The sequence below is a fragment of the Plecotus auritus genome (genome assembly GCF_963455305.1).
Source record: "Plecotus auritus genome assembly, chromosome: 8".
In the NCBI taxonomy this organism is placed as follows: Eukaryota; Metazoa; Chordata; class Mammalia; order Chiroptera; family Vespertilionidae; genus Plecotus; species Plecotus auritus.
The window spans coordinates 71,327,299-71,454,202 of record NC_137782.1 but is presented as its reverse complement, the minus strand read 5'-3'; the positions used below and the strand labels follow the sequence as shown (position 1 = coordinate 71,454,202).

At 40.7% G+C, this 126,904-nt stretch overlaps 1 protein-coding gene across 1 annotated transcript; it reads left to right on the top strand.

Annotated features, from left to right (window-relative positions):
• The first annotated feature begins 28,004 nt into the window (after positions 1–28,004).
• HAO1 (hydroxyacid oxidase 1) lies at positions 28,005–91,730 on the top strand. Its single transcript, XM_080685587.1, has 8 exons — positions 28,005–28,173; positions 35,990–36,141; positions 60,959–61,214; positions 68,067–68,242; positions 79,760–79,851; positions 88,537–88,695; positions 88,811–88,880; positions 90,987–91,730. Exons 1-8 carry the CDS (start codon positions 28,037–28,039, stop codon positions 91,055–91,057), a joined length of 1,113 nt encoding a protein of 370 aa, XP_080541713.1. The 5' UTR covers positions 28,005–28,036; the 3' UTR covers positions 91,058–91,730.
• Positions 91,731–126,904: the final 35,174 nt, after the last annotated feature.

Genomic DNA, 126,904 nt, shown 5'->3' with positions numbered 1-126,904 from the left:
AAATTGCACTCTTAACTCAGGTGATAATTTAATTCAAAGTGCAATTGGATGTAACATCACAAATTCAAATACTTATCGAGATCCGCTCCCCGAAAGTAACCCATCTAAATGCAGAAGCTCCATGTGGCTCAGTCTTTCTTTTTTTTTCTCTTTTTAATTTTTTTTTATTAAGGTATTATATGTGTACATATCTTACCATTGCCCCCCCCCACCCCACTCCCATACATGCCCTCACCCCCCAATGTTTTGCATCGGTTGGTTACTCTTATATGCATGCATATAAGTCCTTCAGTTGATCTCTTATTTCCCCCACCTCTCCCTAAACTTCCCGCTGTAATTTGACAGTCTGTTTGATGCTTTACTGCCTCTGTATCTATCTTTTTGTTCATCAGTTTATCATGTTTTTTATTATCCACAAATGAGTGAGATCATGTGGTATTTTTCTTTCACTGACTGGCTTATTTCACTTAGAATAATGTTTTCCAATTCCATCCAGGTTGCTACAAATGGTAAGAATTCCTTCTTTTTATGGCAGCATAGTATTCCATTGTGCAGATGTACCATAGTTTTCTGATCCAGTCATCTGCTGACGGGCACCTAGGCTGTTTCCAAATCTTAGCTATTGCAAATTGTGCTGCTATGAACATAGGGGTGCATATATCCTTTCTGATTGGTGTTTCTAGTTTCTTAGGATATATTCCTAGGAGTGGGATTACTGGGTCAAATGGGAGTTCCATTTTTAGTTTTCTGAGGAAACTCCATACTGTTCTCCACAGTGGCTGCACCAATCTGCATTCCCACCAGCAGTACATGAAGGTTCCTTTTTCACCGCATCCTCGCCAACACTTGTCGTTTGTTGATTTGTTGATGATAGCCATTCTGACAGGTGTGAGATGGTACTGCATTGTCGTTTTGATTTGCATCTCTCGGGTAATTAGTGACTTTGAGCATGTTTTCATGTGTCTCTTGGTCTTCCTTCTGTCTTCTTTCGAAAAGACTCTATTTAGGTCTGTTGCCCATTTTTTTATTGGATCATTTATCTTCCTTTTATTAAGTTGTATAAGCTGCCTGTAGATGTTGGAGATTAAATCTTTATCAGTGATAACATTTGCAAATATGTTCTCCCATACAGTGGGGTTTCTTGTTGTTTTGTTCATGGTTTCTTTTGCTGTGCAAAAGCTTTTCATTTTGATGTAGTCCCATTTGTTTATTTTCTCTTTGGCTTCCATTGACCTAGGGGCAGTATCAGTGAAGAAGTTCTTTCGGCATATGTCTGAGATTTTGCTGCCTGTGGATTCCTCTAGTATTTTTATGGTTTCCCGTCTTATGTTTAAGTCCTTTATTCATTTTGAGTTTATTTTAGTGTATGGTATAAGTCGGTGATCTAGTTTCATTTTTTTGCATGTATCTGTCCAATTTTCCCAACACCATTTATTGAAGAGACTGTCTTGACTCCATTGTATGTTCATGCCTCCTTTGTCAAATATTAATTGTGCATAGTGGTTTGGGTCGATATCTGGATTCTCTATTCTATTCCATTGATCTATATGTCTGTTCTTGTGCCAGTACCAGGCTGTTTTGAGGACAGTGGCTTTGTAATACAGCTTGAAATCTGGTATTGAGATCCCTCCTACTTTATTCTTCTTTCTCAGGATTGCTGTGGCTATTTGGGGTCTTTTTTAATTCCAGATGAATTTTTGGAGAGTTCTTTCTAGGTCTGTGAAATATGCCGTTGGTATTTTAATGGGGAGTGCATTGAATCTATAGATTGCTTTGGGTAGTATGGACATTTTAATGATGTTGATTCAACCAATCCATGAATATGGTATGTTCTTCCATCTGTTTATGTCTTCCTCTATCTCTTTTTTCAGTGTCCTGTAGTTTTCTGCTTATAGGTCTTTTACCTCCTTAGTTAAGTTTATTCCTAGGTATCTTAATTTTTTTGGTGCATTGGTAAATGGGATTGCTTTTTTAGTCTCTCTTTCTGTAAGTTCACTATTGGTGTATAGAAATGCCATAGATTTTTTGGCGTTAATTTTGTATCCTGCTACATTGCCGAATTCATTTATTAAGTCTGTTAGTTTTTTGATGGAGTCTTTCGGGTTTTTATGTACAATATCATGTCATCTGCAAATAAGAACAGCTTTACTTCTTCTTTTCCAATTTGGATGCCTTTTATTTCTTCTTCTTATCTGATTGCAATGGCTAATACTTCCAGTACTATGTCAAACAGGAGTGGTGAGAGTGGGCATCCCTGTCTTGTTCCTGTTCTTAGGGGAAATGGTTTTAGTTTTTGCCCATTGAGTATGATGTTAGCTGTGGGTTTAACATATATGGCTTTTATTATGTTGAGGTCTGATCCTTCTATTCCCACCTTGTTGAGAGTTTTTATCAAGAAAGGGTGTTGGATTTTGTCAAATGCTTTTTATGCATCAATTGATATGACTATGTGATTTTTATCTCTCAATTTGTTTATGTGATGTATCACATTTATTGATTTGCGGATATTGTACCATTCTTGCATTCCTGGGATAAATCCTACTTGGTCATGGTGTATGATCTTTCTGATGTACTGCTGGATCCGATTTGCTAGAATTTTGTTGAGGATTTTGGCATCTACGTTCATGAGGGATATTGGCCTGTAATTCTCCTTCACTGTGTTGTCTTTATCTGGTTTTGGTATTAGGGTGATGCTGGCTTCATAGAAGGAGATTGGAAGTGTTCCTTCCTCTTGAATTTTTTGGAATAGTCTGAGGAGGATAGGTTTTAGTTCTTCCTTGAATGTTTTGTAAAACTCTCCTGTGAAGCCGTCTAGCCTTGGGCTTTTGTTTGCTGGAAGATTTTTGATGATTGCTTCAATTTCTTCCATAGTTATTGGCATATTGAGATGTTTAGATTCCTCCTGATTGAGTTTTGGAAGTTTATATTTTTCTAGGAATATGTCCATTTCCTCCAGGTTGTCCAGTTTGTTGGAATAGAGTTGTTCATAGTATTTTTTAACAATCCTTTGTATTTTGGCGGGGTCTGTTGTTATTTCACCTCTTTCATTTCTGATTTTGTTTATTTGGGTCCTCTCTCTTTGCTTCTTGGTGAGCCTGGCTAGAGGTTCATCAATCTTGTTTATTTTTTCAAAGAACCAGCTCTTGGTTTTGTTGATCTTTTGTATTCTTTCTTTGGTCTCTATGTCATTTATCTCCACTCTGATCTTTATTATTTCCTTCCTTCTGCTTACACTGGGCTTTTCTTGTTGCTCTCTTTCTAACTCTTTGAGTTGTAGGGTTAGGTAATTTATTACCATTGTTTCTTGTTTTTTTTGCAGTAGGCTTGTAGAGCTATGAACTTCCCTCTCAAGACTGCTTTCGCTGTGTCCCATAGATTTTGGATTGTTGTGTTTTCATCATCGTTTGTTGCCATGATGTTTTTTATTTCTTCCTTGATCTCTCTGGTAACCCAGACATTGTTTAATAGCATGCTGTTTAGTCTCCATGTGTTTGATTTCTTTGGGTTGTTTTTATTGTAGTTGACTTCAAGTTTTATGCCACTATGGTCTGAGAAGATGCTTGATATGATTTCTATCTTCTTGAATTTGAAGAGACTGCCTATGTCCCAACATATGGCCTATCTTTGAAAAAGACCCATGTGCACTTGAGAAGAATGTATATTCTGTGGCTTTGGGGTGAAATGTTGTGAAGATGTCAATTAATTCCATCTGGTCTAGTGAGTCATTTAGGATTGATGTTTCTTTGCTGATTTTTTGTTTAGAGGATTTGTCCAATGGTGATAGTGGGGTATTAAAGTCTCCTACTATGATTGTGTTGCTGTCAATCTCTCTCCTGATATTTTCCAGGAGTTTTTTTATGTATTTGGGTGCTCCTTTATTGGGTGCATATATGTTTACCAGAGTTATTTCTTCTTGTTGTATTGCTCCCTTTAGTATTATGAAGTGGCCTTCCTTATCTCTTCTTATGTCCTTCACTTTGAGATCTAATTTGTCAGATATAAGTATTGCCACCCCACCTTTTTTTCAGTTCCATTTGCCTGGAAAACCATTTTCCTTCCCTTCACCCTGTGTGCGTCTTTTTTTCTGAGGTGGCTTTCTTGTGGACAGCAGATTTATGGGTCTTGTTTTCTTATCCAATCCATTACCCTATGTCTTTTGATTGGGGCATTTAATCCATTTACATTTAAAGTTATTATTGATAGGTACTTATTTGTTGCCATTTTTATTCTTTACCCTTGTGTTCCTTCTTCGCTTCCTATTTCTTTTTTTTTTTTTAAAGCAGACCCTTTAGCATTTCTTGCATTGCTGGTTTGGTGGTAATAAATTCCCTTAGTCCTTTTTTGCCTGTGAAGCTCCTGATTTTACCTTCAATTTTGATTGATAGCCTTGCTGGGTACAGTATTCTTGGATTCAGGCCCTTTCATTGCATGACTTTGTATATTTCATTCCATTCCCTTCTGGCATGACGAGTTTCTGTTGAGAAATCAGTTGCTAGTCTGATGGGGGTTCCTTTGTATGTAACTTTCTGTCTCTCTCTTGCCGCTTTTAAGATTCTTACTTTGTCGTTAGTGTTTGCCAATTTAATTATAATGTGCCTTGGCATCGGTCTTTTGAGGTTCATTCTGCTTCGGACTCTGTGAGCTACTTGGATTTGTGTGGGTTTTTTCTTCCCTATATCAGGAAAGTTTTCTCTCATTATTTCTTCAAACAGGTTTTTCTATTCCTTGCTCAGCTTCCTTTCCTTCTGGAATCCCTATTATGTGGATGTTGTTTTGTTTCGTGTTGTCCCAAAGTTCCCTTAGGCTCTCCTCCTGCTTTTTAATTTTTTTTTTCTAGAAGCTGCTCTACTTGGGTATTTTTTCCCATCTTGTCTTCTAGCTCACTGATGCGGTTCTCTGCTTCTTCTAGTCTACTCTTGATGCTTTCTATTGAGTTCTTTACAGCAGCGATGTCATTTTTCATTTCTTCTTGGTTCTTCTTCATTTCCTCTTGGTTCTTGCTCATATTGTCGAATTTGTCTTCCATTCTTTTCAGCCACCTTATGACCATTTCTCTGAATTCTTTCTTTGACATGTTGCTTGCCTCCATTTCGTTTACTTCCTTTTCTGTTGATGCCTGCTTATCTTTCATATGCGGGCTGTTTCTTTGTCTCCCCATGGTCTCTCTTCTCTGGATGTCTGATTATGTAGTTCTCTCTCTCCTTATCCCAGGTGAAATCTGACCTTTCCGTGGTGGAGTGTAGAGCTCCTCTGAATCTGCATGTTTGCGCCAATTGGGGACCGGTGTTCTGGGGCTTGCAGCTGTTCAGTGGGTGCTGCAGTTGTGGATTCTCAGGCTTCCGATAAGCTCCACTTACCCCTTCAAGATGGCGCAGACTCCATGTCCAAGCCTGTAGCTCCGGGAGGGGACCCAGCCGCAGTGGGGGCTGCCCCGTCAGGGGAACCCGGTCTAGCACTCCCCTACCTTCTTCTGGAGTTTAGCTGTCCCTTAACTTGCCAACAAACACTCCTCATGTGACCCTCAGCTGTTCTTTCTTTCTACTCCGGGACAAGGCTCGGAACATGTCTGTCTATTCCTCCACCATTTTTCTTAGTCTCGGTTCAGTCTTTCTAACCAACGCAACTCAGTCCAGGAACCAAAAACATAAATTATTAATTCTAGCTCTAGAAGGATACTAAGAAAATCCCAGTTCATTTTCCAGACTAACATTTCTTAAAAGCTACACTTGATTTCTTTTATCCTTCTACTATCTCCTACATGGGTGCACGGGGTTACCCTTCAACCTTCACCTCTTTGTCATTCTCCACTGTCTTTCCCCACAAACTTTGCCCTCTCTGAATCCTCTTTTCATTCTCCTTCCTTTTTCTTCCATGACATATTTTTTTCTCATTTCACAAATAAATCTCACCCTTTTCTGCTATAAATCTTTTTATCTTTTACTTTCTTTTCCCTCCTCTCCACCTGACTGCCCTGAATTCACATAATAAGCTCTAAGGCAAGGAGGAGGGCAAAGAAATAAATGGAATACAGCTATGCTATTCCTTGCTGGGGGAATCATCAAATACTCATAAATTAATATATTGTCTGTGTCACATTAAAATGAAATAATAAATGACAGCCCATATAATTTGTTGCCTCTATATTTTTGCTCACCACCTTTTTTTTCCACTTCCTCCTTTTTTCTCTCTGAGTTTGACACTTTGAGTCTTTAATCTAAAACTAAAAATGAAATGGTTTTCTTTCTTCCAGCAAGTTTTACATTTGAGTGAAAGGTCTTATAATTAGTTCTCAAGTTAGTGATATTAATTCCATTCAATTCTTTCTGTTTGCCCAGGAGTAAAGTAGTCTTAAGGGTGTAGAGAGAGAGAAAAAAAATCTCACATTTACTGTTCCACCATGGGAAGGATTTTCTCTCAGTCCTTCTTCCCTCTATGTCATCAGAAGTTCCCAAAAAGACTATGCAATTATTAATGTTTGTTTGTTCGTTTTTTGTATGAATTTAATTTTATAGGTAAAAGTCTCTCCAGAGGGCTACATTCTTGATAGCTTGGGCTGACAGCTCTCAACCATTAATAGTGAAGGTAATTCCATCTCCTAATTCCAGATTACTTCCTATTGGCTTATATGTCAGAAGCAAATCTAAGCATATCAAATGAATGCCTTTCAGCTTCCTGACATTAAAGAGAAATTTAGAAACCCCAATTTTATTTGTTGCTTGTGCTTTTGAAGTATAGGTATTTCATAAGACTTCTTGAAACAGATCAATAGTGAAGATAGTGAAGGAGTGGCTCATTTTAGGAAAGCTGACACCCAAAATCTAGATATACAAACACATTAATGTGAGACGCTCATCAAAATTATTTGCTGCACCTGAATTGGTTTGGCTGCGTGGATAGAGCGTCAGCCTGCAGACTGAAGGGTCCCAGGTTGGATTCTGGTCAAGGGCATGTACCATGGTTGCGGGCACATCCGCAGTAGGGAGTGTGCAGGAGGCAGCTGATCGAGGTTTCTCTCTCATCAATGATTCTAACTCTCTATCCCTCTCTCTTCCTCTCTGTAAAAAATCAATAAAACATATTTTAAAAAATTATTTGCTGCTTGTTTTCTTTAAGTAGTGATTCATTGTGGCGCATTTGAATGAGTCTTTGATTTCTAAAATGTCAGACCAAGCTCAGTATTTTAGAAGGGCAACTACTGCATAAAAGCAAGATATCCTTGGAGATGCATCTTCAGATGAATGGGGTTCTAGATATTCTGCCTCTTTTGACAAAAAGTGCTGTTCAGAGCCAGGAAATGACTTGTCAATAAGTTGCAATTTGAATGGAAGCTGAATATTTGATGATTTAAATAATTTTTTGTTAAATTTTAGGTATGATAATTATATCGTGGCTATTTTTTTTTTATTGCAAAAGCCTTTATCTTTTAGAAAGACATGAATTGATATGATGTCTAGAATTTGCTTAAAAATAATCCCATGGGAAGCTGTGGAGAGAGGATGGAAGAAATAAGCTTGGCCGTGAGCTGGCAATTGTGGAAACTAGATAATGGTTAACTGGAGGGAAGGTCACTGTACTTTTCTCTCTACTTTTGTTTGTTTGACATTTTCCATAATAAAAACTGGTCTGGAAAAAAAACCTCAGGTCTCAGCTTAGTGCCCTGTTTTCTTTAACAGCCTTTTCTAAACTTGTATAATCTTTAAGAATATATATTATCTATATCTATATCTATATCTATATCTATATCTATATCTATATCTATATCTATATCTATATCTATATCTATCTATCTATCTATCTATATATAATGACTCACATGCAGGTATAAAAGTGAATACATATTCAAGATTTTATTTATCACATAGTCAATGAGAGAACCAGATAGAACAGATTTAAGAACAGACACATTTCTGGATCAGGAATATTAAAATGAATATTCAGGATAAGTAATACTGGTGTTTCTACAAGAGGGGAAGGGAAATGTATTGATCTTGTACAGGACAGCCCTGACTTCACTCGCCTACAGACAAGAATTATTTTGCATTTCTTTTTTTTTTTCACAGACAAGAAAGGAGAGGGATAGAGAGTTAGAAACATCAATGAGAGAGAAACATCAATCAGCTGCCTCCTGCACACCCCCTACTGGGGATGTGCCCGCAACCAAGGTACATGCCCTTGACTGGAATCGAACCTGGGACCCTTCAGTCCACAGGCTGACACTCTATCCATTGAGCCAAACTGGTTAGGGCTATTTTGCATTTCCATTAGATGTCTACAATGTAGAGAGCTCTAAAATAGCTCAAAGACAATGAGAGACGAAAATTAGATAATCTGGAAGGTTGTCACCTAAACATAGTTTTTCATTGAAGCACATATTTCTTTTCCTACATATATTTCTGTCAAGGAATATCTATCAGTGCTCCATGGAACCCACTTTGGGAAATGACTTTAGAATAGCCGTGGGCAAACTGCGGGCCGGATCCGGCTGTTCTGTCTGGTTCTCTTGCTCTCCCCTCCGCTCCTTTACTTTGAATTTATATTAGTTCACACAAACACTCCATCCATGTTTTTGTTCCGGCCCTCCGGTCCAGTTTAAGAACCCATTGTGGCCCTCGAATCAAAAAGTTTGCCAACCCCTGCTTTAGAAGCTGCTGCCTTTCTGGATTGTATGCCATTCAAGGGAAATGGTGGAGAGAAAAGAGAGGCAGATATCAAATAGATTGTGTCTTGTTAGTTGAACTTGAATTCCAGGTACTGCTCATTTGATATGTATCCAAACATTGTGAGAACTTACGTATCCTCTGTGGGCAGGAATTATTTAATGTCATCAAATGTTGATTTTTGAAGTAGTAGATATAACTCCAGACTGTAAGAATAATAAAACACAGTCTATTTCTGCTGAGAAATATTGGCCAAAAATAAATAACCTGCCCATATAACCATAATATTAAGTCCGTCATTTTATATTTCCTGTGCTTTTTAAACTAGGTTATCCTTTGAGAAATTGTTTCCTGCACATTGAAAGTGATGCCATCTCCTTTCTGGAAAATGCTGGTGTCTATCAATACTGAAATCTCATTACCAGACACTTTCCTGCTACTGAGAACTGATGAGCAGCATAATTTGTATGAACCATTTCCACATGATTTCTGGAAAATCCTATTAAGATAAAAAGGCTGAGAATTATGGAGCTGGCCTGGTTCCTAATGTTGTCTAACTGAAGAGATGAATGTGGATGCTAAGAGGCGAAAATGGTAGACGCCATGTGCTGAAGACTTGTGAGAGCACCAGTGGCTAATACATTGTTATTGTTTTCAGGAGTGACATAAGAGCTCAGAGGAGACAATTTTTGAAAGCCACATGATATAGAGAATGCTACGGTATACTTTTTCCAATTTGTCTTTCTGCTGCTAATTTGCCATATTCTTTTCAATGATTCTTCTCTTTTTCGTGATTTTTCTCTCTTAGACAAGGAATACAATGAGATTCTTAAACACACCTGTATTTAACTTCCAGGAGTTACTCCACAGTGGGTAAAGCCTGGCTTAGGAAAAAAAAGAGCTACAAGGTTTTTATTATAACATTATCTCATTTTAGTGTGGAAAAAAAGGCAGATATGAAAAGCCTGTGATTTGTCTTTCACCTAGGGGGCTGCTCATCACTAGAGCTTTACAGAGATGTAAAGAACTGTCTGCTTTTATTTGCTATAATGAGCTGACTGGTAGACTTCACTCAGGCCTGCATGGAAGACGAAAAGTAGCCTTTGTTTTTCTGCTTATAATGAGGCTATCAGCATGAGGTAAATTTATAGTAGCCTACAGAAACTTGGGAGCATTCTGTGTTTATTATTTGAGGAGAGAGCTGGAATAGTAAAGGTCTCATTCAATGAATTGAAAGAGTCTTTCTTTGAACTTGACAGCTGCTGGATGGGTTCATTAAGGAAAACAAGGTCAATCACTCAGGACAAAATCACATTAATGCTACCCTGCCTCAGCTGTGAGGCTAATGTCCACCTGGGGTGCTGGGTTCAGGGTCAGAATGTGTGTCTTTTATCTATCTTCTTGTACAGAACAGAACATTTCTTCTGATGGAATTTTAAAAAGCCAAGTGACCTGGTTTGTGGTGATTGATTAGATATTTTCTTACTTCCAGTAAGAAACCATGAGGCCCTTCAGTTTGTGGGCACATAACTTTAAAATAGTAGTTTGTAAAGAAACCAGAGAGGAAGCAATCATTCTACCGTTGTAGCATCAGAAGCTATACAGTTGAATGCTGTCAGTATTCTCACAGTTTCTGTCTTGCTCCAGGGATAGTGTTTGATTATACTGAAAAATTTCAGCTGATAAGAACCAAATCAGAATCTTTAAATTGAATTTTTTTTAATGTTGAGTGTCAGAATCACAGAACATACACTTATGCGCGTGCGCGCGCGCGCACACACACACACACACACACACACACACACACACACACTCAAACCCATGCTCAGCTCCATAAATTTGTAGAAAATAAAACAAAACAACAAGAACTAACACTTTAATGAATTTTTCTGGGATTGTGCTGAATGAGACTCATTCCAATGACTTCTAATGTCTCTACTTTTATAGTTACTGTATTAAGTTACATTTAATTCTCACTTAGCTATAAATCACAGGTAATCTTATTAGGTACAATAAAGTTCAATTTCATATTTGCATATATACAAATATAGTGTGTATGTATAGAATAGATGTGTGCATACGTGTACATATAATATTACATAATTATTCTATTACATCCTTTCCCAGCATCCAATGAACTGAGGTCTGGTTCATTGAGGAGCTATATTTGGATGCTAGCAAAAGACATCTCAAATGTGAAGAATTTAAATAAGATAAAGGGTTATGTTCTATTATATAAAGGAAAACAGGTGCTCTGGTCTTGGATCACAGCTTTATTGGCCTCAGGATCCCAGCTTCTTGTCTCTTTCTGCCCTGCTACCTTTATCTCTGGTCACCTCCTTGTCCCAAGATGACTATTAGAGCTGTGTGCATTCTAAGCACGAAGAGGAATAAAGATGGGAAAGGCAAAGAGTGGGCCTGCCAGCTGAGTCAGCATCCATGAAAGGGTAATTAGGAAGGAGGGACATGGGGAAGGTGAGAGGTAGGCTTTTGTTTTCTTTTAAAAATATATTTGTATTGATTTCAGAGAGGAAGGGAGAGGGGAGAGAGAGAGAGAGAGAGAGACATCAGTGATGAGAGATTGGCCTCCTCCTGCATGCCCACACTGGGGATGGAGCCGGCAACCTGGGCATATGCCCTGATCAAGAATTGAACCATGACCTCCGGGTTCACAGATCGACACTCAACCATTGAGCCATGCCGGTTGGGCAGTTTTTGTTTTTGTTATCTAACACATAAATCATATACCACTTGGGCAGCATAGTGTCTTACTATGAAATTTAACTATTGTTTCTGTTTCCTAGAACCTGACAATGTAAAATTTGATAAGAAAGAGATAAGCCATTGAAAGATTTCTGTGATACCTATATATAATATTAACTTTTAAAAAATAATACTTGCTAATATAGTAACATTGGAATTGCCAGTGGAGAACATTGTCAAAGCACTCTCTACAGAGACTATGGTGGTAGTTCTGGTTTTGCACTACTGAAAACTGGACTCCTTATTAATTTACATCCCCCCTCATCCCACTTTGACCCAGTGTTTCTAAAGAATTGACTACCACAAAGAAATTGCCTTTCATAAGTAATAATTAATGTTTTCCAATTTTGCATTAGCCTAAGATCTGTATAAATTTTGATCAATGAGCTTGTCATAATATTCTATATAAAAATACCATCTATATTAATAAAAGAGAAACATGTAAATTGACTGTCACTTTGTGATGCCCACAGCCAATCAGGAGTGAGTATGCAAATGAACCTGACAAAGATGGAAGTGACCCCACCCCCCGGCCACTCCGGGCCTCTGGGCAGCGAGCCTTCTCAGGACCTCCCTGCTGCGCTCCACACCTGTCAACTGTCCTTGCAGCCTCCCTGTGGCCCAGCCCCCAGCCTCAGAGGCAGCCCTCTGATGCCTGAGGTCGTAGCTCCTGGTGTCTGGCTTCTCCCTCTACTCCACCCCTGCACCGCTGCTCTGGTAAACAAAACCCTAGCGTTGGAGCAGCCCCGCAGGTGCAGACACATGCAGGAGCTCGCTCGGTGCACAGTTAGTGTGCCTTAGGAGCCCCGGGCCAGCCAAGGGGCGATGGTGGTGGCTCAGCTTTGTTTTGAATAGATCAAAGAGGCCACCTACACAGTAACCCAAATTATCAGATCTCCCTCCTCTCTATCTTGCCAAATCCAGAGGGGAGGGGCAATGGGTGTGGAGGGAAGGAGGATGGGTGGGCAGGAGGTGGAGGGTGGAGGAGGAAGAGTATGAGGAAGGGGGCCAGTTGCATCCCACTTTCACAATGGGAAAGTGAAACGCACTAGTGCACCCAACCTCTCCAGTCCTCCCAGCCTGCCTCACTCCCCCCACCTCTTCCCCTCAATGCCTCCCTGGGAGTGCCAGCGATGCACAGGGGAACTCTCTGGAGAAGGAGGGCGAGGAGGAAGCAGCGCTGGAGCGTGCAGGCCTTGCCACTACCGCTGCCACTGCACAGGCTGCCTGAGTGAGCCTGCGGTGTGCCAGCAGCCAGGAGAAGGAAGGCCTATTCTTGCACGAATCTTTGTGCATTGGACTTCTAGTATGATATAAAATAATATAGTATATGGTATATGATAATATAAATATAATATCATATTGACCAAATATATTTATAGTGAAAAGCAGAATTATATTATTATAGCTTGTAAAGCATATATCATATTGAGTTGACATATCAAAATATTAAACTATCCTATCAAATAAAAGAGTAATATGCAAATTGACCGTAGCTCTACTATACCCACAAGCCATGCCCACCAGCCAATCAGGAGTGGGTATGCAAATTAATCCAAACAAGATGGCTGCAGCCATGGAGAGAGCAGGAGGCTTGGATTTCCCCGGCAATGAAGGAAGCCAAGCTCCCACAGCTCTGGCCTCTGCTCAAGGCTACAAAGTTTCAATTATAGAAGATAAATAAATCCCAGATACCAGGGCCTCCTCTTGGGTCACCAAGGTGTGGTAGGCCTGCAACCACCACAGGCCCCTCACCCAGGCCGCCCCATGTCCCAAGGGAACCCCCACCCTAATCTGGGACACCCTTCAGGGCAAACCAGCCGGCCCCTACCCATGCACCAGGCCTCTATCTTTTTTTTTTTAATTTAATAAATCTTTATTGTTCAGATTATTACAATTGTTTCTCCTTTTTCCCCCCATAGCTCCCCTCCACCCGGTTCCCACTCCACCCTCTGCCCTTTACCTCCCCCCACTGTCCTCATCCATAGGTGTACAATTTTTGTCCAGTCTCTTCCTGCATCCCCCATACCCTTTCTCCCTGAGAATTATCAGTCCACTCCCTTTATATGCCCCTAATTCTATTATATTCATGTTTATTTTGTTCCTCAGATTTTTAAATCACTTGATATTTAGGTTCACTTGTTGATAGATATGTATTTGTTGTTCATAATTTTTATCTTTACTTTTTTCTTCTTCCTCTTCTTAAAGAATACCTTTCAGCATTTCATATAATACTGGTTTGGTGGTGATGAACTCCTTTAGCTTTTTCTTATCTGTGAAGCTCTTTATCTGACCTTCCATTCTGAATGATAACTTTGCTGGGTTGAGTAATCTTGGTTGTAGGTTCTTGCTATTCATCACTTTGAATATTTCTTGCCACTCCCGTCTGGCCTGCATAGTTTCTGTTGAGAAATCAGCTGACAGTCGTATGGGTGCTCCCTTGTAGGTAATTAACTGTTTTTCTCTTGCTGCTTTTAATATTCTCTCTTTGTCTTTTGCCCTTGGCATTTTAATTATGATGTGTCTTGGTGTGGTCCTCTTTGGATTCCTCTTGTTTGGGCTTCTCTGTGCTTCCTGGACTTGTAAGTCTATTTCTTTCACCAGGTAGGGGAAGTTTTCAGTCATTATTTCTTCAAATAGGTTTTCAGTATCTTGCTCTCTGTCTTCTTCTGGCACCCCCATAATTCTGATGTTGGTACGCTTGAAGTTGTCCCAGAGGCTTCTTACACTATCTTCAACTTTTTGGATTCTTTTTTCTTTTTGCTTTCTCAGATGAGTGTTTTTTGCTTCTTTGTATTTCAAATCTTTGACTTGATTCTTGCGGTCCTCTAGTCTGCTGTTGGGTCTCTGTATAATATTTTTTATTTCAGTCAGTGTATGTTTAATTTCTAGTTGGTCCTTTTTCATATCCTCAAGGGTCTCGCTAAATTACCAGCCTTTTCTAGGATATTCTTGAAAAGCCTTATAACCGTGGTTTTGAATTCTATATCCAGTCGTTTGTTTTCCTCCATTTCTTTCGTTTGTGATCTGTTTCTTTGCCTCCACATTTTCGTTGCTTCCCTGAGTTGGTAGGGTAGCTTTGTGTGCTAGGTTTCCTATATGGCCCAGTGGGTCGGCCTCCCCAGTTAACCTGAGGTGGACACTCTTGGTGCACCCCTTTGTGGACTGTGTGTACAGCCTTGTTGTAGTTAAGTCTTGATTGTTGTTGGTATCACTGGGAGGAATTGACCTCCAGGCCAGTTGGCTGTGAGGATCAGCTGCGTCTACCCTGGGAGAAGTTCAGTGCTGGAGACAGCCTTATAGGATTAGACTTGCAAAATTGCAAAAGCCTCTGTGCTCAGCTTGGATGGGGCAGAGTCTCAGGGCGGCGCAGACAGTCTTGGCTTCCCGTCAGCCTTGCCCTTGCGCACGTGCCTCCAGACCTCTGCCTTCCGCGACTCCCCTGAGTTTCCGCCTGACAGTCCAGATTCCCCCTGTAAGAGCGTGGGTCCCCAGGGGCTCACCCAGAACTGGGGTTCAGTGCAGTCAGGAGTTTCTGACTCCCTTCCACTAGGGAATGCCTGCTGCAACCTCAGCATTCAGCTTTCTCTGTGAGCACTCGCGTGCGCGCACATGTGCACCTCCAGAGCCGCCGTGGCTCCCCCGGTCTCCGAGTCTCTTTACCTGACAGTCCAGACTCCCCCTGTATGAGCCTGCGTCCACGGCCTTTCACTTGGAACTGGGTTTTTATGCAGTCGTTACTGGGGTTCAGTGCAGTCGGGGGCTTCCTTCCCCCTCCCGCCAGAGAAAGTCAGCCAGGCACTCAGTTGCCCTTCCTCTCTGCACGTGTCTCCATACCTCAGCCCTCCTTTGCTGCTCCTCTGATTCTCCGTGAGCTTTCCTCTTTCCTTCTAGTTGTAGAATTTCCACTCAGCCAGCCTTCCTGTGGTTCTGGATGATGTCCATTCTGTCTTTTAGTTGTAGTTTTGAAATTGTTGTGCAAGACAGCAGTTTAGGTGCTTACCTATGCCGCCATCTTGGTTTTTCTCCCCAGGCCTCTATCTTATCTAATAAAAGAGTAATATGCAAATTGACCATCACCCCAACACACAAGATGGCCACCACAAGGTGGCCAGCAGGGGAGGGAAGAAGGGAGGGACCAGGCCTGCAAGGGAGGGCAGTTGGGGGCAATCAAGCCTGCAAGGGAGGGCAGTTAGGGGTGACCAGGCCGGCAGAAGAGGGAAGTTGGGGGGGACTCAGGCCTGCAGAAGAGAGCAGTTGGGGGGTACCAAGCCTGCAGGGGAGGGCAGTTAGGGGTGACCAGGACTGCAGGGGAGGGCAGTTAGATGCAATCAGGATGGCAGGGGAGCAGTTAGGCATCAATCAGGCTGGTAGGGGAGTGGTTAAGGGCAATCAGGAAGGCAGGCAGGCAGGCAGTTGGGAGTCAGCAGTCCTGGATTGTGAGAGGGATGTCCGACTGCCTGTTTAGTCCCGACCCCCCTCGTGGGGTCCCGGATTGAAGATGGTGCAGGCTGGGCTAAGGGACCTCCCCCGCCTCCCATGCACGGATTTTGTGCACTAGGCCTCTAGTATTTTATAATTAAAAAAATCTGAGTCATTCTTTTATTCTATCAATCTTATCACCGTCAACAAAATGAGAGAGGGATGAAAATTCATTCAACCTATTCCTTTTCCCAAGTTCATTGATTTTAATAAGTTGCATGGTCCCCACACACATTGCTCATAAAAATATTCTCTTAGCAATTACGGAAAGATGTTGACCCCAACAATCTTCCAGTTTTCAAATATGGTAACAGGAGTTTTTCATTTGACATGTACACAGACATGTGACTTTCAGCCTTTAGCGGTTGGAAATGATTTTCTAGGAATATGCTATTAATACTCATCTATTACATTTATAGGTTTCAAATAGTTGAATACAGGTAAGGAGACTACATGCATCTCTGTCTCTCCTGCTAAGACATGGTGGTTATACGATGAGAATCTATTCCAGGATGTGTATCGAAGTACAGTGATTTCCTTTCAATGTTGCCTTTTAGATAATGCTATCTTTCTGGTCCAGCTTCCAGTATATACATGAAGAATTGCATTTCATTTTAGATGTCAAGAGCTTTTCCTCCTAATAGAAGTCTAGATTCTAAACAAAATTGTACTGTTTGAGGTCATTTCTATTCTGATTCTTAATCTCTAAAATCAGAGATTGGGATAGTTTGTCCAGTTTACTCTTGCTCATGTGTTCCAAGGCCGGCTATTTCTTAATCCCTGCTGGAGGTTACTGGTATACCCCTCTGTCTATTAGAGCATAATTTCTAGTATTTATTACCAATCTTTTTTCATCATTATTTTGGAAATATATTTATGTTTACATGGGAAATACTGTGGCATAACTTAGTTTTTTGTTCATTAAAAGGACAAGTTTTAGTTTCTATTAATTATATGCATAGCATTGATATAGTGTGCAGTGAGACAGACATAAGCAGAGCAGGAATGATAGGCCAGGCACAGAAGGTCACCAGGGCCCAAAACCACAGGTGCCTAGCAGCAGGCAAAATTGGGAAAAAAAACCAAAACAAGTATTGTAGGGTGAAATCTTGCCCCTGGTGACCTTTTCTCCCCTAGCATATTGCTGGTCTTGCGGTTAGATGCCTGACCTTTCATATCACTGGTCATATGGCTGGAACCCTCCCCTGAGCATTCCTCTCCTGGAATGCCTCTAGTCATGTGGCAGACCCCTTTAAAGGAGGAACAAGGGGGTGCAGAGAATAGCTTGCATGACTCCCATACAAAGCCCTTGCAATACCACTTCCTTAAGCATTAATCCCGCAGGACAATGAAGTTCTGACCCACATTAAATAATCTTAGGAACAAAGCCCCAGGTCTGTTGACCACAGAGATAGAGTTTTAGTCAAACTAGAGATAATATCTGGGCCTCAGTTTAGTTTCAGCACCAGGCCCAGAAAAGTAGCATAAACAGACAAGTAACTCCATGGTGGACATCAGGACCAGCTGTATGACTCCCTACCCTAGCACCAACCAATCAGTAGAGATCTCGACCCTGAAAGGACACCCCTGGAAAGATGATGAACATTCTAATGAGGTCCTCCCCAGAGACCTCCCCTAAAATCAGCCCAGTTGGCTCACTTCTTCTATAGCTCATTTCTACCTCTGTGATTTTATAAATACACTTTTACTTGTATTTGAGTTCTTGGCTCTGAATTCTTTCTTAGCCAAACTCAAGGACCAATGTCTAACTTTGTCAGTAGCATCTGGTGCCATCCACCATTAACAGTATGAAATAGTTTGTCTTAAAGAATAGTATTAAATGAATGGCTATTAAAAGATAGGCTATTCAGTAAATGATGGTGAGATAATCAGTTAGTTATTTAAAAAATAAATAATTTTTTACCATAAAATATATATATATATGTATATATACATATATATATACATATATATATAAATCTTACTGATATATATATATATAATATCCTATATAATAAAAGGCTAATATGCAAATCAACCAAATGGTGGAATGACCGGTCACTATGATGCAAACTGACCACCAGGGGGCAGACGTTCAATGCAGGAGCTGCCCCTGGTGGTCAGTGCACTTCCATAGGGGGAGTGCCGCTCAGCCAGAAGCCTAGCTCATGACTGGCGAGCGCAGCGGCGGTGGCGGAAGCTTCTCCTACCTCTGTGGCAGTGCTAAGAATGTCCGACTGATTGCTTAGGCCTGCTCACAGGGAGCAGGCCTAAGCTGTCAGTTGGACATCCCCCAAGGACTCCTGGACTGTGAGAGGGTGCAGGCCAGGCTGAGGGACCCTTCCAAGTGCACGAATTTTATCTTACTGATATAGTATATATATATCAGTAAGATTGGGATACTATATGCAACTTAGAACAACAAAGTTATCATTTTTGATCACACTATGTGCCCATCATGTGTTGCCTGGGTCTCTTTGTTCCACCTTCAGTCCCTGGCCCAGGCTGACAAAGCAGTTACAGTTAGAACATAGTTGGTTGCTCTGCCAAGGAAAAGAGAAATAGCAGGAGTCATGCATTGGCAATTAAATGTTCCAATGCCAAATTGACAGTCATCACTTCCACTAACTATTCATTGGCTGGAACTAGCCACATGGCCCTTGCAATATTGTTCTTTATAAGAAATGTATATTTGTTCATTTCGCTAAGAAAATATATTTCTCATATGTATCTGGTCATGGTCCACAGTTCCTGGCTCACAGCTCCCAAAACTCTTAGAATTTTCTGAGTGATAACAGCAAGGGGAGCATCTTTTGTTATGATATTTGGTCTCTTGTCCTCCATTCCTGAAAATGCCTCAATGCTATAAAGGTGAAATGGGTGTCTTGTTATTCATAACAAGGTTCTTTCCACCATGTGGATTTATATAAATGAGGTGACTTTTGGAAAGCACTTAAGGAGGGCAGCTGGTTGCCAGGGAAACCAGAGGGGTGAAAATTTCAGTCCCTCCTATTTCCAGGGAGGAAAGAAGGGTTAGAGGTTGACTAAATCATCAAACGTCAATGATTTCATTAGTCATGCCTGTGTAATGAAGTCTCCATAAAAACCCAAAAGGAGGGGGTTTGAGAGCTTCCAGATTGGGGAAGTAGAATGCTTACACATGCCACTGTGCCATTTACTCTTTTCTTCAATCCATCTTGTCCAGTTGAAAGGATTTATTTAGCAGCACATTCTTATTTGGGCTTTGCTCTGAGATGGCTTCCTTTATTTACTTGTGTTAACAAGGAGTATGACTGCTGTGCCCTAGATTTGATCCTTGCAAAGAACTGAGTTTGAAATGTTCTTTATCGTTCAAACACCTTTTAAAATTCATATTTTATTGATAGGATTTGAGAACCAGTAGTCACCGTGCACTCTACAAGTACAGAACTTTTTTGTTTGGGACCTCTCCCTTTGTATTTCTTCATCTGTTTATTTGTATCCTTTAATATCCTTTGTGTTTTTTAAAATATGTTTTTATTAACTTCAGAGAGGAAGGGAGAGGTAGAGAGAGATAGAAACATCAATGATTAGAGACAATCATTAATCGACTGCCTCCTGCATGGCCCACATTTGGGATTGAACAGGAAACCTGGGCATGTGCCCTGACTGGGAATTGAATCGTGACCTCCTGGTTCATAAATTGACACTCAACCACTGAGCCATGCATGCCAGGCTCTTTAGTATCCTTTGCAATACACAGATAATCTAGTGAGTAAATGGATCTTCTGAGTTCTCTGAGCTGCTCTAGCAAATTAACCAGACCCAAAGTGGAGCTTGTGGAGCCTCCAATTTATAGCCAGTTGGTCACAAGCATAGGTAGTAAATTGGGTTTGCAATTGGCTTCTGAGTTGGAGGGAAGTCTTGTGGGACTGAGCCCTACATCTGTGGAAGCTGATGCTAGCTCTTAGTAAATATTGCCAGAATTGGGTTGAGTTGAATTGTATGATACCCAGCTGGTGTTCTGAGCATTGCTTGGTAGTGTCTGGGGAAACCCCCCTCCACACATTGGCATTAGATATCAGAACCTAAAAGCCCAGAATTAGCAGGGCCCCATCCACAAGGGAATCAGAGCATGCAAATGTTTTCATGTGCCTTGAAGGGACAGGCTGGATGTATTTGTTGAACTAAATATTGATCTAATTTTTCTCCTGAAGCAAAATAAAATAAAACTATTCCATTCCTAAGGCAGAAGAACAAAAAAATCCCATTTAATAATTGCATTCTGTTCAGCATCCAGGATCTCCACTCAGTGGAGTCCTAGCGATATGAAGAAGCTTCACATAGTAGGTGCTCCAGGTGACAGTCCCAGCTGACCCTAGCCCTTGAGACATCCCAACCAGGTGCCAGATATGTGAACGATTAGCCTGTAGATGATTCTAGCCCTGATCCACTCATCTCATATCATCTGAGGCCCCACATCATAGAATAGAGTCAAGTCATTCTTGCTTGCCTTGTCCAAATTCCTTACCTACAAAATCCATGAGTATAATAAAATGGATGTTTATGCCACTAAATTTGGGATGATTTGCCATATAGCATTGACTAACTAGAACAGCACACCTTGGGTATATCAGCCACATGATTTTACTCTTCTCTCCAATCCATCTTGTCCAGTTGAAAGGATTTATTTAGCAGCACATTCTTATTTGGGCTTTGCTCTGAGATGGCTTCCTTTATTTACTTGTGTTAATAAGGAGTGTGACTGCTGTGTCCTAGATTTGATCCTTGCAAAGAACTGAGTTTGAAATGTTCTTTATCATTCAAACACCTTTTAAAATTCATATTTTATTGATAAGACTTGAGAACCAGTAGTCTCTATAAGCATTTCAAGTCCTCAAATTTCTGGACTTTCTCTTTAGAGAATATTTTTTCTCCTCTCTATAAACCAAGTCTTTATAACTTATATATTTTTCTTGTAATAATTCACCCAATGTAGCAAATAGTAGCCGACTCATGCTACATACTTTGCTTTCAAGTTCCTTCCCTTAGGGCTACATATTCATTAAGTACATGATCTGCCTTCCAAGTTATTAAAAGTGACATGAATAGCAATGGTTTTGCCACTGCAAGGCATGAATTTTCATCCTTCTTGCCTTTGACAAAAGTTTTCCTACCACTCACCCCCTAACAAAAACACCCAACATTTTTTTCCTTCTCTAATATAATTTTTTAAGTTAGATTATTGGTTGGACTATTCTGCAGTAATACAATCTTCAAAATTTCAGTGTCTTAAAATGACGAAGGTTTATTTTTGCTAACACTACTGAGCCATTTTGAACTGGCTCGAGGCTCATGCTCATGTTTGGAACTCAGGCTGATGGAGGAGCCACTATTTGGAATGTTGCTAGTTATTGTTGGAGAGGAAGAGAGAGCCCCAGACAGTCTCAGTCTGCAATTAAGTTCTCTGTCCCAGAAGTGACACATTATACTTCCACCCATGGTTCTCTGGCCAGAACAGGTCTCATGCCCCAACCTTACCACAAGCAAATCAGGGCACACAATCCTAAGGCGGGTCTGGAAGACAAAGAGACCTCTTTGCTGAAGAGAAATAATGACTACCGCAGGGCACGCAGATCAGTTCCAGATGGAGAATGCCTTTATGACCTTTGGAGGATTTCCTAAATAAGACTAAAGAGCCCAAGCCACCACTAAAACTACTGATAAATTTGACTCCATTATAAAATTTAATTTCCGTAGGATAGAAGACCCATGATGAAAGAAAAAGCATAGACTTCAGTTTTTGAAAATATTGTGGATTAGATTTACTAAAAAATGTCACAAAACACCTACAGATGAGAGATAAAATTTGAAAAGCATATTTTATAATGTGTTGCTGAAATGCACAAGAAACTAATGGCTATTCTCAAGAAAGCCAAATAGGTAAATAAATAAACACACCAAAAACCCCCCCACAAAAAACACACAAGAAACTTAAAAACCAAGCAAAAGCCCAGCAGGCTGGTAAATGATCCTGAAGCCAAAGGTTGTCCAAAGGACATCTATTCAGCCCTGTCCCTTGAGTGTTTTGGAGTTTATAGCTACATGGCGTGAGGCGACAAAGCCTTAGGGACTCCTATATAAAGATGGGAACCTGAAGGACCACACGACCAGTGAAAGAACAGTGGGAGGAAGTATACCTTCCTGCAAGGAAAATCGCTGTTGCCACATACTAGTTCTGGGATAGTAGGATAAAACAAAACTGAATCAGTAATTGGTGACCAGTCGTTAGTGGTCCAATGATTAGTCACCCATATTCATACTGAGTGATCCAAAATACGTCAATTCAAATCATCCTGCTGAAGTACTTAATAGTTATTTTAAGTATAACACACATGTTTCTAAAGGCATCAAAATGTTCCTAAAACAGTATGGAATAAACAGACCAAATACCAGGGGAGAGCAGGAGAGCAGAGCAGTAGGCAGAGTCCTAAAGCTCCTTTCCCCCCGAGGGCATGTTCTGCACCCTTTATTGGAGCTCTATTTTAATAGCCTCAGGAGTCTTGGGGGAAACAGAAGGCAAACCTTACCACTTTCAAGGGGGATCCCCAAAAGAGGTTAACTCAAGGTCCTGAAGAAACACAAGTAAACTCCTTGCACCCCTCCTCAACATCTTCAGGGCACTCCCAGGAGACTGCTTGCAAAATCCTGCCCTGTGGCACAGCATGAAAGAGGGGGCCTTTCAGAATTCTGTAACACTTGCATACCCTTTCATCCCAGCTTAAAGCCAAGAGCTCAGGGGGAAACACTTTCAGTGGGTGAACTAGCAAAAAAAATACACCTAGTGAGAAGCAACTTGCTGGCCAGGCCTTGGTTCTACTTAGAACAGGAGGGGGAAGAAATGAGGGAAAATAAGAGAAGGAGGAGGAAGAGGAAAGAAAAGAAGAAGACGACCAAGGAAAAGGAAACTAAATTAAAGATAAAAACAAAGTGAAAGAAAGGAAGGGGGACAGGGAGGGAGAGAAAAAGAAAGAGACTGAGGAAGGAAGGGAAAGAAAGAAAATGGAGAATATCTAACCACATGCTTTTAATCATGCAGCTTTGAGGCTGACATTGGCATTATTTGTATGTGAGCAAAAGTCAAAAAGTTAGTTAAAATGTGCCTTATACATGTATAACCACAAAGTATCTGTAAAAAAAAAATCACAACTCTACCAGTCAATAACAACAAATAATCAAGTACAAAAAATATCCAAGGACATGAGCGAGCATTTCAAAAAGTGGAAAATTAAAAGGCCAGTAAACATATTAAAAGGTGATGAAAGTCACTAGTCATCAGGAAAGTGAAAAGTAAAGACACAGTGAAATAAGTTTACCCTGTAAGAAGCGCTCTCTGTGGCTGTCTGGGATTTCCTGGTGGTTTAGACATTGATGCTTGCCATGTTGTAAACAGCCCCTTCTAGTGCCTAGAATGGTGGAGATGACTAAGATTCTACCAACTCTACACCTCATTGAAAAAGAAAAGCCTCGGAGTCTGCGCCATCTTGATCCGGAAAGTGGAGCTTATCGGAAGCCTGAGAATCCACAACGGCGGCACCCCAGGAACAGCTGCGAGCCCCAGAACAACGCTCCCCAACTGGCGCAAACACACGGGTTCAGAGGAGCTCTACACTCCACCACGGAAAGGTCAGATTTCGCCTGGGATAAGGTGAGGTCTCTGGTCCCGGCGGGAGAGAGGAACGCGTGTTTTGCGGGAGCTGGAGGACCAGGGAAGTCTGTGCCTAGAAAAATCCGTGGCTGTAGGGGCTGGCGTGATCTGTGATTGTGGAAAGGGGTCCTCAGAGCTGCTAAGAGAAGGGCACTCTAAAAAGCAACCCATTTTGATCTGAAGTGCAGGGACACCCTAAGAATTTCAGGCAGTCCAGACTTACGCGCAGCCCCTGCGTTCCCTGGGTGCGCAGTCCCGGAGTTCGCACAACTGGGCTTTTTCCTCTTGAAATTCTTGCTTCTGATTACTAAGCCCAATACATAGGATCACCCAGTTGGGGACACCCTGGGAGACTGCAGGGGAAAGTTGTTTTTCTGGAACCTGGGGATCGGAGCAGGGAGTGACCATCAGAGAGTCAGCTCTGAGGGAGCCCACTCCCACAAACCAGTAGCGAGTGCCACAGGGAAAGAAGGCTCTAACACTGCCTAGAGAGGCCATAGATAGACCCGGAAGTCAATCCAGAAACACTGCCACCCAGGGGCTGAATCACAAATTGACTCTTGTGTAACCAAAAATAAAGGAATACGAGAAATTAAGACACACCGCCTGCTTAAAATCAGGACTGGCTTACAACACCGAAGAGCAGTGGATCGCAGGGAACTGCAATACTGTCTGGACTGAGAAACAGGCGTGCCAAACAGAAAAACAGAGGAAGTGAATGACCTTCACTACCTCACATTTTATTTTTACCTTTTATTTTTTTATTTTTTTTATTTTCATTTTTTGCATCTTGTAATCAAGAAACTTTTTTTTTCTTTTTTCATCACTTGATTTTACCTTTTTAATTATTACATTTTTATTTTCAATCCGTATTATTACTACTGCTATTTTATCTTTTTTTTTTTTTTTTTTTTAAGTGTCATCTTATTTTCTCTTCATTTTATTTTGGGATTAGGGTTCTACATTCTATTTTTATCTTTCCTTTAGCATCGTTTTACTCTATCTCAACTCTACCTTTAGGCCATCACTCTCTTCCTAACCTCCCCCTTTTCAGTGTCCTGTTTATCTTACCCTTTTACTGCTTTAGATTTTCCCTATTCTTTCTGTTTACCCCTTGTTAAAATTTCACCCTACTTACATATCTAATCTCCAATCCCCTGCTCCAAGTCACATACACCTCTCCCTTCGCTGTCTGAGCTATCCATAAACTTGTCCTTCTCTCTGTCCTTTTGTGGTTGTTTGCTTGAATGTAGATTATATCGAATTTTTATGCTTTTTTGTGAGATTGTTCTGCTTATTCTTCTTTTGTTTATTTTTTTGTTTGTTTTGTGCTTCAGCTTTCCCTTGCCTCACGCCATATTAGCTGGTGTTGTAGTTTGTATTAATCCCCAGGCACTTGTTGCTGGCATTTGCTGGGATTAGTGATTGTTCTATTGGAGTTTTATCCCCAATATATATAGTCTGTTCCCCTTTCTCTCTTAGTCACTTTCTTGTCTCTCTTACTTTATTTTTTCTCTTTACTTTCCCTTTTCCCAATTTCATTTTCTCTTTCTTTCTTTCTTTCTTTCTTTCTTTCTTTCTTTCTTTTTTCCTCTTCTTCTTTCTCTCCTATCACCTAATGTGCCTTTCTCTGGTGGTCACCTTTATTGGAGGTTATTAATATCGTGAATACATTCCTGTTCAGTGCCTTGTGAGTTGTACCTGGTAGTGCTGTATTTTGTGCCTTTAAATCAACCCAGGAGAGAGAGAACTACATAACCAGACACCCAGAGAAGAGAGACCATGGGGAGACAAAGAAGCAGCCCGCATATGAAAGAAAAGCAGGCATCACCAGAAAAGGAAGTAAACGAAATGGAGGCAAGCAACCTTCCAGAAAAAGAATTCAGAGAAATGGTCATAAGGTGGCTGAAAAGAATGGAAGACAAATTCGACAATATGAGCAAGAACCAAGAGGAAATGAAGAAGAACCAAGAAGAAATGAAAAATGACATCGCTGCTGTAAAGAACTCAATAGAAAGCATCAAGAGTAGACTAGAAGAAGCAGAGGACCGCATCAGTGAGCTAGAAGACAAGATGGAAAAAAATACCCAAGTAGAGCAACTTCTAGAAAAAAAAATTAAAAGGCAGGAGGAGAGTCTAAGGGAACTTTGGGACAACACGAAACAAAACAACATCCGCATAATAGGGGTTCCAGAAGGAAAGGAAGCTGAGCAAGGAATAGAAAACCTCTTTGAAGAAATAATGACAGAAAATTTCCCTGATATAGGGAAGAAAAAACCCACACAAATCCAAGAAGCTCACAGAGTCCCAAGCAAAATGAACCCCAAAAGACCGACGCCAAGGCACATTATAATTAAATTGGCAAACACCAACGACAAAGTAAAAATCTTAAAAGCCCCGGATCTTCCTGCACAAGGGACCCTTTCCTTCTGAAAGGTTTCCTGTGTTCAAATTCAGGTCCTGTCCTGGTCTTTTGGTTCTGAGGAGTGGGAGGTACAATTTTGGTTCCGAGTGCAGCTGGCGGTTCAAGTTCTCTCCTCTGCGCATGCTCTGGTTGCATGGCTGGCAGTTTTGGCCCATTGTCTCTGAAAGGCAACTCAGTATCTTGTTCGAAACAGAATAGGACCATGTTGAGCTGGTTCTGCGGTTTCAACTTCACTGAGGCCTAGAGAGGAGTTTTACAGAAGTTATTGTCTCTGAAACAATGTGTGGTATTTACATGTGCAATTAACAAAAACTGTTCTAAATTCCAACCACTACTTTTAGTTCTCTCCACTAAGAGATCAATTAAGCAATGTGGGGACTACATGTTAGTGTATCCTCAATGTGGTACTCCATCCAAATCAGCTGTTGGGTTGCAATAAACAGAAGGAGAGTGGAATTCATTTAGTTTTAAAATTCAGGCCTCTTTAAAACAAAATACCTCCTTTGCTCTCCATCTTGCCAAAGTGTTACTGGACTAAAGGGGTGTGGATGAAAAAGGGGCCACGTACTAACCCTGATAAGCTCAGGGGAGGCCTGCATGGGGATCCTTACACACTCAGAGACCTGAGGTAACCACATAGGATGGTCTGAAATGAAAACTACTTAACTACTAGTAAACGGGTGTCATGGTGGGTAGTCATGTCTTAGGCAGGCATATTCCTTGACAAAGGTCAATCTTTACCTTAACTGAGCCCCTCTATTGTCTTTTTTACATCTAAGATAACATACCTTTGGAATGTCTGAATAATCTTTTTTTTTTTTCCAGACCCTGCGCACAATCTCCCACCAGAGGGAAAAACCACTTAACCTTTCGTTATCCTGTTCCTTGCATACCACCTCTATGCACTGTAAATGTTAGTTAACCCTCCTGTACCCACCAATGTAAAAGGAAATGTCTCTCCATTTTACTTTTTATCCAATCCCAGAGGTTTCCCAGCTTTTCTTTCTCCCACTCCCCTAATTCATCACCAGTGGATTTCATATAACCCTCCTCAGGCCTCTTCCTTTGGTTGTGATGTATAAAATAAGGTGCAAAACTGCCATTCTCTGGAGCATTTTCTCAATCCATTGAGATTTTGCTTCCTAGTAATTGTCGTCAGTTTGGCTCAGGGAAACTCATCAAAATTCTCTACAGGTTTGAACGTTTCTTATGTTGCCAGGGGTCAGTTTGCCTGCAGACGGACTGCAGCTGCTGAACTGCTAGCTTTAAGTGGAGGCTCCTAGATTGAAACCCAGGACGGACTGATGTCAAAGCCACTGCTTTGTGAATCGTGTCTGACCAATGCGAGAGTTCGCCAGGTGTTCCATGACTAACTGAAATAGACTGACCACAGGGTCCTTAGGAATGGCACCTCCTTACAACCACTCCAGAGCGAGATAAGACTTTGTAAGAATTAGCTACGTCTTTGACCTTAAGGTTCCTTCTTAAAGCCAAATGTTCACAATCAGCCAAATTTCAGATTGTGTAGACATCTGTGTTTACTGGAGGCCCCACTTGTTGCATAAACTCTTTTTCACATGACATGTGCACGATCCACATGTGGCAGGAAAATGGATGGCCGCCTATTCTGGGTACCAAGGAAGGAGCAAAGGCACACACTGTGTGGAAGAAGCACCCGTAGGCAGAACTGAGCCAAGCCAAGCACAGGTTCATGCAAGTACTTAGCTCTAAGTTGTTGATTTTTAACTCATTCCTCTGCCTTTTTAATGTGACAGAAATTTTGCTGCTCTCTAACCCCAATTCTCGTGGCTTAGGACAGGCGTTGCTCTTCTTTGGCAGATCATTTCAAATGAAATCTCAAAGTCTAAGCATATGTTTGCTCACTTAATGTAACACCAGAGAACTAAATCTGAACTTTGGAAAAAGTCTATTAATAATTGACAAATAACAGAATTGTCAAGATGTAGAAGGCAACACAGGAAAACAAATAAACCAACCTTGGGCTTGCAATAACTCGTGAAAATGTTCACCCGGCTAGTTTGTATCAGCGATTATGAACAACATGCTAAGTCGATTCTTCAGAAGTCTATATATGACTATTACAGGTCTGGAGCAAATGATCAGGAAACCCTGGCTGATAATATGGCGGCATTTTCCAGGTAAGAAAACATATTTATTGTTAAATCATGTTTTAAAATTATACAAAGAGATTCTACCAAAAATAAGTTCTAGTTTTAATGTCGATGATGTGGAATTATTTGTCTATGCTTAATAGAGAAGGGGAAAATTTTGGGATTGGGAGAAACCTTGGGCTTTTAAATTATTTTAAAGTATTCTAAGCCTGGGAATATTGAACAATTGACTGAAAAAGCCAACTTTAAGTATCCCCACTTGGAATTATGTGGATAACTAATTTAACTATGTGTAAAAAAACAGCGCTGAATTGTGATCGCTCCATTGTCTTTTTCTCTGAGTAGGACAGCGAGAGTCTGCTCACGTGTAGGAAAGATATTAAATGCGAGATAATCATCTTCTCTGGTTGAGCCAGAACAGATTGTTGCCTCAAATGTTCCCATCCTGCTGGCTTGCCTCTTACCATTCATTTTGATGACTGTTGTCTAAACTTTCACTTTAGATTCCAATTTGTCTATAGAGCATTAATCTTTCAACTTTGCTGTTTCATCTCTGATCCAAAGAGCTTCATCTCTCTCTTCCCAAGTCAGTTTTCCCTTAACTTTCATATTTCAAAGCACAGGATGGTGAGTGTCATGGTTTATGTTTTCTGCTTGTAATAAAAACAGAAAGGAAAATAACTTTAAAGGAGTATTTTATCTCTCAGCAGTTACAAAAATGGTTTATTTACTCGAGGAGGGGAGAAGAGCCCTGAATACACATTTTTTCAGGCTCATCCATTTTACATGATAGCCTTTAGTAAAGCCAATGAGTGTAGCGGGTGCTCATTGATGGTGATAAATTAAATAGAAAAAGGCAGAAAATATCCAGGGGAAAGAATCTACTTTTCTTCTTGATTTTTTTTTTCTTTAGTCTAGAGCAAAATCACTCAAAATCACTTTTCTGTGTATAAATTAGGAGAAATGAAATCATTCTAACCAAGGTGTTCCCTAGCAAGCAGCACAGATTCACCTACAAATCAGTGCAGGAGCCTGAGAATGGGGTGCACATTGGGGCCTCCCCCAAACCTCTGGCAGCCTTGACTTTGTCTCAGACCTTTCCTCGAAACTAAATGAGCTGAAAAAATGGTGGAAGAGCTGTGGGAAGGGAAAAGTTGGCTAAGAGTAGAGGAGGGGCTTAACATTCTGCATCTTTTTCAGTCATTAATACTTTGGCCCTTTCAGTTTTCTGCTCTTAGTAGATGGCCCTTCCTGGGCCCACGCCAACTCTGTTCACCAGGTAATATAGTTTGCTTATTAGTTGTCTCCTGAAGACAACACCTTAATCCAAATAGGTCACTTTAACCAAGGAAATGCCAGGCCCTTGTTAGGCTTATGGAGTTGGTGCCTATTAGCATTCCTTAAGGCACAATGCTCAGGTGACCACCTATTCCATTTATGTACAGCCTTCCTCTCCCATTATCTCCCCTCAACCCATGCTAGTTAATTAAACTACCAACACTTATTAGGGACCTTGATAGGCTAGAGACTGTATTACATGCTGAGGACAGAGCGATGAGCCAGACAGAGAAAGTTCCTGTCCAGGGGATCTTACATTCCAATGGACACACATGGGCCTGGCCTCCATAATGCTGGTGGGTTGCACGGGTGCAAAAATGGACCCAAAACAGTTGGCCCCGTGGAGGCCTCCGAGAGGGAGCCAAGGTGTGCAGCAAAGCAGATGGACCCCCTCTGCAACCCTAGGAATTCCAGAAACTGTGTGAACCATAAAAGGCTGTGTGTGGTGCTTACAAGCTGTGAACTGGACCTCACCGCTTGTGTGAACCACATGGTGCTCTGTTCCCGTGAGTTTTCCCAGCCTGTGTGTGTGCTGAGTGGTTTGGGGATAGGACACAGATACTGGGAATGAGTTTGCTCTGCTACCTTTCCCACAAACCTGGATTGTTCTCTTCTATTCAACTTTAAAGGGAAAACATGGATATATATATACACTGAGTGGCCATATTATTATGATCTCTGAACACATAATAATCTGGCCACTCAGTGTGTGTGTGTGTGTGTGTGTGTGTGTGTACACACACGAATTCATGCAGAAGGCCTCTAATATATATATATATATATTAGAGGCCTGGTGCATGAATTCGTGCATGGGTGGGGTCCGGCCAGCCTAGCCAGGGGGAGAGGACATGGGTGGTTGGCCGGCCTGCCTGCTGGTCGAACTCCTGGTTGAGGGGACAATTTGCATATTAGCCTTTTATTATATAGGATATACACTGAGTGGCCAGATTATTATGCGTTCAGAGAGCATAATAATCTGGCCACTCAGTGTGTGTGTGTGTGTGTGTGTGTGTGTGTGTGTATATATATATATATATATATATATATATATATATATATATTCCACTTTCTGTGGAGGATGGCATATGCTGTTTTATTATCAACCACTTGAGTTTTTTTGCAACGAACATTAGAGACCATTGCCTATCTAACATCTCAGTTCCTCTTTTGATGTGTAACTGAATGGGTGACCCTTCATCCCTCACCTTGTATCGAGCTGATCATGTGAAATTAAGAATAGATTTTCTGCCAGGGTTGTGGTGGCTTTGGGTTCCTGGGATGAAGGGAATCAATTTGAAATCTCTCATTCTGATTTAAATGAAGACTACAAAACAACCAGACCTCACATTGTAGCCTGTTGTGACACAATAGCAGGGTATTTTAAAGGCATTTATGACATTTTTATATCTCCCTCTCCCACAAGTACAACAAAGGGTCATTCTCAGTGACAGCTTTCATCTTTCTGCACTTCGCTCTGACAAGCACATTTTGGAGTTCTAGGGACATGTGCCACTTATGTGACCCAGCAGTTGCTTGGAGATTTCTGGGTAAGACTTGGGACTCTAATATTATTGTGCCTCCCCACCCCAACAAAAGGACACATAAAGGCAAATAGATAGAACCACTCAAAACAGTGTTTTCTTTTGCAAACAGGACAAGAACAGAGTAGATGTCAGCTTACTACATCCTACATGGTCTGACCCCATTGGAGTTCATTTTAAAAAGAACAGTAATTTGATTCTTTTACACATTCACTCAGTGTATCCTTCTTAACCATGATATGCACATATTTTGTGTCTTCTTGTGAAATTAACACTGGTGGAAAATAATTCTACAATTTGGGCATTTAGAAGTTTCATGATGTTAGAAAAGGAAGCTATTCTCATTCTTTTTTGCATCACTTATTGACACTTTAAAATAACAGATGGTAAAAGTGATATCATTCTCTCTTTAATACTTGAGCAGCAACATAAACTTACCAGTGGCATTTTCAGTATTTTTTCATAAGGCATAAATGTCACAGAATCATTTAGCTAGTTTGCAAAATTGGGTATGTTACCTTTTGCTCTTGCATGATGAAAAGCAGCTAATTGTCTCTTGTTTTTGAGGATTAACATGGAAAGAGATTTTATATCCCAACTCTATTTTCTCCCCCCTTCACCCCTTTCCCCTTCCCCTCTCCCTTATACTTACCCCCTCTACCCCAAAGCTGTGGTTTCCTTATCCAGACAAGTGTTGACAAGCACACACACACACACACACACACACACACATCATGCACCAATTGCAGGAGATTCAAGGACTTCAGAAACTATTAAAAAAATGAATGGTAAACAATAAAGTTATAAAAATTGTGATATGTTTTATATATATACTAGAGGCCCATCATGCACTCAGGGAGGGAGGGGGTCCCTCAGCCTGGCCTGTGCTCTTGCAGTCCTGGAGCCCTTGGGGGATGTCCGACTGCTGTGGAGGTAGGAGAGGCTCCTGCCACCGCTGCTGCGCTTGCCAGCCATGAGCCCGGCTTCTGGCTGAGCAGTGCTCCCCCATGGGAGCACACTGATCACCAGGGGACAGCTCCTGCATTGAGCATCTACCCCCTGGTGGTCAGTGTGCATCATAGCAAATGGTCATTCCACATTTCGGTCAATTTGCATATTAGCCTTTTATTATATAGAACTAGAGGCCTGGTACATGAAAATTCATGGTCTTGGGAGGGGGTCCCTCAGCCCGGCCTGTGCCCTCTCGCAGTCCAGAAGCCCTTGGGGGATGTCCACCTGCCAGCTTAGGCCCACTTCCTGGGGCATCGGGTCTAAGCAGGCAGTCAGACGTCCCTCTGGCAGCCCAGGAGCCTGCAGTCAGACATCCTTAGTGTTGCCGAGGAGGTGGGAGAAGCTGCCGCCACCACCGCTGTGCTCTCAGCCATCAGCCCGGCTTGTGGCTGAGCAGAGCTCCCCTGTGGGAGCACACTGACCACCAGGGGGCAGCTCCTGCATTGAGCGTCTGCTCCTGATGGTCAGTGCGCATTATAGCGACCGGTCGTTCCCGGCTGTTCCACCATTAGGGTCAATTTGCATATTAACCTTTTATTATATAGGATATTATGTTTTATTTTTTTTTATTTTTTTAAAAATATATTTTATTGATTTTTTACAGAGAGGAAGGAAGAGGGATAGATAGTCAGAAACATCGATGAGAGAGAAACATCGATCAGCTGCCTCCTGCACACCTCCCACTGGGGATGTGCCCGCAACCAAGTTACATGCCCTTGACCGGAATCGAACCTGGGACCCCTCAGTCCGCAGGCTGACGCTCTGTCCACTGAGCCAAACCGGTTTTGGCTAGGATATTATGTTTTAAATGCTTAGAGTAGAAATTAGAATGCAATAGGATCATCTTACAGGATTTATAAAACATTAATTCACTCTGCTCAGCTGGTGGGATTCAGTAACAGCACACAGCTGTCTTCCTTCAATAGAGTCACCCTTTTGGGTTGTGTGTATGTCAGCTGATTTTTTTTTTTTTTTTATAAATTTGAGGCCCTTGTTGGATGTGAAATGTGGGTCAAAGCCCTATTAATGGATCCCCCACCTTTATCCTACTTCCTTTACTCAGGCATCTTTTTTCCATCCTTTAAAAAATTATTATTCAGTTTGTTCAATTGTTTTGTCAATATTCATATACTTTTTCCAAAGTGAAGGTCTTAGAAGAGCGCAGTCCAAGGTTATTGTTAACTCCTATTTATTTATCTATTTATTTATTTTAAATATATTTTATTGAATTTTTTACAGAGAGGAAGGGAGAGGGATAGAGAGTTAGAAACATCGATGAGAGAAATGAGATAGATGAGATGATATCGATCAGCTGCCTCCTGAACATCCCCCACTGGGGATGTGCCTGCAACCAAGGTACATGCCCTTGATGGGAATCGAACCCGGGACCCTTCAGTCTGCAGGCTGACGCTCTATCCACTGAGCCAAACCGGTCAGGGCAACTCCTATTTTATGTAAGATTTTTTTTTTTTTTGGTGGGGGGTATCACTTCAATTGAGGGTGGGGGTTGGTGGGGCTTGCAAAGTCACTGAAACTGACAAAGTTAATTGCAATTGCTCTTCGGAAAATATCAAAATGTGGAGGAATTTTTGAGAGCATACATTTTCCCACTCCATTGCCTTTTAATCTAATTTTGTCTAGGAATTGCATTTGGTGCCTTGGTTGACAAGTGTCTCTAATGTCATCCTCCGAACAGAAAAATAATGTGTAGGGAAGCAGGAACATACAGTTATTAAAGTGACTGCGCCACCATGTGGACAAGGGTAAAGCTGCTGCCTGAGATAGAATTGGACCTTGCCTTACAAGGGAGAATTGGACAGTTGAAAATGCCCCCCTGCCCATAGACAGACAGGCACACACACACACACACACACACACACACACACACACACACACACACACACACACACACTCCTGATGCCCCGCAGCTCTATGTGTGCGCTTCATAAAAGCTCCCATTGTTCCCTCAGCTCTAAGTAAATATGAATGCCTCCCAAGGCCTGCACTGCAGTGGCTGCTATTAAAATCCTTTTCTCTCCTTCAAATAATACGCATAGAGATGATGGGTAATAAAAACTCTCTTCAAGGATTCTGTCCCCCCCCCCCCCCCCCGCCACCCCTTTCTAAACCGAGATCAAAGAATCGTGCTGAGAGGGTCAGTGGAGAAGAAGAGGCTTCCAGCAGCCGTGCATGTGTTGTGACGGAAAATAACGATGTTCAAAGGGATTGCAGAGAAATCACACAGTAAAACTTCTTTATTATGCTTTGCAGGGGCTGGATGTTTTCACTTCATTAGGTGAGGGAGGGTTGGAGGGTTGGATTACAGACCGTTAGCTATTTCTCAAAGCAACATGAAGGCGGAATTTCTCCTTCCGCTATAGGAAGTAGGCTTCACTTAAGACCAGGGAGGTTCGATTTATTTTGGTTACTCCGTTACTAAATCACACTTCACTCTATTGACTAAAATCCTTGATCTCCCTGGGAGCAGAGGTAGATCTAGGTAATGAAAGGTAAGCTCTGGTAGGTATGGATGCCTGTGTATTCACACTATTGTCTTAGAGCTCTTTAGTATAGGGCTGTGTTTTCTTCCTTTGAAATCAGTTACTAATGAGGAATAAAATAATCTTGAACAAATGCGAGATATAAATTTTGCCAAGAGGAAAAGACAAGTACCTCTCCTGTAAATTTCACTAGTGACGTATTGGTTCTTGGTTGTTGGTATTTTTATTGTAACACAGAACAATCACAGAAAAAGGCATTTAAGATAATGTTCAGCAGTCAAAATTTCTTTAAGTCAAAAACTCCAGTCTCTGCCACATGATATTTTTGAAGAAAATACTCAATTTTAAACCGAAAATTTTTTTCCACTCATCAGCATACTTCAATGGATACAGAATTCAGCTTAAAGATTTTGAAAAAAGCCTGGCTGGTGTTGCTCAGTGGTTGAGCCTCGACCTATGAACCAGGAGGTCTCGGCTCAATTCTTGGACAGGACACATGCCTGGGTTGCCAGCTCCATCCCCAGTAGGGAGTAAGCAGGAGGCAGCCAATCAATGATTCTCTCTCATCATTGATGTTTCTATCTCTCTCTCCCTTTTCCTACCTCTCTCTGATATCAATAAACACATATATTTTTTAAAAAAAGATTTTGGAAAAACCCACACACATTGTATATGACAGAGTAGCCATAGCACATCTTCTTAAACTATAATCTGACCTCATTGCCTTCCTGTACCACCTTCAGATGGCTTGGAGGAAGTGAAATGAAAGCTATGTTCACCCAAAAAATTTAAGTGAATGTTCATTGTGACTTTATTTATAATTGCACCAAATTCAAAACATCTGAAATGTCTTTTATCAAGAGAATGAATAAACAAATGGTGTAATCTTTTTACCACAGAATATTATTCACCTACCAAAAGAACAATCTACTGATGCCTATAGCAACATGGCTGAAAATCAAATGCATTATGCTAAGTCAAAGAAGTCAGGTTCACAAACTACATGCTGTATGATTCTATTTATACACTATTCTTGCAAAGTAAAACTATAGGGACAAAAAAAAATTGATGGTTGTTCAGGGATGGGTAAGGAGAGGATTTCACTACAAAAGGAAATGGGGAAATGTGGAAATGTTTCAGAATGATAAACTGTTGTAAATCTTGATTGTTCTTGCAGTTATATGACCATGCATTTGTCAAAGCTCACAAAACTTTACACTTAAATGGGCAAATTCTATTGTGTGTCAAATATACCTCACTGGGATCAATGACTTGAGGAATTCGTTATTATCTTATTGCTAACTTTCCATCTTAACAGACATCCCAATTGTCCCCTTTCCTTTAGCTCTGTAATTTGCTTCAATAGAAAATGTTCTCTTTTTAACTAACACATAATGTCAAAACTCTAGTTATGCTTTCAAAATTCTAAAACTTTTTTTCTCTTAATTCTAGATGGAAGCTGTATCCACGGATGCTCCGGAATGTTGCTGAAATAGACCTGTCGACTTCTGTTTTAGGACAACGAGTCAGCATGCCAATATGTGTGGGGGCTACGGCCATGCAGTGCATGGCTCATGTGGATGGGGAGCTTGCAACTGTGCGAGGTAGGAAGAAGGTCCCACCAAAGTGACTCTCTTCTCTGTATGCACTGAGCAAACACTTCCCTGAATGTTTTTACAGTCACAAACATTGAGCTCATCACTCTGCCGTCAAATGCCTGACCTTGCACATCGTGCTCCTCTACTTTCTAACTGTGTGACTCTGGGCAGCATGCTTTTTGTGCTTTGGTTTTATCAAGTGTAACATGGGGATGAAAATAGTAGCTGCCTCCTTGGATTACACATGTAAAGTGCTTAAAACAATGCCTGGCATGGAGTAGTGATACAATTACTCTTAGTTACTAGTATATTGTGAGTATTAATATCAACATACCAAAAAATGGAGGTCTGAGAAATCGACTCACCCTGGGTCATACAGCTAGGTAGTGGCAGAGATGGGATTCAACTTCCTGGCTACCTTTTTTTCAAAGCCCTTACTGCTTTCCCCAAACCCATGAGATTCTCACAATAAAAGAGCAAATGCAGTGACCTGATTGGTTGTTTTCTGCTATGATTTTGGACCACAGTTGTTTTTTTGCCAATGGGTTATATTCCCAATAGAGTATTTCCAACTGCCTTAGGAGGAGGGAGTAATGAGAGATTCAAATATGATGTAAAGAAATTTCTTATTAGGGCTAATTTATTAACTTCCCAGTCTTCCAGCAACTATGAACATTTGAGAAGGTATGCACAATGATTAATCTCCCCACATTCTGCTTCAGAAACTCATATAAAGTTGGTAATGAATTCTATCTGACTTTATTTTATGTTAAGCAGGGCAAGTAATTCATGTCTAAAGAGCAGGAACAAAATGCTATTTTAAAGCATTTTAGTTCTAAGAATCAAAGATCTTGTGGATTCATTTCCCTCATTGGAATGTCTTCCACAGAATTCTATCAGGGATATCAGCATGACACAGTGAGGTTGTACTGGACACACTTAGGTCTGAGCCTGGAGCTAGGACCACACAAAGATAAGTGGCCTTGGGGCCCCGCCATTTGTCTATGGTAATTCTGAAATATGGGCAGGGAGAAGAAAAAAAGGGAGGTGGGGCGGGAGGGGGAAATACTAAGTTGATATCTGTCTATTTAAAGTTGGGATGGCAGAGGCCTTCCCAAGCATGCCATAGACACCAACCATTAAAATCAAAGCAAACAATGCCACATAAAAAACTGAAACTCCCATGCTCTAACATTTCTATAAAAATGAAAACAAATGGCAAACTTAAAAAAAGTATGTGACACTGCAAAGGGTTAATGTCCTTTCTGTGTAAAGGTTCCTTATATTTGAAAAAGTAAAATAACATCTAGCACAAAATAGGTAAAATGATATAAATAGAAAGACATAAATAAGAAATTCACAGACACATAAAAATGGCCAATAAACATATGAAAATTTTTAATTTCACAAATAAATAAATGTAAATTATAACCACATATCTTATTTTCTGAATATCAAATTATTATTTGAAGATTATAATTTTTGATGAGATTAGAAGGAAAATGTGCATTTTCAAATACTGTTGAAAAGTGGGTAAAGTGAAATCATCATTCTAGAAAATAATTTGGCACTGTGTATCAGAATTTAAGAAATATAAATTATATGTGATATTGTCAATTCTCTTCTAAGAAAACCAAGGAAATTGTAATGATTTTGAGGAAAGACATTTCTCCAAGGATGTTCATGCCCCTATTATTTTTAATAGGAGGAAATTTGGAGAAAAACACCCAAATGTTCCATAATTGGAAATAGGTTGCAAAAAAGAGGGTGTATTAAAAATAGGATAGTTTTTTTAAGTCATATCAGAGAGTGTAGTGATATAAAAAAATGTGACACTAAAAGAAATTTTAAAACGCAGCTACAAACAATAGTAAGGCCCTAAAATACACTTATTTTTAAAGACTAAGAAGGCTTACTACTCTTTACAAGAGATTACCTATGGCTGATAAGATTACTCCTGACTTTATAGTCCTCTTAGTTCTGGTCTAAAAAATTTCCTTTGGATTACTTTGTAAGAGGGGAATGATAAAAACGCAAGGAAAATGGAGAAGGGATCATGAAGAAAATGGAAAAGAAGCAGGAGAAGTAAAAAAAGGCAGTAAGCAGAGCTCACTTTGTAAAACACCCAAGAACCTGAAAGTTATTTATCTACTAGGGGCCCAGTGCACGAATTTGTGCACCTTGAAAGGAACTGTGGGCTGCAAGGCTGCGGTGGGTACAGGGGCAGGTCTCGACCCATCCTCTGCACCCCACCTGGCCCCTCACACCACGGCCCCTGGTTCCCTGTCTGCCAGCAGCCCTGCTCCCGCCACTGCCACTCTCATGCACTGATAGTGCTGGCCCTGCTTGCACCCACTGATGGCACAGAGCAATTGGGGCAGGCGCCTGCAGCGGGTGTGAGCGGTGGTTGCTGCCTTGATCGCCCCTCAGGAGCAGGGGGAGGTGGAGAAGCCCTTAGGGGCAATAGGGGCTGGCAGCTGCCACTTGCACCTGCTGATGGCACTGAGTGATCAAGGCCAGCGCTGGGCTCCAGCAGTGGGTGTGAGTGGTGGCTCTGGTGCTGGAAGTGGGTGTGAGTGGGGCTGGCAGCAGCAGCACGTGCGAGTGCTGGGCGGGACTGTGGCATGCGGGAGCAAGAATTTTTAGTAACCACCAGAGGCTTGCCCCAATGACAGCGACTGGCGCCCTGCCTTGGTCAGGCACCCCCGCTCACCTGCTCCACCATCCTCCCATGGCCGATGCCTGCCATGTTCCGCACTCTTCTGCCTGCTGCCAATGCCCGCCATGTTCCACACACGCCCCTTGGTGGTCAGCATACACCATAGTGACCGGTTGTTCTGCAGTTTGGTCTATTTGCATATTAGGGTTTTATATATATAGATATATATAGATGAGTTACTTTATTTGATGCTTGACAGTGTCACTGTCCCCAAGGTGTGGGCAAATAGCTAGAATCCCAGAGAAAGCAGGTTTTCATAGCTAGTCTGTGACAAGACTTATTCTCCACCTCATTTCTGATGGGTTCAGATTGGTGCTTCTTATTTTTGGTGGTGTGGAAAGAAAAATGAGAAAAAAGCTTACTTTGAAACTATAATTTGATAGTGTAGGTAGGACTATTTTATCCAACACTATTTCCTCCTGGCACTAATCATGAAGCATTATTTGATATCTATTGTAGGATTCCTTTACATTTCTTTATCAGACACCTATCAAGCAATGAGCACATTCCAGGCACTATTCTAAGTACAAGTATTAAAGCATTGAATCCTTGGAGCAGCCCAAAGTGGTAGTACTATTATTAAGCCCATTTTACACAGCAGATGAATAATTTCCCCAGGATCACACACAACTCATAAATGATAAAGATGGGATTCAGACCCAGGCAGTTTGGTTCGAGTCTGGGCTCCTGACTACATGTGCTACCTTTAATTTCCAGAAAAAAACACCAAAAAATGTCATGAGGGGAAGCCCACTTATTTGTCAATTACAGTCTCCTAAACTTTAAGTACATGCTAACTCTCCCCCCCCACCCCCCCACCCCCGCGCAAGACAGTGAGATGCTTGATAGACATCAGGATAAGGTGGAGCAGGCAGAACAAAGATGTGCTGACATGAGAATGCAGAGGAATTGGCAATGAAGGTTATACACGGTGCCCTGGAGAATCTAAGACCCTGGATCAGGTTCTTGTCTGTGCAGTGATATCACGATTTATTTTCCAGATTTGTAGTAGAACCCTCCCTCTAGTATTTAAACATTCATACAGTTTTCTTCTATATTCCAATTACCACCTATGGGTTGATGGTCTCTTTAATGTTTAGCTTAATCCTAAAAGCCAATAGAGATCAGCTCATAACAAAGAGTGTTCCTTGGTTGGTATGTTTGGGGTGTGGGATAGATAGGTGCTTGGGAGGAAAGGATGTGTGCCAGGAGCAGATGCCCTTGGTGCCTGGATTTATTCCCTTGTTAGTTAGCATTTGTATCAGAACCTGCAACTTTTCGCCTGCCATTTTCTCTGGCAGCAGAATGAGAAATGTCAGGATAGGTGGGTGAGTGGGAGGGATCCCTCAGCCAATGATGCAGAGGAGTTGTAGAAATATTCCATCTTTCTTTGATGAGAGTACCTGACACATTTTCTAATACTGTTGCCCAGTGCTCCCCCATGGAATTGGGCCCCAGTTGCCCTCAGAAGATACCTTCTCATTAGCATCCCATTCATTCACTACCTTCCCATCCCTCTCTATTTCCTACTCCATCAACTCACTTGCGATGACTCCAAGAAAAAAAGACTCATGCTCACATCTTTGTCTCATTGTTGGCTTCTGGAAGGATGCAAACCAAGATAGGGGGTAACTGGAGATTAACTATAGCCTCCAGCGAAATTAAGTAAGAGTGTAAGAACATGAATATTTGGTAGAAATTACTTTCTTTTCTCAAAACTCTGAAAATTGATGCAGCTGATATTTGATTTACTCAATTGTTTTAAAATATGGAAATCTTCTCGATCAAGCCTGATCCGTGGGGAGGGTGTGAAATCTGTGGAAGTTGTTCAGAGGATTTCCTTTTCCCCCACCCTCTTAATTACCTGACTCCAAATCAAGTTTTCCTGTTTCCAAGGCCTTGCCCCTCGCTAGAAGAAGTTGGGGCCCAGTTCAAGGGATATGAGTTAGTGAGCAACTCTCTCTGGAGAAAGGATCCCCTACAGCCTGATCAGTAAGTGTAGGTGACGTTCATCCAAATTCCCAGAATATGGCCTGTTCTGAATAATTAAAATGGACTTCCAGAAAGTTCTGGAAGTAGCCGTGGTACCACAGTCTCATCTTCCCAAATATGTGAGCACGAGTCTTTTTTTCTGGGAATAATTGCAAGTGAGTTGATGGAATAGGAAACAGAGAGGGATGGGAAGGTAGTGAATGAATGGGAAGTTGGCTCTTCAGACTTCTTCACAGAGCCCTGCTAAAGGGCTTTTGGCCTTTCTTCTCACCACTGTAGGGCACTTGCCCAGTAGAAGCTGGGCCTAAGAATAGAACTCTACTTTCTTACCTGGCTGTGTGGGTGTAGAGTGACCAATGAAGCTACTCTTTTTGTCATTTTCAAAATGGCAACAACTATGTAAATTTCAGATAAACAACAAATCATTTATGATCGGGTGTCCTGTATGTTTATTTGCTGTATCTGGTAGCAATAGTTGAATAACAGCTCTTACCTTTCGGGTTTCTTGTGAGGATCACATGAGATAAATGCTAGGGAAAGCTTCCCAAAATGTGATGCACTTTTTATTTGCCACTCAGAGTTCAGAGTCTCCCAAATCTTTCTCTTCTGCACATGAAAAACACTTTTAGAAAAGTACACCCTGTTTACACCTTAGTGGGAATGAAAGTAGCTCTTTTTACTTAGCTGGAGATATTTTTGTTTGTTAAGCTTTATGCAGGGACCTCAAAAAACGGCTTTAAGGGCCAGCCTGATAGTGTAAATATCCAAAGAGGAGCGAGGGTAAGAAAATAACAATGCAAGCTCCCTGGTGGAGACCAGCAAATCTGAGATTGCAGGTTCTATCAAAAGGGGGTAGCCCTAGCGTGGGGCTAGCCAACTGCTGCCCCAAGGGAGTGAGGATGTGGAGTTATCAATCTTCAAAAATTTTAAGAGAAGCCAGAAACCTTGATTTTTATATGCAATCTCCTGGCTTTTTTTTTTTTTTTTTTTTTTTTTATGTTGGCCGATAAATCAAAACTCTCTAAAACACTGTTTGGGGCAACAATGTGTGGGCCAAAGCAAATACTTTTGTGGGCCACAACTGTCCCTTGGGCTGCCTGGCTGGGACATCTGATTTATGTGGAAATTCACCGCTAACTAGTTTCACTTCTTGTGGCAGGTCCTTTTCACTCTCTAGGATTACGTTACCTCAGTGATAGAGTGAGCTGCTTAAGCAAGATCAGGGGTTTGCACATGGCGTCTGAAGGAGGCTGGGCTTGCACCCAAGGATCTCAGGGAAGCGAGGCCACTATGTTGCATGTTGCAGTTCAAAAGAGCAGTGCTTTAAGCAAGTTCTGCTGCTAAGACAAACACAAAGGAAAAAAAAACTCCACAAAGAGAAAACACAAAAACAAAAAATTCCCAACAGTGGGTGATCTTTCTCATTTTTTTCAGTATGTAATAGTTTTGTGCTCATTTAACATTTTATCAAATGCAAAAAGAGAGGCCTTTCAAATTAGAGAACCGGCCTTCCTTATATTTCTGACGTCCCACCGCTATCCTCTGCCTTCTACCTCCCATTCCAGGCCAGAGAACACAGATCGTGGAGAGAGCGCTGTGTGCCTCTGATTTTCAGTTCTCACAGCTGCATTCTTGGACTAGAGGAGAGCAAGCAGATAAGCATTTATCTCTGGATCTTCCTGAAAACTCAGATAGGTGTTTAATAAATGCCATATACATCTAAAAAGTCATGCTTCAAAGGCTGTGGCCAAATATGATAGCAATGAATGTGTGCCAGGCAATGTGAATTTATTAACGTATCTTTCCTTGACCACCATCTGAAAATGTGTGAGCCCAAAACTGCAAGGATGTTTCTCCAACAGTCTGTGGATGTGGGAACGGAGGCTTGCAAAGAAGTTCAATACTTTGCTCAAGCTTATTGATCACATAGGCAATGCTGTCGATAATATCCTGGTCAGTTACTGATATTTCCAAATGTCGTTAACTGCAGCAAGAAGCTGAAGGCAAGCTCTATGCCATAGTCTTAAAATATTAACTGCAAACATTCTGTTTTTATAGATTTATCCCTTTAGTTTTGAAAGCATGGAACAAGCCAAAGACTATGAAACTCGTTAGAAAAGATGAGCTTCTACAAAATTCAGAAACATAAAATAAAGGGCCTTGAATCTTAAACAAACAAAATTTTAAACTCTTAAGATAGAAGGAAAACAGCTGGGAAACCCTAAGTGGAGAGCAGTTGCCCTGCATTGTGCGATGAAGCAGAGATTTACTGCAGTAGATGATTTAGTCAGGATTTTGGTAACTGACAATTGTTACATTTAGGCAGTCATATAAAGGCTTCTACTCATAAAAGCGCATTCATCTGAAACTTATAAGACTGGATTTTGATGTTTAAAGTTTTATCATTCATATAAACTTCAGAGATGTTTATCAAATCATTTCTACAAATAGTTAACATATTGAAGGAAATAGCAATAATAAACATAAATGCTAGTGTTACAGAGAATCGGAATAATCAAACAATGCTCGGAGAGTTTGGAGTCACACTTTATTCACCGGTGGGCTTAGAGAAAATGAATTCAAATTCTAAGCAAGGCTACAAGCAGAAGTTCCCTTTTTATTAAAGAGCCAGCCCTGTGGGCACTTAGTGGTTATCTCGCTGCTGGCCTTGAAAACAACACAGTTCTACCCAATTAAAAAAATGCACCTGGCATGGCATTGAGAGTATGGGCATATCTAGTCTCTGGCCTACAAGGTCAGACAGCTAAGTTTATCTTCCTCATTATTCAAGCAGGCTAAAGCAGGCTAGAAAGCAAAGTTACTTTTTTAGAATAAGAGTCCGTCTAAAAAAACAGCAGAGAATTCCAAACAGTAGTTTTACAAAATAGGGGTTAGCCTTCTCATTCCCCATCCTTGTCCCACAAGCTTTTCAGCCTTGTGGTACAACAACCACGGGATGTTACGGTGAACAGGGTGTCGAAACTCTTTTACTACTTCCTGCTGGAAAGGGGCGATGTCCAAGGGGTTAACATCCTGTTTCTTCCTCTTGGAGAGGTTTGTAGGGAATTCTTCTGGCTTGTAGGACTATTTGAAGTTTAAAGGCATCTAGACAGGGTGAGATAAAGCGAGTTAACAGATTTAGAAGACATGGTCCTAGGGTTATAGCTATGAGTAGCATTAACAGTGGTCCTGTCAATGGAAGGAACCATTTCCAGACTCCCCCCAACCCCATGCAGCCCAGGTCTCAGATAGCTCCTGTCTTATTTTTGAAGCTCGATCAGCTAGTTTCTTGGCCCTATCCCTTACAATACCAGACTGGTTAGCATAAAAACAGCATTCTTCCTCAAGGAACAGGCACAGCCCCCCTTTCTCCACTGTGAGAAGGTCTAGTCCTCTTCGATTCTGGAGAGTAACGGCTGCCAGTGAATCAATCTGATCCTGTACTGCAACAATACTTTGAGCTATTTCTTCTAAACTGTCAGCAAGGTCTTTGGATTGGTTCTGATAGTAGGAGAGGGAAGTTGCCAGTCCCCCTATTCCAGTGCTAACCCCTGCTGAAATGCCGAGTGTTATAAGGAGAGGGATTAGCTGGACTGCTCTTTTAAGAGGGAGAGGGTGAGATTAAGCATTCAGTAGAGATAGTGAGGACTCAGGAGGCTCTCAAGAGGCAGAGTGTAGACCTGAGAGTGGTCGAGATTAAGAGTTCAGTAATAGTAAAAGAATTAGCCTTAGCTTCATCTTGTTCCTTTGCTGTGTAGGAAGCAGTGCTTCTGTGTCCCAGCATGGGCAGAAGAATAATCCTCCTGGGACTAGCCTCGGGTTCTGACGGCACTCATAAAAAGACAAAATGAGAATTATTAGAAAGATAAAAACAATGATTATCCAGAAATACCAGAGCATTTTGCCTTTAAGAGAAGATAAAGATTAGTGTAAGGAAGAATTCAGCAGGGCATTTCTGAATTCCTTGGAGCAGGTTGATCAGCCAGGTCTGTTGTCTTCTTGAGGGTGATCCGCAGGGGGTGTTTCTGATCAGAGGTCACCTTCCACTCAGGCTGGGCGTCGCTCAGCTGGTGGGCTGCCTTCACCCAGGAGCGGTGAATCCAGTTGTTCACTCCTGCAAACTTGAGAGCTGTGGGAGTGGTTAGTATGACTGGAAAGGGTCCCTTCCAAATTGGCTTAAGGGGCTCTTTTTTCCAGTCTTTTACCCAAACCTGGTCTCCAGGTTTATAAGGATGTACAGCTGTTCCTAGAGAGATGGGTAGTCGGTCAGTAACCCATCTGTGGACCTCAAAGACAGTTTTTCCAAGTCCTTGTAGTTGCTTCTGGATTTCTAAGTTTCCTATTTCCCCCAAATCTCCCTTTGGCTGAATTAAGGGAGGGGGTCTACCATATAGAATTTCAAAGGGAGAGAAACCTACCCTGGCCCTCGGGGCACAGCGTGCCTGCAGGAGTACAAGAGGCAAGATATCTGTCCAGGGTAGGGTTGTCTCTTGGCATAGCTTAGCCATAGTCTGCTTTAGAGTTCGGTTCATGCACTCTACTTTCCTTGAACTCTGAGGCCTGTAAGCTATATGTAGGTTCCATCTAATTCCTAAAGCCTTAGTTACCTGTTGTACTATTTCTGCTATAAAGGCTGGGCCATTATCAGACCCTATGGTCAGGGGCATTCTATACCGCTGAATTATGTCTTTAGCAATGCCTTAGTGACTTCTCTCGCCTTTTCTGTGAGAGTGGGATATGCCTCGACCCAGCCTGAAAAGGTACAAACAAAGACTAGTAGGTATTTATTTCCTCTGCTAGGCCCTATTTCTGTAAAGTCTACTTCTAAGTCCTCAAAGGGAGTTTGCCCGCAGCGCTGAACTATCGGTCCCACAGGACCCTGTTTGGCATTGTTCTGCGCACAGAAGAGGCAACGCTGAGAAACTGAGGCACACAAGGAGGGAAGACAGGCAATTAGGTAGTATCTGCCTAACAAAGCTTCTAGGGCAGTCTTTCCTAAACGAGTAAGTTCATGCTGCTGGAGGACTACCTTATGGGCTAACTGTTCTGGGACATAGACCCTATGATCTGGGAGTATCCACCAACCTTCTTTTGTTCTTTTGCCCCCTTCTTGCTGAGTCCATTCCTCCTCCTGCGGAGTGTACTTTGGAGGTTCAGGTAATTCGGGGGCCAACATGATCCGTGCCGGTGCTGCTTGTTCTTTGGCAGCCTGCTTTGCTGCAGCGTCAGCATGCTGGTTTCCTTCTGACACTGAGTCTTTCCCTTTCTGGTGACCTTTGCAACGCATGACAGCTATTTCTTTAGGCTCCCAAACTGCTTCTAGTAACTTTATAAAATCTCATTTTGATTTTTGATTCCTTTTCCTCCCGCTGTCAGAAGCCCCCTTTCCTTGTATATAGCCACATGAATATGCAGGGTAGCGAAGGCATAGCATGAATCAGAGTAGATGTTGGCACACTTATCCTTACTGAGTTCTAAGGCTCTGGCGAGGGCCCAAAGTTCTGCCCTCTGTGCTGAGCATCCTTCAGGCAGGGCCTGTGCTTGAATTGTCTCAAAGTCTGATACCACTGCATACCCAGCTCGTCTTTTTCCTTCATCTAAGAAGCTACTGCCATCTGTGAACAATACTAAGTCCGGATTCTTTAGGGGCTTATCTGCTTCTTTGAACAGCCTCATTAACAGCCCATAAATCCTGTACCAGGCGGTAGTCATTAGTCCCAGACTTTTTGACAGGCAAGAGGGGAGTATTCCATGGTGACTGGCATCTTTTAAGGAGTCCCCACTGAAGTAGCTGGTCTAAGTGGACCTGAATTCCTAGGCGTGCCTCCCGTGGAATTGGATATTGGAGGATTTTGACAGGCTGTGCCCCAGGCTTTAAGTCAATTAGTATTGGGGCATGGTCTTTGGCCAGGCCAGGGGGATTTTCTTCTGCCCAGACCAGCGGGAATTCTTCCTCTAATTCAGGTTCTAATGGTGAGGCCTTTGACTGAGGGGCATAAAGTCTCCATTCTTCCTCCCGGGGCACTGCTAAGGACAGGATCATTGGAGAAGTCTCCTCACTTAGGTGAAGCTGTGCTGAGCCATTTGGAGCAAAAGTGATTTCTGCCCCCATTTTGGCTAAAAGGTCTCTACCCATCAGAGGTACTGGACAGTCTGGTAAATGCAGGAATTCATGAATTACTCGGTGGCCGCCAAGTTGGCATCGGCGAGGTCGGCAGAATGGTCTATGGGTCTGGTCCCCGGTAGCTTCAATAATGGTGACCTCTTTTCCTGAGAGAGGCGCTACTTTCTGTGTGACTACTGAGTGCTCCGCTCCCGTATCAACCATAAAGTCCACAGTCTGGCCCCCAATTTTCATTCTGACCATGGGCTCATGGGGGCCCTGCTGAAAAGAGCCCGGTCTGTCCTAGTCAGAGTCAGATGCTGCCAGCCCAATAAGGTCTGCTTCAGGTGGTCCTGATTGATAGCGACTGGGTGGAAAAGGGGACCCTATCTTCTTGCTCTGCCGTTTGGGACATTCATTTTTCCAGTGCCCTGTTTCCTTACAATAGGCACACTGGTCCCGTCTCAGGCTTGTTCCTCCTTTCCCTCCTGATCTGTCTTCTTGCTTCCCTTTTTGGGCTGTCTGGGGGCCCGAACCTCTGAAAGCCGCTGATATCACATTGGCCCTTCTTTGTATTCTCTTATCTTCCTCCTTTTTTTGCTGCCCTGTCTCGGTTGATGAAAACCTTGTTGGCTATCTCTAGCAGTTCACTAGCATTTTTTCCTGCAAACCCTTCCAGCTTCTGTAATTTTCTCCTGATATCAGGCTGGGCTTGGCCTACAAAGGCAGCATTTACCATGGTTTGAGTGTCCAGGGCCTCAGGGTTAAAGGGAGTGTAGATCCAGTATGCCTCACACAGTCTCTCATAGAAAGCTGCTGGACTTTCATCATGCTTCTGGAAAATCTCAGAGATTTTAGCCATATTGGTGGGCTTCTTGGCTCCGGCCCTGACCCCCTGGAGGAGAGCCAGCCGATATCTTTCTAGCCTGGTCTTTCCGTCTTCTGAGTTCAGGGACCAATTAGGTTCCTCATCGGGGAGGGCCTCCCTTGCCCATCTGTCTGTATCTAATGTCCCTGCCAGGGCCTGGATCTGGAGCCACTTCCGAGCCTCTGTCATTACTCTCATGCGCTCCTCAGTGTTAAAGAATGCAAATAGGAGCTGCTTGCAGTCCACCCAGGTGGGCTTCTGGGTCTGGAAGATCATTTCTAGGAGGTCTACCATGGCCTGAGGTTTTTCAGAATAAGCTGGGGTGTGTTGCTTCCAATTCAGGATGTCACTTGTGGTAGAGGGCTGATAATAATAGACCGGCCTTCCTTCCTGTAAGGTCACATCTTCACCAAGCCCTTGGGCACCCCAAATCTCCCTGAGAGGCATCTGACGTGCCGGCTATTGTTTGGGCCCTTGATCGGCTGAACGCAAGCGCTGCCCAACCGGCTCTGGAGAGCCTGGTGGAGGGGAGATGGAGGGAGGCGGTGTTTCTAGATTTTCTGGACCTTCCAGGCTAGCAGGGGGGGGGGGGGCACTTGGTGCTGCCTGTGGCTCATATGGAGGTGGTAACACTGGTGGACTTCCTTGGGGGGGGTCGTGTGGAATAGGGGGTTGAGCTTCCTTCTGAGGGACCTGCTTCTCCTCTCCTGCCTGCTTTTCCTTAGCCTGCTCCTGCCCTGCCTGCCTCTCCTTAGCCTGCTCCTACCCTGCCTGCCTCTCCTTAGCCTGCTCCTGCCCTGCCTGCCTCTCCTTAGCCTGCTCCTGCCCTGCCTGCCTCTCCTTAGCCTGCTCCTGCCCTGCCTGCCTCTCCTTAGCCTGCACCTGCCCTGCCTGCCTCTTCACTCCAATTACTAAAACCTTACTCTGTCCCTTCTTACACACGCAGAACCAGACACAAGGCGGCAAGGTTTGAGCAATTTCTAACCAGCTGTCTATGTAGGAAAACTGAGCTGGGTGTCCAGGGTCTCCTGTGACTACATTCCAGACTGCCCCGACCAGTCCCTTATCTAAGGAGCCTTCCGAGGGCCAGCCAACCCCGAAGGCTGGCCATTCCACTTCACAGAATTTCCTCAGTGTTTCAGAATTCATTTTAATCCCATAATTCCCATCAAATCCCTTTTTAAAATTTTTCAACATATAATTGAGAACGGTGGGTTTACTCTGTCCCGACCCCATGATGATCGGTGGCGCGAGACAGACAAGGGAGGGGGTGACCTGTTTTCATAGATCCTCACTCAGATGCCCGCCTGGCCATGTCCCTTGGGAGCTTAGATTCGTCTTAGCTAAGGTGCACCCGTATAAACCCCGGGCCTGGTCACCTCCACGTGGGGGTGAGTCACCGTTATGCCATATGACAAATCGTGGAACTGCAGGTTGGGGCCCACTTGGACTCCATAACCGAAGTCATGGAGCCACACAAAGGAGAGGAGAGGGCAGGCCCCCTCCCTCCACACTCACACACTTTCACCAGACATTCACTCAGAGTTTAAACAACAATCCACCCAATTCCTGATTCCTGATTAATTTGCCTGAGGAAGCCGTATGGCTTCCAGGGAGGTGATCAAGCTCCCCCTTCCACTCACTTGGAGTGGGCTGAACTGACGGGGCCCCTACCTTACCGATTCTGTTGACAGGTCCAGAAGTGTCCGTCCGCTCTCTCCAGATGCCGGCCGGGTCCTGGGCTGAGGTCCGGGAGCGCCCAGAGTCCCACGGTTTAATTCTGCTAATTCAGCAGAACAGCACCTCCCGGAGGCCTGTCCAACGCTCCTGGGCCCCAAACCCAGTCCACTCACCAGAGGCTAAAAAGCCAAGCATGGGTTGGTTTTCCCGGAATCTCAGGGAACCAATAATGTTACAGAGAACCGGAATAATCAAACAATGCTGGAGAGTTTGGCGTCACACTTTATTCACCAGTGGGCTTAGAGAAAATGAATTCAAATTCTAAGCAAGGCTACAAGCAGAAGTTCCCTTTTTATTAAAGAGCCAGCCCTATATGCCTCGCTGCTGGCCTTGAAAACAGCACAGTTCTATCCAATTAAAAAAATGCACCTGGCATGGCATTGAGAGTATGGGCATATCTAGTCTCTGGCCTACAAGGTCAGACAGCTAAGTTTATCTTCCTCATTATTCAAGCAGGCTAAAGCAGGCTAGAAAGCAGTTATTTTTTTAGAATAAGAGTCTGTCTAAAAAAACAGCAGAGAATTCCAAACAGTAGTTTTACAAAATAGGGTTTAGCCTTCTCACTAGTAGCGTATAAAAGGGGTGGTCTCATTAGGTTACATTTCCATCTTGCAAGATAAGCAGAGCATCTCTGATTTTCAAAGAGCCCATTATTAAAATGCTTACTAGTCACTGCGGCTTTTGGGACATTACCATGGAAATCTCTCTGCTTTTATGCACAGTGGCTGCAATAAATTTTAGATCATCCTTTACATTAGCTCTTTTTGCTCCGTTTAAACATGGAAGTCAAAAAGAAAGAGAAAAAAGGGGATTCAGCAGCCATTTATCCTTTTGCTTCTGACTTGTTATATGGACAGGTGCCACATGAGGGAGTGCTGGGACCTCAAATAGAGAACCATGCAGACCCACCTAATGTGTTCCAGGAATGCTCAGCATATTAGCAAATTCTTATTAAACTGTCAAAAGAAGAAAAAAAAAAAGATTTTAAAAGAAATGTCTGCCCCTGGATGCAATTAGAGGCTACCACACAGGATTTGATGGGCCATAAAACCATTAAATCTAAACACTTTCTTTTTGAGCCTAAAAGGCCAGAACATTCCAGAGTGAAGTTTTGGACCAGCTATGACTTGACCACCTATTAAGGTGCAGGTGGAACAGATTGCAGAGGGACACAAAGAGCCATACAGACCCCAGCGAACTGAATTAGGGTGTAGGTGAGAGCTTTAGCTGTTGAATTTTCTGGATTTTTCCGAGATTAAGTGATCAACCCTAACAGTGAGTGAAAGACCATTCAGCAAGAAAAATTGTCATTTCCTTTGCTCCAGACCCAAACGATGTATTTTTGAAAGCTTTATTGATTTATATATTTATGTGTTGTACTAGGTGACCGGGTAGATATACATTTCAGCATAACTATGAGGAAAATGTCCCCGTTATTCTCAATTTACCCAAATCCAGGAAAAGCACCAGATTGGCTTGAAATGAAACTTTGACTCTTTCTGAAGTGAGTGTCATTTATGCACCAGAAGTTTGGACCTTACATTCCTATCATTAATCCTCAAAGTAGACCTGTGAGGTGATTATCATTTATCATTCTCCTCACTGACATGGAGGAAAAGCACGCCCTTAACTAAGGTCTAGAGCTGGTCAGCGGTTAGGACGGGGTGTTATCTGTTCCACTCCAGTCTGAGCCAGTTATTTGTCTTTGTTCAGGATTTTCATCAATGTTTACTAGGAAGAAACAAAAATAGGAAAGACTAATGGAGAGAGGAGATTTCACTTTAACTTTGTCCAAAGTACATCAGTTAAACATTTGGAAGGGAATACCTTCTTTGCATCATTGTAGTAAAAAAAAAAAATAAAAACTCAAATTATATATTTTACCACCTTTATTTTTAATCTACTTCAACTGATTTATGTTTTGAACCTTTGTTGCCAACAATCAAAAGTTAGTGGGACATGGTCTTTCTTCATAAACACATTACATATACATGTACACATATATGTACTGTACATGTCCATATACATGCATATAGATGAAAAGATTATGGACCTCTTTTATATACATATGCATAAATATATATTATATACGTAAAGCATATAATTCATATCTAAAATTTTTCAAAACTGATAGTCCATGTTTAAATAGCGATTAAAAATTAAACTTTAGCTATGTGCAAGACCAATGTCAAATGGTATGGTTTCTAGGATTTTTGCACCATAAATTAAGCTATTGGGTAGCTTTCCTGAGAGAATAAAATTGCTTCTTCTCGAGTTATTAGTGTGCCTGATGGTGAAGTGCAACAGTGCGAAGTCAGAGGCCCACATGTGTATCCCAACCCTGAGGTTGTTAAACCGAGGGAAGCTGATAGAAGTCGTCGTGTCCAAATTTGATATTCTTTGAAACTGTTTTAAAAGGCATCTTACTGTGGGATGAACTGCATACAATCTGCCAGTTATGCCAAGACCTCACAACTCAGTAAAATGACAGAATAATAACCTGGGAATCATTCCAGTACAACTAATGTTTTAGTCTGTTGCAGAGTGCTGCCCCAGAGATAAAGTGGAAGCAAGGAAGGGAGGGCTAAGATGTCATTGGGACTAATTATTCCTCAATAATATTTCCATACCATAAACAAGAGTTCCAGGGTGTAGCGGTAGGGTGATCATTCATCATTTTACTACACAAATTCAGACAACGGACCATCATGAAACCATAGGAAAGATGAAGTCTGGTTTCCTGGCCTCCCTTTGCAGTGTTTAAATTGATTATGTTCCCTAAATAGTAAATGAAGATTTGTTTGACCACTTCTAAGTATTTCCAGTATAATTGTAGTGGAAGTTTTGTTCTTCTCTTGGATTACTGACTTTAGAACATTCCTTTTCTGAGTAATCTCAATGGTAATTTTAGGCAGTCATAGAACATTGTCAATTATGTCTCTAACAAACCCGTGTAATGGTAGTTCCTGTGCAAAGAAGGGCTGACACACTCCATGAATGTGAGGGTGCACATTTCTGCAAACATTTCTGTGTGTCAGAACCACACAACTGCTTGGTGCTTTGTCATTGCATATTTTCCCCATTAAGTAAGGACTTCCTGTGCAGATGACAAAACGCGTTTTCTTAACAAAATTTCAGCACAGCTGTTTTGATGACTAAGTTTTGCAGGAGGTTTTTAATCAAAGGTACCTAAAAACAGCACTTTAGGCTCTTTGAACATATTACCCCTTTTCCTTCAAACGCATAATTTTGGAAACCAACTCATCTTTCCCATAAAGGAGAGCTATTTTCAAAGGAATCATTTGGACCCAAAGTAGCACATTGCTTCATTGTTGTGCTCTAACCTGGGCATGTGATTGTCCCACATGAATCAATGTTCCACATTACAGACATTTACTCTTGTATCTTATATTTTCCTCTGTTTATTATCAAAGTGGCTATGGATGAACATCATTCTCAAATGTATTATAACCTCCTTCCTTGTTAATCCTAGTATAATGAACTTTAGTTTTACCCGACGATTCAGCATCTTACTTATATGTGTAAGACTGTTGGACCTGACATTAAACATTTGGAAGCAATTCTACAATTGGTAAATTGTGCCTTCTCAGCTTTGAGAAACCTCTCTCTAGTCTTCCTCATCTTCTGCCATTTTACTTTTAGTTTGGCATTTATTTTTGCTTCTAATCTAAAATCTAGGAAACTGGGCAAATCCTAGATCAGCAAGCTTATAAAATACATTTTATGATGGTGAAGTGTGCTGAAGGGTGTTACTATAATGCAGTGTAATACCTTGACTTTAAAACTAGTAAGAGATGAATGCATGAGAAAATGTGGCAAATATACCTGTGCTCCTCTCCAGAGGGACACCTGTGGAGAGGAAAGACAGATTCATCAGCAGAATGTGACTGGCAATTGGAAACCATGCACTACCATTTTCTGTAAGGTATATCTTCACTCAAGCCATCAGATATCTCCCATTAACTTGGATGAGTCCTTGTGAACAAAAATGTCTACCTTATTCTCAAAGTATCCTTCATGAACAAAAGCATTAGTATCATTGGCAAGCTTGTTAGAAATGCAGAATCTCAAGTTCCATCCCAGACCTACTGGGTCAGAATCTGAATTTTATCAACATTCCCACATGATTCCTATGCACATCAAAGCTTGAGAAGCACTGCAAAGTCTAGAATGGAAGTTTCTGGAGCATCCCAACCAAAGGCATAGTTCAAATCGTCAAGATGAAACAGTGTTAGATGTAGCATGAATAGCATTCTCATTAAAGACGTTCTAAGATCTTCTGAGAGGCAGCTGATTTCAGGAGAACTGCTTGAAATACAGCAGGAAGTCAGAAGCAGACTCTAGAGAAATGAGGGAGATGTGTACAAAGTGATTTTCAATCAAAGAACCAGGCCAGGTAGGCTTAGTGTCCTGCCCCCAAAACTTAAGTTCTTATCTTCTCACCTCCACATCCAGATGACTGGGATCAGAAATAAACATTTTCATTAAGGCCTGAGGTAAAGCAAAACCCTGCCAAAGTCAAGAAGCACATTGTATTTCGTAGCCATAGGGAGTATTCTGCCAATTCATGATGTTTTGCAAAGCTCTAGACTCTAGCCCATTAAAATCACTGTACATTGGAGTTTAGGATTTGTACCAACCCAGAGGTGACTGCATTTATATCTAATATGAGTTGATATAAACCTCTGTAGTGAATTACAGGTTCCATAACATAGGAAATTGTGTTAACTCTATTCACGCATGGTTTGGGGATGCTGAGCTGCACGCAGTCCTATGCCAACTCATTGTAGACCCTTACAGCATTTCCCCACCCTAGGGCATGTAATGTAACTCTAACAAGAAACTTGATTGTGAGCAGGTCTGAGGGTAACTTTTATTCTGTTGAACAGAATGCACCAATATTTTCCAATGACATTATATATAATAATGACATTAACCACATTTATTTCCATAAAATTATACTTACAATTGTATTGCAAATGAAAGAGTGTGTGTTATGTGCTATTGAGTGGACTCCGATTCCTGGCAACCCTATGAAGGAGTGATGTCCATAATCTCCTGTCCTCAACAGCTCACCCAGCCCTGTAGACACATGCCTATGGCTAACTTATTCTCTGCTCTTCCCCAGTAACCATTTGAGTGCTTTCTGACCTGGGGTTCTCATTTTTGTGTGCTCTCTCTCACTTCATTTTGGACTCTCCTCATAGGGTTTGGTTTTCAAAGGAAAATGAAAGGAAAAAAAATGAATAAGAAAAGAGAGTACAGCCCTAGCTGGATTTTCTCAGTGGTTCGAGCATCGACCTGCGGACTGAAGGGTCATGGTTTGGATTCTGGTCAAGGGCACGTACTTTGGTTGCAGGCTTCCCAGTGTCACCATCACCAAACACCTGCAGAATGTAAGTGCCCCAGCAGGGAAATGAAAGAGCAGAGAAACAGAAGAATGTAGTGAAAATTAAAAACAAACAAACATTTCTTCCAGGTATTACTTGTTTGATGGCTGGACTATGGAAATGCCACAGCCCTTTAGCTCTACTCTGCAGTGCCCGCCACGGAAGTCCGTGGACAGATAACAGGTAGGGGTGGGGTGGGGGGGGCCTGATTCTGCTGCCCCTCAGTATTATTTGCAGTTCTTTTGTCCCTGGCTTTTCAAAGTGATGTGCACCCTGTGAATGTAGGAATTATCTCCTTTGACATTCTCTCCCTACATAGGACCTAGCAGGTAGCCCCTTGGCCTGGAGAAGATTCCTGTCTTTTAAGAGTGTTCTTTCTTAGGGTGGTGAGCCTTTGACACCATATGTGCAAGAGAAAAGAGGATTGGGTGTCTTAGCATGGAAACCATCGCAGAGGAAAGCTGAGTGTGGAGATGTTGAATAATGATGTTGAGAAACCCAGGTCCTTGGCAAGATGAGGAAACTTTTAAATGCCATATAGGACTTCTTTTCCAAATTAGTGTTAGGCATTCCCTCACGAACCCTTAACAACGCATGGCTTCAGCGTTCACACAGAAAATGTCTGTAGACATGGTCTCAGTGGACTTGCCAGCAATCCTATGAGAGGACAGGGCAGCAGCTACGGTCATGGCTGTTTTGCAGATGACATGTGTCTTGTGGATGGCAAGGCTGGGACGGTAGCCCAGGCCTCTGACTCTCAGTCCATTATGTCCTATTTCTGGGAATATAGATATTATTTCCTAGGAGATATATATATATATAAAATCTTCGATGTTTTGTCCTTGTCTTTGATGCTTCAATGCCTGATAACTTACTAGTGTCTCTTTTAGTGAGTGTGTTAGAGCATTTTCCTATAGAGATGGCATAATGTATTACTGTTACCTCTACATAAAGAAGAGAAAGAAATGTCAAATATGAACCATTTGAATATATCAGCAAAAGCAGCGATTTTCAACTGGTGTGCCACAAAAATGTTTAAATGTGTAATAACTGACTATTTAGTCAGGGGCACTGACCTCTTTTCCCTTAGATTGTTAAATAAAAAATGACAACAGCCAGCACAACAATAGCCTCCCGGTACAAACGAATCAAAATTATACTTTTTTTTGGTCAGATCGGCAAAAAATGTAACATATTTTTTGGTGTGCCACAGAATTTTAGTAATCAGTTTATGCATGCCATGAGATGAAAAAGGTTGAAAGTCGCTGACCTAAAGTATTAAAAATGTAGGTGTCTACCCTTAAAGACATATATATGTTAGGGATAATAAAAGAGGGGTGAATGGAAGTAAGGAAAATAAGGAAATGGAGTCATGCCATAAAGGGATCAATGTTTACTTGATGGTGTAGCCTCCGGGATGTGTTAGCCAAGATTTTCAGACTTGGGTCAGCATTGGAGACCTCATCATGCCCAAGAGCCAGGTCTTGCCTTTCTAGTAATGTCACCTCAGATGTGGTCTTTGTTTTGCCAGGAGTTACAAAAGTGCCACTTGCAGCAGAGTGCCCCTCACATTGGGAACAGGACTCTATGCAAGCTGACCCCTGTCCTTTGTCAAATAAAACCTGACAGTGGCTGCCTTTCAGAGCAGCAGGTCAGAGTTTCATTGTGGAAATGAACAGGGAGAGAAAACAGACTTCAAAAACATGTGTGCTTTCAAGCACCAGGCTATCATAGCTCTAATTAGAATTTCTTAACAAAGTCTGACTATGCTAGGTCATTTATAAAATTGAAAAGCTTGTAATTTTTGGCCCCCAAAGAGTCTTGTAAGCTAGTAGGGTATATCTGTATGTCTCAGGCAAAGGTGTTCATTTGAAATATTTAGCAACTAGGACAGCAAAGAACTCTGACGAATAAAAAGAGAACCTCAGGCTCGGCCAGTGTAGAACCTGAATATATCATCAAAAGCAGCAATTTTCAAAAGAGAACCTCCAGGTCAGGGCACATGCCTGGGTTGTGGGCTCGATCCTCAGTGTGGGGCATGCAGGAGGCAGCCAATCAATGATTCTCCCTCAACATTGTTGTTTCTATCTCTCTCTCCCTCTCCCTTCCTCTCTGAAATCAATAAAAATATATTTTAAGAAAAGAAAAAGAAAAAAAAGAAGAGAACCTCAGATGCTTCTCTAGTACTCTCACAGGGCTCTGGATGCCCCCAGCTCTGTCAGGCGTTAACCTTTTTTTTTTCTTGTTGTTGTTCTTTATTGTTTAAAGTATTACATGAGTCTCCTTTTATCCCCCATTGACCTCTCCCCTGTCACCCCTTCCCTCAAGCACAAGCCCTCACGCCCCTACTGTCTGTGTCCACTGGTTTTGCTCATATGCATGCATCAAGTCCTTTAAATTGCTGGTTTGGGGATAGGACAGCAGGGATTCCTTGGGAAGAGACTGGAGTGAAGGCACATGGAAGGGACGCTGGAGGAGAGATTATTTACTTTAGAGCCACATTACCAATTGAAATGGCAGCATTTCAGTATTTTAACAAGCAGAATTGTTATTCTGGTATGTACCAACTTAATCTCAGATCTGTCCTTAGTGGAACCAGGTAAATTTATGATAGTCTCTCAGAATGGTTCTTGCCAAATCTCAGGATCCCTTATCTCATTCTAACATAAACCTGCATTGAAAACAATAAATGCAATTCATCAGTAATTTTACTTTATCACAGCAAATAGTCACAAATGAATGGGATCATAGTGATCAGTAACACATGCTCCAGGGAGCATGGGTCCTTCTAAGTTTTGCTGCTCTTCTGCCCTGGGAGTAATATCTTAACCTCAGCTCCTAATAGGTCAGCACAGACTCTGATGTCCCCCTGCATCCAGGAAGAAGTTTCACTAAATTCATCAAGTCACCAAATATTTACTTACTGCCTACAACTGGAAGCAAGGTAACTTAGAATTTCAGGGCACCCTGATTCAAAGTTTCAGCTCCTATGATTCAGTCATTGGAAAATAAATACTTAGCACCAATAACATCAGGAGGCATTAGTATTGGAGCTGAGAGACTCAGGAAATAGATGGCATGGACTGGCCTTGCTTTTCTCTGAACATATATGCAAAAGGATGTTGGGCAAAATGTTTGTGAGTGCTGACATGCAAGTGTGATGGTTTAGGGCAGTGGTTGGCAAACTGCGGCTCGCGAGCCACATGCGGCTCGCGAGACGCTGTTTGCTGCTCTGTTGACTAATGAGTTTGCCGACCACTGGGATAGGGGCTTAATCACAAGGAACAACAACAGCCTGTAATTATTGGAATCGAGAGTCTAGGTCAGTGGTTGGCAAACTCATTAGTCAACAGAGTGGCAAACTGCAGCTCACGAGCCGCATGTGGCTCGTGAGCCGCAGTTTGCCGACCACTGGTTTAGGGGATGTAAATATTTTTGATGCATTGGTTTGTAGGATTTTAATGATCTGTATGGAATATATATATATATTATCCTTTTGAGTTTTTAAAAAATATATTTTTATTCATTTCAGTGAGAAAGGGAGAGGGAGAAAGAGACAGAGCATCAATGATGCATGCCCCACACTGGGGATCGCGTCCACAACCCGGGCATTTGCCCTGACTGGGAATCAAACCAGGACTTCCCGGTTCATAGGTCAATGCGCAGCCACTGAGCCACGCTGGTCAGGCTCCTTTTGAGTGTTTTTGATCGTTATTGACAGAGCTGCTGATGCTTTCGTGTAAACTACAAGATGATGCCCTAACATTTGATGGTCCATTAGCTGGGCCATTTGTGCAGCCACACTCTGCCCTTACAGTGTAGTAGGCCTTACCCATTGTTTTCCGAGTGTCCATGCTTTCCCAGAGTTGGCAGCTTGGTAGCGCCCCTCAGGCATGTGGCAAACCTGCTTCCTTGGTTGTCCATGGCCCTGAAGGAGTGGAGGCACATTGATCCATGCTGATTCCAGGGAAGTCTTTTGGGCACTTGGGAGTTCTAGTAAGATCCCTTTGGGGAGTGGCCAGACATGCTGTGTTCTTCTCCTGCTCTGCTGCCATCTCCATGTGACCTTTGTTAGTTCGCATCCTCTTCAGGACATAATTTCTTCATGGTAAACTGATGGTTAGGGGATTCTGACCCAAGCAATCAATATCCCCTGGTGTTCCCTCCAAATAATAGTGATAGTCTGAGCCATCTCCATATTTACAAATCTTAATAAAGATCAGACAATGGTCAGATGTGTTATTACTCAATAAAATATGGATTGTTGGACAACATTTTGCAGCCATGAGTCCTTCTGAGAGAAATTATCAAAGCAACACTTGGAGGGAACAGATTAGTGATACATAGACAATATAATCTGCAGCGCAGGTCTTCATTATCTGGCCTATGATCTGAAGAACAGGGATAAGAAACACCATAAAACGCATAGAAAAAGTAACATGTATTGAAAACAAAATCCATTTTATTATCATTTGAACTTAGCATTTTACCACCAAATGATAATGCTACTACTTAAATATCAAAATGTGGTGCAGGACCAGCAACATCAGCATCCTGGCGCTGGTTACAAAGGCAGGTACTTGGGCCCCATTTCAGACCTATTGAATCAGAAATGCTGGGGGCAGGTTTTACAATCTGTGTTTTTGCAAACACTCCGGGGGGATTGTCCAGTAAAGTTTGAGAAGCATGGAGACTTTATAACCTCTTAAAGTTACTTTATAAACAGCAGGTCACTTGATTCTCATCATCACCCTCTGTGTCACTTGCACAACTACTTTTATTCTCATTTAGTCTGTGGTGGGCACACAGATAAGTCAAATGACCCAGGGTCATATAGTCAGTTTTATATGTTTATTATTTATCTCTTGGCATGTTTGGTATATGACATATAAACATTATGTCAGTTTCTCCTCCATTAAAGCTGATCCCAATTTTACTACCTATTTTTGGAGCAAGGATTATTATTATGTTCTTTCAAGTTCTCTGAGATAAGTAGTTAGAGTAATCTATCTAATGTTTCATTTATTTGCTCATTTTTTGATATCTTGTTCAAAGGGATGTGAGGAAACTGTTTCTACTTGGGGTGTCTAGTATATGTATTTTATAAAGTTTTAAAAGGTAGAATAAATGGTAGAATATACCTTTAATAACCTTTATAAAGATAAATTTTAAAAAGTTTAAAATTGAAAAATATTATGAGATATATATATATATATATATATATATATATATATAGAAAGAGAGAGAGAGAGAGAGAGAGAGAGAAGAATATCTATCTATCTATCTATCTATCTATCTATCTATCATCTATCTATCTGACTATTTAAGGAATTGCCTCATATACTTGTGGAGGCTGGCAAGTCCAAAATCTTTAAGGTAAGCTGGCAGAATGGAGATCCCGAGACAAGTTGATGTTGCAATTTGAGTCTGAAGAAAGACTGCTGACAGAATTCCCTCTTCCTCAGGGAGGGTCAGTCTTTTCCTTAAGGCCTTCAGCTGATTAGATGAGGCCCATCCACACATGGAGAGTAATTTGCCTTACTCAAAGTTTGCTGATTTAAATGTGAATCTCATCTAAAAAAATAACTTCACAACAACATCCAGACATGCTTGAGCCAATATCTGGCTACCATGGCCTAGCCAAGTTGACACCAAATTAATGATCACAAAAATATTACCTTCAAAGGAGTGTACATTTCATTTTAAATATGAACTATATTATATCCAACCCCCTAAGGTTAGATGTCAGATTTCCCCCAACTTTTTAATCTTAAATTTGGCACACCTTTGGCTAAATGACTCATTTTTGTCTTCAAGATAAATTCACAGTGTGTGGGGAAAAATGCATATTTCTAACTTTTGAAAGATTTGACTTCTTTTTGCCAAATTGCCCTTGTAGATTCTTTACCCCTTAAGCTACAACTGAAGTATTTGGAGTGGGAAAATACCAGGCTTGCCTTGATCTTCTCCTTTCTTACTTTCTTTCTCAGCCTGCAGGTCACTGGGAACCGGCATGATGCTGAGTTCCTGGGCCACCTCCTCCATTGAAGAAGTGGCAGAGGCCGGTCGTGAGGCGCTTCGCTGGCTGCAGCTGTACATCTACAAGGACCGTGAAGTCACCAAGCAGCTCGTGCGGCGGGCCGAACGGATGGGCTACAAGGCCATATTTGTGACAGTGGATACCCCTTATCTGGGCAACCGCTTTGACGATGTGCGAAACAGGTTCAAGCTGCCACCACAACTCAGGTAACCATCGGTCTCTGGTCTCCTGGGCCCCTGAGATATTTTTCTAATTCTCTTTGCTCTTGCCATGAGCCAGTTCCAAAAGTTTTCTCTAGTTTCCAAGTGAGTGGCTTGGGGAATTAGTTCTTCATAGAATGTTGCACCCTAAGTATGGTTGAAAGGGATCTTGTCTAGGGCTGATAGGGTCTGGATTCTAGGGATAGTGTCCTTGCCAAATATCCCCATAATTTCCAGCAAATCACACCCATTTAGTGGGTATCACATATTTGAGCTATAAAGAGGGATAGAAATTGCCCATGTACTTATAAAAGTCAAATAAAGTTATGTATCAGAGTGCATTAAGGGCTTGGAGAAGTATGAAGTGCCATATAGATAGATGATACTTAATATGGCCCAGGATACAATTTTATTGTGATCCCAGTATCCTAGGTCTTGTTGAAATCACAGAGCCACCTAGTAACTTTTATTTTTCATTGTATCTGGGCTAGGAAGATTGAAGAAAACTTAAAGAGTAGACACAAAAGAAGCCACATGCTTGATCCCTCATCAACGACTTCCTTGAGCAATAGCCCTCTTTTAAAATTTATTTATTGATTTGAATGAGAGAGAGAGATTGATTGTTGTTCCACCCATTTATGTATTCATTGGTTGACTCTTGTATATGCCTTGACTGGGGATCGAACCTGCAACCTTGGTGTATCGGGACAATGCTCTAACCATCTGAGTTTACCTGGCCAGGGCTGCAATATCCCTATATAATTCTAGATGAACTTTAATTCACTTATTCATGGGTTCATTCATTCTGCACTCACTCATATTAGCATGAACAATGTGTCTAGTAATCTATGGCTGAACAATGATGTTTTCATTAGGTCAGTCAGCTTGTGCAGTAGCAGGGAATTGTCCTTTTTCCCTGTAATAATTTAGAATTAGGATAATCTTTAGTAAATTTGGGACTTCAGTGGAGTTTACTAAGAAAGACCCCAACCTCCCTAAACTACAGACCTCTTTTCCCTTTTGTTTTTTCCTTCCCGAGTTCCCACCAAAATCTGCTCTCAGGATTTTTCATAGCAATGTGTGACTGATAACCTTCAGGGCTAAACACATTTGAACAGGAATCAACATATTGTAATAGAAGACATTTTGATGAAGGGATTTCAAAGCCTCCACGGGAGGATAGGAAACAATGAGGGATGCCTTCTTTGGATCCTAGACCTCATTTTACATGGGTTGTTGCTTACTCTGGCTATATTTAACATTAACCCTTCTAAAAGCTCCCAAATCTGGAAGATTAAAAATCAAATCAGCATTCCATACAAGGACAAGAAGACTGTTGGAAGCCAGGAATTCCACATATGTTATAGAATAGGATGTATCGCAATCAGCTCATAAGTCCATCTACAGTCCTGGGTGTCACACAACTGTCCTATAGCTCTGCTGAGTACATACCTATCTGGGTATAAACGACTGTGCATCAAATCTTGCTGCTGAGCCCTATGTAAATTAGCTGTGCGATGTTCTCAATCTCCAGCAGGTTTAGAATATTATTTCTGCATGTGGTACCTTCAGTGGCCAATGACAGAAGGAGAAAGTGCTCTCCCATCAGACCTGCCTCCTGTTTCCCAGACCCAGGGTTACCCAGACACCCTGTCTTTCCAAGAAAATAAAAGTAAAAGGCCCCTGACATATTCCTAAGTTTTGCCAAATTCATCAGCAAGCAGATGGCTTCAAATTTCTCTACCATGAGATCTGTATTCACATTATTTCTCTGTTTTGATTACCTTATTTTTTTTTTTAGACTTTCTAAAATTAATATGCCACTCAAGGCTTCTAACAGGAAACATTCCTCAATATTTTCCTTTTGCCATTTCAAAAGGAGTTTGCTGTTTTTCCCTCCTCCTGTTAATATGACTAACAACAACAACAATAACAAAAGCAGTAGGGTTATTTCTGCAGCTCAGGAAGCACTTTCTTGCTCTGCATGACAAAAGGTGTTCACAGTGGAAGGTGTTTAGACATGGGAGATGACACAGTTGCTGCTTCTGGCTGCTATGTCTTGCTCCTTCGGTGCCACGCCACTCAGTCAGGAGCGGGATTTGCTTTCCCCCCTTTCCTTTGCTCCCAGGCTCCCGCCCAGATGACCCACAAGACCATGAGACAAAGGCTCTTTTTAGCTGTCCCTGTGCACAGGAGTGGCTTGTCACATCTCCCATCTGAAGATGATCAAATAGTGAGCAATGCGCCCAGATCACTGAGCACGCGGGAAACACCCCAGGGCGGGGTGCCGCACCCCCAATTGCCCTCTGGCCCTGCTGGTCCTGGTGGACTGCAGGCAGGCCAGCTCCTCTGGTTGGCTTCCCAGCGGCCCACACTCAGCAGTCGAAGGCAGAGCCCACTAGTGGGAGGCCCAGGTTTCTGCCCGAGGCCACATACAACCGAAAAGCTCCTCTGTTCCAGCCTGATATGAAATCAGGTTTCTTTCCGCAGCTGACCTGACTCATAGAAGGTGAAGCCGGGCTTTGCAGAAGTGAGGTTTGGCAGGCGAGGGAGGCAGGAAATCCAGAGGAGAATGAGTCTGTAAAGCAGTGGCTCCTTCCAGCCCTTGCTACTTCCTCTGCCGCGGTGGGGGAGGGTTCTGACTCTTGGCATCTGGGACCAGCCAGAGTTCAGGAGTTTGGTAATCTCTGCTTGGTCTATATGCAAAACACATGCATATGTGTACATTCTGCATGGCACAGAGGTTCCTGAAAGTGAGGGGGGAGGGTAAGGAGAATACTCATCTGCTCTTGGAAGAACCCAGGAATGAAGCCAGTTCCCTAGGCTGGTGCCAGAGGCTCTGACGCAGAGCCTTTTCTGTCTCCACACCCCAGGGGACAGTTCATTTTCTCTGGGTAAAGATCTGGCTCTTCGGAGTAATGCCAAGGCAGATGAAAGAGAAGAAAAGGAATTTCCAAGCATTGACTACGTTCAAGGTAAATCATGACACCTACCCTTTCGGTGATTTGCCTGGGGACATGCTTCCTTAAGCCTCGGCATGATTTATTAATTATAGCAACCAGAACAGATCACACACACAAAAGGATCAGAATGCCATTGTCTTCCCAGGTCTCTCACAATAAAAGTAGCCTATGAGGCCAACATGAGCAGGCCCCCCATTACTTCCCTGACCTCATCTCCTAGCATCCTCATCCTTACTCACTGAGCCACATTGGCAACCCTACTCTTCCTTCAACACACCAGGCGTGCTAGCGCCTTAGGGCCTCAGAGCTGATTCTTCCCCCTGCCTGTAATATCCTTCCCCCAAATCAACGCACCGCTCACTTCTTCACTTTTCCTATGTTTTTATATCAGGGATGGGTCTACATGTCTTTATATTGGGAAAGGAACATAAAAGTAAACAGTAGAGATCAGAATAGAGACACAGTATGTGTGGGGATCTTGGAGAGGTTTTGGGGAGAGAAATATTTGTGAAGGTGAACTAGGTATATGGCCCAATAGCCTCTGAATTCTTTGGTTACAAAAACATTCACAATATAACTGTATTAAATAGCATGAGGACTTCCCAAAGATGTCCATGTCCTAATCCTTAGAACCTGTGAAGCTGTTACTTTATGTGGCAAAATTGACTCTGAGATGGGAAGATTATCCTGGATTATCTCAGCTAAGGGGTCTTCATGAGAGGGAGGCAGGAGTGTCTGAGTCAGAGAAGGTGAGGTGATGATGGAAGCAGAAGTTGGAGTGATGTCGTCTGGGGTCAGGGAACACAGGTGGTCTCTAGAAGTGGGAAAGGCAAGGAAAGGGATTCTTCCCTAGAGCCGCTGGAAGGAAAACGGCCCTATCCACACCTTGAGTGTAGTCTAGTGGGAATCATTCGGGACTTCTGACCTCCACAACTGTAATATAATAAGTTTGTGTCATTTTAAAGCCTCTAAATTTGTGATCTTTTGCTATAGCAACAACAAGTAGCAAGACCAATAACACCGATCTGCTCATTTCCTCTACAAGGTAGCTTCCCAATGAGGCTACTAAATTTGATTACCATATTTTATTTTCAAGTCAACCTCTACCAGCTCACTTACCTCTTATTCTGCAGTATTTTTAAAAATGTATTTATTAATTTATTTAAATCTTCAGCAGAGATTATTTTAAATTGAGTTTTAGGAGGGGGAGAAATTGAGAGAGAGAGAGAGAGAGAGAGAGATGAGAGAAAAACATTGATCGGTTGCACAGGGGATCCCGACAGGGGCTTGAACCTGTATGAACCTGTAACCTTTTGGTGTATGAGACAATGCCCCAACTCTCCAACTGAGCCACCCTGCCAGGGCCTTTTCATTTATTTTTTTATAGCACTTAAAATCTAACTTGCTCCATAAATTACTTATTGATTATATTTATTGTTTATTTTCTGTCTCTTCTTGCTAGAATATCAACTCATTGTGGCCAAGGATTTTTGACTGTTGTATTTACTGGTTTACCCTAAACATCTAAAACACTGGCACACAGTAGGTGCTCAATAAATAATGCTGAGTCAATAAATAGAACTGTATTCGATCATGTGAGATTTACCCAATAAAACATGACTAGTAAGAAGTTGAGCAAAGGTTTGTGCTCAAACTTAAAACCCATTCCTTCAACCTTTCTTTTAACTGCCCAGCCACACTGAGGAAGGGATTAGCAGGGCTATGTTCTCAATATAAGTGTTTCCCTAACCACAGAATTAAAGGCTAGGGGTCCATGTACCAATTCCTGTATGTATTATGAATCTCTGTCTCTCTCATATTGAGCTGATATCATAGGCTCTACTGATAGTTATTTTTTATTTTGTTTCCCACTATGGAGACATGTAGCTTTATCTTTAATGGCATATTATCAATAACTATAATAAAATAATCTCACATATTTTTCCACAATATTTATTACTGGTGTTACCATTGGTGATTTAATAATGTTTAACTTTCTTTTAGTAGTTGTTACTGTTTTTATGATGCTAACTTACTAAAAGCTAAAATAATTTCTATATTAGATTAAAAAGTATACTTGAGGAACATTCAAGGCACAAGGAGTTCCTTACAAAGAAGAAATTCTATCCCTTGCCTTTGGGTCATTAAATAGATTGGGATTCGAGAATTAAGTCATAAGTAATCATGTTATTATTTTGATGTTGCCCCCTTCCTTCCTTACGAAATGGAATACTTTGGTTATCAGAAGCCGCTTTAAGTATTTCTTGTGTATATGTCATAATTCAAATAAAAATAGCATTCACGGAGGTTTTCTTCAGAGCCATTGGTAAAACACTCCATCGTGGGTCTCTGTCAAGATATCTGAAAACTTTTTCTTGGCTTCTGGCTTTGAACAACGTTTTAGAGTAACAACAAGGCTTCATTGTGCACTGAAATTTCTGTAAGGCAACATTCATTCAAGTGTTGATCTGCATTGCACCGTCCAAGAATAACAACAGTTATTTATATAATTTTATCCATGTTTCTGTTTTTTCCTATCCATTTCACCCTTTCACCCCACCCCTGCTGAAACACTGTAGCTTGTTTGGGAGGGGTGTGGGGTGCTGTGCTGAGTATATACACATACAGATGTTTTTCTTTTTTTCCCCCTCTGGTCTTGCTATGGGAGTGATAGACCAGACCTTTTACTTATTACCAATATTACTTAAAAGTTTGGAATTTAATATCACTTAATATCATTTCTAAGTGATGGAATAGCTCTCCATAATACAGAGATATTTATTGACCAGAAGGTTAGCTTTATTCAAGTTAGAATGACAATGGAAGACCAAAGTCTGTTATAAAATGTACAACCTTTAGTGGTTTGATTACAAAAGAGATGTTTGAGTATTACCCTTAAAATCCATACCAAGGCTCAACAAGTAGATGGGTATGCCTCTCATGGAGCTAGAATTTTCAATGATCTATAAGGGCCTCCTAAGTCCATGAAACTATAGAGCTTACTGTTTAATACTTATTGTGAAAACTTTGCCAATGGCTTGAGTAGAGTTATGTGGGATGTGAATGTTCATATTCTTTGATAATATATGCCACCCAAGCTACCCAACCAGTTATTTTAGCTGAAAGTACACTAAAATGTAAAAAGCACTAAGCTTAGTTTTATATTAAAGGAAATCTTATGATCCTCTTAAAAATAATTTTAAAATAGTGTGCCTATGTAATTCTAGGTTTACATAAAATTGCTATAGTTATGGCTCTAAGATCCCTTCTATATTCAATGGCAGAGCTAGTGCAAGGGAAGAAAGAGTTATGACTAAGTCAGAGGTCAATGTACAGCTATATTTTTACCCAAAGAAAAGTTTGGCTAGTAGGGTTGTATGCTCCATCTCCAGTCGGGGGCATGCAGGAGGCAGCCATCAGTGATTCTCTCTCTCTCTTTCCCTTCCTTTCTGAAATCAATAAAACTATATTTAAAAAAGGGAAAATACAATTGCAACAGACCTATAGCTTAGCAATTTTCAACCAGTGGGCAGTTTTTAAAACATGCAATACCTGACTATTTATTTAGTCAGAGGCACTGACCTTTTTTCCCTTAGATTGTCAAATTAAAAAAATGACAACAGCCAACACAATAGTTGTCCAGGGTGAATGAATCAAAATTACACCAATTTTTTTGTCAGATCAACAAAAAAATATATTTTTTGGTGTGCCACAGAATTTCAGTAATTAGCTTTTGTGTGCCATGAAATGAAAAAGGTTGAAAATCACTGCTTTAGATGGTTGAGGAGTGAACAAGCAATGTATTTGAAAAGGGTAACTTTTCTTTTTCTTTTGAGTGAGTCATTGTAAAGATATCTTTGAGGAGTTTCTAATTTTATATATGTCTTTATTTCAGGATGAAAAATTTTGAAACCAACGATTTAGCATTTTCTCCAAAGGAAAATTTTGGCGACAACAGTGGACTTGCTGCATATGTGGCAAAAGCTATAGACCCATCCATCAGCTGGGAGGATATTAAATGGCTAAGGGGGCTGACATCGCTGCCAATTGTTGCCAAAGGCATTTTGAGAGGTTTGTTTATTTCTCTACTTGACTTCATACTGATTTTATGATCCTTTGTGGATATGATCATGACATTTTTAAGGGAAAATAATCAGGAAAAATTAGCATGGGCTTCAAAAGAGACATTCCATCTCTCAATTCTTCCTTTTGATGTTAGTGAGTAAATAATGTCCAAATTCTTAGGTAATACACTGAAAGAGAGCAGAACTCCCATGAAGCAAGAAGTTACCCATTTTAAAGCATTAGGATACTGTTGCCTTTTTTTTTTTTGAAGCTGTCACCAAGTCATGGAGCTTGACAAGCTCTAGATAGAAGGTCTTGCTTTGGCTATAAGCTGCAACAGTCGCTCTTAGGCCAATGAGAAGCTCCAAGGATGACATTTAAATACATATATATATATATATATATATATATATATATATATATATATATATTGATTTCAGAGAGAAAGCAAGAGGGAGAGAGAGATAAAAACATGAATGATGAGAGAGAATCACTGATCAGCTGCTTCCTGCACACCCCCTGCCCTGACCAGGAATTGAACCATGACCTCCTAATTCATAGGTCTATGCTCAACCACAGAGTTACACTGGCCGGGCCCCAAGGATGATATTCTAATAACCAAACCTGTTTTAAGAGCCTCTTAATATTTTTTTCTTGTTCCTTCCAAGTAACAACGATGAGAACTGATTTCAGTGTGTGGTGAATCCCATGTCACCTCCCTACAAAGAACGATTGACTAAGCCTGGCTGGTATGGTTCAGTGGTTGAGTGTTGACCCAGGAACCAAGAGGTCACCAGTTCGATTCCCGATCAGGGCACATGCCCTGGTTGTGGGCTCGATCCCCAGTAAAGGATGTGCAGGCATGTTTCTGTATCTCTCTCCCTCTCCTTTCCTCTCTGAAATAAAAAAAAAATACATATATTTTAATAGAAACAAGAATGATTAACTAAGACATTAAAATCCTTAATTATCAAGCCTTGAGTATTAAGGAAGTTGACTACTTCCCCTGTACCCACATGTATTCAATCCCACAGGGAGATACAGTGACTGTAATAATTTAGAGTGTTAATGTGTTCACCCGCAAAAATGTGTTCTTGCCTTTGAAAACATTTCTTTCAGTATGGCTAAATAGATAACTGACAAAAGCATATTATTTTAAATGGAAATGTTTAAGGAAGTGGCTCTGGTATGAGAGAGTCTATTAACTTACCTCAGGCTTAACAATGACTTAGAATCAAAACCTTTTTATAGGTTTTATTTGAATATGTGTGAGTCACATGGCCCCTATTTATAAAGCTCTAGGCACAGCACTGACTTTATCTTTTTAATCTTAGGTATGCAGAAATGAAGCTAATAAAAGTAAAGAATGGGCCTAGTGAAACTTTCAAGTAGAGGGAATATGTTTAAATCCAGATCTGTCTTAATCTGTGCTTTAAAAAATATTGTTATACTCTTTCCTGTTGATCATTGTTCTAGTTCAGTTTCTGAGAATTAAACTTCAGTGAGTTTATCTTGGTGTTACAGACACTTTTAACCAAGTTTCACTTACTCCCATTCATATTGTCATCCACGATTACTAGTGCTACTTCCTGTAACTACATTCAACTCTAGGTCCTAAGAACATTAACCCGAAGTTTCTGCCTCATTCATTCATTCATTCATCCATTCACTTATTCATTCACTTAGTCATTCATTACATAAATATTTATTATGCTAAAATTAAAAGAATAATAATCATCATCTGAGGTCCTTGACCCTATTCTTGTAGGAGAGACAGAATTTGGGTACAATAAGAGGTGCCGAGGTAGAAATCTATGCAGTATAAGGTTGAGTTTAAAATACAGTGTAAATAATTATAAGAGTGGGCTAAGGAAGATTTCATCTCAGAATGAAAGATGATGCTTGAGTTTTGCTATGATACCAGGTCAAATGACTCTTAGACTAAAATAATGGCAAAAGAAAGCAGTTATGAGTAATAATTTCTAAAACATGTATTGGAGAATGTAGACTTTAAGATGTTTGAGAACTGCTAAGGGTGTTGATCAGGGAAGCAAGCTCATCAGATTAGCATTTTATAAAAATCACATTTTGTATAATGGATCTAGTGGATGGATGTGGCAAAATTGGGGTCACAGAGCACATTTAAGAAACTGTTGTTGCTCAGGCAGGAGATAACTGTGGTTGACATGAAATAAGTAAGATGGTATAATTGAATTAGAAAATCAGTGTAGTTCCCAGCATTTAATTCACTCTCATCACAGAGGTGGCCTAGGGCAACTGGCTTGAAAACACCAAGAAAGAATAACATTTTAGTATACACTAGTCCCACATTTGTTCATGTAAAATAGGGAACAAATATAAGAATGAGATGAATGAGGCTATTTAATTTTTTAACTAACTTTTCAACTTAAGGTTCCAAATACATATCATTTTCTACAACTTTGCCCTCTAGGAGATGATGGAAATCTATTGACTTAGACTTTACTATCATGTGTTATGTTAAAAAATATTTTGGCTTCTGGAACTTCATTCTGTTACCTAGAACTACCACCACCATCATCTCTCTTTAATTCTCATCCATATGGATCGTGTAATTTGCTTCCACATATTTTTGTAATGTTTTGCACATAGTAGATAGCTCAAATGTTGATTTAATAAAATCCTCAGTGAAAACTATATGAGTCATCTAAGAAAACTCTATGAGTTTCTTGCTTTAGAGAGAGCTCAAAAGCAAGAGAGAGTTGAGACCTTTGGCATTTGAAAGGAAATAACCTATTCATACATGTACGGTTTACATTGTCTGGTTTCTCTGTAACTAGTTATTTCATTTAATTAACAAACAATCATTTCTATGACAACTGTATATGCTCAGTTTGTGTGGGGGAGGGGTCACAGGGGTGGCAGTGCAGGTTCTGGGAAATCTAGTGTTCATTCTTCCACAGATTTTCATCCAGAAGTCCCAGGGATTGACCTTTTACCAGAAAGACACAGATTATATTTTCAGGCACATGAAATCATAGGCAACTGGAAAGATATCAATAAAACATTCTCCTTACCACCATCTTAAGAATTGCATTTTTAAGGAACACAAATTGGAGAATAAGATGTAATCTCTTGCTGTGGTTAAACTCTACCCTTGGAAAAGTTCAACACAAACTCAACACATGTATTTGAGACAGGACTTGGTCTTCGCCAGAACTCATGATAATGAGCAAATGCCTTTATGAGCAAAAACATAATGTGTTTTTTTTTATTATTAAAAATCTTTTAAAAACTAGGTTATTTCACTTCCAAAATGGCTTTTTGTTTTGCAGAAACTGTGCTCTAACTAGCTTTTTTTCTATATACAGTTTTTTAAAGACACTCTCAAAGAACATTCACTCACATGTTCCTGACTGTGTTTCAGACGCTGCTTGTGTCTAGAATTTACTTACTAAGTTCCTGTAAGGTAGCAGAGGCCTGCGCCAAAAGCTCCAAGGGCTTGAGGGTAAATCTTGAGCATTTACATTTCACTTTGGTATTTTAGATTACATATAGAAATAATGCACAAATAAGATAGCAAACACTGCTATTCCCTATTGACCACTGTATTTGCAATCAATTAACATAGTGACTGACAAATGAACAAATATGGAATGCCATAGTAGTAAGCTCTACGGATTAATGGAAATATCAAAGACTCAGGAACATTTTCCTGAATCAGAACATTTTGACCCTCGCACTAAGGCAACGTTGTTTTCTCTCTAGGTTAATATAAAATGTAAAACTGTGGACAGTGTTTAAGTTGCTAACAAAAGAGGCTCATGTCCACTGAAATCTCCCTCCCTCCCTCCTTCCCTCCCTCCCTCCCCCTTCCTTCCTTCCTTCCTTTCTTTCTTCTTTCTTTCTTTCTTTCTTTCTTTCTTTCTTTCTTTCTTTCTTTCTTTCTTTCTTTCTTTCTTTCATTCTTTCTTTCCTAGACATTCATGATCCTATCTTCCCAGCAAGCCATTTCCTACATTCCCAGTACTGACTAGGGTAATTACTTGAAATGGTAGAAGATAACAAACTCTTACTTAAATAGCACTTTCTTCAAATGAAAGGCTATTTGTAACCTTAATCCTTACTAGAATAAAAATTTTGTTGCTATAAGTAAAACTCAGGCTTGCCAAAGCATCCAGCAAATAAATATTCCTCTATCTGTCTTTTTAATTTATACTTCCCATACTAGAGGATGATGATAATAATTCTAACTAATAAAAGAGAAACATGCAAATTAACCGTACCTCTGCTACGCCCACAAGCCATGCCCACCAGCCAATCAGGAATGAGTATGCAAATTAACCCAACCAAGATGGCGGCAGCCACGAAGCTGGAGCCAGCTGGAGGCTTGAGTTGCCCCCAGCAATGGAGGAAGCCAAGCTTCCCGCCACCCTGGCCTGCCCTGGTCTCCGCTCAAGGCTACAAAGTTTTAATTATAGAAGATAAATAAATCCCAACAAAAATGGCGGTGGCCACTGAGCTGGAGCAAGTTGGAGGCTTGGGTTGCCCCTGGTGATGGAGGAAGCCAAACTTCCCACTACCCTGGCCTGCCCTGGCCTCCGCTCAAGGCTACAAAGTTTCAATTATAGAAGATAAATAAATCCCATATACCTGCTTCCAGCCTATGCTTGGGTTGCCAGGGGCCATGGCCGGCTTGCAAAACCACCACAGGCCCCTTGGCCAAGCTGCCCCATTGCCCCAAGGGAACCCCCACCCTGATCTGGGACATCCTTCAGGACAAACCAGCCAGCCCCCACCCGTGCACCAGGCCTCTATCCTATCTAATTAAAGAGTAATGTGCAAATTGACTGTCACTCTAACACACAAGATGGCTGCCCATATGTGGTCAAAGATGGCTGCCACAGATGGCCAGCAGGGGAGGGCAGTTTGGAGGGACCAGGCCTGCAAGGGAGAGCAGTTGGGGGAGATCAAGCCTGCAGGGAAGGGCAGTTGGGGGGGACCAGGCTGGCAGGGGAGGGCAGTTAGGGGTGACCAGGCTGGCAGGGGAGGGCAGTTAGGGGTGACCAGGCCAGCAGAGGAGGGCAGTTAGGGGCAATCGGGCTGGCAAGGGAGCAGTTAGGCATCAATCAAGCTGATAGGGGAGTGGTTAGGGGCTGATCAGGCTGGCAGGCAGGCGAGCAGTTGGGAGCCAGCAGTCCTGGATTGTGAGAGGGATGTCCGACTGCCTGATCCTTCCTGGTAGGATTGGGCCTAAACGGGCAGTCAGACATCCCTCTAGGGGTCCCAGATTGGAGAGGGTGCAGGCTGAGCTGAGGGACAGCCCCCCCCCCATGCACGAATTTTGTGCACTGGGCCTCTAGTATAGTTAATATTTATCTGATGTTACACTAAATACTCATTCAATTAATTTAATCCACAAACCAATCTTATGTGGATTATTATCCCCATTTTATGGGTCAGAACATGGATGTGCAAAGAAGTGAAGTAACTTGCTACTTACATAACAAGCAGATATGGGATTCAAATCCATGTGGTCTGACAACTAAACCTAAGCAGTTAATCACTTTTTTATACTGTAGAGGATCTGTTTATTGATAATATTCAATTTCTCAAAACATAGGATGCAACTACATGGTGGCAGACATCTGAGTATAAATTGGAGGACTGCATACATCCTCAATGATGGGGTTCATAAAATATTATAGTTCATATATTTTGATTTTTTGTTTTCACTCTTGATTTGATGCTTGAGACTCATACACAAAACCAGGTCACCAGAGCAAACCACAACAATTCTAAATATCTATATTTATACAAGCCTAAGTGACCAACCAGCTGGTAGCTATGACACGCACTGACCACCAGGGGGCAGACACTCAACGCAGGAGCTGCCCCTGGTGGTCAGTGCACTTCCACAGCCAACCTCCCCCAGGCCAGCTGGCCCAATTGCTAGCCAGACAAGGGACCCCACCCATGCACAAATTTGTGCATTGGGCCTCTAGTATTTTATATTGTTTCTTAAGGTGATTTATGTATACACTTAAACTTTTAAAATCCACTTTATTAGACTAAGCAAAATCAGGCACACATTAAAGGTAATCTGTCTGATATGGCAGCCACTTGCCAAATATGGCTAAGTTCATTAAAGTTAAATAAAAGTAAAGTTCCAGTTCCTCAGTCACACTGAACCATTCCAATTACTTAAGAGCTACATGTGGCTAGTAGCTACTATGTGGAACTGGGCAGAGCTGGAAAATTGACATCAGAGAAAGTTCTACTGGATTGCACTATATTAAAGCTATAATGGCCCTCTAAATTATGTTTTTAGAGGACCATTTTTCAAATGTTCATGTATTTGGGTTCTGGGATAACCTATGGGTGGATAACATTTATAATATGACAGGATGTTATCCTCATTCTGACACTTAAAGAATTCACACTCCAATGGTCCCTTAGTAAATATTCCTTGCCTTGTCCCACATGATGCTCCAAGAAACAATTTCTACTCTAGGCAAAGACTAGGCAGAAATTAAAGTGATTTTTCAAAATAGCCCAGGAGGCTATAGTAACTCCCCAACCTTTCTTCTTTAAATAAAAATGGAGAATTTAGCATTATAAGGCCTATCAGAAAAGTCAAAACATAAAAGACCAAGGTAAGTCTACAGAAAAGTTGACTCTAGAGCAGCCTTGGGCAAACTACGGCCCGCAGGCCGGATCCGGCTGTTCTATCCGGTTCTCTTGCTCTCCCCTCCTCTCCTTCACACAAACACTCCATCCATGCTTTTGTTCTGGCCCTCTGGTCCAGTTTAAGAACACATTGTGGCCTTCGAGTCAAAAAGTTTGCCTACCCCTGCTCTAGAGGAAAGAGAGAAAAAAAAACACAAGAAAAATAAATTTAAAAATTCCAAATGATAGACCAAGAGAAGCTGAAAATATACCTAAATAAGAAAAACCTGCCATGAAAAGAAAATCAGAATATAAAAAGAATCTACCAAATATTTTTAAAAATATAATTTCTTGAATTAAAAATGAAATTATGAATTGAATAATAGGGTTAATGACATTTCCCAAAATGTCAAACAGCAGCAAGACAAATAGAAACAAAGTATGATTAAATGAAGGAGAGGCTTGAAAACCCTTTAAATGTCCAATGTTCAATTGACAAGGTCTTCAGATAAAAAAGTAAAAGAAGAAGACAGGGAGGAAATTAGTAAAGACAAATATGCCTGAATGCTAGAGACATAGGCCACTACAATGAAAGAACAAACACTGCTTATTACATCTTGTGAAATTTCAAGGGGGAAATGTGTGTAAAGAGAGAGAAGAAACAAAATAGGTTACTTACAGGGGAATGGGAATCAAATTGGCTTCAATCTGCTTGTCAACAACAATGGACACTAGAAGACAGAGGAGTAATGTCTTTAAGAGTCTAAGAAAAAGGATTTTTCAGTGTAGAATATTGGATCTAATCCAATTATTTAGACACAAGAGAAATTATTTAAGTGACCTGTACATTTAGCTTCTTCTGCTTAGAAAGTTACAAAGGAATGTACTGTAACAAGGGAGACCATAAACCAAATGAATGCATAAACTTGACTATAAGAGATGCAACTCAGAGAGAGTAGGAGCAATCTATAGGATGAGGGTGGCAGTAGGCAGAGTAATCATAGCAGGATAGAGCAGGAAGGCCAGCGGGGAGAGGGGATGTCTGCAGAAGGAAAATAAGGAGCTTTAAGTAGGTTAGAGTAAGTTAAAGGTTTAAAGGACTTGAGGATACTCTAAAATCTGATGAATTTTAGAGGGAAGATGGTTCAGGGGCAGGGAGAGATTAACCAAAGAAATTATATGCATATATGCATAACCCATGGACACAGACAATAGTTTGGTGAAGGTCTGGGGGTGTGTGCAGGGTGAAGGGGGTCAATGGTTGGAAAAGGGGGGCATCTGTAATACTTTCAACAATAAAGATTTTCTTAAGTCTCATGATAAATAGAGAAAAAAGAAAGGAAGGCAATTAGAAATCTAGGAAAAGGAAGAGCTGTAATAAAACACATATGGTCCAAATATAAAGCAACATTAAAGTGTAAAATATGAATTAGTCATTAGGGTTGGGGAAACCATCATCTTTCAATCTTGAAGCTAGGGCCTTTTCCTTATAAGTGACTCAAAAATTGCCAGTAAGATCTCACAAGATGTAATGCATGCTTGGATTAAAACAGCCAAAACAGTCTCCTAGAAACATTAGATTTCATATTTAATATGAAAAAATGTAGAATATCAATCATTTGTTAGTATATAATAAGTGCATAATAACTTGGGCTTACAGGCAAATAGATAACATAGAAAGTAGTTACTAAACACTGATATTTATATATCAGAACACCTTTCATACTATTTCATTGCCTTTTAGGGTTTGTCATAGCATTAAAAGTGGATCTAACAAGAGCATTAAAGGTGGATCTGACAAGAGCAACAAGGACATGATGACATGATGTCTTAGTCAGCTTGGCTGCCATAACAAAATACTATAGACTGGATGGCTTGAACAACAGAAATTTATTTTCTTATAATTTAGGAGGCTGGAATTCTGAGATTAGGGTTCCACCATGCTTATTCTCTGGTGCAGGCTCTCTCCTTGGGTTGTAGAGGCCCCCTTTTCACTGTGTGCTCACATGACTTCTTCTTTGTGGGGACATAGAAGGGTTGGGGAGCAAGCTCTCTGGTATCTTCTTATAAGGGTACTAATACCATCAAGAGAGCCCCACCTTTATGGCTTCATCTAACCTTAAATATTCCCCAAAGACTATCACTTTGGAAGTTAGGGCTGCAACCTAAGGCTTTTGGGGGTTATGCAAACGTTCAGTCCATAAAACATGGGTTTAACATTTTCATATACCTATAACTTTATACGAAAAATAATACCAGCATCACTTTAAAATATGGAAATATTTAAAATCTAGTATTCTGTGAAACAGTTTGGAAATGGTGTTTAAGCATCACATTTGAAAACAATCAGAATTCCAGGTTCTCCTGTGAATCTTTCTTATTCTTAATCAGGTCTCCCCTTGATCTCCATTGGTGAATTACTAAGTATGTACAATTTTCTGTATCCATCTGCTTAAGTTCCCAAATTATGATTTTCATTACAACCTTGAACCAACTATTTTTGTAAACTTGAGAACTAGCATTACTTTCATTATTCTGTTAGCAAATGGTTTGTTATTGGGAACATGCTGAGAATAATAGTTTAAAATATAAAATATAGTTGGTCAGACTATGAAACTGAAGAGGTATATGGTGTGCCCTCAAACTATAAGTAAATGTTACACTAGATGCAAAATACAGAGAAGTGAGACAAACAGCAAAACTTGGATCATTATAGTTTATTGGTTAGAAGTGATCCAGAGTGTTTTTCTTAACGAAGGCCCATAAGACTGACTGCCTCCCATTTACCTGCTTTTCACTTTTGAGAAAAATTTGGCCTTGACTTCCATCCAAGGTTATGGTCTTGCCTGATTTCCAGTGGTCCATTGTTTGGCAAGACAAATGCTGACTCCCTAGAAATGAGCCTTCCTAGCACAGTGGAGCACACTATCCAAATCAATGGTTGATTATCAATGCATCTTTTGGATTAATTTATTACCAAAAGGGTAATGTGTGGAGTAAAAGGAGCCACATGCTAAGCTTGACAAGCTCAGAGGAGGCCTCCTTGATGGGCCTTACAAATTCAGAGACCTAAAGTAACCACATAGGATGGGCTGAAATTAAACTTCCTAACTAAAAGCAAGTCATGGCAGATAGTCATGTTCTAAGCCAGTATCTTCCTTTACAAAGGTCCATCTTTACCTTAATTGAGCCTGTCTGTTGTCTTTTTATTTTTTTTAATCCTTACTGAGGATATTTTTCCATTGATTTTTAGAGAGTGGGAGAGAGAAAACAGAGAGAAATATCAGTGTGAGAGAAACACATCAATTGGTTGCCTCCTGCATGTGCCCCGACCAGGGTCTGGGCCAGGGAAGAGCCTGCAACCTAGGTATGTGCATGTGCCCTTGACCAGAATCAAACCTGGGACCCTTCGGTCTGCAGGTCAAGGCTCTATCCACTGAGCCAAACTGGCTAGAGCCTGTCTATTGACTTTTTGCATCTATGATAATATATCTTTGTAATGTCAGGGTAATTTGCTTTTTCCAGACCTACCAGAGCAGGAGACTACAGAACCCCTCATTGCTATTGTTATCACTAAAGGCCCGATGCATGAAATTCATGAAAGAGAAGGCCTTCCTTCCCCCAGCTGCCAGCACCAGCTTCCCTCGCAACCCCCGCAACCCCAGCTTCATCCGGAAGGTTGTCCAGAAGGACATCTGAAATATGCTAATTATGCTTTTATTATTATAGATGTTAATTGTTAACTGTTAACTATTCTGTGCCCACCAATATAAAATTATGTGTTTATTTGTTTTACTTTTTATTCAATCCCAGAGATTTGCTAGCTTTGCTTTCTCCTCCCTCCCTAATCTACCACCAATGAATTTCATGTAACCTCCTTATGTCTTCTCCTTTAATTCTAATGTATAAAATAAGGTGCAAAACTGAAAAAAAATATGAAATATAAAATATATTTTGGAAGTTGATTTAAGAAAATGTTAATCTCTTTTAAAACTATATTTTTAGAAATCAATATATTTTGAAGCATAATTAAAGAAACATAATTTTAATATTAGGTTTTTATATAATTCAATGGGTAAAATACACTTAATTATAGAATTAAAATAATTATTAAAGTTATAAATTAAAATAAGTATTGAAGTTATAACTTTGTATTAAATAATGTTTTTGAATTAGAGTTGTTCATTACCTGTTAAAGTGCTTGCCAATTATATATTTTTTTAATTTTTTTTTTACTTTTATTGATTTCAGAGAGGAAGGGAAAGGGAGAAAGAGACAGAAACATCAATGATAAGAGAGAATCATTGATTGGCTACCTCCTGCTTGCCCCCTACGGGGGATGGAGCCTGCAACCAAGACATGTGGCCTTTACCGGAATTGAACCCAGGACCCTTCAGTCTGTAGGCTGACGCTCTATCCACTGAGCCAAACAGGCTAGGGCTATATATTCTTTTATGCTATCCAAATTGTAGGGGAAAGGAGGGGACATATGTAATACTTTCAACAATAAAGATTTTAAAAAATCCACAAATTGTAGAGGAGTAATTCTGTTAACTGCTAAATAGTATGATCTTATTAATAATAAAACATACTTAGCAAGAGTACTTCCTTATGAGGATAAATACATTTAGGTGCACGACAATTTACAGTCTATTGATAATTTTGTTTTATAATTAAATTGTTATGACTGCTAACATTTTTGACCAAGATAGATCTGCTATTCTAGATCTAACCCTTGGTATGTCTGTGCTACAGGTTTCTAGCAAGGTATATACATGTGAGGTCAGGTTCCCTTTGATTTTGATGCTTTGACCTCTAGACCCAAGCCTTCTGTTAAGTAGTCTTTTCTTATGATGATTATCTTGCTCTTTCTAGGAGATGATGCCAGGGAGGCAGTTAAACACGGTTTGGATGGAATCTTGGTGTCGAATCATGGGGCTCGACAACTTGATGGGGTGCCAGCCACTGTGAGTTGTAGCAAATACTTAGATTTATTTTTGAGTTTCTCATTTCCATCAAAATTTTGATCATCTCTGTGTCTGCCTCCTTGCTGCATATGTTTTTGAACAGTCAAGGTAAAATATATGTGAATATATGAGATCTCAGATTTTAAGTTAGTGACACATAATTACCTAAATTAGATAATTAGTCCAATATGCTTATTTGCAAATGAAAAAAAGTTAAGTTATAAGTCATTTGTGGGCAGGGATTACTCTTGTATTCATAGGTATACCGATAGGTATGATATAAGTGGAAGTGTGAAATAAATTATTATAACATAAAAGTCCAAAGAAAAGGAGCTAACAGACAGTTGCAGTATTTGAAAAAGGCTTTGGTGGAGTTTGAGATCATTGGTACAACTATGACAAGAAGTCAGAAGTAGGGAAAGACTGAAATTTCCTGTGGATATAGGGGTTGAAAGCTGTAGAGAGATGGTAGGTGGTTGGGAAAGGAGATGAAATCCTATGGCCCAGGTGAGGGGAGGTAAGCTGCAACCCAGATCAATCATCAGAATCTCTAGGGATGGGGAGCAGAGGAACCAGTAATATTTAAAGCTACCCAGGAGATTCCAATGTGCATCTATGGTTTTTATACACTGTATACTCTGTGCTAGGCAAATTAGAGTCCAAAATCTATACTAATAAAAGGGTAATATGCTAATTAGACTGGATCGACCAGACATCTTCCGAACATCCGAATTCCTTCTGGACAAAGCCACAGTGGCAGGGGCTGAGGCAGAGGTGGTTTGGGGCGATCAGGCCGGCAGAAGAGCAAGCAGTTAGGGGCGATCAGGTCAGCAGGGAGAGCAATTGGGGGCAATCAGGCTGGCAGGGAGGGCAGTTAGGCAGTGATCAGGCAGGCAGGCAAAGGTGGTTAGGGGTGATCAGGCAGGCAGGCAGGCAGGTGAGCGGTTAGGAGCCAGAGGTCCCAGATTGTGAGAGGGATGTCCAACTGCTGGTTTAGGCCTGATTGCGGGGTCTTAGATTGGAGAAGGTGCAGGCTGGGCTGAGGGACAGGCCACCTCCGTGCACAAATTTCGTGCACTGGGCCTCTAGTCTAGATATGAAAGTAAACCAAACTGGCTGGAAAAGTGTGATACTGAGTTAAAACCATAAAGGAGAGCAGTTAACTCCAAGACCAATAGAGGCACTGGGGCAGATTTTGAGATCAAGAATTAGGGGCCCAGAAATAGATAAAAAGTCATGAAGATAGACACATATCCTGGAGTGAATTTCATGGATCCATATCCAGAATGGGCTCAGGAGCTAGAGTGGGTGTGGTATTTAAAAGTAGTTCTCTTCCATGTTGTCCACTTGTGGGAACTTGGCCACAATTCTTTTAGATGAGGCAATGGTTTTGGTGTTGCCTTGAACCTCTGCCCTGTCTCCATGTGGACCCCTGTTTTTAGAGGTGTGAGCCTAAATGTGGAATGGAGAAAAATGGGCTATGTTTGGGGAATTTCAAGTAATCCATTTTGTTTGCAGTGTCTGGTTGGCGTGGACAGGTAAGGGGGGAGGAGTTTCTTCCATATGATGAGTCATTGGATATACAATAGAAGCACCTCGATTTAGCAGCAATGGATCTTAGAAATTGGATTTTGGCATGGCAGGAGGCAGGAAGATCAGTTAGGTGACCAAGGGAAGAGAGAGGGCCAAATTGCGACAGGGCAGAGGGCATCAATTTCTATTCTAAACCTTAGTTTTTCTCATCTGTTCAAGTTTAAACATCATTACATTATTTCTTTCGTGACTTTATACTTGGGCTAATCTCTTCACCTTTTATCCTTAAATCTGATTTATTATAGGCAAAGTAAGTTAGTATTATGTAACAAAAATATATATATATATATATATGTTTACCAGACCATGTGGATGGACATTCCAGACCACCATCTCTGAACTGGACCACCATATGTATTTTCCCCTTTTTGTCAGAATCATTAGTCATAGTTGTTATAATGAATGCCTTTCATTGGGATGACCAGTTTAATTGATTCAAACAAAATGGTAGTAGAATAGAACAAGTAATTTAGTCAAGTGGTAGTGGGTTATTGTTTTATTGAACTAGCAGGTTTGATTTAATTAAATCCATAGATAGTTGTATAGGTCTTAGAGCAGACTAAATGACGAAGGGGATATTGGGTACACATATCTGTACTCACAGTTTTCCCTCAAGCACTAGTGATAGAAGCAGACCAAGTCTTTGCACATTGTAGGATTACACTGTCAAGACTTGCTTTTCTTTTAACTTTATTTTTATTGTTGACACTGTTACAGATGTTCCTGTTCTCCCTCTGCCTCTTAGCCAACTCCACTAGCCCCAACTCCCCGCCCCCCCCCCAGTCACCCCCCTCCTGCCTTCCCTCTGGCCATCACCTCACCAGTGTCTGTGTCCATGGATTATGCATATATGTTCTTTGGCTAATATCTTCACCTTTTATCTAGTCTCCTCCACCCCCTCCCCTCTGACAGCTGTCAGTCTGTTCCATGTATCCATGCCTCTGGTTCTATTTTGTTCATCACTTTATGTTATTATTTATTTATTTAAATATCTTTTTATTGTTGAAAGTATTACAGATGTCCCCTTTTTGTTCCCCATTGACCCCACCCCCCTCCATTCCACTCCCACCTCTCCACCCCCAGGCCTTCACCTCACTGTTGTTTGTGTCCATAGGTTATGCATATATGCATATAAATTCTTTGGTTAATCTCTCCTCACTCCCACCCCACCCCACCCTCCACCTTGTTTTCAGCTCTTTCCGATTCAGCCTTACTTAAAGGACCCATATTTTTAGGTGATTTTAAATGTTGCCTGCAGGTAAATAGGGGTGGAGAGTCTCCTCTGGGCAGGGAGGAAAAGTTGGTCACAGCTCCTGGCTTTTTTTGCACATTTATGCCTCTCTTATGTATGAAGACACTGACTTAGTGTGCGGGCCAAATTAAGTTTGTTTTCTAAAAATAAAATCTAAATCTACTGAAATCAAATCTAACTAGATTTTAAGGAAAAAATATCTAAATGGTGTGGTTTATTTCCCTCTGGCTGAGGGGATATGGAAACTTATCTAAAAGGGCTTTTTGAGCTGTGGTCTCAGAGACTTCTAAGAAAAACAATGACCCTCCCCTTTGCATGCTGTGCGTAAGAGAGGAGTGCTTGCTTGAGTTTTGCCTCATAGAGAGAATTGAAGGCCCATGATGGTGAGAGAAATATGAGAAAGGATTCGGTTTACAGGGAGATGTTTTTCCCTCAGTATGTGGGTTTTGAGGTAAGTGACAAAAGGCTTAGAGGAGGCTGTGGTGTAAAACCTTTCAGTAGATACACAGAAAGACCTGCTATCCTGCAGATTATGTGACATCATAAGTCAGAGCTACAGAAGCAGAGTGATGTCATCGGGGGAGCACTAAAATAGGAGTCTAGAGTCATAGGTTCAAGTCCTTGTCTTACCTGTTTTCAGGGGTGTGACCTGGGTGAGCAAGTTGCTTAAACTTTTCAGCTTGAGCTTCCTCATCGTTTTGTGTTGCTTGTGAAAATAAAGCAGCTGGACTATATGATTTCTACATTTCTATAAATCACCAAGTTCCCTTGGATGGGAAATTCTTATCACTAAGAATCTTACTTCATTCAGCATAATACCACACTATTGAGAACCCCTGCCAGACCTCTGCTATACCCAAAAGGAATTAAAAATTAAGCTCATGTCAAGGTCCTTACCTGCAAGGTAATAATGTGACCACGACTGATCTTGAAGTCATTAGAGAACAATATGACAGAATCAAATCCATTTCCAAAATCTATAGTACTGAACATCGCAAATTGGGGTTTAAAGATAGATTTCTCGAGCCGTTGAACCATAGCAGCATATTTTTTTTTTCATTTTTCTTTTGATGCTAACTGGACCCAAATTTAAACTTATGAATATGCCATTCTTTTCTAGTGAAAATTCTTAACTGCAGAAGATTTTCTTAAAATAAGTACTTGGGTTGTTAAGTCAAGTGTTTCTTGATTCCTTGGGTTCTCCTATGAGATCTAAAATATTTTATTTTTCCTTTTAAAAGAGATCCATGCAATTCTACCTTTGAGAAACACTTCGTGTATTAGTTAGCTTTTGCTGTGTAACTTACTGGCCAAAATTCAATAGCCATTTACTTATGTCACAATTTTGTGAGTTGGCAATTCAGTCTGAGATTGTCTGGGAGGCTATTCTGGTGTTGGCTGGGCTCACTCATATGCATCTGTGGTCAGCTGCTGGGTCTACTTGGACAGGCTGGTGTAGGCTGACATCAGCAGGAACAGCTTCTAATTGTCTCACATGTAGCACATTAGCTGAGCTGGTTCTCATGAGGTGGCCAACTTCTGAAAGTAAGTGCAAGCCCACAAGGCCTTTTGGGATCTAGGCTTAGAACAGACATATTGTCGCTTCTCTCATATTCTGTTGGTCACAATGGCTAGTTCAAACTCGAGGGGCGAGGAAATAGACTCTTCTGGTCATATTTCTCCCCTGTGATGGGAGGAGCTGAAATGTCACATTTCAAGGAAATGAAGACATTTTTGCAATTGCAAGTAATCAGGGCTTGCCTATGTGGGCCAATGGTTTTCTAAGTGGGCTTAATAGAAACTCTCCAGGAATGCCTGGCGAAGTGTGATGGGCAAGACAGAGAGTCAGGGAAGGATTTATGGGCAGTGGCCTGGACTCTGTCCTCTTTTTTCAACTCTGGTTTTGCTTGCTTTTGTTTATGTTCAATTGCTTTGGTTTGAAACCTTTAAAGGGTTCCAACCCTAAAATGTCAGAAATTAGGAATATAGTAATGGATGCAACAGGAAGGTAGAAAGGTGAGAGCTCCCTGTGAGTGGAAGTTCTGGAGGACCAGGAGCATCCTTGGGAGAAAGTGACTTGAGTGGGAACAGCAAAGAGGTATCTCTGTCTTTTGGATCCAGGTGGGATTCTTCTTGCATTTCTGAGATTTCCTTTTCGGACTCTTTAAACCACCTGGCATAGTGACTTGAATATACCAGGTCCTCAATAAAGTGTTTGATAAGTCGATGAATGGATGGGTGAATGAGCAATAATATATTGGGTGGGATTTGCCATATTTTTTTCTGTATATTAAACCCACTGGAGTTAAGGCCACAACTAGTTGTCTAAAGAACCACTAAGGAAAGAAAAGCTGAAATGAATGGTCTCTTAGATGTGTAGCAAGCTGAAAAGAAGGAAACATAACAGAGTCATAAAATAGTGGATTTGTCTACGATATTTTTTTATTTAATCGCCCCTGATCAGAATTATTTTCTGAAATACTTACTCAGTAAAACTGCAATAAAGGGGGAAAAGGAGGGGAGGAGGAGAAGGATAGAAATCCTCAGCAAACGAATAGTACAGGCTTGTCCACAGACACATGCAACACCAATCTGGGTTCCTTTTTATAACCCAGGATTCACATTTAAATTATCCGTAACAGTTTCCTTTTAGGCCAGGCTGGGCATTGGAAATAACCTAAAGAGACTTGAGTTGCGTGACTTTGAAAATGTGTATTGAACCCGAGCTAGCTAATATTATTCTTTGGTTCTGGTTTCAAATGGGGAAATATGCTTAATTATAGCTTGCATCATCCCTTGGAAATTGTAGCATTTCTATGTTGATGTAACTTGCCTGACTGTAAAAGGAGGACTATGTATAGGTAAAGGGGCATATGTAAATGGATCCAAAGCATGTTTGGCAAGGCAGAGAAGCCAAAAGGAAAAAGAGGAAAATCACAGTACTTGCCAAACATTTAGGGGCTGCACGCCAAATGTTGCCTTCACTTCCTCCAAATCTGTTGCCGGGTTTGGTCTTCAGCCTTTTACATAAAACTCTTTTTAAGTTTTGCCTCAAAGTTTTAGGGGCAAAGTGGGAAAAACTTCTGAGTGATTTCAGCACAATTATTTTGAGAAAAAACTGCACTTGAATGCCTGGTAGCTTTTTCAGCATGCATTTTAAATAGGGATTGGATTTAACTTTAGATTTAAATATGTTGGTATGAATGTGAATAATTTCTATAGATTTTGACCTGCAGGTCACCTTGGGAATTGTTTCCATTCCCAAGTGCAAAGATTTAGATCAAAGTAGCTGACAGTGTCAGCTATTAGCTATGAACTATATTGGCAATTAGCCAACTATATTCACTATTGGCACGTGAAGCTATAAAACGAGATTCCAAATTCAGTGTTTTAAACCAACAGTAATTTATTCCCATGAAACTCTGTGTGAACTGGAGGTCTGCTGATATGGACTTGGTACTGGTTAGGTGGCTGTGCTCCCAGTTTCAGGTCCAGTTGGGTTTGGCTGGGTTAGCTCTGCTTCCTGAATATTTATCCTGGGGCCTAAGGGGGAAGGACTGACCAGGGCATTCTCCTCTCATGGCAAATGACACAGGTGCAAGAGAAAGTTGAGACCCACAAGGTTGTTTAAGGCCTATGCCCAGAAATGACACTCTCCACCTCTGCTTACATGCTATTGGTCAAAGAAGGTTGCAAGACCAAGGCTAATGTCAAGGACTGAGCAAGTGCACTGAATTTGTTTTTTCTTTTTAGTGGGAAACTGCAAAGTTGCCTTGAAAAATAAGTGGGTTCAGAGTGGTGTGAAAGATCGGGAACAATTTACCAAATCAACCTCTATGAGGATCTTGTGTTATCTAGTGATGATATAAACTCATTATCAATTGCCAATCAAGATGAGGACCTTCAAGGTGCATGTGGTCATATCCCTTTAAAAGCAAAAGAGCTATTTTCACCAAGCTGGTTAGCTCAGTGGATAGAACGTCTGCCTATGAACTAAAGGATCCCAGATTTGATTCCTGTCAAGGGCATATACCTCAGTTTCAGGCTCAATCCCAGGCCCTGGTCAGGGGGCATGTGGGAGGCAACCAATCGATGTGTCTCTGCCACATTGATACTTCTCTCTCTCTCTCCCCCACCATTCTACTCTTTCTAAAAATCAATGGAAAAATATCCACACACACACATATACACATACATCTGTCTTCTATATATATAAAAGGCTAATATACAAAGTGTCCCCTCGGGAGTTCAACCGGGAGAATGGGAGTTTGATTGCTTGCTATGACATGTGCTGATCACCAAGGGGCAGGGCAGAACATGGCAGGCGACCAGCGGCAGCAGGGTGCTGAGGGAGCGAGGGAAGGAGGAGGTGGGGAGCTGGGAGGTGGGGGGAACCACATGGTGGTGGCGCACAGATGGTGAGGGGAGGCAGGGAACCTGATTGGCCCTGATTGCCAGCCAGGCCTAAGGACCCTACCTGTGCACAAATTTTGTGCACTGGGCCTCTAGTATATGTAAAAGCCTAAGCAACTTAACAACCGAATGACCAAACTGGTTGGTATGATGCCCACTGACCACCAGAGGTAAGATGCTCAATGCAGGAGCTGCCCCCTGGTGGTCAGTGCACTCCCACAGTGGGAGTGCTGCTCTGCTGACCACTGGGCGTCAGACGCCGGGCTCACGGCTGGGAAGCACAGTTGCAGCAGCGTGAGCCTCTCCTGCCTCCACGACAGCACTACGGAGTGGCGGTAGCAGGTGCAACAGGGCCAGGATCTCCTGGCCCGGGCTCGGGCTTGGGCTCCTCCCTGGCCACTTGCCACTTCACACACTACTACATCCCATGAGGGATGTTGGACTGCTGGTTTCCAACATCCCCCAAGGGGTCCGGGATTGGAGGGTGCAGGCCAGGCTGAGGGATTCATGCACCGGGCCTCCAGTACATACATATATATATACATATACATATATATATATATATATATATATATATATATATATACACACATATATATATATATATGTGTGTGTGTGTGTGTGTGTATATGTATATATATGTGTGTGTATATATATATATATATATATATATATATATATATATATATATATTTTTTTTTTTTTCATGGAGACCTATGAACTGGGAGGTGCCTAGTCAGGGCACATGCCAGAGTTCTGGGGCTCAGGCCCTAGTGTGGGGTGTGCAGGGGGTGGGGGTGGGTGGGGGTAGCTGATCAGTGGTTCTCTCTCATCATTGATGTTTCTATCCCTCTCTCCCTTTCCATTCCTCTCTGAAATCAATAAAAATATATTTTTAAATAATAATAAAATAAAATTAGGTTTATATTTTTAAAAATCATTATCTTTGGCCCTGAACAAATAGCTCAGTTGGTTAGAGCATCATTCCAATACTCCAACATTTTGGGTTTGATCCCCAGTCAGTGCACATACAAGAATATACTGATGCATGCATAAACAGGTGGAACAGAAAAAATTGATTTCTCTCTCCCTTCTTTTCTCTCTATAAATATCAACACAAAAATAAAATAAAATCATGATCTTTGAATTTAAATATCAGGAACAGAAAAAAATATTGTGGTCTCTGAAAGAAAAAGAAGCCACCCAATTCCAAATGTAGTTTGTTGTTATTGTTGTTTTACTTTTGTTTGTTGTTTGTTTTAGTTACTAGCATTTACATTTCAGGGGGAATTTACTGTTGATTTCAAATCTACTTAGCTTCTTTTACTCTGAGCCCTAGTCAGATGGTCAGTGGGCTGTGGGGGTTGAGTGGGGTAACAATGCATCATAAAGAGTGTCGTCACATGATTGACCTCTTCTTTCCACAGATTGATGCTCTTCCCGAAATCGTGGAGGCCATTGAAGGGAAGGTGGAGGTCTTCCTGGATGGGGGTGTCCGGAAAGGCACTGATGTTCTGAAAGCTCTGGCCCTGGGAGCCAAGGCTGTGTTTGTGGGGAGACCAATCATTTGGGGTTTGGCTTCCCAGGTAATTGGAGGACAAATAAATAAATACATAAAACAGGATAACTCAACAGTGAAATAAATACATGAAAAAAGCCAGAATGACTTACCCAAAAGATCTGTATCTTTTCCTTGTTTAGGGAGAGAAAGGTGTTCAAGATGTCCTTGAGATACTAAAGGAAGAATTCCAGTTGGCCATGGCTCTGAGTGGTAAGATTTGTCTTTGAAATTTACAACTTTCTTTTTTTCTTTTATAAGTATCTTTTTATTGATTTCAGAGAGAAAGGGAGAGGGAGAGAGAGATAGAAACATCAATGATAAGAGAAAATTATTGATTGGCTGCCTCCTGCACATTCCACATTGTGGAATGAGCCCGCAACTCGGGCAATCAAACTGTGACCTCCTGGTTCATAGGTCAACACTCAACCACTGAGCCACACTGGTTGGGCTACAACTTTCTTTTCTTCTAGTGGTCATTAAGCTAAGGCTTCTTGGTGGGGTGAAGTGAGTTTGAGGGGTAAGGAGATGGAATTATTTTGGGCTGTAATTAAATTTAAGTCAGCTCCATATTTATAGCTCTAGTGCTGAGCACCCTATGAACTGAGGAACTCTGCAGTGCACAGTCTGTAACACTCACTTAGCCTCTATCTTTGAAAGTCTTATCGGGATATTTGGGTAATGATGAGTACCTTCAGGGTGAATGCTACATCATACTCTTCCTCACTTCATAGCACATGAACAATAAATCTAACTGGTTAGGCAACACCTTTACTTGGATGTCTAAGTGGCATCTCAGACACTACCAGTTCAAAACTAAACTGCTAACTTTTCCTATTAAAACTTACTTCACCTACAGACTCTCCAATCTCAGTTCACATTATCACCCTTGTTTCAGGTGCTCAGCTGAAATATTTCAAGTCACTCTTGACTTTACTTTTTCCTCACACTCTTACATCTGCAGAAGATTTATCTGTAAAATATAATCAGAATCTGACTTCACCTACCACCTCCACTGCCATCACTCTAGCCAGAGCCATCATCATCTCTCTTCACCTTGGATATTCCGATAGTCTCTCTGTGTATCCTTCCCAACATTTCTCTTCCCTTGGGACTTACAGGTCTGTCTGTCTATCCTTGCCTACGTCTTCTTCCCAGCCCATTCTGATCATAGCAGTCAGATTACTTCAGATCATGTCACTCTTCTCATCAGAATGCTCAACTATTCTGGGTTTATTCAGAGTAAAGGCCAATGGTGTATAAGGCCCTATGTGGTTTGACCTCTATCACCTCTCTGATCTCAACTCCTGCTGCTGTCACCATTGCTTATTCTGCTCAGGGTTCATTTATCTCCTGGCTGTTCCTTGGCTATGCCAGACATGTTTCAGCCTTAAGGGCTCTTCCCCCAGATATTTACATGGCTGATTCCCACACACCCTTCAAGTCACACTTATGATACATTTTACTTTCTCAAAGGGCCCTATCTTGACCACCCTATTTAAAATGGCAATTTGCTCTCTGCCCACCCACTCAGCTTACAGTTTTCTTTCACTATTATCATCTCATTATTTTACCATAGCACCTATCACCTTCTATAGATCATCTATCTTATGATTTATTTTTTTAAATCACATGCATTATGTATCATCTCTTTCCTCTCTAGAATGTAAGAAGCACAAGGCAATGATCTTTGTCTATAGTCTTCACTGCAGTATTCCTAGTGTATAGAGCAGTGCCTGGCACATAAACAATATTTGCAGAATGAATGAATAAATAAATAAGCAGCATTATTACTAGGAACTGTTTTGGAATTGACTCAGATGGACCTCTACATGCAAAGAATGACCTTGAGTTAATTATCAACTCCCCAACTTTTGAAGGTAATGAGGGCTTCCTTTTCTGTGATCCATATCACCCCGATTGTCTCCATAGATAGACTCCCCAAGATCAATGGTCTACTCACTACTCTGCTGAGCCTGTGTGGACACAGCCTCAGTGAGAAGAATGCCATTCTGTGAATCCTCACTATGCATTTTAATTTGCTACAGACATATCCTAAAAGAGAGCTTTCAGCCGCTGGCTCTTTATTAAATGTGGCAGAAAGAATATACTCTTTGTGTTAATAAAAATATGTGCCAGTCATTTTGTGTTAAGGACTGTTTTGGTAATAAAAATGGTCTCATGCCACATAAGATTTGGCAAGGCTACCTTGAATCATAAACCTTACATTTGTCAAGTTTTACATTCCTTGGGAAAACGATTACCTGCCTGATTATTATTGCATTCATTTCATATTAAATGTATGCATTATTTTTTCAGGGTGCCAGAATGTGAAAGCCATCGACAAGACATTGGTGAGGAAAAATCCTTTGGCCCTTTCCAAGATCTGACAGTGCACAATATTTTCCCATCTGTATTATTTTTTTCTCAGCATGTATTACTTGACAAAGAGACACTGTGCAGAGGGTGACCACAGTCTGCAATTCCCCACTTCGATACAAAGGGTGTCGTTCTTCTCCAACAAAATAGCAATCCCTTTTAGTTCATTGCTTTTGACTTTTCAATGGGTGTCCTAGGAACCTTTTAGAAAGAAATGGACTTGCATCCTGGAAATATATTAACTGTTAAAAAGAAAACATTGAAAATGTGTTTAGACAACGTCATCCCTTGGCAGGCTAACGTGCTGAAAAACAAAAGATATCCTTTGGTAAACTTGAAGGTAGCTAATGCTGAGGTGAAAAGATAATGATCACACTGTTTATTAGCCTGCATTGTGTTTAGATACCCATAAAACAGTGTTCTTAAATTATAAGCTCAGGTTCAAAAGGTTCAACATGCCTGGGAGACTTCAATTCCCAACACTGAGGAGGTAGCACTTGATAGAATTGGGATGAGTTGGTGGTAATTTGTGATTTTCTAGATACTTTTTAATACCCTGAGCTGTGCTACTTCTTTGAATGTAGATTTTCATTCCCATCTTCAGGGTCTGAATATATCTGAATATTTTGTGATAATACATTGCTTTCTAACCAGAAAGAAATAAAACATTATTTTGAAAAGAGTATATCTGGTCCATTTGCAACAATATGGAATTTAACCATTGTACTTTCTTAATGCTAATTGGTTCCCTATTTCTCCATGCATGCTGCATTATTTCTCATACCATCTAGTTCCTCTTCTTTATTCTCTTGCTTCTTTCCATCGCAACCGTGTGCAAACCCAGCTACATTATTTGTGAGGATCATGCCCTCACAAGGAAAATGTCAGTCCCCTGTTCAAAAAGTAAGAAAAAGCTTTTTGTTTCTTCTACAGTTTTCTCATCTGTCATGGTATCTTTTATCTGCCATTTAATGCCACATTTCCTTGGGCACGGGGATATGCACAGGGCAAGTGCAGACCCTCACAGGTGCCTGGAACACCATCCTATGACCTACCCCAACTTTTCTCAGTCCAGGTCCAGGACCCTTGGGGTGGAGGGTGGCCTTGTCACTGGGTGAGTTAGCAGCCAAGGACTCATTCAGGGGAGGGGAGGAAATGGTGGGAGATGAGTCAATGTGTGAATCTAGGCTCCAGGCCCCTAGATTATCTCTTTGGCTTTTCCTTATGAAAAATGAACTCAAAGATGAATTATTAAGAATTTCAAGCCAACAGCCATAGAACATTAAACCCAGGCATGAGCCCCCTTTCTTAGTGTGAAGTCCTGTGCAGCTCCACTGGTTGCCCACAGAGACCTGGTCACGTGACTTTTAGATTTATCCCCAAACCAGTCATATGATGGATTGCAGGTGGACTTGGTAGTCAGTGTAATTTTGAGATTGATTTTTCACCATCTCCCTAGTTGTTCAACCACTGTGAAGTACTGAGTGAAACAAATGAGAAAAACACTGCCTTAAAATAAGATCATTATATTATGGCTTATTGTTTTACTAGAGGCCCGGTGCATGGGATTTGTGCACTGGTGGGGGCGTGGCCTGTGGGGATTGGCCTGCTGTGGGAGTGCCGCTCATCCCGGTCAGCCCAGTGGTGTTCCCACTGTGGGAGCACACTGATCACCAGGGGGCAGCTCCTGCGTTGAGCATCTGCCCCTTGGTGGTCAGTGCACATCATAGCGACTGGTCAACTGGTCGTTCTGGTCATTCTGCCATTTGGTCGCTGGGCTTTTATTATATAGGATTATTAAGGATCTCACTTTCTTTAAATGCTAGAACTTTCATAAATACTATGATGGACAGAAACATTGATCTTTTGTTCTGAAATTATATTTAAATCTGATAAAATAGAATTGTTTAATCTTCTAAAAAGAAATAATTACCTCTTCATGTTTTGTCCAAATAGAAAGAAGAAATATTACTGTCATATCATGTAACTATTTCATGCTTTTTGAAGAGATATTAATAAATTAATAGGTATGTAATAAGCACCTCTGATTTCCCCAACTGATTTAGAAACGACTTTTCTATTGGCAAAGAACGCTCACTCTAGTTACACTGGAGTATGTGGTTGGATGGTGACGTGCTAAAAAGCTGGTAACTTCCCAGCAAATGGAGCTCCATATATGGCCATTTAAGTAAATGTTATGCAAGTTACATGAAAATAGGGTTAATGGTCTTAATTTGTGAATTTCTAGATGCTTTTATGGCCCTCTCAGAGCCATGCTTCCTCCTTGAATATAGATTTACTTTTTTTTCTTCTTCAGAGTTGCAATATAACTGAATGATTTATGATCTGTATTGTTTCCATAGTCAAAATGATGTAAAGTTGTTTTTACCTTTTGGAGAGTGTTTCCCATCCAGTTGTAGCAATACTAAATCCAAACTATCTGGTAGCTAAAACAGGAATGGCATGTGTGAATTGCACATCATTTCTGGGGATTTTTTTCACTTGAAGTTGATAGAAATGCTTTGAGGAAGCCAATTGATTTTTCTGTTTTTTAGTTTGTTGAAATATGTTGGGGGAGGGGTTGTAGGGCTGGGACAGTTAATGCAGGCCAAGTCTGCTTTTCTTGTATGTCGTTTAACATGTGTAGTGCTCCAGAGTAGTGTTTCTCAGCCTGTGGACACATTATCATCACTGGGGGGCTTGTTGAAGCAGATTGCTGGGCCCCCTCTTATAGATTCTGATTGAGCAGGTGTTGAGTGGGGCCTGACATGGTCCCAGGTGAGGCTGATACTGCTTGTTTGGGCATCATACTTTGAGAACCACTGGTCTAGTCTAGACCAAGGAGCATCAAGTCAGATTTGCTAGTAATGAGCTATAGAAATGATCCCTGAATGTATTAAAAGCTATGGTCCATTGACACAATGGAATACTACTCAGCTGTTAAAAAAGAAGAAAATCTTACCTTTTGCGACAGCATGGGTAGATGTAGAGAGTGTTATGCTAAGTGAAGTAAGCCAGTAAGGAAAGACAAATACCATGTGATTTCACTCACATGTGGAATCTAATGAACAAAATAAACAAAATCGAAATAAAGATTTGAAATGTTGGAGAATAATGTTGTCAATACCAAGCAGGTCATGTTAAACATGGTTGTTGTCCATGTCTGGCCCTTGAGTCCCAAGTTCCCCATGCTTGTAATATCTTATCCTCATAGATGTTTCTCTCATGGCTAAAATCACTCTTATTCACTTACATAGAAGCATGCCTGAGACATAGCAGTGATGGGTGACTGCCAACGAAATTTGCCAGAATCTCTTTTGTTTAAATTTGTTTATATTCTGCTACCAGGAAGAATGTGGGTGTGAGATAAACTTCCTTCTTTCCACCAGATTTGGGGTGCCCATGTTCCCAGGCCTGCAGGAATGAATTAAATGGTATTGACTGCATCTGTGTCATTGTTGTTTTATTCATTCATTTGTTTATCTTGTCAAAATATTGGCGATTGTGATATAGCTTTAGAGGGCTGTGGTGGTGAGTATAACATGAGGAAGTTGTGGCTTATTCTCAAACAGGGAGAAAAGACTTTTCATTGTAAAATGTATAATTTATTTACTGTCTGATTGACTGTATTGCATATCAGTTGCATAGCAACAGAACAAAGTTTGTCTGTTTAGGAAAGTCTGAAGGTTGCTTATAACATAAAGATAGAAGATGCTTTCTGAACTTCCATTGGCTTCAATGTGTACTCTGTCACAATTATAGAACAACACCAGGATGAGAATTTATTTTAGGTAATATAAATGTTAACTCAAATGACAGAAGCTATTATTATATACTTATCGGATGGAAGCTCTTATCTGTTTTAAAATATGCAATTTCCTGCCCTTATTCAAATCTAACTTGAGCAACATTTATCTTCTTTCCTCCCTAATGTAGTTGCCCAGAGTTGGTTGGAGAAATAAAGAATGCTTCTTTTTATTCAGTTTGCAGTTTCTCTACTGAAAATTTTCTGAAGATTATTTAGATAATGAGCATAGGTTCAGTTGAAAATTTTCCAGGATCTTCTGAACACGAAGAGTTGTGTTACCCTGAATAATGCCAAAACAAGGGCTGGAATTCAAGTGAGCAATAAATTTGATTTTGTTTGTTCCTTTGATCATTGGGGGAAAGATTCTGGCTTGGTTTCCTGCCTTTATTTTCTGGTTAGATCATCTACCTTTAAAGCTGTTTAACCCTACCTCCCATCCCCCTCCCCTACCCCCCATTATGGTCAGAGTCTTTAGACTGTTTCTAACAGTGGGAACTTCTTATTGAGTCATTTATGGTAATGTCCTTCCTTACTACTTCACCAAAGAGAAGTGAAGGCCAACCCTCCTGAAAGCATTGGGTTAGGTTTCTGAAGATCTGAGTGACTAGCTGGGTGAACCATTATTTCCCTTTAGGACCCTCAGATTCTCAGCTATGAAATGAGGACATAGCATACTGAAATATGTGAGAAAGCATCGTGAATTATAAATCAACATTTAAAGTCTTATTCATAAAAATTATTATCAGGAGAGATAGTATAACAAGTCCCACTATGTATTTTTTTTTACAGTACTTATTTAAGAAAATAAACTGATGAACAAAATAGATCCAGAGACATAGGAGCATGGAACAGGCTGAGGAATCTCAGAGGGAAGATGGAGGAGCTGGGTGGGTGGGAAGAGATCAACCAAAGAACTTATATGCATATATGCATAACCTATGGACACGGATAACAGGGTGGTGGAGGCCTGTGGTGGGGAACAGGGGCGGGCTATAAGGGGTCAATGGGAGAAAAAGGGGACATGTGTAATACTTTCAGCAATAAAGATTTTAAGAAATTCAAGTAATTCACAGAATAAAAACAAAAATCACCACAGATTTTACTACATAGAGATCATTGTGATTTGTATCAGGTGAATACCATTTCAGATATTGCTATATGTGTGTAATAAATAGCAGTTGTATATATAGATAGAAATGGCTTTACTGAAATAAACTATACAATAAATGGTACATTTAAGTAAAATATGCAATTTAGTTTTACTTAAATTTAGTAGAAGAAAAGTAAAATTGAAGAAATTCTTAAAATTAAGGTAAATGCTTCTTTGAAAAAGAAATATAGCTTAAAATACCTACATATTGTATTTATTTATTATTATTTTTCTTTAACAAGTAGTTGAGTTTATTTATTTATTTTATATATATTTTAAATTTATCTTTATTGAAAGTATTACAGATCAGTGGTTAGAGTAATTTTTTTTTTGTTTCTTGCATATACATGTTTCAATTTTAGACAGTATCAGTTCACTCATTGTTATAAAAATAAATAAATTAGCCTTACACTTCCTCTTCCTTCCTCTTTCCTCCTCTTCTGTCCAAATTTTGTTAATATGTTTTTATTTTAATATCATCAAAGTATAAAACATTCTCTTCAGTAACAATAATTTCTAAAATCATTTAATATTAATTTCCATTAAAATGGGTTCACTACTTACTATAAGCTTCTCCATTCCCCAGTGAACTTTTATTCCCTTCCTCTTGGTTCCCTGGATTTCACTGAAAATTGTATTTTCAAGAATAGCTGTATTCCTTGAGTTTGTGTGTGTTTAAAATCTGCCTGATGCATTTGTATTTGAATGATAGGTTAGATGAGTATGATATTTTTGGGTCACACTTTTTGCAGACATTTTGGATTGTCATCTGGCATTGAATTGGATGTGGAGAAATTGAGACCTGCCTGCTTTTATCTCCTGCTGTTAACTGACTCCTATCCACCATGATGTCTGAAAAATTATTTCTTTATCTTTGAATTCATGAAAAATTATTTATATTTGCATTTCAATATCCTCAGTTGAAGTAATGTCAAATATCACATGATTCACAATTTTAAAACAACACCATGCCTACCACATTATTTTATTTTTAATTTAAATATAAGAAAAAAAACTTTATCAGCATATGTCTCATATCAATTAGTAACATATATTTTTACATTGTCCTCTATTTTTCTTTGTTAGCCTTACCAGCAATGCTATAACAATAGTAATATCAATGGTTATTATAAATTTTGGGACTTTTTTTCTATTAAAACAAACATTTAAAGATTCCTATTATTCAGATCAATGCTGCCTCATGAATTTTTTTGTGATGATGAAAATGTTTTATATCTGTGCTGTCCAAGATCATAGTCACTAGCTATATGTGGCTACTGTGCATTGAAATGTGCCTACTTTGAATGCTTCATGTTATTAATTAATTTAAATTTATTTAGTCTCATGTGTACTGTATGGATAGCACAGATCTAGATGTTCAAAACAACCTTAGGCACTGAATAAACTTTATTGAATAGACTCAAGACTAACCTTGCTAAATGGTTACCATGGACAAGTCACATAAAGTCTTTTCAATCTAGCTTTCCAATTTAAAACATAAAATGTTGTAGTAGCTCTTACATGTATGGTAGGAACATCAATTGAAGTAATAAATGAGATAATGTATAATGTTTAAAATTATTTGGAAGATAAATACTACATTGATACTAGCTTTGATTTTTAGTTATTAATCTTTTCAGTATGGTTTATGGGGAAGATTCCAAAAATTTCATCTAAACCCTTGAGTTTATGGCCCAGTCCAGCTACTTAGTGAGCACATCATCTTGATAAAATAATCGTGAATATTAATTTTCAACCTTTAGGTGGAATACTGTATCACTAATGTATTTAATAATGAACAGTAATGCCCTTTTAAACTTTAAGAAATGATATGTGTAAGCTATTTTAAAAATTACAGTAATAAGGATATCTGGCCCTGGTGGGATGGCTCAGTGGGTTGGAATATTGTCCCATGCACTTAAAGGTTATGGGTTCGATTTCTAGTCAGGGCACATACCTAAGTTGTGGGTACGATCCCCAGTTGGGGCAGGTGTGGGTGGCAACCAATTGATGTTTCTCTCTCACATCAATGTTTCTCTCTCTCTCTCTCTCTCTCTCTCTCTCTCTCTCTCTCTCTCTCTCTCTCTTTCTCCTTCCTCTCTATAAAATCAATAAAAACATATCCTTGGGTGAGGATTAAAAAAAAAAAAGAACATATGGCATGTAGTGTAGAAGCAGAAGCAAAGTTTGTTAGACATAGTGAAGCATGTCTTGTAGAGTTAGACAGAACCCTGTATTCTAAATAGCATATTGGTGCCAATAGGGTCTTTCTCTCTGGAACTTTGGCACCTCTTTGAACCAAGAGCAAGGATTTCTTTACCATCTAAACAAACTGCATTGCCCGAGTCAAGAATACACTTTTGGTTCTGACTTTCCTCTATGCATGGTACCATGTTATCTGGTTTTAATATTAACATGCTAATCTCTCATATTTTTTGAAAAAATTCTCAATAAAGTAGGTAATAGTTTTGCCCTAGTAAAAATGTATTTTTGGATTCAAATATTAGTTGATATTATTACCATGCCATTTAGTTCAAATATTAATGAGCACTATTACTCTGATTTTTTGAGACTTTCTGAATTATAGTAATTTAATATATGTGGCATGATATGAACATCCCTGTTTTAAGTAGTGCATTTTTTGTTGTTAATCCTCATCCGAGGATATTTTTCCATTGATTTTTAGGGAGAGCAGAAGAGTGAGGGAAAGACAGAGAGAAACGTCAATGTGACATAAACATATCAATTGGTTGCCTCCTGCATGAGCCCCCACCAGGGCCCGGGCCAGGGAGGAGCCTGCAACCATGGTATGTGCCCTTGACCGGAATCGAACCCAGGACCCATTGGTCTGCAGACTGACGCTCTATCTGCTAAGCCAAACTAGCTAGGGCAAGTAGTGCATTTTTTAAAGTCACTAAAAAAGCAGTCAGGACGAAACTCATTTTAAAAAATTTCTCAATAATCTGTCTCAAAAATCTTTGTTTGCAATACTCCCAACCACTCATATACATATCTATGACAAAAACACCTGACAGGCCAACAAAAATATTTGAAGATTTAGGCAATAGTAAACTGTTAATCTACCAAAAAGAAAAAAAATTGAATTTGTGCAACTATTAAATATTCATGTTTATGGACAAGGCAGTGTAAATGAAAACCAGAACCCATTAATTTGAAAATGCAATTATTGGATCAACTGATGGTTTTATCTACACAACTGCATAAACAATTTGCCTACTTTCCATTAAATTGACCAAATGCCTTATTGTCATGGAAACACAATCTGAATGAAATCCACAGATTTCTCCAGAAAATCTTTTTCTTTCTTTCTTTCTTTTTTTTTTTTTGCTTATGTTTCTTGGCTAATCTTATTCCAGGTCTGCTAACAATTTATCCAGAATGATTTGATGGCTTTCAACTCTTTTGCCATCTCTTGTCCATCCTTTATTGGGCAGGTACACGACTGTGAAAATGATGCAAGTGCAGGCAAATAAACACAGAAAGAAAGGTCTTTGGAAAGCAAGACACTCGCCACAGTCATTGGCCCTTTCTCAGGAAAGGAGTGGTAAAAAGGGCATGGGAGGTCGATGCCCAAACTGCTGCCCCATTTGAGATGCCTCCTCCCAAGATTTCAGGAATGAGAGTCTCTCCCTCCTCTACTAAATATCCCCTGCATTAGCACTCTTACTTCCAAAGGTCTTCAAAGCTTTAGGTAAGTAAGAAGTAGCAAAGTATATTTTTAGAATTAATTGAAAATGATACATGATGAAGTAATTACAATTATTTAGTCTCTACTAATTTTCATTAATGTTGACATTCCTGTGGCTTATCCAAACTTTGCATATGATGAAGGTTCACATGGTCCTCCAGTATTTTTTACTTTGTCCAACAGAGGGGAATGAGAGGTTATAGAAGTGCAACAACAATAACAAAATAAGGCTCACGTGGTGCAAGAGCACAGCTCTTCACATCAGCTTCAATTTACTTGATGTACTGCTGTCCCTTCTGAGTTTTTGTCTCTCATTCAGAAACAAAGCATAAATCGGGTACTCTCAGAAGTCCGATTCAATGTAGAAGCCAACATGGTTTCCCTAGTCTAGATACATTTATATTTTTGCTCCGACTGAACTAAGGGTTAAGATGAAACTGAGAAAAGCAGACCCTGTGTAAAAATGTTCATAATCAGACCTTGTCTGCACTATTGAAGCAGTTCAGTAAAATGAGTGGTTATGTTTGCCACCAGCTATCGCATGATAACATATCAGCTACTGGACAATATACTATTTTTAAACAAGTTTTGACCAGTTTCTCATGGATGGTGCAAAGGAGTAGGGGACTAGAATTTTGTTCACATGACCTTTAATCTTCTAGAGGATGCCTAGATGACATTAGATATTTATGAGCATTGAGATCATGCCACAATGAATACTGGAGTAGGAGCTGCCATCCAGATTTTTTTTCTGCTCCTGATAGGGATCTCTTTCTGTTATGGCACGCTGCTTTCTGCTCTTCTTTTTGGTGCTTCCAATGTTTATCTCAGGGAGGACTGGGTTCTATTGTCACTAACTGTAAAACTTATGAATCCTCTACTATATTAACAAAAATATAGTGTCAAGAACAATAGAAAGATTGTCGTCCCTCATTGTGTTCTGTCTATACACGTAGCATTGCTTCCAGTTTTGGCCATAATTAAGGGAAAGTAAGCAATATAGTAAAGATGCCTGGATAACAAGTGATGCTTATAGAATGCACCACAGTCTTGGGGTTGACTTGTGACGATCTTTACTTTCTTACATGTGTTAGGTAAATATATTCGTAAAAGTGTATAATGTCCAAGAACAAAACAAATACAAATAAGGAAAAAGTTTGAGAAAATAGTACTAAATGCTGGATTGTAATGTCTATTAATGTTCATGAAGGCAGAGAATCTGTCTTGTTTTGTGCTGTATTACCAGCACCTTACACACACAAAAAAATGTAGTTGTTCAATAAATACTTGATAAAATAATCAGTGAACACTTGTCAGGGATATTAGATTTTTTTTTAGAACCAACTCTTACATTCTATAGTTGGCATCAAATATAGCAAATGCCTAAGGATTTCAATTAAGAGAATTAAAAAGCACAATATTTAACAAAAAATTATCAGAATACTGATTTTATATATGAGTATTTTATGATCATAAATTGCTATTGGGAAATTTTATTTGCTTTTAAGAACAAAAATAAAAAAGGATATTAATATTAAATAGTACAATGTTCTTAAGAATAGGTCTTATCATTTAAAAATTTCTTTGATGTTTTTGTAACAAATAACTACCAAACTGAGACTGATAAATTATTAAATGTCACAAAGTCATAGAATTTTAGAGTTCTTGGAATATATTAGATGACGTAGATGAATGCTACTCAATTGGCAAGGTCTCTGATCTGCTCTCTGATTAATGGGTTCATGGCCCCACAAGTTGATTGATGTGGGTGTGCCCCATCTCAATTATGCAATAATTAATAATTTCTAAAAAGTGGTGAGTAATTAATATTTCTTCAGTTCTTCTGAGAAAATTTTGTTGTTGTTGTTGTTTAGGCATTCTCAACAATGTCCCATTGAGATTTTAAAACCTGCAACAATAAAACAGAAGGAGGGGTTTTTAGTATATTACTATATCATAAGAAGTGTTGAACCACCAAGCCACAGGAAGAACACGAAGGCAGCTGAGCCTTCAGAAACTTGGGTCTAGTGAATGTAAAAGCAAAAAGGACTCATTTTGTTTTTCTTCCCTTTGGTTCTCCCAGAATGTTGGCTTTGTTACTTTCTCACTGCAGACCAGCAAGCTCAACTTAGTGGGTTACATGGCTACCTGCGGGTCCCTAGATTCACATCTCCTTGCTCTGCAACCAGGAAGAATTCATGCTTTTGTTCCACCTTCACTTCAAGATTATCAGAGAGCAGAACTCTACTTGAGTCACTTTTGCACCCCTTGACCAATCAAACATGGTCAGGGATAAAAGGTACAATATGAATGCCGGGCTACTGTGAATCCTAAATGTAGTGTGGAGATGAGGGAAGACAAAGAGTTCTCCTCTTTCCAGAGTAAGGAAATCTTACTGGAAACAAAATAATGTGTTCCCTGTGGAAACAATAAATGCTTTTTTAGTGTAAGTATATACCAGGTGATGTTTGGGACATAGTTAACCTAAAATATTATTTGTTATTTATCTGATATTCAAATTTAACTTGGCACTTTGTATTTTGTGTGTGTGTATGTGTGTGTGTGTGTGCGCTAAATTTGTGGGTCTCTTTACAAATTAATGTCTTCTGGTCATATATTCATATAAAAACATATGAGTTCTTTGATCATAACCTTGTAACACCTGAAGGGTACAGTATCACTTGGTAACTGGGAAATTTGATGCTGGCCAGAGAATTGCCTGGGATCCCACTGTGGGTAGTATCTTACTTTGTTTGCTTGACCACACATCAGTGACCCAGAACCAAACTGTCAGCTTAAGACCACAGAATGTTTGATGTTAAGTTTCACATATTATTTCAAAGCTAGTGTGTTCATTCTTGCAAATTCAACTTCTTTATTGCTTTGTTGTTGAAGTGCATAAATTAATCACATACATTTAAAGTTAAGTCTTACGGTTTGATAAGACACATCTGCCTATTAATTGATCTCAAGTCTTATATTAAAGGAATCTAATTAACTTTGTTAAACCAGGTATTTTCCATAAATACTTTGTATATGGCTATAACTAATGTAATAAAAAACTAAAATTCTGTGGAATACAGTATGAGAAATGCTAAAAATCCAGCCTTTCATCTTTAGTTTAGAAAATGGACTCAGAGAATTATGATTCACCCAAGGTCAGTCAACTAATAGTAGCAGAGCTGGAGATAATTGATAAAGTTTAAATAACAAAATAAATTAAAGTTTAATGGTAAAAAACAACAACCCATGTTTAGTACAAATCCCTGTCATCAGTTTAATAATATCTGTAGACTTCAGGTGATTAGTATTTCAAAATTTTATCTCTTCCCCTTGAGACAGCATGGAGGGGCCTGGAGAGTATTATGCTAAGTGAAATAAGCCAGCCAGAGAAAGACAAGTATCACTTGATCTCATTCATATGTGGAATCTAATTAACAAAATAAATTGATGAACAAAATACTAGTAGATTCAGAAACATTGAAGCATGGAACAGACGGAGGAATCTCAGAGGAAAGGTGGGGGAGGATGGGAAGAGATCAACAAAAGAACTTGTATGCATATATGCATGACCCATGGACACAGACAAAATAGGGTGAAGGCCTGGGGCTGGGACTGGTATGGGCTAGAAGGGGTCAATGAAGAAAAAAGGGGACATCTGTATTCTTTAAACAATAAAGATAAATTTTAAAAAAGAAAAAGCTTATAAACTTTGAAGTGGTACAGCTTTATCTTCCACATAATAATACTGAAGGAACTGTACGAAGCAAGAGAGGTACAATGGTTCCTCAAGATTACCAAACAGAAAAGAAAATTTACCAAGGAAGAAATCAGCTGGCATCATGGAGGCCTCCAGTCAAAACCAATGTGTTGAAGTTGCCATTTTATCAAGGTGCTCTTCTCTCACATCTGTTGACACTGACCCCACGGAAGTAGTCTGAGGTCCTATTGTATCTTGTTAATTGTCTTGATCCTGCTATTGGGAGCTGAGCATTCTTCAGTATAGAGAATCAAAAGTTGTATCTCAGACTATGAAGCAAAGGAAATAAACAATCTCATTTTCTATTTTCCTTGAGATAGTACTGGCCCTACATACAGGCATAGCACACAGTTTACAGGCTATATTTTAGAGATCATTGAAATCATCAAGGGGAAGACAAGAGGTAGATAACATCTTCCAAAGAACATAGGAAGATGCAGAATGAGTAATGCATATTGATGATAATTTGGTATAGCATTAAAATAAAGTGGTATTAAATTTCCTAAAAGAAAGCAACTCATTATCCAGAGAACAAAAGTGAACTTTTATCTTTAACTGAAGATAAAAGTAGAGAGAATCAGATAGAAGACTGATTCAGAGAGAGAGGAAGGGATCATATGCTTCAGTTTGCCCACAATAGTCTCAGTTTAATGCTCGTTCTCCCAGAGTAAATGCCCATTTACTTCCAAAGTTTCTCAATTGAATTATAAATTACATGGGCCACTTTGATGGAACATTATTATTATAATTGTGATATGCCTTTACTTATCTGAATGAAGTCTCTTGTACTATTGAAAATTCTAGCTGTGTACTTGAAAAAATGAGATGTGGAAAATAGTGTTTCTGGAGAAGCTGGAGGAATGAAAAAAGGCTAAAACCCAGGAAGTGGTCTTTAATATGTAAATAGTCCTTTAAGTACAAAGAAAATTAAAAAAAAAAATTGAAAACAACATTTCTGGCCTGACTGGTGTGGTTTGGTGGTTGAGTGTTGACCTGTGAACCAGGAGGTCTCCGTTCAAGTCCTGGTCAGGGCTCATGCCTGGGCTGAGGGCTCTATTCACAGTGGTGGGGCATGTGGGAGGTAGCCCATTGATGATTCTCTCTCATCATTGATGTTTCTGTCTCTCTCCCCCTTCCCTTCCTCTCTCTCTAAAATCAATTTAAATCCTTTCTAATAAAAGAGTAATATGCAAATTGATCGTACCTCCACTATACCCACAAGCCACGCCCACCAGCCAATCAGGAGCGAGTATGCAAATTAACCCAACCAAGATGGCTGTGGCCACGGAGCAAGCAGGAGGCTTGGGTTTCCCCGGCAATGGAGGAAGCCAAGCTTTCCGCACACCCTGGCCAGCCCAGGCCTCCACTCAAGGCTACAAAGTTTCAATTATAGAAGATAAATAAATCTCAACAAAAATGGTGGCAGCCATGGAGCTGGAGAGAGCAGGAGGCTTGGGTTGCCCCTGGCAATGGAAGAAGCCAACCTCCCGCAGCCCTGGTCTGCCTTGGCCTCTGCTAGAAAGTTTCAATTATAGAAGATAAATAAATCCCAACAAAAATGGCTGCGGCCACGGAGCGAGAAGGAGGCTTGGGTTTCCCCAGCAAGTTTCCCCAAAACTTGGAGGAAGCCAAGTTTTCCGCACACCGTGGCCAGCCATGGACTCCACTCAAGGCTACAAAGTTTCAATTATAGAAGATAAATAAATCCCAGATACCAGGGCCTCTGCTTGGGTCGCCGGGGGGTGTGGCTGGCCTGCAAACAACCATAGGGCCCTCACCCAGGCTGCCCCATGCCCCAAGGGAACCCCCACCCTGATCCAGGACACCCTTCAGGGCAAACCAGCTGGGCCCCACCCGTACACCAGGCCTCTATCCTATCTAATAAAAGAGTAATATGCAAATTGACTATCACTCCAACACACAAGATGGCTGCCCCCATGTGGTCAAAGATGACTGCCCCCATGTGGACACAAGATGGCCACCACAATATGGACAGAAGGGGAGGGATGTAGGGAGGGACCAGGCCTGCAAGGGAGGGCAGTTGTGGGCGATCAGGCCAGCAGGGGAGGGCAGTTGGGGGTGATCAAGCCTGCAGGGGAGGGCACTTAGGGGTGACCAGGCTGGAAGAGGAGGGAAGTTGGGGGCGACCAGACCTGCAGGGGAGGGCAGTTAGGGGCAATCAGGATGGCAAGGGAGCAGTTAGGCATCAATCAGCCTGGCAGGCAGAAGCGGTTAGGGGCAATCAGGAAGGCAGGCAGGCAAGCAGTTGGGAGCCAGCAGTCTTGGATTGTGAGAGGGATGTCCGACTGCCCGTTTAGGCCCGATCCTGGTAGGATCGGGCCTAAACGGGCAGTCGGACATCCCACAAGGGGTCCCAGATTGGAGAAGGTGCAGGCTGGGCTTAGGGACACACACCCCTGTGCACGAATTTCGTGCACCGGGCCTCTAGTATATATATATTAAAAAATAATTTCCCTGCTTGTGCTCAACATCAAAACATACAATCAGTCTTAGCTGGTTTGGCTCAATGGATAGAGCGTCGGCCTGCGGGACTGAAGGGTCCCGGGTTCGATTCTGGTCAAGGGCACATGCCTGGGTTGCGGGCTCAATCCCTAGCAGGGGATGTGTAGGAGGCAACCAATCAATGATTCTCTCTCATCATTGAAGTTTCTATCTCTCTCTCCCTCTCCCTTCCTCTCTGAAATCAATAAAAAAATATTTACAAAAAACATACAATCACTTGTACATAAGATATTACCAGCCACTCTTGAATCAGGTTACTTTCTTTCCTAATAACATAAGAGTAATGACTATCTAATTGGAATTCTTTTTGACATTGTGATCTGATGTGCTTTGAAAAAATAATTTTATAGAGAAGGCTCAACACATAATTCTCCTCTCTGCTACTTCCAGATCAGACAAAATGCTCAGTATTGAGAAGGGATGAGAGGGAGAAGAAATACTTTCCTGCCTGCTCTAACTCATCTGGCCTCCCAAGTGTCTCTAGGGTGTGTGTGACAATCCATCATTGCTGTTAATGTCTGTTTTTTTCCTACAGAAGGTCATTGCCTTTGACTCCCTCCAACAGCAGTTCACCAGGTCTTATTCTGGACAGGGCTGGAGCCAGGGAGAATACAGTTGAACACTTGCCTCTGGCTTCCCTTTAGCCCTGGCAGAGCTAGACTCCAGGATGAAGACAGAGACAGGCATCCAGCCATGAGTATCTGTTCCAGTCAGATTTCTAACTGGGCTGGGATCTGGTCCTTATTTGAGAGCTTGCTCTTCTTTATGGTTTGATGGTTTAGACAATTATTTCCACTGTCAGGTGTGGTAAGATGGCCAAAACCCCCCCAAATACAGAACAGTGATTAGAGGAGATGTTGATTTGCAATTATTATTTAAAATTCAGAAACACAGAACACTCCTAAGATGATTCTTCCAAGTATGGCATTTGGAGGAACACTTTTTTAAAATGGTCCTCGGATCCTAGAATTACCCCAGATAACTTGTAACATTTCTACAGAGAAAAGGACAGACCAAATGTTGGGTTTTGAATAAAACACACTGATGAACAAACTTAAAAAGGAGAATATTGCCCATTGACAATATTTATCCTGTATCTATAAAAATGTGTTTTATTTATGTTTATTAACCACTGTGGATTGATTCATCGATTGACATTGCCACCACACAGTCTCTTGTTTCCATTTACAACTCACCTTGTACTTAGTTTTTATTTTTACGAGAGGCCCTGGAAGATTAAAAAAAAAATTCCAGACTCTAAAGTGCTGATTTGTTGGAAATCTGGATTACAGGAAGACCAGCTCCATGCCAGGCCTTAAGACAGGCACAATTTTCATGTTTTTATGTCTCAACATCGAGGACCTACTTGAAGTTGTCTTATTCAAAAGTGTTTTCCAACATCTCTCTCCAACACCTGCCCAGGTGACTAACAAAACAGCAGAAACAAATCCAAGCTGCGGTTACTTTCCCTGTTCTTCACACAATAAATGCCTCAGGTATTTGTCTCGTATTTAATATAAAAAGGAAACCTGCAACGATCCTAACATTGATAAATGCTACCAATATGTTGAGCTACTAACACATTTGCCTGCTGTGTCAAGGCATCTGAAGGTTTCAAGCTTGGCAGGGGAATGTTTTTCTTTTTCTTCTTCTGTAATCCCAGGGTAAACATTAAGCAGACAGCATTTCTGCTTTGAGCATTAAAGAAAAAAAAACTGAATTTGAAAAGCCTACTAGTCCACTTTGGGGATTTCGGAAAGTGTCGTTTGGCCAGGAGCTGAGAGGAGAGGCTGCCATTCCGTAGATGGGACAGGAGGGGAGCCGCATGGCCTCATTCATAACTTCACAGCTACTGCAAATATCAGCTGATGAATATTTATGTTATCCCTGGCTTAGACCCGAAAGACAAACAGGGGAAAAAAAAACGAAAGTTAGGAAAAGGTCGTCTGAACTCTGTGGGATTTCTTACCAACACTTTCCATGCGCGAGCAGTAGCCCTGAATGAAGTCATTCTGCTCGGGGCCTGCACAGGAAAACAGTCTGCTCATTAGCGCCCGCACTTTGTTTGAACCTTGTACATTCATGGGGTCCTGAAAGGGAAACGCTTTTCCTTAAATCAAACACATGAGATATAGAGCTACCTTATTATTATTATTAGTAGTATTTGGTAAATTATTGCAAGTTGCTCCTCATCGTATAGTAACTTCAGTGGTTCAAAGAAAGAGAGCAACTCAGTAATGGAGAGCTTTTCATATATAAAAAAGGACAGTTCCAGGCCAGGTTCATATTTTATTGAGTTACAGTTTCAGAAAAATATCTGGAACGGCACATAAAAATATAATTACGGAACTCTACTAATATCATAGTTGAGAAATCGTTTTCTTAAAATGTACTAGAGATTTTAGTTTTATTTCAGGAGAAACACCCCTTGAGCCCCACTCTACAAGAACTAATCAAATCTTAACGACTCGGGGTTCATTATTTATGTTCTGCATCTCTTCTTTAACTGTTTGTTTGTTTGTTTGTTTGTTTGTTTTTTGCCCATGAGAGCCACCGTTAGCCTCTGCTGCCATTTCTACCATCTTTACCCTGACCAAGTTGACCCAAGAAAAGGAAACACTCCAAGATGAGAGGACTTTTCCACCTGCTGATTTCTCTGTTACAAGGTTTTGTTCAGTAGAGGAAGCTAAAAAAAAAGTGGCTAAGATGGAATTTGTAACTGCCTTGTGAATCTCAATGACAGACCCAGCCTATGATTTTCTAACACTCAGGGAAGGCAGATCGCTTCAGTGGGGAGGTCAGACTGTGGCACTAAGATGGGGATGGATTGGAAGTGTTGTGAAGGAAGTGCTTCCAGGAAACCAGATACAGGAGGGAAGAGGCCAAGTAAGAAAAGTTCCCACCTCGGCTGAATCCTGCAAGGAGATCTGGAGCATAATTGTACCTGAACTTTGGTCCCAACTCGAGACAAAGGAACTGGGCTTTCACACTCCTGCACTGGCCTGATATTGGCTAAGGACTGCCCACTAGTGGTATTGGGGGTGCATTGGATGAACAACCATCTCAGTTTGCCTAGGCCTCTCCTGCTGTTAGGACTGAAAATCCCACATGTTGAGAAACATTTCAGGTTCATGCAAACTGCGCTAATTGGTTATCCTTGAAGGATGTAAATTCCCAGGTGCTTCTGGCTTCTCTGAGCAGCAAAGTTGCTTCAGCAGTCCAAGTTCAGCCTTCTGATGGGAGTCACAGGTGAAGGCCACATGAAATAAGGCCCACCCAAGGGCACACAGACATGGCATAGGGAATTTAAGGGTCTTGGATGGAGCCATATCCCCTACAGCAGCCACCTCCTATAACCAGTTCTCTAAGCAACAACTAGGTATTGGTGGAGATTATTTTAGATGTGGGGTTGAGGGCAGGAATTTCAGGTACGTTATTTATCTTCCCCATACATAAAGTTCTTAGTTGTAGTGGGACTTACATGGCTTGTAGGTTCAGCACTAGTCAATACTTACAAACAGGCTTATGAGGAGAATATTAATATTTAAAGGAAATAGGGTACCAATCCTTAAATTAAAAATTAACATTGTGGCCTTGAACAAAATATCTATAGACCAGAGGCCCAGTGCACGAAATTCTTGCATGGGTGGGAGTCCCTAGGCCTGGCCTGTGATCAGAACCAGGACAATTGGGGCCCGAAGGCCCCGGTGGAGTCGGGAGAGGAGGCAACGGTCACCGGCTGGGCATGGAAGGAACGGATGCCCAACGCCGATGCCGCCACCGTGCGGTTCCCTGTCTCCCTCCCTCCTCCTTCCCTTGCGGCCACGCGGCCATCACAACAGGCAGGCCAATCAGGGCATCCTGGCCCGGGGGGAGGGACTGGGCATGGGAGGTTGGTCACTGGCCATGAGGAGGGAGCTGGCCCTCGGCCTCCCTTGGAAAGGGGCCGTGTCCACCACCACCCACCCCCAGTTCCCTGTCCCAGCCCAGGGCCCGGCCCTGATCAGGCCATTGGGGCCTGCCGGCTGGTGGGGAGGAACCACGGGACGTTGGCCATCTGGGGGAGGTTGTCTGTGGAAGCACACTGACCACCATGGGGCAGCTCCTGCATTGAGTGTCTGCCCCCCGGTGGTCAGTGCACATCATAGCAACTGGTCATTCCAGTCATTCAGTCTTACAGGTCGCTTAGGCTTTTATATATAGAGAGATACCATAAGGGTAGGTTGTAAATAAGTGAGTCTTCTCAAATGTGTTGCTCTCTTCCATGATGCTGTGAGGTCTAACTTTGAAGGTGTATGGGAATATCTGTGGTGAAGACAGAGAGCACATTCTCCTTCAGGGCCCAGGATTGGTAGAATCCCATCATTCTTTTGATTTAACTTCTAAGAGTTAACAATATCTGCCCCACGTAAATAGTGAATAATCTGCAAAATAAACCTTTTTCTTGCATTCCTTTCTTGGGTTATAAACATACAAGTGAGACTTTTTTCCTTATGTCCCTCTCATGGCTTATAAAAATAAAAGAGTGAGAAATTGGTCAACTTACTAACATGGGCAGGTAAACGGTGTGAGTGATTGTAACTTTAAGTGTTGGCAGTGACAACTGACTCACATTTCAAATTTGGTCCTTGCATTGTTTTCCTCAGCTATTCAAGACCCTCATGGACCAAGCACAACTGGAGGATTTATTATAGGAGCTTCCTTCTGCCTGAAGCAATGCATTATCTACTGAGAGGATGTTTTAGACAGCCCACCTTGTATCGCTGCTTCGGAGAACAGGGACTCTAAGAAATGGTTTCCAAGTAAATATCTATAAAAGTATCTGGCAGAATATTACAGGCACACAAAGAGAAATCTTTTTTTCTATCATTGCTTAGTTAGTTGAAAAATAATCAAGGTGCTGGCTTCTTGGTGATTCTTAAACTCTTTCCAAATGTCAGCCAGGTTATGGTTGGGTCACGAGTTTAAACTTTCAAAAATGTTACCTCCGCTTTTTTTCTAAGTTACCATCACTATTAAACATCAGAACAATCTTTGGATAATGGGGGATAATAAGATCTGAAATAAGGAAGAGGAAAAATAATAATAAATAAAAACATTATCCAGGAAAAGTAAAGGAGATGCTATTTCTGAATTATTTATTGTGAATATTTTGGAAGGGCAAAGACTGATGGTGGAGTATGGACAAATTCACTAAAATTGAGAACCATAAAACTATGAGCAAGCTTTTGAAGCTATAGAAGTGAATTTATGGCATGCTAAAGGAATAATATTTATTGAAACTCTATCTTAAAAAATGGTTCAGATAAAAAATATGGCTAGGTTTGTGACATTTTAGCCCTCATTTTATTATAAGGTTTGAGGTTTGAGGGAGAGCTTACCTAAGCATTTAAGCTACTGGTTAAGTAATTTTGCCTGTATCTTCAGACCTTTATATGACTGATGAGAGCCATTACTCAAGTGCATAACACAAATGAGGGTTTTGGGTCATGGCACGTTTTAGGCACTAGATAAAAATTTGTTGAATGAATGGTTTTCTATGAAGACTAAGCTTCTATGCAAAGAAATAGCAAGACTAAATGTGCAAGATATCTCTGTTGCTATAGTGCATAAAAAGTAAGAGATTACATTCATTTTTAAAAGGACATCTATCATAAACCAGTCTGGCCAGAATCTCCTTTCAAGTGCACAGTTTCAGAACATGAAAGGGTTATAGTGGCTATTTAATGAACTTTGCTTCTTACTCAATTGGCAGCGTTCTGTGAGAATTTAGTTGTCTAGCATAAGTCACTCTGATGCCCAAATATTTCCCCAGTTAAAGACAAATTAATTATATTATTTGGGAATAGAATTTTTCCAAATTAGATTTGCTCCCTATGTTTCCACTTAGCATCAATTGGCTTACTTCGATGATATATCTACAAATCAATTAAATAGAATGGGAGTTTTACAAAGTAGTATTGTCTTTATATTTCCTAAACTTCCCCCCTCCCCCCCGTGATAAAGCCTTCATTGCATGCTTATATAAAGCTACAGACTTCTAAAGCTTTAGGGCTCTGCACATATGTTTATGTTTTTTTCCTGCTCGTATTCCCCAATCACCCTGGTTATGAACGGTAAGTTGGCATCAAATAAGTAATGCCTATACCCTCATTTTTTTTTTTCCTTACTAAGCATGCCTCCCTGGTTGGGAGCCTTGCTTTGAGAAATCTGCCTTCCTCCCTGCAGTCCTTGGATCCCATCATAACTCTGGTTCTATTGTGCCATCACTTTCAACTTTCTGTATTTATAGCCTCCCAAAGATGCTGAGCTATCTGAGGACAGGTCTTTTGTTTTTCTGTTACCACTATATTCAGGGTTGCTTTTTAGCCCCATAGCCTACATAACAGAATACAAAAAATAATTGTTAAGTAAATGAATTTTATATAACTCAAGAAGCGTGTTAGTGAATGAAGGATCAAAAGAGAAACAGTGAACAAACCACTGATGAGGTAGATGGTAAGGTGGTAAATGGCCTTCGATACTGTAAGGGTTTTTATTTTATTATTAAAATATATTTTTATTAATTTCAGAAAGGAAGGAGAGGGAGAGAGAGATAGAAACATCAATGATGAGAGAGAATCATTGATTGGCTGCCTCCTATATGCTCGCAACCTGGGCATATGTCCTGACCAGGAATCAAACTGTGACCTCCTGGTTCATAGGTTGATGCTCAACCACTGAGCCACACTGGCTGGGCCTGTAAGGGTTTTTAATAGTCTTTATCCCACACCTTTGGTTGATGCTTACTCCTGGCATTATAAATCCAATACAATAAAGCTTTTGCCTATAGGTGGCTATTGGGGCTGAGAAGTCACTTGGGTTGTAAGAGCAGATATATGGCTACAGAAGGTAGATAAAATGTAATTTGGAGCTTGAAAAGAAAGGGACAGCATTCAAAACTGTGTAATCATGTGTTTGTGTATTGTAAGCTACCAGAAAGAATGTCTAAAGGCATTTCATGCAGATAAATATTTAAGTTAAAAGTATACTCACAGATTATATCAAGTGTCAGTAAAATCCATTTTATAATAAACTTTGATCATTAAAGTGTGGATGATGTAACTGCTCTTATTACTCTAAAATCTTACCATTTCAGATTCTATCATTTTTAAATGTAGATTATTTTAGACAGGAACCAGGATTTTGATTTGTTTTGTTTTGTTATTTTGTCAGTCCTCACTTGAGGATATTTTTTCCATTGATTTTTAGAGAGTAGAAGAGAGGAAGGGAGGGGGAGAGGGAGAGAGAGAGAAGCATCAATGTGAGAAACATTGATTGGTTGTCTCCTGCACACACCCCAACCAGGGCTGGGGATGAAACCTGCAACCCAGGTATGTGCCCTTGACCAGGAATCAAACCCATGACCCTTAGGGTGTGTGGACTGGCGCTCTAACCACTGAGCACAGGGCAGGATTCATTTTTATTTAGCAAGTGTTTTCTTTTAAGGATAAGTTGATTAGTTTAAACAAACAGTGTGTGAGGGTAGAAAATACTTTTAATTCCATCTTTTCTTTTTTAACATAAATGACATATTGGACTTCAGGTTAATTACATTTTACAATTTTTATTAAGGTGTAATTTACATACAGTAAAATCCACTCTATTGTATAGTTCTGAGAGTTTTGACAAATGTGTAAGGTCGTGTAATCAACACTTCAATCAAGATGCAAAACAGTTTACTCACCCACAAACTCCATTATGCATCTCACCTCCCACTCTAGCAATCACTGATATATTTTCTGGCCCCGAGGTTTTAATTTTTCCAGAATGTCATTAAATGAAATACAGAGTGCTGTATGTAGTTCTTTGAAACTGGCTTATTTCACTTAACAATTAATTTGAGATTTATCCATATTGTTAGGTGAAACAGTGATTACTTCATTCCCCTTCTCCCCAGGCTATTGCATGTTGTGAATAATTCTATAGGAATTTTCTTGTACTATTTTTAAAGATATTTTTAAAGAGCAGTTTTAGCTTCATAGCAAAATTGAAAGAAAGGTACAGAGGTATCCCATATACCCCTTGTCTCAAACATGCTCAGTCTCCCCAGTTATCAACATCCCCCACTAGTGTGGTATGTTTGTTATAATTGATGAACCTACACTGACACATCATAATTACCCACAGTCCATAGTTTACATTATGGTTCACTCTTGGTATTTATTGTACATACTGTGGGTTTATAACCCTTTTAGTGTCCCTGCTTCATTTCTGAGTTACTTTTCTTTTTATTGCTGGGTAGCATTCTGTTATATCACAGTTTGCTTATCAATTTACCTATTGAGTAACATTTGTATTTGCTTCAAGTTTTGGTAATTATAAATAAAGATGCTATCAACATTCTTACAGCTTTTATTTTAAACATACATTTTCATGTCACTTGGGTAATACCTTGTAGGATTGTGTGCTATATGGAAAACATATTTAGCTATAAAAAAATTGCCAACTTATTTTAAAACTAAAGACCTGGTGCATGGAATTTGTGCACAGGGGACGGGGGGAGTCCCTCAGCCCGGCCTGTGTCCTCTCGCAATCAGGGACTCCTCAGGGGATGTTGGGCCTAAACTGGCAGTTGGACATCCTCTCGCAATCTAGGATGCTGCATGCACCAGTGACCATACTTTTCATTCAGGTAAAAGGCATCTTGCTGTTATATGGGCAGCTACATTTTTTGCCCTGATTAAAAAAGTAGTACATAACATGATCCTTCTGAGGCAGTAGTACCATTTCCCCATCTTATGGGTGGAAAAACTGAAGCAGAGAGAAGCTAAGTAATTGGCTTTGTCACAAAGTTATAAGTGTCAGAATGAGGGCTGACCACAAAATGTGCAAGCCAGAGTCCATGTATGTCATTGTTACATCATCCTGTTTTTTAGTATTAGAGTGGCCTTGCCAGATTTTAATTTTTAAATCTAAGAGACTGCTCCCAATATATAGGGTAGGGTCCCTAGGCCTGGCTGGCAATCAGGGCCGTCTGTGGGGCGACCAGTGGGCAGGGTGATCGGGGGGCTCCCACTGGCACCTGCCTTGGCTGGTGGCCTGGTGCTGCCCACAGGTCGGCCCCGCCCCCCCATTGCCGCTGGTGGTCAGTGTGCATCATAGCGATCAGTCATTCCGCCGGTTGTTCTGCTGTTCGGTTGATTTGCATATTAGGGTTTTATTATATAGGACTAGAGGCCCGGTGCATGAAATTGTGCATGGGGGGAGGGGATGCCTCAGCCCGGCCTGTACCCTCTTGCAATCTGGGACCCTTCAGGGGATGTCTCACTGCCAGTTTAGGCCTAAACTGGGATCAGGCCTAAACTGGCAGTTGAACATCCCTCTTGCAATACAGGACTGTTGGCTCCTAACCCCTCTGCCTGCCTGCCTGATCACCCCTAACCACCTCAACCTGCCTGCCTGATTGCCCCTAACTGCTCACCCGCCTGATTGCCTCTAACTGCTCTGCCTTGGCCCTCGCCACTGTGGCTTTGTTTGGAAGGACGTCTGGAAGGTCGTTTGGCTGTCCGGTCTAATTAACACATTACGCTTTTATTATTATAGATGACTGTGTCATTTTTTATTCCCTCCAGTAATATAAACAATTTCCCATCTCTTTACATCCCTTGGTATTATCAGTCATTTAAAAATCTTAGACATTCTTATAATAACATTTACAGATACCTCTACTCAGTGGCATCTCATTGTGGTTTTAATTGCCCTTTTGAGTACTGATGTTGAGCTTTTTATCTATCCAAGTGTTCTGAACAGTTTTAAGCTTAGTCCTTTGCTTTCTTATGTGTTTTCAAAGTTCACTGTGTATTCTGGGTACAAATTCTTTATCAGACATGTGATTTGAAAATATATTTTTCTGTCTATGGTTTGTCTTTTTATTCTATAGTAAGTGTCAAAGAGCAGAAATTATTAATTTTTAATAGTGGTCCATTTCATAATTTCTTTCTTTAATGATTGTGTTTTTGGTGCTATATCTAAAATTTTTTTACCCAACCCAAGGTCACAAATATTTTCTGCTATGTGTCTTTTTGGAAATTTTATAATTTTATGATTATTATTTAGATTTATGATCCATATTTAGTTAATTTTTATAGATAATGAGAGGTATGGGTTGAGGTTGCATATATTTTGTATAATTGTTCCCACATAATTTATTGAGAAGACCATAATTTCTCTATTGATTAACTTTGCAATTAATAGTAGACTTAATGTGTTCTTCTATTTTTGAATTCTTTCTTCTATTCTGTTGGAGATGTCTATTCATTCTCCAAAACCACAGCATGGTGTTTTATTTGTTTTAAACTTTTTTATCTTTTTATTTTTATTTTTTTTTAGAAATACCTTTACTCTGACTCAGTTAACAAAAGAACTTCAATATGATGAGTTCTTCACTTCCCCTTTTATATTAAGGAAATAAATACGGTTATCCTTAAAAGAGGAATAAAAGAGGGGGAAGACGACATTTAAATATTTGGGAAAAATATGAGGGTGATAATTCAAACAAATATGAATACTTAGTTTGCTTTTATATATTTGTTTTGTTACTGCTTATATAAGCTATTCATAAAGGAAAGGGGCTTTTTAATGTCTAGTAAAAAGTGGTAGAAATTTTTGGCAATTTTTGTTTTTAATTAGTAGGCAATGCTTTCATATTAGAAAAAGTAAGCTCCTTTTATAGCTTTAGAGTGCTAATCACAATTTATTTAATAATCATTTCATATTATAGATTTAAGTATTGCATTTTATCGTAACAGACTATAATATAAAAGTAGTATAAAATGGGACATAAATATATATGTGTGTTAGCAGGAAATAAAGGTGATGTAATAATCACTGTTAATGGTTTTCACTTTGTTAATTGTTTTTTAAATCTTCGAATATGTGAAGGTGATTTTTCTTATAAGTAGATGACCTGAGAAGTCTTTTGTACCTTGTGAATTCAATGTAACTTTCTAAGCTCAGTTTCTTTAGCTATAGAATGAGAACTTGAATTAATAGAAATCTAAAGTTCTTTCCTTTTCTTCCCTTACCTTTTGATCCTCCTTTTTCCTTCCCTTTACCCCCTTTTTCTTCTCCTTTTCTCCCTTCCTCTCTAGTCTTTTCTTCTCACCTTCTTGCTCTCACACTGTCTTCCCATTTCCCTTCTTCCTTCCTCCCACATTCTTTCTCTATCTGGTCAGTAGATGGTGCTATGCTGCAACACATATATTTGCTGGTGTCTTAGAACTTTTAAATATATTATGTCATCTGTTAATTCTATGCCTTATGCCTATACTTTGTGAAATGATTGTTAAATTGTTAATAGAGCAATGATGTTCACACCCCTCCCTCTTTGAGACGTGAAACCCCAGGCATGGATCAGGTCACTGAAACGGGTTATACATTTTACTGGAAAAGTTGTCAAGAGATAAAAGCTTTAGATTAAGAAGGAACATTTTTAAAAAGCAGAGGCTGGCAGTGTCCCTAAAAACCCACATTATGGCTCAGCCTTGCGTGACATTTGAGTTGGTGTTTGTTTCTCCAAGAGCAAAAATGTGGATGGCCGCTAAGAACATAGGATAGGAAGCCCCTTTGCTCAAAATAAAATCCCAAGGTTAATTTGTTTGTGAATCACAGAGCCAGCTGGCTGTCCTGGCCCAGCTATGACTTTTGTGGTGACAGCTGTTTCTACCAAGAGTTGACGGGTGGGAGCGAGGGCAGAGCTGGTGGTTGCAAGATGGGATGGACGCGGGAGATGGATTGAAAGAATGGACTATGGTTTCTTTAAAAAGGAAATCCATGGGTTTGAGATGGTCTCAATTGAACTCATATTTACTCTAGTTGTACATAATGCTTTTCCTTCCTGGGCAGGAGGAGGTGGGTGTGCATGGTTAGTTGTTACTTCACATACCCTCAGGTTATGATTTAATGGTGGGTGTTTAATTTTCCAAAAGCTTAGCAAACTGTGAAGATTTCCAGAAAGGGCACTATGTTTGCTTGCAAATAACCCAGCCTGTACTCCTCTGGTCCCCAAACCCTGAGGGATTATGGACTCTTGTATTTCCTATAGCCTGGTTTTCCAAAGACCAAATAAAAGGCCCCTTTTTGGGATTGATGACATCATACTGGGATTTCCATGTATAAACAGTAATAATGTTCACTTTATAGTACTTTGTGATTTCAAGAAACAATTTTACAAACATATGTAATTATCCTTCTTAGAAATGGAAATTTGAGTTAGAGCATTGAAGGTCCAAGCCAGAGATTGGTGAAGAAGAAATACATAGAATAATGAAGACCTTTAGCTTCATTTAGATCTCTACTTGGGTGTTTAAATTTAACAAATTCCAAACTCAGCTTCTGATGTCCCTCCCAATTAGCTCAACTTTCTGTCTCCTCTGTCTCAGTAGATGGCAATGTCATCCTTTCAGTTCTCATCTCCCAAACTTTGGAGTTGTCCTTGACCCCTCTCTCTTACTCTCCTGATCTGTAAGCAAAACTTATTGGATCTTCCTTCAAAACATATTCAGAAGCTGACCACTTCTTACCACTTCCCTTGGTATACCTTGGTCTGACCACCATTGTCTCTTGCATGAATTTGGATAATAGTTTTCTAAGAGATTTCCCTTTCAACCTTTGTCCCCGTTTCCTTCTAATCTCAGCAAGTAGCTGTAGTAAATCTATTGAAATGTACATCAGACCTTGTCATTCCTTTGCCCGGAACCCTCTAGTGGCTCTCCATCTTACACTGAAAAGGGGCAAACACCTTACAGTGGCCTGCTGAGCCCTGTATGATGAGGTCCTTGTAGTCTGGGGACTCTGTTTTGTGGCACTCATCCTCTCACTCAGTCATGGTCTCCTGCCTCTCTCTCAGAGTTATCAGGAATGCTCCTTCCTTGGGATTGACTCGCTTTCTGTTTTCCCTGAATGCTCATTGACTAGACACCATTTTCATTCTCATTTCCTTCAGATATTTTCTCAATGTCACCTCACTGTGGCCTTCCTTGGCAGCTCTACATAAAACTGAGCTCTTCTCTAATCACTTCCTATTCCTTTCCTGGTTTAATGTCTCCTTTCAGTACTTATTACAAACATATTATAATCTATACTTATATTACTTATCATTCTCCCTAATTTCCCAGAGTATAAACTCCATGAGGGCAGGGAGTATTGTCCATTTTACTCCCTATCATATTCCTAAAGCCTAGAATAGTGCTCAGTGCATAGTAGGCACTCAATAACTGTGACTAACTGACGGACTGATGGACTGATGGATTGAATGCTGGTCTCCAGCTTATTTCTATGATATGAAGCCCTGGCAGAATTGCCAAGTAAAGTTCTATAGCTTGACTAGATTCTTTGGATTAAAAGATTCCCTGGTTAGAAGGACTGGAGCATATAAATCAATGTCCTACAATCACTTTTGGAAAATACACTTCTGTGGTCTTACCCCTGGATATTCTGATTCCATAGGATTGAGAATCCACATTTTTATGTGTTGCCCAAGTGATTTTAATTTAAAAAAAATATATATATATATATTTATTGATTTCAGAAAAGAAGGGAGAGGGAGAGATAGAAACATCAATGATTAGAGTGAATCACAAATTGGCTGCCTCTTGCACACTCCCTATTGGGGATTGAGCCTGTAACTCGAGCACGTGCCCTGATCAGGAATCAAACCGTGACCCCCTGCTTCATAGGTCGATGGTCAACCACTGAACCATTCTTAAATAGATATGGAGACCCACTCTCCTAGGAAACAGTTTTTCATTAATCCAACAAATATTTATTGAGTATATTCTGTATTCCAGAAAGTATGCCAGGAAATGGTCCCCCAGCCTGATGCCCAGCAGGAGAGAGAAAGAGAGAGATGTCTAAATGATACATGTAATGTGGTATAAGTAATGCTTCCTGACACATCTGTTAATTGCAGGGGTGGCAGAAAACAAAAGAAGGATATATCTGGAGTGGCCAGTGAAGAATTCCCAGAGGAAGTGACTCCTGGTGAAGGGGAGGTGACAAGGCAGGTGAAGAACAAGGACACTGTGGGTGGGGAAAGCAGCTTGGCCTCTGAGTTCAAGGCAGTTGCTAGGTTCCTGATACCTGTTCACAGTATCTCAGAGTCCAGAGTCATGCTTTACCCATGAAGATGGCAAAGTTAGGCAACTTTCCATTTTCCCAGATGCACCTACATTTCTTTTCATAGCCTTGTCTTCCAGTGTTTAGGATTCTAATTCTCTCTGAGATCATAAAAATGTATTTCTGGCTTATATATCTAGATTTCCTTTTAAATGGGTATAATAACATCCTTCTTAATATGGAGTAACTGGTGATTTTTGATATGCTCTTCTCTGGGATGTTCACATTTCAACAAAAAGTGAGGCAACCTTTTTTTTAAATAAATGTATCTTTATTGATTTTAGAGAAAGGAAGGGAGAGGGAGAGAGCGATAGAAACATTAATGAGAGAGAAACATCAATTAGCTGCCCCTTCTAGTACCTACAACCTGGGCATGTGCTCTGTTTGGAAATCGAACCAGTGACCTCCTGGTTCATGGGTTGGTGTTCAACCAGTGAGCCACACTGGCTGGCCCAGGCAGACTCTAATAATAAAAAGGAATCAGGCAGGCATTTGTGAAAATTCATCAGGGAGATAATCTTTTGGGCTTGAACCTCCAGTTTTCCTCAAGTCACTGCACATGGGAAAGACCTTAAGGTTATAACTAGGAATTGGTCACTGGTGATTCTCTGCCAATTCAACTCATCTCATTGGGTGAAATAGTACCATTCCTGTTTCTTCCAAGCTTTGATATAACAGTAGGCCTTGGACCAATGATTTTACTTTTCTGTGTTGCAGTTATCCAAATTTATAATATCTTAATTGCATAGGGTTCTGTTTCCCCCCATTTATACTGATATTAGTTTAGGTAAATAGTGTTGGCTGCTGTGAAAAATAAGACCCAAATCTCAGTGCCATAACATACTAAAGTTTTACTTTTTACACATATCATGGTCCAGTCTGGGTTCCAAAAGAGTGGAATGCACTGATTATTTGGACAGTGGTCTCTACTTCATACAGTCATCCAGAGGCCCATTTTTTTCATCGTGGGCCTCTGCAAAGTCCAATCATAGCTTCAAAATTGCCCTAACATCTTCTATATAGCAGACAAGGAGAAGAGTAAGTAGAATAGGCATTCAGCCTTAAGATGCCTTAAATCAAATGTTTGCAGAATTTTTCTGTAAAGGATCAAACAATATATATTCTAGGCATATCAGGACACATACTACCTGTTACAACAACTCAGTTCTGCTGTTACACTGTGAAAGCAGCTGTAGACAACATGTAAATGAATGGAGGTGGCAGTGTTCTAAAAAATCTTTATTTAAAAAGATGGGTGGTGATCCACCTTTGGCCAGTAGACTATAGTGTGCTGACCCCCGCATGGTACCAAAAGAGGTGTTTTCCATTCCACATTCCATTGGCAAGAACTAGTTGCATGTCCCCACCTAGGTACAGGGTATCCGAGGAATGTAGTTTGGCTGTGTGCCCAAGAAGAGGAAATTCTTTGGTGAATGAGCATCTAACCAATCTCTGACATATAATGCATCAGGGGTAGAGGGTTCTTTAATTTTTTGAAACAGTGGACACACTGGTGTCTAGTCCAAACTTTAAAGAACATCTCACAAGCTTTCCAAGTGGTAAAAGTTTCTTAAGATGGTTCTGGAAGGTCCTATATGGATCAGGTGGGAAGTTATCCTTGCAGGCAGATGAGTGTTCTCTCAACTATGTGATTGAAGTACAACATGCTGCCCACTGATAATAAGTGGTCATTACTAAATGGCAAAGATAAGGGCTACTCTGTGTTAACTCAACTTTCAAACATCCACTTGGAACTGAAGCTCTTCTGTCAATTGGTTTCCTTCCTTCCCTCCTTCCAGAGTCCCTATAGATGAGTGAAAAATCGTGCCCTGCAAGTGTGTATGCAGAGATCTAATTATATCAGCAGCAATTCAGTGTGTGGTGAAGTGTTTGTTTCTTTGGCTCTCCAAAGGCCTCCCCTTTAATCTACTGTGGAGTCAGAAACAAAGGGTTCTTTCAACAGACCTGTGAGTTAACCAGAGCAAACATTTGGCTAAAAATAAATTTGGGGAAGCCTTCCTATATGGGAGTTGCAAATAATGTCACAATCCCAGCCCTTGAACTCTCCCACTCTATGATTGTAAGATGATTTAGTGAGGAATGGCTCCAGTTCTCCACTCCTCCCCTTCTGTCTGGGCTGGCCTAGTAACTTGTTTTGGTCAATAGAATATGCTAGAAACCTGCAAGTTCTACTGTTTCTCAAACCCTGCTGCCCCCGTGTGCAAAAGTCTCGGCTAGCCAGGCGGAGGATAAGATATGACAAGAAGCTGAGAACAGTTTTCCTAGCTGGAACTGTCCTAGAAAAGCAGGCCGGCCAATGCCTCCAGAGCCTGGCACAGATCAGCAGAATGGGCCAGCTGACCTGTAGGTTTATGGGATTGTTTGTGTTTTTTTTTGTTTGTTTGTTTTTGTTTTTTCTTCTTCTTTTTTTAAATTTTATTTTTATTTTATTTTTTTTAATTGTTTGAAGTATTACAAATAGTAGTACATATGTCTCCTTTTTTTTTTTCCTTCCCCATTGACCTTCCCCAGGCCTCCCCTTCCCCCCAGTACATGCCTTTAGCTGCCCCCTCCCCCCAGTTTTTTTTATCCATTTGTTATGCTTATATGCATGCGTACAAGTCCTTCCGTTGATCTCTTACAGCCGCCCCCCCCCCTCGGCCCCCGCAACCTCCTCTGCCTTCCCACTGTAGTTTGACAGTCTGTTCAATGCTTCTTTGCCTCTGTATCTATTTTTTCCCGATTTCATTCCTTTAAAAAATCTTGCCTCTGCAGACTAGAAATAAACATATAATAACAAAAAATGTTTGAGTCCCAATTTCCATGTCCAACAGTTCTGAGTCCCCATTTCAATGTCAAACAGTTCCTTATGTGTACATGTCAGCAATGATATCTGGATGGTGGGCACATGGTGGCAATGCAGGTCCGACCCTCTCTGGTTTGGTCCTAGGCAACTTGCTGCGTCGCACAGCTGCTGAGTGCTGTCGTGGCAAGGCGTCATCAGTGTCTTCCATCTCTGGACTGTTTCTCCTCTTGTCTTCGTGGTTGGAGCAGACTTGTCAATTCCTCTCTGTTGCAGGAATCCACATGGTCTTGGAGTTGTTTTCTTCCCTGTGGTATGACGTGCTGTTTGACGTTTCTCAGTCTCTGGATTTGTTCTTGCTCATCAGTTTATGCCGTTCATTATATTCCACAAATGAGTGAGATCATGTGATACTTATCTTTCTCTGCCTGGCTTATTTCACTTAACATAATACTCTCCATCTCCATCCATGTTGTTGCAAATGGTAGGAACTCCTTCTTCTTTACCGCAGCGTATATATGGGATTGTTTGTTAACCAGCAATAGCTAACTATCAGAGGGCATGTCAATTATGTTTGCTTTTGCTTTGAAGTAAGAAAAACCTTGATCAGAGGGTTTCAGAAAGTAGGTATTTATTTTTCTTATATGACAGGAAGGTAAAATTAGGCACAGGGCAGGTATAGTTGCCCACTTGTCCCATCTTCCATGCCTACTGCTTAATGTGTTGGCTTTCATTCTCTTCTTGGTAACTACATGGTTACAAGGTGGCTCAATCTCCTAAATCATAATGGTGTTCAAGGTAGTTTGAAGAAGGACGGGGAAAGAACAAAAGGGTAGGTCAGCTGTCCATTTGCCAGGGAAGTAAAAGTTTTTCTAATCGCCATTTCAACAGATTTCTGATTGGACATGATGGAAGGGCATTCTGTTAGGAAGAGCTGCACATAACTAAGGTACTTAGTAATGAAACAGTGTACCTATTTCAGAGATTCAAAAACTGTAACAGTGCCATCAAAGAACAAGTATTTGCCAAAGGTAATAAAGGTAGAGATTGAATGAGCAAAAGTCAAGGGACATATTCCATGTATAGTCTAGGGCCATGGTCGAGCAAACTGCGGCTTGTGAGCCACATGCGACTCTTTGGCCCTTTGAGTGTGGCTCTTCCACAAAATACCAGGACCTGGGCGAGTCTATTTTGAAGAAGTGGCTTTAGAAGAAGTTTAAGTTTAAAAAATTTGGTTCTCAAAAGAAATTTCAATCGTTGTACTGTTGATATTTGGCTCTGTTGACTAATGAGTTTACCGACCACTGGTCTAGCGTCTTACCATGTCTTGCAAAAATGGAGGCAATCCTTATGATCTGAGAGTCTGCTATACATATCCCTTATCACATCGAAATGTAGTCATCTTTTTACTACTGGGTAGACCTGAAGGTCATGTGTCTATTAGTTGATAAACTTGTGCATATTCCTTAACCTTTTGACCTAATGCACAGATTACCACCCAAATTTCTGCTAATAGCATCACTCAATTTTCTAGAAAAATTGCCTCCGATTCACCCAGTTTTAGGTTTCCCACATCTGATAAATTGCAGAAGTCTATGCATTTTACATTAATTATATCTCGCATTTTCCCCATTGGTATCAGCCAATTAGAACTTTAATTACTTCTCATTGGTCTTATGTAAGAATAAATATATATCTGTTCCCTGTGGCTCCTCAGATCCATCCTGTGTCTGATTCTGTAAGGCTCTTTCTAAACTCAGTTCAACCAGGCACTATCCAGCTCAAGATTCCCAGTCTCTCTACTGCCTCTCTAAATACAAATGTCTAAAAGTGACTCCACACACCTTTATAACTTTTCCTATAGAGAGACATTCACGTTTGCCTGAAATTGTCCCACTTAAGCCTCAATCCAGTTAGCCTTTGTCCCACCCCTTTTCACTCTCAAAACTAAACCAGTTTGGATGGTAAACTACATGATCACTCTCTATGCCTTTAACTATTTCCTGTTCTATGGCCTTTATCACCTTCTGAAAGTACTGAACAGTTTCTTTAAAAGACTAACACATAGCAGTCTCCTTAATGCCTGAGCTTGCCTCTTATGAGACGTAAGTGAAAACGAAAGATGTGTGTTTGCATGTGGGGACAGGGAGGTGTTAACTAGCAAGCAGGAAGCAATTTTAAACATTTACCCCACTGAGGGAGATAAGGCACTAGTTTATGTCTTACTTAAACTTTGTGATGGTCCCAAGGTTGGCCCCTTGTACCCCACATTGCTCCTAATGTTGGTAAATGGAAAGAAGGGGGTTGTGACTCTTGACCCGAGGAAGAGTGGTGATTTGCTCCCTTCTTTTGGGGGTTGAAAAGGGAGATACATTGATAAACATAGTGGTGGGAAAGGGGAGTTGGTCCCCTTCCCTCTTGCATGACAAGCTCAGGCTTGCTCTGCAAATTCACCTGTGAGATGTGTCCTGGCAGGAACCCTCAGTCATCCACAGTTTCTCCTAACTGGAGAGACAAATCTACTAGTGGAAAGTCAGTCTCAAGTCACAGAGCATGCAGAGCATCCAAGGAGAAGAGGTTCAGGACCCCGAGTTATTAGAACATTGCGTCTCCCCAAGTAAGCCTGCTGTTACATGTGGTGCTTGGGATATGATTAAGTCCTGCTAATTTCCTCAGCAGTATTACTGATCATGGAAGCTAACTATGATTTATTCTTGTACAAAACAGAAACTGTGTTTGCAGTTTCATATAACTGACTCGCATTCATACCTGAGCAGTTTTGTCCCAGCAATGGGGCGAAGAAACTCTAGGCAAACGTGGGACAGTTCCCAAGAGCAATCTATCTTTGTAGAGGAGATAAGCTGGAGACATTTCAAGATGATTACTAAAGGACATATGTAAAAAATGACCAGGAGGAATCAGAATAATTCATACCTGGTATTGGAGGTCATCCTGGGTCAGAAAACTAAGCCTGGGTATATGAAAACTAAACAAGTTGCTGATAATTGTCCAATAAGAAATCCCTGCTTTTTCCTGTCCTGACATCTTTACTTTTCCTTATTTATTTATGTATTATATATTTAGTGAAAGGAAAAGGGCTTGGGGCAGCCAGAAAGCAGATACATAAGAAAGGGAACTTACCAAAGGGAACAGATGTTTTTCTAATTTTGAAAAAATATAAGGCGAAAGCATGCCTTTCAAAGCTAGAGATATGCACAGATTACCACCTCAATGGGTTATGGGCACTTGGGGATTTCTTGTCCATTTAATATATTTTGAAGTTTAATATCTCAGCAGTGAAAGGAAACAGAAGCAGCTAATTCGGAACCTAAAAGTTTTTTCCTGACCACTTGGTACCTAGGCACAATAGGGTGCGTTCAGGACTGGGTAAGGTCTTAACTCTGTTTCCTTTCTTTTGTTAGTTTTAATCTGGTCCTTAAACATACTTCATTGTGGAATTTTGTGTAAGAATGCCTTTGATTTTTTTCCCCACTCCCAAGGAATGCCAGCTAAGAGAAGGAGAAAAATAGAAAATAGTTCTCATCATATGTAATATGTATCTTAAGAAGTTACCTGGTGCCTCTTTTTTATTTTTATTTCTCAACCTGGTGACGTTGCAATGCCTTTCTCTTAGAGGGAACCTGAACTTCAGTCTTAGGAAGAGGGTGTACTACCCTTCTTTTGAAGTGCGCATATCTCCATGAGAAACTCACACTACAGAGCCATGAGCCACATGGCTCCTGGGGCTACAGCCTTTGTGGATGGAAGCTGAACCAGGGATCACTGTGTTTGGGAAAGTGAGAGCTATTCCCATTTGTAGGGGGAGGCTATGGGGTTAAGCCTCGGACTGACCTGTTGGCAAAGCCACAAACAAGTCCCAGCTTAGAGGGCACAGCCCTCTTAGCATAATTAAGCTTGACCTTATGAGGCTCCCCAGATCTTTTCTGG

What these genes read in the sequence shown, in the direction of transcription:
- HAO1 (XM_080685587.1), top strand. Translation starts at nt 28,037, where the DNA reads ATGTTCACCCGGCTAGTTTGTATCAGCGATTATGAACAACATGCTAAG. An exon ending in TTTGGGGTTTGGCTTCCCAG is followed by an intron (nt 88,696 to 88,810) that starts GTAATTGGAGGA and finishes TTCCTTGTTTAG; the next exon opens with GGAGAGAAAGGTGTTCAAGA. An exon ending in GTTGGCCATGGCTCTGAGTG is followed by an intron (nt 88,881 to 90,986) that starts GTAAGATTTGTC and finishes TTATTTTTTCAG; the next exon opens with GGTGCCAGAATGTGAAAGCC.